Source organism: Pipistrellus hanaki (assembly GCF_964339955.1).
Source record: "Pipistrellus hanaki genome assembly, chromosome: X".
Classification (NCBI taxonomy): domain Eukaryota; kingdom Metazoa; phylum Chordata; class Mammalia; order Chiroptera; family Vespertilionidae; genus Pipistrellus; species Pipistrellus hanaki.
In genome coordinates, this window is record NC_140524.1 from 98882780 (window position 1) to 99026958 (window position 144179).

The 144179-nt window shown below is 39.1% G+C and overlaps 2 protein-coding genes across 3 annotated transcripts; one reads left to right on the forward strand and one right to left on the reverse strand.

The window, feature by feature from the left end:
* Nucleotides 1-15461: 15461 nt before the first annotated feature.
* On the reverse strand, nt 15462-58639 carry MOSPD2 (motile sperm domain containing 2). 2 transcript variants are annotated; one of them, XM_084869860.1, is made up of 15 exons: nt 58524-58639; nt 58299-58368; nt 44412-44567; nt 42682-42768; nt 40547-40701; nt 36942-37002; nt 35493-35531; nt 30772-30896; nt 27435-27611; nt 26727-26839; nt 23836-23932; nt 22671-22767; nt 22213-22342; nt 19389-19491; nt 15462-16395 (listed from the first exon to the last, which is right to left on the reverse strand). In XM_084869860.1, exons 1-15 carry the CDS (start codon nt 58530-58532, stop codon nt 16354-16356), a joined length of 1461 nt encoding a protein of 486 aa, XP_084725986.1. In that variant the 5' UTR covers nt 58533-58639; the 3' UTR covers nt 15462-16353. The 2 variants fall into 2 exon arrangements, with proteins under 2 accessions (XP_084725986.1, XP_084725985.1); XM_084869859.1 differs by having other exon boundaries at nt 15462-18348.
* Nucleotides 58640-59012: 373 nt separating this feature from the next.
* Nucleotides 59013-86786, forward strand: FANCB (FA complementation group B). Its single transcript, XM_084869825.1, has 11 exons — nt 59013-59096; nt 59631-59709; nt 60707-60866; nt 65776-66793; nt 70945-71097; nt 72961-73053; nt 79257-79385; nt 81094-81260; nt 82119-82549; nt 82667-82904; nt 83461-86786. The coding sequence occupies exons 4-11, from the start codon at nt 65846-65848 to the stop codon at nt 83870-83872; spliced, it is 2571 nt and encodes an 856-aa protein (XP_084725951.1). The 5' UTR covers nt 59013-59096; nt 59631-59709; nt 60707-60866; nt 65776-65845; the 3' UTR covers nt 83873-86786.
* Nucleotides 86787-144179: the final 57393 nt, after the last annotated feature.

Below are 144179 nucleotides of genomic sequence, written 5' to 3' on the forward strand. Positions count from 1 at the left end.
TTCTGTTTCTGGTCATGACCTGGATACACAGCTTTACAGGCAGACTCGCCTGAGCTTTTAGGCTGAACCTAACACAGTTGTTCTACTCTCACGTTTAGCAATCTCTTTGCCCCAGGAAAGACTGCCCCTTGAGCAGGAAAAGAGCCATATAGAACGAATGGGAAGTTTAGAAATATCATTTTCATTCTAACCTACATTTTTGTTGGCTTCACGTCTCCATCTGCAATTGGAAAGAGCTTCCAGAGGGCTCAGCTGGGTAAAACCACCACAGTGTCTCCTAGATGTTCTAAACTCTTGCTTCCGGATCACTAGACTCAGTAAAATATGGGGCAACAAGCTCATCCCACCTACTTGCCTGACTTTAGCCATGGTTCAGAGGGCCCTTATTACATACTGTTTCTTGCTATTAGCATCCCACTCCCTTCAATGGTATGACTCATCTTCTGGCACTCGATCCTTTTCAACAAGAGGATGGACTTTTAATCATAGTACAAAACATATGATTCTCTCTTATGACATTTATTTAAACTTCTTTTCCAAGTCTCCCTCAAGATTGCTGCCAGGGGTGGTGACACCTCTCAGATGCTCATCTTGAAACTGAAAGTGGCCTCGAAAAGGGGGTGGGGAGGATATTTTTAACTTGGGGAAATGTCTTCCACTGCTGTGGAAACTGGAAATAAATGCAGGAGGCCATCTTCAAACCGAGGCCATGTAATTAAGCACTTCTGATGAAAATGACAGTCCCGCAGGTGGCATACCACTTTGGAGGTATGATCACAAAACCAGCCCTCTCAGGAGTTAAGGTAGAGGCCTTTAGTGCTTAAATTAGTTTATCGTTAATTTGCCTTTAATTTTGGTGTAACATTTGCCCACTAGGAGGTAGAGAGTTGATGAGTTGAAAGTCACTATTTTGCATAAGAGCTGCTTTCGCTTCAGCAAATCTGTAGAACTGGCATACCCATGAACTCTGCAGAGTTCACACAGCAGACTCTGATATACACTGTAGGGGTCTTAGCTGTGGGAGGGGACATTTGGGTTTGGAATACTAGTGTATTCCAAATAATTGCTCTACAAACATTTTCCCTCGCACTCGCAAACATTTCTTGGTACTGAGAGGGAGACAGCCTTATAATAAGGGTGTAACTCTTAACAGAAGAATAACTTCTGTTTTAAGAGATTATCCTGTGTCTGCTGTTTCTCAAAATAAATGGCTCAAAATGATCTTTATGCCAAAGAGGCATATTTGGGTGTGCCATATTCTGCTCTCCTTCACTGTATATTAGAACCCTTTGGGGAGGTTCTAAGAAATGCTGATGCCCAGGCCACATTCCACATCAATAAAATACGAATCTCTAGGAACAGAATCCAGGTATCAATACTTTATAACCTCCCCAGCTGAGTCCAATGTGCAGACAAATTTGACAACTAGGGGGAAGAAGAGAGGACACAGGAAGGCATCACGTTTCATCTATCCCCTCAATTTGGCCAAATCCTGTTCCTTCTGGTGAATAGCAATTGCTACATCTCTAGCTAGACATTATGCTGGAACATAAGACATCCTGAGAACAAGATGCATTATGTTATTTGGGGATTGAGTGTGAAGATAAGCCTCAATCAGAAAGCCCAAAGTGCAGCTTCCCTGCCTGCCTTCAGGCTCTGTTTTCATAAATTCCTACTAAGCTATGCTCTTTATCCTAGAAGAATTGTTCTTAACCTTGGTTGCACCTTAAAACCACTAGAGGAGATTTTAGATGCTCAGTGCCCAGGCCACGCTGCAGTCCATTTAAATCTGGAGAAGTGGAAAGAGGAGAGAGAGAAGGTGGTCGTTGTGGTGTGAATTTTTTTTTAACTGAAATTTGTGTTGAAATCATTATAGATTAATGTGCAGTGGTTGTAATTTGCATTTCCCTAACAGCTAGTGTGGTGAGCATCTTTTCATGTGTTTGTTTGTCACCTATATATCCTCCTCAGTGAAATATCTGGTCATATCTTTTGACCATATTCTAATTAGATATTTGTATTTTTACTATTGAGTTTGAGCATTGTCTAGATAGCCTAGTTACTTTGTTAGATATAAGGTTTGCCATATTTTCTGCCAGTTTGTGGTTTGTCTGATTCTCCTCACGAGGGCTTTCACGGAGCAAAAGCTTTTAATTTTCAAGAATTTACCATTTTCCCTTTTATGGATTGTGTTTTTTGTATAAAGTCTAAGAACCTGCTACCTAGTCATAGATCTTGAAGATCTTCCCGTATGTTTTCTTCTAAAAGTTTATAGTTTTACATTTAAAACTATGATCCATTTTGAGTTAATTTTTATACAGGATGTGGGATTTAGATTTAGGGGTTTTCTTTTGTTTTGTTCCAGCCTATGGATGTCTAAGGATCAGTAATTTCTTTAAACAGCTATCCAAGGTTATTTCAATGTGCATTCAAGGTTGAGAACCAGTAGCCTGGTGATTGAAGGACACGCCTGCTAGAAAATGAATCCTAAGCTCTTTTCATGAGCATCACAATAGGATTCAAAAAGAATACAGAAATGTGTGCTTTTAGCATAGCACTGTCCAATAGAAGTACATAATTTTAAATTTTCTAGTAAACCATTAAAAGTAAAACTAGGTAAAAGTAATTCTAATATATTTTATTTAACCCAGTGTATCAACAAATTATTTCAACTTGTAGTCAAAATACAAATAACTGAGACCTTTCACAGTCTTTGTTCTGAAGTAAGTGTTTGAACTACAGTGTGTATTTTACATTTATAGCACATCTTAATTGAACTCACCACATTCAAGTACTTAACAGCCACATGTGGTTATGGCTACCAAATTGAAAAACACAGTTTTAAACCAAGACAGTCTTGTTCCCAACCCCCTGCTCTTTGCATGTTCACTGACTGAATATTAAATTTCTGCACCATTCTACCTGGCATAAATGTAAGACTACTCACTCCAAATAATAGAGGCTGTACTTAGAAAACCCGTTTCTGCTAATGGCAGAATGAAACAAGTCTCTTCCAGACAAATGCACTCCTAGTGGAATATGCTGTCATAAATATTTATGTTGGATTGACAGTGACGGGCCCACAGCTTTGGAGTCATGATGTCCTCCCCCAAACTTTGATTTTTATCTTATTTTTCCATCAACTAAAGTTATTAAATTCACATGAGTTTTCACAATGCTCGTTTATAGATGAGGAACTGTGCAGCAGTGAGGGTGGGACAAGGTAAATCTTTCATGCCATCATTTACTGTCTCAGGAATAAAGAGCTGAGCAGGACCTATTTCCATTCTACAAATGAAAGGATGCTGGTTTAAATAAATGGACCCTTAGCCACATGACAAAGACTAGAACAGAATTTCTCATGCTTAGCACAGTTGCCATTTTGGATTTGGACCATTCTTTGTTGTGGAGGGTTGTCTTGTGCACTGTAGGGTGTTTAGCATCATCTCTGGTTTCTACCATCCACACATGCTACAGTGTAACAACCCAAAATGTGTCCAGACATTGTCAGATGTCACCTAGAGGTCAACATTTCCATAGCTGAGAATCACTGGACTAGAATAAATTAATTTCTGATTCGCGTATTCTTGTGTGTGTGTGTGGGGGGGGGGGGGGGAGTATTTTTGGCCTAATTTGAAATTTTACATGACTAACTGTATTTGAAGTCTTAAAAGACAAACTGGGGCATATTAATTTTTATGAGCTTATTTGAGCAGAAATCAATTCAAGTTGTACAGTATCCAATCTAACAGATAGAAAGGGGCTCTAAGGAGCTGTACAAAATGAAAGACTTTTATAGGAAGAAGGGAGCGGGAACAAGGACGTTATTCTAGGCAAAAAGGCAGGTTGTTACTACAAGGTCACTGTGCTCTAGGGGAGGGCAGGGACCATCAAGCAGGTTATCTAACTAGTGCTGATAAAGTGATTCCTGATTGACAATATATATATATATATATATATATATATATATATATATATATATATATATATATATAGACTTTTTACAGAGAAGAAGAGAGAGGGATAGAGAGTTAGAAACATCAATGAGAGAGAATCATCCATCAGCTGCCTCTTGCACACCCCCTACTGGGGATGTGCCCGCAACCAAGGTACATGCCCTTGACCAGAATCCAACCTGGGACCTTTCATTCCGCAGGCCGACGCTCTATCCACTGAGCCAAACCGGTTTCGGCACTGATTGACTGGTTTAAGATTCCATTTTGGGGAGAGCTGAAACTGTAATTAAGTTAAGCAGAGGTTTGGGGACATGGGGTTTAGCATAAAGCTACTCCATTTTGGGCCTGTTGACTTGCCTTTTTTTTTTTTTTTAACACTTCACTTTAATATTATGGAATAGTTTAATTTCCTCAATTTGGAGGTAAATTATATTTTTACAAGTGCCTGTGACAGTTTTTAATCATTTAGAAAATAATACCCTAGTTTCAGATCATGGTACTATGGACTCCTTGAGACAAAGAAGTAGGGTTCAAAAATTCTCATCTAATCTTTGATATAAGACTTATCTTTGAAATAGATCTCTATTCTCCGCTTGATGAATTCCTACTCCTCCTGTAAGACCAGCTCAGATGCCTCCTCATTTGTGAAGTCTTTGCTAGTTTCCCAAGAAAAATGAGACCTTTGTCAGAGGTCTCCTTGCTTTTTGCTGAAGCTCCGCTAAAAGCATCTATTCATTATGGCTGTCGTCCCTGCACAGTGAGTGAACAAATGAATGATTATAAATGGCATTACAGGTAGAAGCTGGAGGGTGAGGCACAGCCAACTCTTATTAAACCAAGAAGCTCATTTCATGTAGACACAGTCAACGGACAGACCAAAAGGAACCAGTAAATAGATAATGCTTTGACCATGGCCAAGAAGCTTTCAAAAAATTTAAAAATTAATGAAAAGGATTGACAGCATCCATAAAGAGAATACTAAAGACCAGAGTAGTTATAAAGTATGGTACTGCTCATAACCTTAAGTAAACTTGAATCAGTGTTGTAAATTCATCTGATCTCGTAATCAGTGGCTTTCAAGCTATATGAATTATTCACAGTAAATGTTGTTTACAGTCAATAGTCTGAATTGCCCTGGCCAGTGTGGCTCAGTTGGTTGGGCATTGTTCCCTGTACTGAAGGGTTGCCAGTTTGATTTCTGGTCAGGGTATACGCCCGGGTTGAGGGATCGATCCCCAGTGTGTAGTGTGTGTGTGGGGGGGGGGGGGCATGTGAGAGTTAGCCAATCAATGTGTTGTTCTCACATCCATGTTTCTCTCTCTCTCCCTTCTTCTCTCTATAATAACCAATAAAATATTTTAGAAAAAGTATAAATTAAAATTTTATTAGGTAGAAGCTGTTGGTTTAGAGACTTTGAAGCTATCTTCTAAGGAATTGAGAAGTAACTCCGACTTTCTTATCTCATCCTGATCTGCCATTTTTATTTTTGGGGGTCTACTAAGTTACAAATAGCAGATGGCGTGAAGAAGGGAAGAAACTTTAGATACCTTCACTTGAAGAAAAGGAATGAAAAGTTAAGCGTGACAGTCCTAACCATTGTTCAGCATTCCTCCCCTCTTCTTCCCAAAGGAGAGCCTCAGGTGTCCCATCTAAAGGGCTGAGCAGCAAAGTTATTTTAGAGCATGTCATTTAATCAACCTTGAACTTCAGCTCCCACTCTTCTTGCCAAAGAGGAATGAATGGGCAGGTAGAGACAAAGACCACAGCACAGATGTGTGACTGGCTAACTGGATGTTATCAGAGGCTATCCAGGGAGAGAATGCATGGTTTTGAAGCTGCTGGTTCCAGACCACTTACAAATCAAGAGGGGTGGACATGGGGTGAGTGGAGGAGAATATGTGGGTGACCAGCTTCTAGAATGGGGCGAATCTACAAATACCAACTGACCACTTATTCTGTGAGAGGCATGGTAATGATACACTCCAAGCCTGTGGGAGCAACAAGACTAAGTGAGATACAGTTCCTAAAGATACAGAACTTAATTTATGTTAGTTTCCATGTGGCTCTTCTTGTGGCCAGCCTGATAACACAGAAACCATAGTTTTCTATTTCCTGCTTTACTTGCATTTTTTTTGTGTGACTCCCAACTTACAAGAGAGGAAGGATGGGAAGGGAAAGATCTGGACACCACACACTGGGGCTTGGATCTTAGCCATGTTGCTCACTATTTTTATAACCTTGGCTAAGTCATGTCACCTCGATGCGCCTCCGTTTCCTCATCTGTAAAAAGAGAACAATGATAGTACCTATTATGTAGGTTTGTCATAAAGATTAAATTATAATATATTTAGTGTGTAGAGCAGTAACTGGCATATAGTGAGCACTCAAAAAGTACTCTTATTGTACCATACCAACCAGAACTTTTTTTGTTGTTAGCACATTAAAAACAATCATCATTTTAAAAATAAAAATAATATCAGGCCACAGCAGGAAAAGGAAGATTATTTATTTTACATGTTAAAATATATTTTTATTGATTTCAGAGAGGAAGGGAGAGGGAGAGGAAATAGAAACATCAGTGATGAGAAAGAGTCATTAATTGGCTGCTTCCCACACTGGGGATGGAGCCCACAACCCAGGCATGTGGCCTGACTGAGAATAGAACCCTGACCTCCTGGTTCATAGGTAGATACTCAACCACTGAGCCACTCTGGTGGGGTGAAAGATTATTTTTAAGAATGGCTTCAATAAAGATTGCAAACACCTAATTTATAAGATGTTGAGGAAATATATTTGGTTCAAGTTCACATGCAGATAGTTGCCTATTTGCCACTTAGCATGTTTATCTGTAAGTAGCAATTGACCCTGCCAAGATGAAGAAATGGATTAGGTCATGGAAGGAAAACTAATAGAAATGAAATGATTCCTAGTAGTAATGCAAACAAGCAACAACAATACATATATAATTTCCTATTTTTTCTTTAGCAAAATTTATTCAAACTTGTCATGTGTTTGAAAAGTTCTTTTCAAGAAGCTTGAACAGCAACTTCAAGTCCAATAAGAAAAGAATTTTAATGTAGTCTCTTCAAGATGGTTGTCAGAAAGGTCAGCAGAGAAGTTTTGCAATGTGAACATCTCAGCGCTGCTTTCAAATTAGTGCTAGCACATGTTCTAAGTGCAAGAAACCAAAGAATTAGCTGTCAGAAAACTGATGACGGCAGAAAAGGGTCATGAGACCCTCTTGCAGCAAAATGACCATATCATGCTTCTCTTTTTGCTTTGCTATGCAGGAAACAGGGTGGTAGGTGGAAGAGGGAAGAATCTTTGACCCCAGGAAGAAGAGCCAAATGTTATGAAATCTGTGTAAGCATGTGACTTTTCTGTTTGTGGTTCTGGTGGGAAGAAGCAGCACATCAGCTGAAAAGAGACAAATGGAAAAAAATTATTTGGTTCTCAAATGGCTTCGGAATATGAGTATACAGGCTTAGATCAGGGATTTTGCAATCTCAGCACCATTGGCATTTGGGGCTGGATGATTATTTGTAGTGGCTGCCCTATGCACTAGGGGATGTTGAACAGTATCCCTGGTGTCTACTCAGTAGATACTAATAGAACCTGCCCCGACTTTGCAAAAATGTCACTAGATGTTGACTATTGTCCCCTTTGTAGAGAGGCAAAAATCACAGCCCGTTGAAAACCACTAGATGGTCTGACCCAGGACAGAAGAGTTAGAGCAATGCCTCTCAAATTATCTATAGTGAAATACAATTCTTTTTGTCAGATTCAAATAAAATAAAATTATTCTATGATATAAAGTTGGCAAAGAGTTTCCGAATGCTCACTCTCCATTTCTGTACTTAAGTGGACCAGTAATGAACAGCAGACTGGCCTAGCACTCAGTACCACCAATTTTTATGACATTAGAGTTAAAGAGAGAAAACAATTCATTAAATCAAGAAATACTTGCAGCATACACTATTCCCCCATTATCCTTGGGGGGTATATTCCAGGAACCTCCAATGGATGCCTGAAACTGCAGATAATATGGAGCCCTATATATTCTGTTTTGTCCTATACATACATACCTATGATAAAGCTTAATTTCTAGATTAGGTACAGTAAGATATTAACTATAACTAATAATGAAGTAGAACAATTATAACAATATGCTATAATAAATGCTATGTGAATGTGGTCTCTCTCTAAAAATATCTTATCATACTATACTTACCTCCTTCTTGCGATGACATGAGATGATAAAATGCATATGAGGTGAAGTGAGGTGAATGGCATGGGCATTGTGACCTAGTGTTAGGGCACTATTGACCTGACTGTATGTCAGGAGAGGATCATCTGTTTGGGTGGTCCTAGGTCACCAAGGTATGATCATATTGATGGTTGGATGTTAAGACCAGACAATGTTGATGTTTGGGGGAAATTTCATATTTTTAAACCATAGTCGACAAGTAACTAAACATGTGGAAAGTGAAGTCACAGCTAACGGGGGCTTACTGTAGTAAGAAATTATTACATTTTTATATTGGTTCAAATTTTTGTCACCTTTAAATTGCATGATCTAGGTCAGCTTTAGTGGTCTTATTGGTCGCTTTTATTGACTTGTTAAAAGGAATAAATGCCTTTGGAAAAGCATGATCCTTTATGGCTATTATGTATGACAAAGCTGGCTGGGAACATTCCCGCTGAGACACAATGTTTGACTTTTAGATAGTACATCATTTCTCTGATTCACTTACTTATTCATTAATTCAACATGTATTTGTTCAACAACTGACATGGTACCAGGCGTTAGGCTGGGCCCTGGGGTCCCAAGATGAGTGAGGGAAAAATGTCACCTCTGAGGGAGGCTAGGGGCATCCAGAAACCTTCTCGGAGAGAGTGATACCCAGCAGAAGCCAAGGCAGAAATAACAATCCACTGGGTGAAGCAAAGCAGCGGAGAGTGTGTTTCTGGCAGAGGGCACAGCTTGGGAGACAGTCAGCAGTTATTAACGACCCTTCCAGGAACTGAAAGTAAAACATGGCTGGAGCTGAGAACTGAAGAGGAAGAGGCCACGATGATGCTGTAGAAATACTGAGGGGGTCAAATCCTGAAACCCTTATCAGTAACCAGTAACACTAGCATCATCTGGGAGATATTTGTAAATCCAGACTTTCAGGCTGTACCCCAGATCATTGATGAGGCAGTGGAATATTCTAAAATGGATTGGAAACTACAGACTATAAGCTAAATCTGACCTACCACTTATTTTTATAAATAAAGTTCTATTGCAACATAGGGCACACACTTAGATTGTCTATGGACGTGTAGAGGAGGAAAATCATTTTCCTTCTACCTTTCTAAGTTCTTGGCTGCTATCCCTCCTGTACTCAGGAAAACTGAGTAACTCTGAAATGGAAATACCATCCCCAGATAAAGACAAAATACTTTTTTGGGATGGCTGTCAGTTGTGGGACATGCCCAGGAAAAGCAGAATACAAAGGTAAGGTTGCTACGCAGATTTATATTGATGCCATCTCCACTGATAGAGTTTCGGGAGATCTAGAGTCACTCCTTCCTTCCTGATACAGAGAGGGAGACACAAAAGGGGATTTCCCTCAGAAATGTATATGTTCTTTACATAAGGAGAACTTGCACTCTGTTCTCCTGTGTCTGCTGTTTCTCAGAAATAATCAGCTCAAATGTCTTCTCCACAACAACTACAACAAAAATGTTAATGTGTCATATCATGGATGTTAACTATCCTTATTGTAATAACAATTTCATAGTATATATGTGTGCCAAGTCATCACATTGTATACCTTAAACTTACACAATGTTATCTGTTAATTATATCTCAACCTGGTAGAATTAGAATGTATTCTATTAGGTGTAGTAAATACATTTTTAAAATATATATTTTTATTGATTTCAGAGAGGAAAGGAGAGGGAGAGAGATAGAAACATCAATGATGAGAGAGAATCATTGATCAGAGAATTCATTGATCAGCTGCCTCCTGCACACCCCCATTGGGGATCGAGCCTGCACGTGCCCTTGATCAGAATCAAACTTGGGACCCTTCAGTCCACAGGACAACACTCTATCTACTGAGCCAAACCGACTAAGGCTTAAATGCATTTTTGAACTAAGATATTTTCAACTTACGATTGGTTCATTGGGACATAATACCATTGTAAGTAGAGGAACATCTGCCCTCTGGCATGAAGTGAAGTTCTCAGCAGAATTTCTGCCTTCAGAGAAACATCAAGATGGAAAATAAGACTCAAAAAGGAGAGCCATTAACACAGAGAGAGACAGGCTGAGATGAAACGATTATCTGTAGTTATATCCAAGTCTGCCAATACTTTAAAAATGCCATCAACTTGACACATACTTACATGCAGTAAAGTCCCCTAAGTTAGAATACTCAATACTGCCCTTGAGGTCTACTTGTATTTGCTTTTTGTGAAGAAAAGCCAACAAAGATGGGTGTGCCTCCTGGAGTTGGTAACTGCCTGTGGGCAGGGAGTTGAGGCTCAAAGCTGTGTGTGGGTTGGTTGAAATTCCGCAGAGCAGAGCAATAAGCCTGGCTCTCACAGTGAGCCTTCCTCTCAGTGAATTGCAAAAGTGTTTCACATATTTAATAGATCCACAGAAAGATAACAGACAAATATTGCTCCGAATAGAGATGAGAAAGAAGGGTGTGTCAGACATATGCAATCTGGTCATGACTAACATATAGACTAGCTGTCAGGGGTAAAATACAACATGGAAATGCGAATCCACAGAAAGTACATATGAATATCACATTTTCTTTATCCATTCATCCATTGGTGGACACTTAGGTTGTTTCCGTATCTTGGCTATGGTAAATTATGCTGTAATGAACAGGGGGATGCATATACCTATGTCAGTTAGTGCTTTCATTTTCTTCAGATAAATACTGAGGAGTGGAATTAATTTTTTTGAGGAGTCTCCACACTGTTTGCCATAGTAGCTGCACTAGTCTGTATCCCCACCAACAGTGCACAAAGGTTCCCTTTTCTCCACATCCTTGCCAACACTTGCTGTCTCTTGTCTTTTTGATAATAGTATTGTAACAGGTGTAAGGTGATATCTCATTGTGACTTAGATTTGTATTTCCCTAATGATTACTAATATTGAGTATCTTTACATGTAACTGTTGGTCACTTGTATAGAAAACTGTCTATTCAGATCTTTTGCCATTTAAAAATTGTTTTGTTATTGTATTTTTGTTATTTACTTTTATGAGTTCTTCATGTGTCTTGGATACTAGCACCTTATTGGCTATGTTTTGCAAATATTTTCTCTAATTCCATAGGTTTCCTTTTCATTTTATTGATGGTTTGCTATGGAGAAGATTTTTAGTGTGACATAGTCTCACTTGTTTCTTTCTACTTTTGTTGTCTTTATTTTTGGAATCAAATAAAAATAATCATTTCCAAGACAGATGTCAAGGAGCTTACACCTTTGTTTTCTTATAGGAGTTTTACGTTTTCAGATCTTAAATTTCAGTCAATCAATTCTGAATTAGTTTTTGTGTGTGGTATGAGGCAGTGATCTGGTTTCATTCTTTTCCATGTGGCTGTCCAATTTTCCTAACACCATGTCTTGAAGAGACTGTTCTTTCTCCATTGTAAAGTCTTGTCTATTTTATTATAAATTAATTGATGATATGTGCATGGGTTTATTTCTAGGTTCTTTTTTTTCTGTTCCATTTGTCTAAAGTGTTTTTATGCCAGTAACGTACTGTTTTGATTACTGTAGCTTTGTAATATAGTTTAAAATCTGGGGGCATAATGCCATCAGCTTTGTTCTTCTTTCTCAACTTTGCTTTGGCTATTCAGGATCTTTTATAGTTCCATACAAAATTAATTTTTTTTTCTATTTCTATGAAAAAGTGCCATTGGAAACTTGATAGGAATTGCATTGAATCTATAGATGGTTTTGGGTAGAATGGACATTTAAACAATATTAATTCTTCCAATCAAAGAAGCAGAATCTCTATTTGTATCTTCTTCTGTTTCTTTCATTAATGTCATAATTTTTGGTGTATAGGTATTTTACCTCCTTAGTTAAATTTATTCATAGGTACTTTATTCTCTTTGATGCAATGATAAATGGAATTTTCTTAATATATTTTTCTGATAGTTCATTATTAATGTATAGAAACACAAAATATTACATATTGATTTTGTATCTTGCAACTTTACTAAATTCATTGATTAGATATTATAATTGTTCTTTGGAAGAATATGGTTTCTCTAATACTATGTTATTTGCAAATTGTGACAGTTTTACTTCTTCTTTTACAATATGGATGCCTTTTATAGTTATTTCTTGCCTAATTTCTCTGACTAGGACTTCCAATACAATGTGGAATAAAAGTGGTGAGAGTGGGAAGAGAGGGACCTTTTTCTGAGCAAATGTTGACCTGAGAGCTAGTGAAGAGGTGAAGGTGGGTTGGTGAGTTGGAAAATTCTAGGCAGAGATATAACCAGACCATAAAGAGGGAGAGAGGGGGAAGAGGGGAATTAATGAGGCAGAAAAGGGCGGGAAGGGCCAGATTATTCAGGAATTTGTGGGTCCAGTTAGGAAATGTAATCATGGGCTAAGATCCATGGAAGCCACTTCAGGGCTTTAATCTGGGGAGTGACATGAGAGGATGTGCAATTTCAATGGGTCCTGAATATCCTTGAATGCAATATGGAGATAGGAATGCAGAGTCTAAGGGGACATCACAGACACTTTCTACTATTGTTGCAGAAGTCCAGGTGAGAGATGCTGTAGATCAAAGAAGTGTGTGTTTATAGGGGGGGGGGGCAGGGGTCTGGCAGAGGAGAGTGAGAGAATTAGAGAAGGGAGTGGTCCTTCTCTATTGGGTCAAGCATAAAGGTCAGGTTTGTAGCTGGTATAAATGGATGGGGATGGTGCCATTCATTGAGATGGGGACTAGAAGACTAGGTTCAGGGGAAGATCATGAGTGGCTTTTGATATTTTGTGATGAATACCTGGAACTGCAGAGTTGATGATAGATATATACTGGAGTTGCCAGATCATTATGATCTCTGAATGCATAATAATCTGGCCACTCAGTGTATATCCTATATAATAAAAGGCTAATATGCAAATTGCTCCCTCGACCAGGAGTTTGACCAGCAGGCAGGCTGGCCAACCGCCCATGTCCCCTCCCGCTGGACAGGCTGAATGGACCCCACCTATGCACAAATTCATATACCAGGCCTCTAATCCTATCTAATAAAAGAGTAATATGCAAATTGATTATGACTCCAATACACAAGATGGCTGCCCCCATGTGGACACAAGATGGCTGCCACAAGATGGCCAGCAGGGGAGGGCAGTTGTGGGCAATCAGACCAGCAGGGGAGGGCAGTTGGGGGAGGCCAGGCCTGCAGGGGAGGGTAGTTGGGGGGATCAGGCCTGCAGGGGAGGGCAGTTGGAGGGAATCAGGCCTGCAGGGGAGGGCAGTTGGGGGGACCCAGGCCTGCAGGGGAGGGCAGTTGGAGGGAATCAGGCCTTCAGGGGAGGGCAGTTAGGGGTTACCAGGCCAGCAGGGGAGAGCAGTTGGGGGCAATAGGGCTAGCAGGGGAGCAATCAGGTGTAAATCAGGCTGGCAGGGGAGTGGTTAGGGGTGATCAGGCTGGTAGGCAGAAATAGTTAGGGGCAATCAGGCAGGTGAGCAGTTGGGAGCCAGCAGTCCTGGATTATGAGGATATCCGAGATTGGAAAGGGTGCAGGCTGTTCTGAGGAACACACCCCCACCCCCACCCCCACCCCCACCCCCACCATGCACCAATCACTAATTTCATGCATTGGGCTATATATATATTGTATATATATGAGAGTAATATGCAAATTGATTATCACTCCAATACATAAGATGGCTGCCCCCATGTGGACACAAGATGGCTGCCACAAGATGGCCAGCAGGGGAGGGCAGTTGTGGGCAATCAGACCAGCAGGGGAGGGCAGTTAGGGCAGTTGTGGGCAATCAGACCAGCAGGGGAGGGCAGTTGGAGGAGACCAGGCCTGCAGGGGAGGGATTATGTTCTCTGAATACATTATGATGTGTTCAGAGATCATAATAATCTGGCACTCAGTGTATGTCTATACTTAGAACAGATGTGTTGTTAGATTATCCAAGGGTTAATGGCTTACTGATGCCAAGTGTAGCCCTGGGTTTGGAGGAGATCCCAGTTGTAACTTTAACATCTTAAAGACTTGGTGCAGGAAGATGAGCCAGTAAAGGACTCTTAGGAGTGTTGATGGGAGAAGAAACACAGGAGTTCATTGTCTCAGAAATCTAGTGGTTGGTAGCCGAATGCTGCTGTAAGAGCTCACTTCAAATTCAGGCTGAAGCACGTCCATTGATGAAGTGACAAGGGGGTAATTGCTGCACTTTAGCAAGTAGTATTTTGTTAGAGTGATGGACATAGACATTAGAATGGAAGAAAAAACAGGGAGTGAGATAGGAGAGAGATATGGTGAGAAGGAGCCTTCCTAAAGAGGTCTAAGACGAAGACCAGATTTCAAATGATTTTGGCCCTATGTGAGCAAGCTCACTTAGTCTCTCAATCTTAGAACATTGCACCCCCCCAAAAAAATGCAAATCAAATTATTTTATCTGTTGGCAACATTAGAGTTTGGACTCACTAAGCTATGGTTACTATATCCATCTCTCCCTGCCTCTGGGGTCCCATGTGTTCTGCATGAGGATACTCTGAGTTGCTGGTGAAAATTTGGGTGAGAAAGAGCTGAAGATTGTTGTCAAGTAACCAGGTATTCCTAGCTGGACCTCTCCCCACAGGAGCTCCTGTTTCCTAGAAATGATGTCTTTCAGGAAAGGAGACCGGGCCGCCACAGTAGATGTGGCACTTCTTGTTAGGTTACCCTTTTCTTGGTAACTCAATTTTTATTTTCTCCGATGGGTTTGTATTTCTACCTCTGTTCCTGTTTAGAAGATAGACCCGTCTTATTCATTTTTACTTCAATGGAGCAGAGGCTCCCATCAGGAGGTTGTGTGTTCTAGTGGAAAGGGGATCATACCAACCCTCAACCTTGCCCATTTCACCGGACCTCCTCACAAGGACTGCCTTCCATGGATGTGCTCAGTAGCCAGACAGGAAGGTATGGGGGTGGAGATAGGAAATGTGGGATAGGGGGGGAAATGGAGTAGCTCTGGTGATAGGTTTCACCATGGAGCCCCCTGCTGTGACAGTGACTCCAATGCTAAGTCTGAGGAAGAGAGAGCTCCAGTGAAGAGAAGCCAGACTCTGACACGGGGCCGGGAAAAGGACCACAGTTAGGACAGGTCACCTGATGAAACAAGTGCATCTTGGGAAGCTTACAGGGATGTCCTTATAAAAATGCAAAGCAAGTGCAAAAGAAATTAATGTGATCTTTAAAAGATCAGAGGGAGTCTGAACATTGGTTTTTAAGATGCTGTATCAATTAGAGACCAGAGATTTTTTTTTTCCTGATGATATTTATTTCATAAATGTAGTTATTTTTCTAAAACATATTAAAATAGAAAACATGTTCTTTTGATCAATTTATACAAAGAAAATACCAATATAGTAATAAAATACTGAAAATATATGAAAAGCACCAGAACATTAGAGAAATTACACTGGCAACAATTCTAGGAATATATTTTTTTTTTGCAATTGTACAATAAAGTGCTATTAAATCCAGTCAAAATTAGTGGTAATATATAAAAGGTAATGCTATCATTATGAAATTTGAGGCTAGGTTTACCAGCAATTGCATTTTTAGGCAACTTGCAGATCAAACTAATGATATCTCAATGTTTTCATGCAAAAATCTATTCATTTCCATCAAGTTGAAAACAATCTAAATCTACATATACGTTGGTTCTTGGAAATTTGGTCATGAAAAAGTAATGACGTGATTCAAAATACAATAATTATAGAGTACCAAAAACAATCATACAAATGTGGTTAAATAAAATCAAATAAGACAGAATAAAATCACATGTAAAAACAGTGGTTAATCAAGACAAGTACACACGTTTAATGCCTTTGATTTTACAGTAACTTTTCAGTAATTTTGCTAGTCACATTTAACAGACACACACATGTTAATAAGATATGTTATTAAATTCAACTGACCAGATATTAAGGAGGAACATTTTAGTGAATCAATGTAATTATTATATGAAAAATTAAAGGGGCACTGTTAGGATAGTACATTTCCAATTTTGACTAATTATTTCCTCATTTATTTGCTGAGGAACAGAAGACATGTATTTTGGTATTTGATTATATTGAAGCCAGAAGTCTAACATATAAGGGAAGACCGCTGTGCACAAACACAGGGGGGTACTATGGGTAGTACTTAGGGTGGACTGCAGTCATTTTCACGTCTGGAGTTGGCAAACTGAAACAGAAAAACCCAAATTAAGACAGAGTATCAGACCAGTGTCCTTTTAAGGACTCTCTTATAGGGCTCTTCATAACTCAGTCTTGGAATCATCAACTTCACAATAAAAAAAATCTCCAAACATGGCTCAATTAAGACTCACCATTTATTTTACAGGAAGACTATTTTTTCTTTCATATAAGGTAGATTTACTTGTGAACCGACATGGACTGAAATGTGATATTAATGAGGACAAACTGATTTAATAGCAAGGTGCTTCTATTTAGGAATTTAAGAACCGCCTGGGTATTACTGTGACAAGGCAGAGCATCAGGCAAGTAACTTAGCCCTGGTCTGAAGGTTTTTCAGCTCATCACAAGTTGTTTTATACTCTGAAGTGAAGAGCTGACACTTGAGTTTCGCTTTTTTTTTTTTTTCATGCTTATAGATACTCCAGTCTTTTGTCAAGTTCCCTTTTCATGTCTGACTTGAACAAGGAACTGAAATGTAAACGAATTCTACTGCTATGTATCTCAAAAACTAACCCTGCAAACATTTTTATCTAGCTCCTTTAAGGAAAGAGGGTGAAGATGGCGCAATAGATGACCAGGGTTTTATAACAAATGAAGCAAATGGGTGAGGTACAGCCATAGTGAGCAACATGAAAATGGCATAAAAAAGACTGGAAAGTGGAACTGAAGAGATTTTCCCTCTGGACATCACCAATAGAATTAAAATAAAATCTAACCAAAGGAAGAGTGTTCAGAAAAAGAAATCTCAGCCCTGGCCTGTGTGGCTCAGTTGGTTGGGCATTGTCCCATGCACCAAGAAATTGTTAGTTCGATTCCTGGTCAGGGCACATGCCTGTGTGTGGGCTCCTTCCCCAGTAGGGGACGTGCAGGAGGCAGCCAACTGATGTTTGTCTCTCACATTGATGTTCTCTCTCTACCTCTCCCTTCCTCTCTCTCTAAAATTGGTAAAAAAAAAAAAAAAAAAACATGTTTAAGAAAAAGTATGGCCCTAACTGGTTTGGCTCGGTAGATAAGAGCGTCAGCCTGTGGACTAAAGGGTCCCGGGTTTGATTCTGGTCAAGGGCACATGCGTGGGTTGCAGGCTCGATCTCCAGTGAGGGGTGTGCAGGAGGCAGCCGATAGATGAGTCTCTTCATTGATGTTTCTATCTCTCTCAATAAAAATATATATTTTAAAAAAAGTCTGAGACTAATAAAATGCAGACTGTTAAGGAAGATAGAAAAGAAAGGCAAAAGGTGGCTAGGCATTAAGTAGTTTTACATTCCAAAAGAATATTGACTAGCATCTTCAGAAGTAACTCTCAAAATTACAAAGTCATGATTATAGAAGTTACTCTGTATGTTTCATTCCAATATACATGTTCTATATATACAGTATAGAAAAGCTTGTAAGTTGGCTCAGCTATAATAATCATGTCATAAAAAAATCAGATTACATTCTTTTAGCTGCAACAAAGCATGTTCTAATTTTCAGTTCTGCTAACATATACACAAGATAAAAGTTAAGCTTTAAAAGTATTCAAAAGAAAAAAAAATAAGTTATATCTAAGCTATTAATTTACACAACAAATATGCTTTTACTTATTTCACTAACCAGCTATCCTCTCATCCATTTCTTAAGTGTTTCTTTATTCTAACAGTTTGTTTTCAAGACGTGTGTCTGTTCCCCTTTAAGTGCTGCACCTTTCCTTGTAGGAAGCACAGATGTGTGACACTGTTAGTGGCATGGTGGAGAAGTTCTGGGTTTTACTTTTTCCAGCTAACGGACGACAGAGTCCTGTTTCCTAGCAAGCACCACTTCTTTAGCTGTACAACAAATAGAAGAAAGAGATGACAAAAGCAAGCAAGAGCACTGTTAAGGAAAGCAGCAGCTGCTGGAACCAGATACAACGCTGAACTTGGTCTTCAAGCTTTCTATTGCTTTCTAGTAAACGATTGAGCTAAACAGGGAAAAAAAGGATGAAAGATCTGTATTAATAAAACTGTACATCAATCACGTGAATGACAAACAGGAATATGAGAAATCCACACATTTACGGGATGGGTCCATTTATTCTGAAAGGCTGCGAGCTGGAAATGCAATGAGGAATTAGATTCATTTGGTGAACAGACGTGCACTGGCTTACTCCTGTTTTGAAAAGGTCTAATTTCTAGCTGAGAAAGGAGCTAAGTAATCACTCCCTGGCAGTAGCGGAAGCAGCTGCTCAGAAAGGGTACTCTATCCTCTGTCTTTTTAAAATTTACCAGTAATGCACTACATGGTAGCTCTTCTGTGAGAATTCTTTGATTACATCCCAAAGCACCATGTGCTTTGCCAGACGTTCCTAGTTCAAATTAAAATGGCCAGAGCTTTGCCCTGGCTTGTATGGCTCAATGGTTGGATTTCATCCCATGCACTAATGCCGTGGTCGGCAAACTGCGGCTCACAAGCCACATGCAGCTCTTTGGCCCTTGAGTGTGACTCTTCCACAAAATACCACGGCCTGGGCGAGTCTATGTTGAAGAAGTGGCATTAGAAGAAGCTTAAGTTTAAAAAATGTGGCTCTCCAAAGAAATGTCAATTGTTGTAGTATTGATATTTGGCTCTGTTGACTAATGAGTTTGCCGACCACTGCAGTAATGGGTTGCTGCTTAGATTCCTGGTCAGGGCACACGCCTGCGTTGAGGGCTGGATCTCCAGTAGAGGGCATGCAGGAGGTAGCCGATTGATGTTTCTCTGCCATCAATGTTTCTCTCTTTCCCTCTCTAAAAATCAATAAAAAAAAAATCTTTGAATAAAAAATGGCCAGAGCTTTAAAAAAGTTAGATCTCCAAAAGTAACTCGCAGCTTACCATTTGTGATTTCGTTTCCCTTTACAAAGAAGCATTTCTGTTGTGTGTATGCCAAAGGTTTTCCTTAAGTCAGTGGGAAAAAATGGGTTTCTGATGTTAGTTAGCATTAACAACACCATTTTAGTTAGGCAGAATGATCCCTCCTTACCTGTAGACACATATCTTCACTGGTTTTATCTGACACGTTAAAAGCACCGTCTTTTAATGTTAGACTGGTTGGTTTACTGCTCTCAACAGTATGGCACCTCAACCTGTGAAAATCCAAAGGAAACATAACTTCTTAACATTTTTAATTTTTAAAAATAAGAGTAAAATATAAAAATTTTAAAAAGCCACAGAGTATATGAAACACAGGTAAAAGTACTCACTTCTCTACCCAGATTTACCTAAGGTAGCAGTGTATTTATCTTTGAAGGGGACAGAATTTGGGACAAATATTATCTTGGGCTCAGTAAAAAAGAAATACCACAAAAACAGCAGACACCAGAAAAACTCTGAAAACAAAGAAGCTGCCCCTTTGTAAGAAAGAGTTAATTTACAAAGGGAATCTCTATTTATACCAGGAAGACTAAATCTAGACTCTCATCAATGGAGAAGGCACTAACCTAAATCTACATAATAAGTCTTAGCCTTGTTTCCTGTGCTTTTCCTGATAACCTTCCATAACTGCATCCTTTATCCCAACATTTAACTGTAGATGGTGTTTAAGGTGGCGGCCTGGGCCACTTGGGGGAGCTTTATTATTTTCTGGATCTCTCCCATGCACACAGAAGAATCTATAATAATAGAAGTGTAATATGCTAATTAGACCATATGTCCTGACGGACAACCTTCCCGAGGAAGCCATGGTGGCAGGGGCTGAAGCAGAGTGGGTGGGGGCTGAGGCAGAGGCAGTCACTACAGCCGTGGGACAGAGCCCATTGCATGGATTTCGTGCACCGGGCCTCTAGTATATTAAACTTCTGTTTTTCTCCTGTTGCCTGTCTTCCATTGTGGGGCTGGGGGCTCTCAGCCAAGAAGTTAGAAAGGTAAAGCAAAATTATTTTTCCTTCCCTGCAGTAAGGTGACCCTCGCAGGGGTCTTCAAACTATGGCCCGCGGGCCACATGCGGCCCGCAGAGGAGTCTGATCCGGCCCGCCAGGTTTTTTGGGCAGTGAGCGCAGCCGAGGTGTTACAGTAGGAATTAGTAGTTCATATAGTCCGGCCCTCCAGCTCTCTGAGGGACCGTGATCTGGCCCCCACTTTAAAAAGTTTGAGGTCCCCTGCTCTATGGGACCTGCTGAGACACCATACTCATTTGGGAGCCTGCAGGTTGGATCCTGGAAAACTTGCAGAAGCTGGTAAAGGTAAGAGTTCTTTAAAAAGTCACTTCTCCTGGATCTCATCTAGTGCCAGACTGAGAGGGGAAAGTCCTTGTCCCCTCCTTTCCAAATTTAGATTAGAAGGAGAAATATTTGTGTGAATTAGTTCCTTCAGTATTGGGATAGTGGTTTTGGTAGAGATTTTTGTTGCATGCTCTTATTTTCTTTTTTGTTGTTGTTTATCCTCACCTGAATATGTTTTTTCTATGGTTTTCAGAGTGAGTGAAAGGGAAGGGGGAGAAGGAGAAGGAATAGGAAGAGAGGAAGAGGGAGAGAGAGATTCATTGGTTGCCTCCCACATGCACCCCAACTGGGGGCAGGGAGCGAATTCACAACCCAGGTGCCCTTGACCAGGAATTGAACCCTTGACCCTTTGGTGCATGGGCCCACACTCTAACCACTGACCCATACTGTCCAGGGCAGTACTCCTATTTTCTATGGATCCTTCTCCCTCCCAGAGACAGTCATTGTTTTCTTCTGTGTCATTTGTCCTAAGGAGAAGAACCATGTGCCCAATGAAGTTTTCCTTTAGTCTTGCTCTATGTCTTGAGAGGTTGGCTTTGTGACCAGCTAAGGATATTCTCTCTGGAGAGATGCATGCATCTGGTGACCAGCTGAATGGGCTTGGGGATCAGAGACCCAAAGTAATAAGCAGCATTCTCTGTGGGACTGAGCCAGCTCCCATGGGAGTTGATCATTCGGGGCCCTGGACTGTAAGGAACATTTGTCTCAACCTTCATTGTCTCGTCAGTGCTAGGAAAGTCCCATTCCAGGAGCATCCGCCTGGAGTCAGAGATTAGCGGGTCTGTGATTGGGGGCATCTGACATTTCTTGTGGGAAACCAGACATGCTTGCACCATACCATTGTACTGCCTGAGACAATGAAGATTTTTGCTTTCTTAATATAGCTAACTCTGCGAGTGAACTTTCTGATCTTGTGAGGACTGCATTTTTTGAACCCTCTCTTGGGATACCTCTTGCATCCATGGTTAAACCATAAAAAGGCTTGTGGGTTTGAGTCAATATTGTGATTAATATAAGATCCTACTGATCAGTGGCCACATGACAGATCCTTTGAAATGTAACACCTTCCATGTTTGAAAAAAGTTTAGACTGCTCTCATCCTAAACAATGTCTTACTGGTATCTGTGGAAAGACCACATTGAAAGGACAGGAAAGAGTAAGGCAAAGTCCCCAGCCTTCAGTATTTCCTTATTAAGATGGAATTATAAGAATCTCTTTCCCTACACTTTCAGAAGACAGCTATCAAATTTAGAGAAGAGTTAAAAAAGATCAGGGGCCATTCAGTCCCTAATCAAAGGGACCTTGACTGACTGCTAAGTCACATTCTTCCCACCCATGATTATCCTGAAGTCATCAGACAATATCTGTGTGTTCACACATCCAGAGTCTTGTGACTGGCCGGAAAGCAAGTGTCTGCTACTAGCAGCCATCTTGAGAAACTCAGGGTCTCCTTCACCTGGGCACCCGCACGGCCCCACAGAACTTGGGGCCCACACTAGATGCCTCGATGTCTGCCAAACACTAGAAGGCGCATTCTTTGGCTGATCTTTCCCACCACATTTCAAGGCCTGTGAGTAAAAAGCATACCTGTGCTCCATCACTTTGCTCCTGGGAACTTCTTTCCAGAACTGAGCCAGTTCTGCTGGGCCTGTGCCAGATGTCTGTTCCATTTCTGCAGCCATGATCAGAAACCGGTCTTGGGCAGAGACCGCAACGCCTGTGTTCAAAAGGGCAAATGATTTGAAGGGGAATCTTTACCAAAGTTTAGGTGTGTGCCTTAAGGCGTTATTCTAGAAAAAAGTAAGAAACATAGGGATATGGAACTTCCGTAAAAAAAAAAAAAAATAAGGAAAAAGTTCTAAAAAACAAGTTCTTTGTTGAAATTAATTTCAACTGGTATTGGCTGAAACGATTTTACTTGTTAAAAAGCAAGTGACAATTAGTGAACGCTGGGAAGGACTTGGGAGACCCGTCTGCCCATTTCGTTTTGCATGTGGGAAGAAAGCAGGTGCCTACAGTGCAATGGCTAGCATATGACAACTCACCCCCGTGTGGAGACACAACTATATCAATTGATGCTCCAGGGTCACAGCTGCTGTTGCTAGGCTTGACTCTGTATTTTTCCGGAGCTGTTGTTCTCACCTGTTCATAAACACAGTAGTCACATACTAACCTCTATGCTTTTTGGGGAAATGGCTTATAAGGGACTTTCAACAAAATTAGCAGCTAATCAATAACCCAAATTTACAAAATAAGCTATGATGATTATGCAGAGAATATATCTTTGCTCACCATTAGGAAAAAAGCATCTCAAGCTATTTAAAAAATATTTACTCATTTTTAAGTCCAATTGTCACTTAGCCTTCCCCTTAAATAAAACAAGTACTCTATCTGTTAAATATTTATCATGTGCTAATTACCTGAATTAACACAAATTCAAAAACCTGAATCCACATGTTACAATAGTGTTCAAAAATTTAAAAAAACAGCTGAGCCAAGACCGGTTTGGCTCAATGGATAGAGCGTCGGCTTGGGGACTGAAGGGTTCCGGGTTTGATTCCGGTCAAGGGCATGTATTATACCTTGGTTGTGGGCATATCCCCAGTAGGGGGTGTGCAAGAGGCAGCTGATCGATGTCTCTCTATCATCGATGTTTCTATCTTTCTATCCCTCTCTCTTCCTCTCTGTAAAAAATTAATAAAATATATTTAAAAAATAAATAAATAAAAAAACAGCTGATAATCAAAGGACATCCAGACATCCTAGTGGTTAAATTTAAATTAAATAGAGGACTTAAGGAAGTAATACCTACAATATGGGATGGTGGTGGACTCAGTCTTTATGACACTTAATGCTCAATATCAGGTTAGTATCCAGTACAAACTAATACTCCTAAATATACTATACTTGGAAGATTTTGTAATTTTATGTTAAATATTATTAAGAACTAATCATATAATGAAGAGTGATTTCCTTGGGTTTTTTATTTACAACAAATGTTAAACCCTGGAATTAATTTGGGCATAAAAGATTGAAATACAGATCCCAGGAAAAATTTTGGATAAGATAAGGCATTATAACATGCCTAAAAAGATCATAAATAAAACCATTGCATAAGTTCAAATTATCAATCTTTCAATTAATATTATCTAAAACCACTTTCCATGTAAAATTTTCACACATAATTTATCCTATATTTCAAAAATTTACCTTAAATGCCACTATGTTTTTAGTTACATTTGTCAACACGATTAAAGATTTCTTCTCTCCAGAGTCTATACTTCCAAAATACAGTTCTTCCGCTGGGCTAAGTAATGACAAAAACATAAGACATCCGTATTACTCAAAATAAATGACAATCTAATCCAGCTTGAAGAAAAACATTTGGTTAATATTTTATGCTCATTTGCATAAATAAACTTTATCAAAAAAGACAAGATTACAAAATAATTACCTAATATATTTTGTATGTTAATCTTATTAATCCAATGCATGCTATTTAAAAAGTCCTATGGTTTCCCCAAGATCAAAAGCAAAATAGGAAGGAACATGGAGAGAATTAGAAAGATTCTGAATTAGTCCTATATTCAGCTCCAATGTAAGGTACACTTACTTGAACTCTTTGGAAAGTTATAGACAATAATCAAAGCAAAGATGAAATTGTTGCCTCAACTTCATCTAATTACAACAGATTAGAGTGGAGCATATTTTTATACACCAATAGAGAAGAGCGTAACTTCAAAAGAAAGATCATTAGAGATGTATTCAAGTAACAGAATAATTTCTTACTAATAAAGGCCTTTTCTGTGTCATAGGGAAGAAGAAAAATAAACACAAATAACATCTAGGGTGAGAAGTGCAGGAAGAACTTGTCAAACTGTAAAACCAGAGAGCCTCAAAATGCTAATTTCACTGTTCTTGGCTACTGTGATGCCTGTGACCTAAAAGGAAAGCACAAACCCTTCAGCAAAGTTGTCCAAACTGGATCAGGTGCCTCCAAACAATGGGAGGACAGTATTTTTGTTTTTGTTTTATTTTATTTTTTTATTTTATTTTTTAAAATATATTTTTTAAAATTTTTACAGAGAAGAAGAGAGGGATAGAGAGTTAGAAACCTCAATGAGAGAGAAACATCGATCAGCTGCCTCCTGCAAAGCCCCTACTGGGGATGTGCCCGCAACCAAGGTACATGCCCTTGACTGGGATCAAACCTGGGACCTTTCAGTCCACAGGTCGATGCTCTATCCACTGAGCCAAACCTGTTTCGGCTGTTTTTGTTTTAGATAAAAAGGTGAATTCCTCAGACAGCTCTTGAGGTAGAGATGCACCTTTAAATAGATTCATGTTATGACAGGAATGTCTGCACACCGGAGATGTTTATTCACTTAGAGAGCACACATTCTTAAGGAAGTGCTCTCCCAGCAGGGCTCTGCCCAGCTTTGGATAAGACGGTAAATGAGCAGGCTGCTGGTTTCCTTTTCGGACTCCACCTGCAGTATGCCACAGAAACGTCAGGAAGGTTTTGGAAATCAGAACTGTTCCCAGAAACCAGCACAGAAACTGAGAGAAGCTCCGGGAAGGCAGACATAGGCTGGGTCCCTGGGTGCGTGTGCAGCCCTGTGACTTTCCTGGGAATGGCAGAGACCCAAGTTCCACTTTGGCTTTCTCCCGTATGAGCTCTTCCGGCCATACCTTGATATTTATAAGCCTCGATATTACAAATATCAATGTAAATATTTATAACCTATGGTTTTGACAAGCCTCTACTGAAAAAAAAACAAAATAACTTCCAAACCAGTAGAGGGAAAAATGGCAAAGAAAAAACATGGTAAACCGAACATTCATGTGTGTTTCTGTTTCTCTTTCTTCCTCTCTCACATACATACATGACAACTCCAAATATAACAGTAATCATAATCTGTGTAAACAAACCAATCTTGTCATTTTGAGAATCTCAGGTTCAATTTGTTAAAACTCTGGCTGCATTGTTCATAAGAGACATACACACCTAAAACATTACATAGAAAAGTTTCAAGTAAAGGCATAACAAATGATATATTAAGTCATCACTAAAGAAAGATGATATATGCCGAGACCGGTTTGGCTCAATGGATAGAGCATCGGCTTGGGGACTGAAGGGTCCCAGGTTCGATTCCGGTCAAGGGCATGTACCTTGGTTGTGGGCATATCCCCAGTAGGGGGTGTGCAGGAGGCAGCTGGTCGATGACTCTCTCTCTGATAGATGTTTCTGGCTCTCTATCTCTCTCTCTTCCTCTCTATACAAAATCAATAAAATATATTTAAAAAAAAAAAGAAAAAAAAGAAAGATGATATAGCAACATTAATATAAGGCTAAATAGATTTACCAACCAAAAAGCATCATTAGAGAGAAAGAGGTCTTTACATAATGATAAAGAAACAATCCTGAATCTTTTGGATTATACAACCTAGAAACAAGAGATGGGCTGAAATTTGGCTTTAATAAAATTCTTTTTCTGGTTCAGCTTTAGCTTTTGGAAGGTCTAGTCGATAAATACCTACATTTCAATGTCGTTTCTGGAATCTGTGAATTTGTGTAAAGTCTAATAGAATTAGTAAAATGAGAAAAATACGTCATTCAGATTTACTGTCAATATAAGAATATCCTATCTAATAAAAGAGTAACATGCAAATTAACCATCACTCTGTGACAAAGATGGCACCACAGTAGCCGGGGGAACGGGGGATGCTGGTGGCATAGCAATCGTGCCCTGGCCACGTAGCGGGAGGGCCTCTGGCCAGAGGCCAGGGCATGGGACACTGGCATCATTGCAGGGCGGGCTGAGGGAACCCCCATCCCCTGTGCATGAATTTCGTGCACTGGGCTTCTAGTTCACTCTTATTACCTGATATATGAGGGCCTTTTAAACACACTGAATGGAAAATAATAAAAAGGCAGCTAAAACTATCCATTATGTCTGGAATCCAAGGTCTTCAGATAACCCTTAATTTTGTATTTTGCCAGTTTCAAAAATAGTATAGAAGTTTTCTTACTTTTCAGTTCCCTCAAGATGATTAAAATATGTTATGAAAACATAGCTAGTAAAATCTTCCATTATTACCTGATGTGTAATAAGGGCCCTTTAAATACACTCAATGGCTTTTTGAAAGCTTTAGTCTTGGAATCAACTTTTTCATTTTCTTCTGCTTTGGAAGTAGATTCAGTTAGGTTAATCTAAAGATTAAAAAAATATGAAGAAAAGATCAAGAAATTTAGTTTCATACTTAACGGCTGGGCAGGTCATTAGATCAAAAAATAAACATTGGATTGATTCAATGAAAATTATAATCTTTAATGTAGCTTTATTATACCTAAATTACATAATTAATATATATTAATGTTACATTAACATACAATTTGAGTGCCTACTATAAATGATTATATTAATAGAAAGTATAACCTGGTCCTTCCCTTAAAAGTCTTTGGATTTGTTTTAAATTATAATGTATTTATCAAGCCTCTGATTATAAGAAGACAACTAAGTGCTTTTTAAAGTTTGAAACAAAGAATGGAAGTAGATCAAGAAGGCAAAGTTATAATTTTATTTCACATAAATAAAAATATTTTAGATAACACCGTCAAATGCATTTTGTCAATTTTTATACAAAAGTATGGAATCACACCCCCATCCCATCCTTCTTTCTTTGTACATACAAAGATGCAGGAGGACAGAAAGTTGTGAATTACTCAAAATCACATAGCAAGCTATTAGTAGAATTAGGGCTAGGCCAGAGCTTTTGACTTAATTTCATCTTCTTATTGAAATTACCTTTTTCAGACCAGCTACTTGTTCTTCATTAAAAACTGCTTCTAAGATTTCTTTGCCATCACTTTCTGTATCTTCCTTACTTGAAGCTTCATCCTCACTGGCGATAGGCCCGTTTTCACACAGCGGTGTCTGGAAGTCATCATCTACTAGAGGGGGGTAGCTATATTTGAAAGGATCCTAGAAGAAAAGGAATTTTGATCAGCTAGCTAAAGAGTGGGTAGAAAAACACTTCTCTTAGTGAAGTTGAAATCCATTCATGTGGCCAAGGAAATAGACTGAATCAGACAGTGAAATTGAAAACAAACCAGAAAAGGAAAAAGTAATCAGTGGTGTGAGACAATTGGCCAGCCATCTGTAAAACAGGCAAACTGGATCTTTAGCTCACACTTTACACCAAAAAGAATTTCAGATGGATGAAAGCTTTAAGTGTGTCTGCAAGTCTGTGTGTGTATTTATTTTTTAAAACCATATAGGCTCCAGAACAACACACAAGAGGATTAAAACACACACACACACACACACAAAAAAAAAACCCTAAGCAGGGATAGGCTTTCTAAGCGTAGCACAAAAAATAGAAGGCATGCACATATTGATAAAAATTGAGCACAGTAAAATAAAACTTTCAAAAACGGGCCACAAACTGGAGAAATGTGCACCACACATAAAATAAAAAAACAGCTTTTGTTAATATATACAACAAAAGAATAACCTATGAGAACAAGGAATAAAGGAACGATACAGTTCACAGAGAAATAATGAAGGCTGCCTTCTACGTCATTAAAACATGCTCAGCATCACTGGTAATAAAAGAAATGAAAATTAAAACTACAATGAAATATTTTTCACCCCAAACTGGCAAAAACGATACTATGTGGTGTTGGCAGGAATGTTGTTCAAATGTTCTCACACATTATTGGTAAATGACCACAATCTCTTTAGAGGAAATTGACAATGGCTATAAAAATTAAACACTAAATGTACCATTGACCTAATTTTACTTCTTGGAGTTTATCCTCTATATATACTGCCGCACCCGCTCATCAAGCATTATTTACAAGGATAGTCACTGCAGCACTATTAGTAATGGCAAAAAATTAGAAAATAAGTAATGTACCTTCAAAAGAGACCTGATTAAATAGGTTATGTTATATCCACAGTGGAATGTCCTACAATGGCTAGAGTCAGGTAGACCTCTATGAATCAATTACGGTATAACGTAAAAGTAAATGATGTAAAAAAAAACCACCCACAATAGAATATATATGATATGTGACCATTATGAAAAATAGTATAATGGACACAATATCTCCAGAAGGAGAGAAAATCTGGATATAGTGACTGCTCCTGGGGCAGTGACCTGTGGAGGGAAACATACTTTTCACTGTACAATTTGACTGCAACCTGAAGAAATATACCACTAACCTCAGAGAATGGGAAATAAAATAACCTTTTATAACTCTAAAAAGAAAATTAAATTTTACTAAATGCTATTTTAAGATAATTCTATGGGCAAATGTTAAAAAAATGTCAAATCAATAAAATCACCATTTTAACTAAGGGTAGTACTTGTAATTAACTATAGTCTGGTTTTTCTAGGTTAAAATGTGAAATATGAAATCTCAGAATAGGAAAGCATAAAACTTCAAATAAAAAAATATTAGTTCAATTTTTTTAATCAAAGAAAACAAACAAGAACATACCAAAACTTTTCATCTTGCTATCCCCTTGGTTCTGGTTGAATACAATTTTGCCAGGAAGGCAGTGTACAAAGAAGATTATAAAAATCAAGTAGAAATATTGTCAATCAAGTTAACCCAAGGCATACCATTTCTATAGGTTTTACAGTTTATAAATAGTCATTATCACAATGTTTCATTGTTATGTGGTATTAAGAATTTAACACATCCCTACTTACTCCTGATCTCATTTGTAAGTATTAAAATCATTTGCAAAAAACTTGATAGTATACATTATCTTTTATTTTATTTATTTTTAAATATATTTTTATTGATTTCAGAGAGGAAGAGAGAGGGAGAGAGAGATAGAAACATCAATGATGAGAGAGAATGATTGTTGGCTGCCTCCTGCACACACCCTCACTGGGGACCAAGCCTGTAACCCAAGCATATGCCCTGACTGGGAATGCAACTGTTGACCTCCTGGTTCATAGGTTGATACTCAACCACTGAGCTACGCTGGCTGGACTACATTATCGTTTAAATGAAAAAGATTATTTAGTAGTAAACAATTGGAAACTAATACCTAATGGTTATTAATTAAATAACTTATGGTTCATCTCTAGACACTGGAATATTTTGCAGTCAGAAATAAGAGTAAGAGCTTGTCACATATTGATTTGAAATTATTTCTGAGACAGGTAAAGAAAAAAGCAGGATGCATAATAGTGTGTAATATACTACTTGTTTAAAAGAGAGGGAAGAAGGAAGAATTACATATACTATCTAATAAAATAGTAATATGCAAATTGACCATCACTCCAACACACAAGATGGCTGCCCCCATGTGGTCAAAGATTCTGCCCCTATGTGGACACAAGATGGCCACCACAAGATGGCCAGCAGGGGAGGGCAGTTGGGAGGCACCAGGCCTGCAAGGGAGGGCAGTTAGGGGTGACCAGGCCAGCAGAGGAGGGAAGTTGGGGACAACTGGGCCTGCAGGGAAAGGCAGTTAGGGGCAAACAGGCTGGCAGGGGAGTAGTTAGGGGGTGATCAGGCTGGCAGGCAGAAACTGTTAGGGGCAATCAAGAAGGCAGGCAGGCGAGCAGCTGGGAGCTAGCAGTCCTGGATTGTGAGAGGGAAGTTCTACTGCCCGTTTAGGCCCGATCCTATGAGAATCGGGCTTAAACGGGCAGTCGGACATCCCTTGAGGGGTCCCAGATTGGAGAGGGTGCAGGCTGGGCTGAGGGACCCCCCCCCCCCACATGCACGAATTTCATGCACCGGGCCTCTAGTATACTATATTTGTTTTACATATATTCTACAGTTGCTTATATAGGTAATACAGATCCCTGGAAAAAATAAGAAATAATGGAACTGGGAAGGGGCACAGGATGACTAATAGCAGTAGAAAGACCTTTACTGAACACTTGTTTCTAAATACTGAATACATTTTTACTGAATACTTTTCAGTTCAGACCCATTCAAAAACAGCAATATAACAACTTGAAAACTTAAAAAAATGTAACACTGCTTATTATTTTGGTGAATCTATGAGCTTCCTTTGGATATTATGACACTGCTTTTCCTTTTTCCTTAAGAAAAGAATACAGCCATGGCCCAGTCTTATTTTAGGAACAAGTTTCAAGTACTATACTTACAGTTCCACCCATGTGGGGAGGCAGGTATTCGACACTGACATAGTCTTGAACTTCATGTTTATTTGTAAACTTCAACAAACTCACTGCTTCTGGACCGAGCCAGGATTTTACAATTTTGAAAGCAGCTGAAGAAAAAAAGTTACTTTATTAAATTCTTTTCATTCATCACTTTCTCAATTAATTTACTGTAGGTGCTAACTGTGGTCTTCTGAAAATAGGTTAGGCTAAAATTTCTTAATATGTATATTCCTATGACATGATACTTATTTAACATTGTTTAATTCCTATAGGCATTTACACACTGACTTTCCCTTACAGATTTCAATGGTCCATAAAGATTCAAGACGATTCAAATACTCTAATGTTCTCAAATATACTCATCAGAGTCTTGGCCTCTGCACAAATCCATCAATAATCCCAACTACTAAGATTTCCAGACACTACATCAAACAGCATTGGTTCAGGGAATAACTGCACAATATTATGGGAAGAGTCACTTGCCTTATGTTTCTGATAAAACTCCCAGTCTGAACAACTTTCTGAAATGGGAACTCAGGAAGAAAAGCAGGCCACCTCATACTGGGTGTGAGCTGGACCCAGATTTCCATCCTAATCCTAACCTTCTATGCCTTTCTCTAAAGTCCTACAATCTATGTAATTGTGAGGAATCGAGAGAATCTGCAAGAATTAACTGTTATCAAACCCAGCTGTTTACAACGGAACAACTGGTCGACCAGTCGCTATGGTGCGCACTGACCACCAGAGGCAGACACTCAATGTAGGAGCTGCCCCTTGGTAGTCAGTGTGCTCGCACAGCCAACATCCCACGGTCCTTTCCCTGGCCCACTGGCACTGATCCAGACTGTGCAAAACGGCTCCGAATGCTGGCCAAGCTGAAGGAACCCCACCTGTGCATGAACTCATGTACCAGGCCTCTAGCTGAGATATAATTTACCTATCATAAAATTTATCCTTTTAAAGTATACACATCAATGGTTTTTAGTATATTCACCGAGTTGCACAACCATCGCCATTGTCTTAATTTTAGAACATTTTTATCACACCAAAAAGAAACTCTCACTTATCAATCTCTTCTTGTCTTGTCTTTTCCCATTCCATGGTAAACACTAATCTACTTTCTGTCTATATGGATTTGCCTATTTTGGACATTTCATATATTGATAAATAGAATCATACAATGTTTTTTTCCCTACTAGTTTTGTTCACTTAGCGTGTTTTTAAGATTCATCCATGACATAGCATTTAAAAGGTATTTAATTCCTTTTTATGACTGAATAATTGTCCATTTTATGGATATATGATACTTGTTTATCCATTCATCAGTTATGAATATTTGGGTTGTTTTCACTTTTCACTATTATGTGTAAAGCTGCTATGAACATTTGTGTACAAGTTCATGTGTGAGCATATGGTTTCACTTCTCTTTGAAGATGTATAGCTAGGAGTGGAATTACTGGGCCATATGGTAGTTTTATGTTTAAATTCTTTGAGGAACTGCCATTTTTTCATTCTCACCAGAGGGTTCCAATTGTTCCACATCCTTGTCAACACTTACTACTGATTTTTTCTTTGATTATTGTCATCCTGGTGGGTATGAAGTACTATCTTACTTGATTTTGACTTGAATTAAGGACTAATGTTGAGCATCTTGTCATTTGTTCATTGCCGTTTACATATTCTCTTTGGAAAAATGTGTATTCAAATCTTTCACCTTTTTTAATTGAGCCATTGCTTTTTATTGCTGCATTATAAAAGTTACTTCTATACTCTTGACATAAGTCCCTTATCAGATGTATAATTTATAAATATCTTTTATTCTATTCTGACAGCTGTCTTTTCACCTTCTTGGTGGTATACTTTGGAGTGCAAACTATTTAAATATTAATAAAGTCCAAAGTATTTTTTCCTTTTGTCCCATGTGGGTTGTTTTTTATTGGTGTCATATCTAAAAAAACAATGCCTAATTCAAGGTCACAAAGATTTACTCATATGGTTTATTATAAGAGTGTTAGAATTTTAACTCTTACATTTGAGTTAGCTTTTGTACATGATGAGAGGTAGAGATCCACCTACATTCTTTTGAATGCAGATGCTCAGTTGCCCCAGTATTTTTTTATTAAAAAGACTATTCATTCTCTACTGAATTGTTTTGGCACCATTGTCAACTATTAGCCATTAATGTTAGAGTTTCCTTTTGGACTCTCAATTCTATGTATCTATCTATCCTTATGTCTGAATTACATCTTAATTGCTACAGCTTTATAGTGAGTTTGGAATAAAAACATGGGGCCCAGACAGTGTGGCTCAGTATTTCAGCATCGATCCATGAACCAAGAGGTCACTAGTTCGATTACTGTCAGGGCACATACCCAGGTTTGGGTTTAATCCCCTGTTGAGGCACATATAGGAAACAACCAATTGATGTTTCTCTCTCCCTTCCTCTCTAAAATCAAGAAATACTATTTTTTTTAAAAATAGTGAGTTCTCCCAATTTCATTGTTCTTTTTCAAGATTATTTTTACTACTCCGAGTCTCCTGCATTTCCATATCAATTTAAGTCAATTGATTGCCAATTACTGTAAAAAAAAAAAAAAAGCAGCTGAGATTTTGACAGGGGCTGGATTAAATTTTTCGATCCATTCAGGAAGTATTCATCATATTAACAATATTAAGACTTCCAATCCTTGAATAAGAGATGTTTACCTCGGTCTTTAATATCTTTCAGTGGTGTTATGTAGTTTTCAGTGTACAAGTATCAAACTTATTTTATTAATTTTATTTTTATGTTATTTTATTCTTTGTAATGATATTAAAAATGAAATCTTCTTAACTTCATTTTTTGGATAGTTCATTGAGAGTATAGAGAAATACAATTGATCTTGTGTATTAAGTTTGCATCCTGCCACCTTGCTGAACTCACTTATTAGTTCTAATAAATTTCTGTGTGTTCGCATTCCTGAAAATTTTGCATATAGAAGATTATGTCACCTGCAACTATTGTTGATATTACTTCATGTTAGCTGTGGGTTTTCACGGATGCAGGTTTGACCTAGATGCCCTTTATCGGGCTCTGCAGGTTCTCTTCTGGGTAGTGAAGACTTAACCTTATGCAAAGGAAGGTCTGGCCTTTGCCTGTAGCTGCCGGAAGATAATCTTCATGCTTGACAGGGCTCCCTTTGTTTGTCTTGGAGCCTTGGGTCACACAGGAACGATATGACTTAAGAGTAGGGGCTTTGCACCACACAGATCAGTAAACCCTGGGAAGACTAGGGTAAACACTGTGGTAAACCACTCTGGCCTATGGAATGAAACCCCAATAAAAAGTCTGAGCGCTGAAGTTTGGGTGACCTTTTCTGATTGGCATTACTCCATGGGAACTGCCGCATATTGATGCTGGAAGACTAACTTTGCTCCACATTTGCTATTTTAGTGGATTTGGTTCTGTTTTTCTTCAGTTGCTTATTTTAATCTGAATCCTTTCCCTGGAATAAAATGTAGCTGCGAGTATACCTGCTTTCAGTGAGTTCTGTAAGTCATTCTAGTAAACCTGAGTGAGACTGGTTTGGGGAACCCCTTGACCTTATAGTTTGTGTCAGAAGTGAGGGTAGTCTGTGTGGACTACTATGGTCCCCCTAACTTCACAGTTAATTCTATTCCTAGTTTCTAGAGTGTGTTTATCAGGAGACTACTGAATTTTTTCAAATGCTTTTTCTGTGTCTATTGAGAGGATCATTTTTTTTTTTCTTTTAGCCTATTAATATGGTGGATAACATGGTTTGATTTTCTTTTGTTGAACTGATTTTGCATTCCTGAGATAAATCCCACTTGGTCATGGTGCATAATCCTTTTTATATGTTGCTAGATTCAGTTTATTGAATCTACCCTGTTTCCCCGAAAATAAGACAGTGTCTTATATTAATTTTTTCTCCCAAAGTTGCGCTAGGTCTTATTTTCAGGGGATGTCTTATCTTTCCATGTGCTAGGTCTTACTTTCGGAGGATGTCTTATTTTCGGAGAAACAAGGTACTTTATTGAGGATTGGTCCAACTATATTCATACGAGATATTGGTCCATAGTTTTCCTGTGATGCTTGTGATTAGGTATATACTTGCTCATGAAATGAATGGTAAATTGTTCCCTCTTCTATTTTTTTGGAAGAGTTTACAAAGGATTGGTGTTGCTTTTTTATGTTTGGTAAAATTTACCAGTGAAGCCATTTGGACCTGGGCTCTTCTTTGTGAAAGTTTTTTGATAACTAGTGTTTTCCAATAATTTAAAAAGTATATATTATGCCTGTCATCCTAGGGGTATGTGACTACAGAGATTTGGAATACATTTCACATTCAGCCCACCTTCCTCCTCAACAACTGAAGCCCATGAGAAAACCTAGCTAAGGCCTGTGTTTCATGAAATACCCCACCTGTGGGAGGTAAACTGAGGCTTCGGACTATAGTTTTTCTTGAATGGTTGACCATCCTGAGGCTGGTTTTAGAGAAGACTAGTGGGTGACCCTATGGGGTAGAAAAATTAGACTCCTTTGCTTTGAAACAGCCTTTCAATGGTTTAAATCTAGCCACTTAAGAGTATACACCAAGCACAATATAAACAATTTTTTAAACAACCATAGCCATGTGGCGAAGTTGGCAAAGAAAAAAGGAAATCAGACATTCTATTTTAGAAAGTATAGGTAATGTACTCACCGTTCATTATCCAAGGCATATCAAAGATCACTATTTTTGCTGAAAGATGAAAAAAATTCATTGAATGTGACTTAGTAGCACTATAGTAATATCACATATATCTAACCTAGGAAAAATGATGATCTGAATGTAACAAAAAACGGAGCTGACTGATTCATTTTTAAGTCAGTGACTGCTGAGTGGTGCTAGAACTAAACTAACTTCTCAAAATGGTGAGGAGCCCAGCCAAGGAGAATAGCTTACAGGAAACAAATATTGCATTATCACTGTCCTTTGGCAAGTAGCTTGGCCTTTTATTATATTGTTATTGTTGTTTGCATAAAGGTACAAAAGGAAATTGTTAAGTGGGTAAATGGAGTCTGGATGTGGCATGTCATGTTACTGTTGAAGTCCATTGAACTTTAAAACTGTTTCAACATCAGATTCAAATTGTCATTGAGAAAACACTATAGTCATTTTCTCAATGACAATTTGAGAATAGCAATTCATAACCCAATGTACTTTACGAATGAGTATCGCTTATCACAGATTCCACTTTATCAATATTAATCTGTTTCTTGTATGTAGGACATTCCATATAATAAATGCTTTCTTGTATTTGAAATTGATTTTTAGAGAGAAGAGGGAAGAGAGGGAGAGAGAGAGAAATATCAATTTGTTGTTCCACTTATGCATTCATTGCTTGATTCTTATATGTGCCCTGACCTGGGACTGAATCCATAACCTTGGCATATTGGGACAATGCTCTAATCAACTGAGCTACCCAGCCAAGGTCAACATAATGAATATTTTAAAGGAATTTCTGATTGAAAGATTAGTAAAAATGGGTTAATCTTTGAAATAAGTGTATGTTTTTATGTACGTGTGTGTGTGTGTGTTATAGGATACCATATGTACAGTTTAGAACTTAAACTCTTAAAACTAACTCTAAAGGACATGATTATTTATGAAAATTCCCCTATGCCTATTACAATATGTGCTTAAATTTCTATGAACTCTTTTAAGCACTCATCAGAAAACAATGTTTCAGCTATTAAAGTCTATAATAATATAAAGACCTAAAATTTTCAGACATTGTTTACAGTTTTACATTTCATCCCATATAATAAAAGCCTAATAGGCTAAGTATATGACTGTTTGACCAGTCGCTATGATGTGCACTGACCACCAGGGGGCAGGTGCTCTGATTGGAAGGTTAGCTTGCTGCTGGGTTCTGGCAACAGGGACTGGGCCAGACGGGACAGACATGCCCTGCAGCCCTCCCATGGTCCCTCCCCAGTTTTGATTGGGTACTGGTAGAGTCCCTCAGACTGCCCTGCACCCTCTCGCAATCCAGAACCCCTTGGGGGATGTGAGAGAGCTGGTTTTGGCCCGATCCCTGAAGGCCAGGCCGAGGGACCCCACTGGTGCATGGGCTTTAGTATGTTTATAAAGGAATAAGTTACTTACAGAGGTATTTAGGGTAATAAACCTTAAAGCAGTTGATGATAAAGCGTACAAAATCCATGTCCTAAAAAAAGATTATACATTTAAATCTTTAAGACTGTCCACATTAGAAAATTTTAAACTGCATTATTTCTAAAAGTGATAAATTATTAAATACAAATGAGACAATTATTAAATTCTTTAAAAATAAGCTCATGTATAAATACATAGATTCCCAAGGATTAAGGTCTTAAGTCATTAAGCTAATTATAATAATCAGTACTAAAACTGAGTTAAAGAAATCAGAAGCTTAAGCATCATTCATGTTACCTCAAACTAGTTAGATCGTAGGCTGCTAAGATAGCATGAAATTTTAAAATGGAGCTAAAAGCAATCCTCATAGAGAAACTCTAAAAAATCTGCTGAATAATTAAAGAATTAATGAATCATGGATAAAGTTTATAACCTGACCATTTGGGATAATAAAACATATGTATATAAATTCTGCAATATTTGATCTTAAAGCTAATTTCTATACTTCATAATAGCTTGAATAAAACATACTTTATTAATCTTTTGTTCCACAATTAATCTTATATTGGCCTGCTGTATCTATCTTAATTCAAGATTCTTTCCTCTTATTTAGAGATCTAGAATGAGAATTAGAATTTCTCAGTTTACATTCAAGTATTGTTCTTTAATTTCCATTTCTGGAAGCCTTTATAAGCATAGTTATCTGGTTGGCTCCATTGCACTGAACACAGTAACATGAAATTAGGTTATTAGGGTTATTACTCATATGGATAATTTTATTACATGCTACTACATGGCCATACGCTGACTTACTAATCCTGACCAGCCTTCTTATAACAACTATAGGATGAAAGCTACATATAACTAGGCAAACTTAAAGCCATCAATTCTGAAAGGTGGTTATCCTATAGAGGAGAGTCCATTAAGTCATTCCTAGTGGGTGAATTGTAGCATCTTTAACTCCAGTAAACTGTGTACAGTAAGCATTCTTAACTATCTTAAGCGTTTATTATGGGATAAATCCTACTATGTAATAACACCTTTATAACTAATCATTATACCCACTGTGCAGATAGCTTAATAATTTTTAGTCAAGGGATTATATATCAATTTGGTTAACTACTATATGATCTGTGTCCCCCAGAGACTTTGCATAAGTCTTTATCTGATATTATTTTCATCTTTTCTATAATTGAATGGCCTTGCTTATAAAATTCCAAGTTACTATTAATTCACGTGGATTTGATAGGATGCCAGGGGTGCACATATATTAGTGGGTACTGCATAAAAAAGCTCTATGAAATGAATGGTCTACATTCTGTGAGAATGTTTTCAAGGACGCTATTCATTATCTTGTAAAATGCCCTCCCTTTGAGGACGCATGAAAGGCTTTTCTCTCTAAGTGTCAGGAATGCATATACTTTTCCTAAGACACTGGTTTTAAAGTATAATCTCTGAATTTAAATGATTCCATTTTTTTCAGGTAGGCAGTTGAAAGCTTAGAGCCAAATTACTGGCCCAACTTTAAATTTTTTGCATACATCTTTATAAGCCAACTTAAATCCTTCATGAATTATTAGGGTCATATATACAAATAATTCAATACGATTCAAGTATTTTAAAACAATACTAGTTAAATATCTAGTCATACAAATAAAACTTATTTATAAATTAAAAATAATGAGAAAGCGTATCTTTTGTAGCTTGAAAAAAAAAATCAGACAGTTCAATTCTTTGCCCCTATATTTGGCAATAAAAACATTAACATTTATTTGTCATTATTCAGGGTTAATACTTAGAAATTATTGCACATAAAAGATAACAGAATCATGATTTATTTTTAAGAAATATTGTTTACCTAGGCATTTTGATTTAGATTTTGAGCATAGGAGTTGTAATCTAAAACTCACTGACACAGAACCACACTGAAAAAAATCCAGGGCAATGAACTCTTTAAATTTTAAATATAAAGATAGAAAGATTGGGGGGGGGGAGTCCGTGGTTCCACCACCCAAAACTCATCTCTACTTCTGTCTAGTGTTTCTCTCTAGTATGTATTTTGTTTATCTGTTGTTGTTTTTTAATTTCTAAGACTTCTTGAGGGCTAGGTTTACTGTGATATAACCCTGTTGCCTTTTTCATTTAAAATAGGTATTTTCCAATATTACTGCAAATTATTTATAAACACCACTATACATACTCCATAAATTACTACACCTCAATTTACTATTTCACCATGTTGACGCATACAGTTTTCTAATTTTTCATTATTTTAAATGACACTCTGAAAAAACACACACACATTTGATGCATAATATTTTTTCTGTACTCAGGATTCTTTCTTTAGAATAAATTTCCAGAAGATAGTTACCAGGCAAAGAATATGAATGTGAACACTTTAAGATTCTTAACATACTTTGTCAAGTGGATTTTCAAAAAGGTTTTAACACTGCCCAAGACAGGTGTGCAAATGACCCTTCCCTGCTACCAGAATTAGCCGTGGTTTGAATTTAAGAGACATGGGTTCTAATAAATGTGCTGATGCATCCCCATCCCTGCTGAAGGGTTTGTAGTTACCATTAAGGTAAGGTGACCAGATGTCCTGCTTTTGGTGGGACAGTCCCGATTTTTAACAATGTGTCATGCGGTGTTTTAAAAAAAGTCCCGATTTTTTCCCAAAAATCGGGACTTTTTTAAAACGCCACGGGACGCAGGACAAACTGTTAAAAATCGGGACTGTACCGCATCTGGCCACCTTACTAAGGTCATAAAGGCCCCAAAATAAGGATGGGTAGCTTTTATTTTAGTTTTTAAGCTTGGGAAAAATCACCTGAAGACGACTGTTTTCCAAAGCTAACCAAATCAAACAAACAAAAAATCCAAACAAGCAGACAAAGGACCCCAAACAAAATCACAAAAGTGCTGTATGTGCAAAACCCAGGTAGACATCTCGCGACATTAAAACACGGTGTGAATCTAACGGTACAACAGAGCAGATGTCGCTGACCTCAGCATTTCCTGAGTGCATCATGCTGTGCAGGCACAGGGTTAGGTGCTGTACATGTGTCAAACACAAGGCCCGCGGGCCAAATCCAGCCCGCCAGGCCTTGCAATGTGGCCCGCACCGTGCTGTCATCACTGCACTCCGCTGTCAGTTTATGACATTGTCAGTTTATGACTGTTCAGTAAACCATTCGGCCCGCGATTTAGGCTGGATTTTAGATTTTGGCCCCTTCTCTGATTGAGTTCGACACCCCTACGTAGGATAAGAGCTGTGATAGGAAAGTTTGCTGTTACCACAGGTACTCAGTACCTGGCCAGCCTCCACATCCTACATTATATCCTGTGTATCAGACAAGGAGCATTTCTGGAAAATCTACAGTTTCAATGCCACACGCTGAAGCAAATTTATTCTCTGCAAATTGTATTCTATATTTGACTCGAGTCACAATTCAGGGGGAGAAAATAAATCCCAACATAGCCTGGTTAGCTCAGTGTTATAGCAGTATTTGGTTGGGGGGTGGGATGGCAGGAAGGATAGGAGAGAGGGAGCACACCGTGATAAACAATCACTTAGGATTTTAAAAAGTGCTTACTATGCTATTGATGCCAGTTTCTGACAGGTCAAACATCACAGTGATGGGCTTCCCGTTTTCTCTCTTCGCGTAACGCTCCAGCCAGAATGCGATGAGCTTCTTTTTGTCCAGGATGGTTTTATTGTCTTTTACATGATACTTCACCCTGATCCACACTTTGAGGAGAACGTTAGATGAAACATAAAAAAAAAATATGACTTTATAATATTACTTTATGCATATATCATTCTATCCTTTTCATTTTTCCATTTAGGATTCATTTTATTTCTCAGATCAAAAAATATCTCTCCCGCCGAGACCGGTTTGGCTCAATGGATAGAGCGTCGGCTTGGGGACTGAAGGGTCCCAGGTTCGATTCCGGTCAAGGGCATGTACCTTGGTTGCGGGCACATCCCCAGTAGGGGGTGTGCAAGAGGCAGCTGATCGATGACTCTCTCATCGATGTTTCTAACTCTCTATCTCTCTCCCTTCCTCTCTGTACAAAATCAATAAAATATATTTAAAAAAAAAAAAATATCTCTCCCTTTTTAAAAATGAGAACTAATGCGCACTTGGGAACCTTAAAGAGGAGTAGCAGGAAGAAAACTATTTTTCCACCGCCTTAGGAACTAAGTAAACTTCACTAGTAAGGAAGGGGGAGAGAAAATACATGTGAACAAACAATATGTGGTAATAACCTAAGAGTACTCTTCACCATGCTTAACAAAACAAAAGCCATTGATCCTATCTTTCCTTCCAGAGGAAAAGCCCTGGAGGCACTCTGCAAGTGTGAGCCCGTGCCCTGCACGTGTCCTGCATGGGGGTGGAGTGTGGCAAAGTGTTCAGAGTGGTGGCAGCTTGCTACAGAGTGCTGAGTGGTGACAGGAGGAGCTAAACAGACAGAGTGGGTGTGAAGGACCCTGAATGATATGCTAAGGCCTTTTTGATCTTCCTATGGCCAACATCTCTCAGGCAGCAGCTTGCAGGGGAGAAGGGAAGAGGCAGAGAAGGAAACCAAGAGCTGATGCCCTGGGAAGGGATTGGGGAGAAGGGGACAGGGAGGGACTGAGCTGAGGAAGTGCTGGTGAAAATGGAGAGGGGTTCCCTGAAGCGCTGGCAGACGGAAGAGTGTATGCTGAAAGGCATATTGCTTATCTCATTTTTGATTCTTATAAGTGTATTTCCAGTAGGACATGATCTCACTCATCCAAGGGAAATGGTGAACAACATAGACTGATGAACAAGAACAGACCCAAAGAGAAGGAGCCATGGGTCAGACAGCTGGACCTCAGAGGGAGGGTGGGGATAAAAGGGAGAGATCAACCAAAGCACTTATGTGCACACATATGAGCCTAACCAGTGGTCAAGGACAATAGGGGGGTGGGGACATGAGTGGGGGGTGGGGTTTTGGAATGGGGGGATGAGGACAAATATGTGATACCTTAATCAATATAGAAATTTAAACAAAATACCCCCCCCCCAAAAAAAAAGAGTGTATGTTTGTTGGCCTGTGCTGGGCAGTACAGAGAGAGAGAGCAGGGGTGGGACACTGATGTTCAGCTGTGTGTTGTGGTGAGGGCAGCAGGTCAGCAGTCCATCTGGTGGCACCAGCCAGTGAGGGTCAGTGAGGTGATGCCATGGGCTTGCCCGTCTGGGGACTCTGCCTGGGACGGGGTTCTGACACTCCTGCCTAGGCTTAGCCTTGGCACTACCCCAGGCTGGGTTTGGGGCGAGGGGGAGGGAAGAGAGTCCTTGGACAGCAGGATGAGTGCCACTGTTCTTCCTGCGATCACACACATTGAAGAAGAAGCTAGAGGGGCAGACTGGGAAACCTGAGAAAAGTCCATTTATTAACCATTAGGGACCTTCAAAAAAGTTTTTCTGAAAAATACTAGGGGGAATTTTAATATCACAGTCAAATTACAAAGAAGATAATGACTCTGAATTACATAATTTTGGCTTTGTTAGGGGATGTGGCATTTGCCTTTGCTGTCCGTTTTATTATATTGCAAACAGTAGTATAACTACTGAGTGTCTGATGTGCAGTTACAGGAAACTTGCAAATAGAGAAAGTGCTGCCTCTTACTAATTCTGTTGAGAAAGATAAGTACATCTCGAAGTCTTGGAAAACCAGTCTAAAAGTTAAATATACTCACACAACTTGTTGCCTTCTTTGTCATAACCGTGGAGGTAAATACCACCAATTTCCAGTAACCATTTGGGAATAGAGGCTTCAGTCAGATCTAAAAAGTGATAAACAGTGATGAGTAATTGCAACTTAGGCACCTTTTAAAAAAGAAAACTCACAAGGTAAAGGTTAAAGTTCTATAGTAGGTCTCATAGAAAGAAAGAAAAAGATAAAGCTTATTCAAACATCTGGATAGAATGGCAATAAAAATGGTGTTTCTTACCAAGTAAACAAACTACATAAAAGCATATAGACGAAAGAAATGAAAAACATCCATTGCCTTTTGACATCAGTCATTATTTATGTTGACACATTTCCATGTTCTGTGTTCCACATAAAGACTTGCAAACAAATATTATCACTATTGGCCAATCTCACGAGATCATGCCAGCAAAGATCCACATGACAGCTTCAGAATTAATGGAAAAGAAAAAAAAAGATCACTGGTTTCTTTCGCAAAATACGAGTTTTCTATAGAGTTTGAAATCCAGCAGAGTTTAATACACTTTATAATCTCGGGACAATTGGAAAATAGTTAAAAATGCTAGCTCCTTTAGCAGGACGAACAAAAGGGCCTGTTTAGCCTCTAGTGAGGCAGATAACCAATGGAGCAAGGTGGCCAGTGCCAAGGCTTTCGTTACATTCACTGCTACTTCACCTAGAACTTCCAAAGATTCCTGTATCCTCCCTCACTCCCTTTTATCGTCTTCCTGCTGTTTGCAACTAGAAACAAGCAATCCTATGTGAGAAAAACTACGAAGTTTAAAAGTTTATTCTGTGCTTGTGATTGAGAAATATCAGATTTATATTTATAAATGTTTCAGTTTGTTGAAATTACCTACAGTTTTGACATTTCCAAGCAAATTTTTTTTTTTTAAATATTCCCCTTCCGAAGGATTCCTTCTATAAGAGAGAAGAGTGGGGAGAGTGTCTGCTCTGGAGTTATTTGTTGATTATTCTATGTAAGACTCCAGACTCAGTCACTGCAGAGTTTATAATCTTCAAGGTCAGAAAAATCCTTCTTTACACCCCATCAAACGCAAACGTTATGCCAGTTTCTTGGTAAATTTTTAGAAGAGAGATAATGGGTAACCTTGCCTGAGAAGAGTCCTTTATATACTTGAAGACTATTATAAAACCCCCCCCCCTCTAAGTTTTAAAACTCGTTTGTGGAGAAAATTTTCATCTTGAAGTGTGCCTTCAAATGAAGCAGTTAAAAGGTGGCTGCAGAAGGCATCCTTGAGGATAAGCTTGCTTTTTGGGGACCCCCACTCCTTAATTCTATAGGGAACCACCATCAGCACAAGGAACTCTGGGGATAAAGACAGACGTGAACAACGGAGAGAAATAGGAAACAGTATCACCGTATGTCCGGGCCTGACAGTGAAGATGCTGTCTTGCTATTGTTTAATGGCACCGAACTAAGCAGGCACAGATTATGAGACCGCTGTGAGTGAAGAATCAGTGTGATTCTGCTCCTTGGTGACCTGATTGCCTTTCGAATGACCTGCCCTACACTTAAGTCTTAGGACACTCCTTTCAAAGTGTTAGTGGGACTGTGTCAAACGCTGTATTCTGATGTTGATGATGGCTGCCATGGATATTTGCAAATATATTATTACTTACTGGTAAGAGTAAACCAGTTAGTACATTTGTACAGGGGACAGGATAGGGCCAAGCTTAAATGGAACAGCTTACCGTGGACCGCCATTTCTTTCCGCCACTGAAAGCTCTCATCGATCATCTTCAATGTTTCGTCTACAGCATCATGTCTCCAACATAAGTAACTTTCAACCCAGTTATCATCTTGTTGTAGCCTTTCGACATCACGTGGATCATATTTATCTGGCTTATCTGGGGACACACAGAAATAAATATCCAAGTCAGAGAGATTTTGCAATGAATAGTAGCAAACACTGATGTCAAGGAACAGAGAGAGCCGGAAGTGAAAGATAAGCTATTTGAAGAACCGGGATGTTGTTCAGATGAAAATGCTACTTAAAGGATTAATGAATTTTTAAGTGTGAAGACAATGAAGTTATCTAAAGACTGCATGTTTACTTTACACAAACCACCAAAGATTTAAAAAAATAAGACCACAGTGAAATATTTTGCACAACACGCTCTATAACTATAAATCAATGTCTGGGAAGATCAATTATGTTACCTGAACTTGAAATCCTCACCCTAGTCAGTGAAACATAAAGTTTTACATATAAAGAACTAAGTTGTACTTAAGACATGTTTGGCAAGTGTCTTTTTTAAAAAAATTAACTGAACACAAAATGGAAAACTGACCATTAGGCAGCAGTCAACATTTCCTGGGAATAATTGTTTTCAATAATTTCTCAGTATCTATTTACAAACATGCTATGGTCCTACCAACCTGTGGATCTGATATTCCTCCTTCCATATCCTTTTATTTTTCTGTACCAGAAATGTCCTGGTCTCCGCACAACCACCTATGAACAAATTCTACCTTTCAAATGGTTCCTCTTCCAGGAATTTTTCCCAGAACCCAGAAGCCATTCCTTCCCACCTGTGAACAGCTACAGGCCTTGAACTGAGGCTTAAGGCACTTTTCTTTTCCCCTGGAGTCAGTTACTGGCATGCACGCGTATCTTTTCATACAGAGACTTTAACGGCATTGTCCATTGATTCTGAAAATCCCCCAAAGCAGATTACAGTAGTGCTGATGACAAGGCCTTCCTTCAGAAAACATTTGTTTGACACAATCTATTCCTTTTCTGATTTTATTTTCTCAGTTAATGGTACCCTCCCAGGGGCCCAAAAAAGAAGTTTCAGAACATTCTCTGGCTCCTTCATGTCCATTTTATGTTTGCATCAATTAGTTGCCAGGTTTCATAGATTCTATATCTTCCATTTTCTGGGACTTATGTCAGACCCACAGAGATAGTAGCTTAAAGGGCAGGAAAATACAAAGCGCACTCAGAGAATTATCTTCTTTGAGTCTCAGTTTTCTTATCTTTAGGTACTTTACATACTCACTGGGTTGCTTGAGGATCAGATAAAAATGTATATATGAAAGTACTTGGAAGTTTAAAGCACTACGAAATACCAGATTTGGCCATAAATCATGCATTTTTAGAGTTACCTTGGAAATGGCTTTCAATATTTGGGCTCTATTTTTCTGATTGATCTATACAATGAATGGTTCTTCAGTAGGTAAACCTTAGAATATAGTTTTAGCTCTGTTATTTGAAAGATCTATCACTATTCAAAACGAAACTTTTCTTATATTGTAATTTATGAACATGAGTTGGGTATAAAACACTTCATGTTGTTTAGTAACAAGAGAGCTCCTGGAAGTAGCTGTTCCCTGAAGAAGCACCATTTATTTTGGTTTCTGGATAGCCCTCTGCATTGGACCAGTGAAGTGTTTTCCTTGAAATTATAGGCTGATTTCATTCATTTTCAAGAAAATGTCTGCCCAATATTTAAGTCAGAATAACCAGTTGTTCTTTCAAATGAAAGTGGTGGTCTATCAAAAAGTGGCTAGTTTAGCTGCCAACTCAGCCTGCAGAAGAGTTGGATGCATACTTCCCGAATTTATCACAGAGAACATTAGAAAACACGTACTCAGGGGTCAAGTATTTTTTTTAAATATATTTTATTGATTTTATACGGAGAGGAAGGGAGAGAGAGAGAGAGTTAGAAACATCGATGAGAGAGAGCCTCTTGCACACCCCCCACTGGGGATATGCCCGCAACCAAGGCACATGCCCTTGACCGGAATCGAACCCGGGACCCTTCAGTCCCCAAGCCGACGCTCTATCCATTGAGCCAAACTGGTCCCGGCAGGGGGTCAAGTATTAATACATTTACTGCTTCATTAAGGGGTTTCTAGGGTCTAGTAATAATTAATGTCGTTTTTTAACATTCGTTTAAAATCTTGCTTGGCGTTGACTTGTATTGACATAACCTTCAAACACGTGGTATCTACAGAACGTGTGAAGTGCAATTAACAAGTTTTGCTTGAAAAAGTTTGTGTTTGGTTTGGTTTTTGTTGCAAAACTAGGGCTAAGAAGATGGCGGATGAAGAGCATATTCGGCACTGCATGCTTTACGAGTTCCAATTAGGAAGAAAAGCAAGTGAGGCTGCAAAAAACATCTGTAGTGCTCTTGGTCAAGATGCAGTTAGCGCCAGAAAATGCCAGCGTTGGTTTGAGAAATTTCGCGAGGGAAATTTTTCGTTAGATGACAAGAGTGGTCGAGGCCGTGTGTCCAATTTTGATCAAGAAGCTCTTCAAGCTCTTTTGGTGCAAAATCCTCAAATTACCCAGCAAGAGCTTGCGACAACTTTAAATTGTTCACAAAAAACAATTTCCAATCAATTGCGTGCACTTGGCAAAGTCCAAAAGTTTGGAAAATGGGTTCCTCATGAGTTGACCAACAACAACCGTAATCAAAGAGTCACAATTTGCAGTTCGCTCCTCTCTTGTCAAAACCGTTGCCGTTTTTAGAGCAAATTGTTACCGGAGATGAAGAATGGGTGCTGTATGTTAATTTGAAAAGGCGGCCTCAATGGTTGGACAAAAATGAGGCTCCGCAGCCCACGCCAAAACCTGACTTGCATGCGAAAAAAGTGATGTTGTGTGTTTGGTGGAATTTTAAAGGAATTCTTCATTATGAACTTTTACCATCTAACCAAACCATTACAAGTGCAGTGTATAGTGCCCAATTGGAAAGGTTAGCCCAAGCTTTAAGAGAAAAAGAACCCGCGCTGATTAATCGGAAGGGCGTAATTCTTCACCACGATAACGCACGACCTCATACTGCAAGAATCACTGCTGAAAAACTACGCCAGTTGGAATGGGAAGTTCTCCCTCAACCTGCATATTCTCCTGATATTGCCCCTTCCGATTACCATTTGTTTCGTTCTTTGCAAAACTTTCTTCTTGGAAAAAAATTTAATAATGAAGAATGCCTCAAAAATGCATTGACCGAATTTTTTGCATCAAAATCACAAGAATTTTACAACAGAGGGATTAAAATGCTTCCTGAGCGTTGGGCACAAGTAGTAGAAAACAACGGCAACTATATTGTTGATTAAATTTTGTTGTATTGTTTAAATAAATTCGATTTAAAAAAGGTATTAGAAAACGACATTAATTATTACTAGACCTAATAAAATAAAACTGACTTAAAAAAGACTGAAAATGCTGATAATGAAGACTACAATGACCACTAGCTTTTTTTACCCCTAATATATTTTATTGATTTTTAACAGAGAGGAAGAGAAAGGGATAGAGAGTTAGAAACATCGATGAGAGAGAATCATCGATCAGCTGCCTCCTGCACACCCCCTACTGGGGATGTGTCCGCAACCAAGGTACATGCCCTTGACCGAAATCGAACCTGGGACCTTTCAGTCCACAGGCTGATGTTCTATCCACTGAGCCAAACCGGTTTCAGCTGACCGCTAGCTTTGATTCGGGCCGAGGAGCCAGATGGATTCATATGTGGACATGTAAGAGATATAATATCTTACATGTCACATCTGTCTACTGATCTGTACGGGTCTTTCAATGTTCTTTAATAGTATCTAATTTTTCCACAAAAGAAAATGTAATACATTTCTTCCATTAGATTATTACAATTTAGAGATTTTTGTGTTGCTATCATGAGACAATAATGATAGACCGGCAAACTTCACATCTATTTTTCTTGCCATATTGATAACTAGGTCATTTTATATACTGTAGAATTATAAAATAACTAGAGGCCCAATGCACAAAATTTGTGATTGGAGGGGGGTCCCTCAGCCCAGCCTGCACCCTCTCGTCATCTGGGACCCCTCGGGGGATGTCCAATTGCTGGTTTAGGCTTGCAGGATCAGACCTAAACCAGCAGTCTGACATAAACCTTGCAACCTAGAACCACTGGTTCCTAACTGCTTGCCTGCCTACCTGCCTAACCACTAGCCTGCCTGCCTCATCGCCCCTAAGTGCTTGCCTGCCTCATCGCCCCTAACCACTAGCCTGCCTGCCTCATTGCCCCCAACTGCTCATCTGCCTGCCCTAACTGCCTCTGCCTTGGCCCCTGCTGCTGCAGTTTCCTCTGGAAGGACGTCCATAATGATGTCCAGAAGGTCATTCAGCTGTCTGGTCTAATTAGCATATTATGCTTTTATTATAGACAGTGGAGATCAAGTCTTTTCCCTGACTTTATGAGAGTTATGTTGAAATTTCACAATTAAACATGACATTTACTGTAGGCTTTTAGAAGATACACTTAAAGGTTAAGTTTGCTAAATGTTTTGCTTGTTTGCTTTTCATAAAGTTGAATTAAAGCCAGTTTGGTTTCTCTGTATTGAAATAAACATTTTCCTCAATTTTGTTAATGAATATACTATGTTTGTATTGGCTTAAACAAATATAGAAAAATGAAAAAACAAAACAAATATGGTTATCTAAAGAGGGGAGAAAAGGGAGTGAAGAGGCACAAGAGATGAAAGACACTTCTCAGTGTTGATCTTCTTTGATTGTTCAACTGTATCTATTCAAACATTTCACTGAGAAGCATGATGGTAATGTGATAAATTCCTCTGCAGCATTTTCTCACTATGAATCATCTCTGCATTCCTGGGACTAACAAAACTGCCTGTACCTTATGTGTATGTGAATGACTTCATGGTGGTGGGTGGTGAGAATCATAGAGATCTATGACTATGAATTTCTTTAATAGTCACTGATCTATTTAGGTTTTTGACTTCTCAGAGATAATTTTGGTGGTCTTTCTTTCTCCAAAAAGTTTTACATTTAATCTAAGTTTAATAACTTAATGTGATAAAGCTGGGTATTGTATTATTCTCTATTTATTTTTAAAAAATCTGTTATATACTAGAGGCCCAGTGCACGAATTCATGCACTAGCGGGGTCGCTAGGCCTGGCCTGCAGGATCAGGCCGAAACAGGCTCTCCAACATCCCCAAGGGTCCTGGATTGCAAGAGGGTGCAGGCCAGGCTGAGAGACCCCACCGGTGCACAATCGAGGCTGGGGAGGGACATGGGAAGTTGGCCAGCCGGGAGTGACCATGGGAGGAGTCCAGGGAATGTCTGGCCCATCTCACTCAGTCCCGATTGGCTGGACCCCAGCAGCAAGCTAACCTACTGGTCACGGCATCTACCCTCAGCTGGTCAGTGCACATTATAGTGAGCAGTTGAGGGGCCTTAGCATGTCATTAGCATATTACGGATGACCGGACACACCCTCTGTGTGTGGGGCGACCAGTAGGGTGATCAGGGCCCCACTCACTTGCACCTGCCTTAGCTTGGTGCTGCCTGAATCCGCCACCACTCACTCCAGGTTCCCCATTCCCCATTAGGTGATTCCCCTGTGGGCTGGGAGCAGCTCCTGCATTGAGCATCTGCCCTCTGGTGGTCAGTGTGCATCATAGTGATTGGTCGTTCTGCTGTCTGGTCAATTTGCATATTATGCATATATATTTTTTATGCATATAAGATAATTTGTGGTTGCTCAGCTTTAAGTATTTTGTAATTTACATTGTGATATCCTCAATAGCCCACAGGTTATTTAGCAGAAGAATTACAAACTTTGTTAGGAAGATGTTAACCTATGGGTTATTCAGAGGTGTGTTATTTCAGTATCCTAGCATTTGATTTGTTTTTTAAGTACCTGTTTATTGTGACTGCTAACGGTTTTTTAATGGTGTGCGAACATGCTCAAGCTGCTATGGAATTTCTGAGACTTTATGATTTAATATGTGGTGAGTGTTTAAAAGCTCAATCAAAAATATAAATTCAAAAGAATATATTCTCTATTGGCTGGATAGGAGAGTCTTTACAATAACACATACATATACATATTTATCAACTTTGTTCTTGGGGTGTTAAAATCTAAAATCTTAGGGATTTCTTGCTTGCTTGTTCTGAGTATCTCTGAAAGGGATTTGTTAAAATCATTCAATATTTCTGTGGATTTCTTGAGTTTCCCTTGTAATTCTGGGATCTTTTGCTTTATGTATCTTAAGGCTGTATCATTAGGTACTTTGTATGTTGTTCCTAATTGTTGTATCAATTTTGGTTCCTTTTATCTCCAGTAGTATCCCTTTCATATGTATTTTCACCTTAGTAACATTTTGTCTAATGAAAGTATAGATTACATAGGATTATTCTGGTTAATATTTGTTTTATATATACATATATATATTTTCTATCTCTTTATTTCAATTTTTCTACATTAATTTCTTTTAAAGTAGTCTATTCTAGGCAGCATGCAATTAAGATTGAAAAAATCTGTTCTGATAAGTATGTATTTGTTCATATTTGTGGTAACTCTCAATAAAAGTTGGATTATTTCTGCTGTTTCACTGTATTTTCTAGTTACTAAGTTGCTTGTTTCCCTCTTCCCTGCTTCCTGCTGGAGAGAGAATGTTCCCTCCATTTCCCTTTTCATGCCCCCACTGCATAATTTGATGTCAAAAACGCACAAAAAAGTACAAGGAAGGAAAATTACAGGCCACTTTGTGAAAACAGATTCAACACTGCTCAATAAAATATTAGTTAACTGAATCCACCGATATGTTTTAAAAATCTGACTAATATAATGTGCCATGCTATTAAAAGAAAAATACCAGATTAATGTGTTCAGTAGATGGCCAAAATGCAGTCAGTAAAATTCAACCATCAGTCATGATGGTAACAAAACAAAACAACAAACAGAAACCCAAACTAGCAAACCAGGACTAGAAGGAAACATCTTTATTTTGATAAAGGATCTCTACAGAGACTATGCTTCACGGTGACACGTTTAGAGCTATCTAAGATCAGGAATAAGACAAGTAGGCTTTTATCATTGTGTTTACTCAATACTAAAGGCTCCAGCCAGTGTAAAGTTACCACATTTGAAGAATTAGAAAGTTAGGAAGGAAACTATCATTATTTCAAGATGATATTATTGTACTAGTATACGCAGAAATCCTAAACTAATCTAGAGATAAACTATCAAGACTAAGACGAGTTAATAAGGTTTCTGAGTTCAATATTAATGTAAAAAACCCAAATGCACTTTCTACAAACCAGCAACAATCATTTAGAAAATAAATTCTTAGAGAACACCATTTAAACAACAAAAATAAAAATATGCCCTAGATCAGAGTTTTTCAACCGCTGTTCCGCGGCACACTAGTGTGCCGCGAGATGTTGCCTGGTGTGCCGTAGGTGCAGACAAGACAAGAATTTTATAATTTTTCACTATTTTGTTTACTTAATATTTCATAATAAAGTAATTATAAAATACTTTCTTTGTGTTTATTTGATTCCTATTCAAGAGAATTACTTTATATATAGTCAATATAGGCACAGAGTTAAATTTTTTAACATTTTCTAATGGTGGTGTGCCTCCATTTTTTTCATGAAACAAGTGTGCCTTTGCCCAAAAAAGGTTGAAAAACACTGCCCTAGATGACTTGGCTCAGGACAGAGCGTCAGCCTGTGGACTGAAGAGTCACAGGTTCAATTCTGGCCAAGAGCACATGCCTAGGTTGTGGGCTCGATCCACAGTGGAGGGCATGCAGGAGGCAGCGGATCAGTGATTCTCTCTCATCATTGATGCTTCTATCTCTCTTTCGTTCTCCCTTCCTCTCTGAAGTCAATAAATATATATATATATATATATATATATATATATATATATATATATATATATAAAATTACAAAAACATGTAAACCTGGGAATAAATTTAATAAAATGGGTTCACCTTTATGGAGAAAATTATAAATCTTTCAACAAGACAGACTTGAGCAGACAGGAAGATACACCAGGTTACTGGATTGGAAATTTGAGCCATGATAATGTCAAGTCTTCCACAATTGATCTGATTTAACACAATTCCACTCTACATCCTAATAAAAGTATTTTACCACAAAACATGATAAGCTAATTCTATAATTTACATGGAGGAACAAAGCACCAAGAGCAAGAAGTGATTTTCACAGAAGCGGAAACCAAATGGCCCATAGAGATGTGAAGAAATGCTCAATCTGACTAGTACTCAAAAAATGCAAATTCAAACCACAATGACATATTCCAACATCCCCATCAGATGGGGAAAAATAACAATGGCAAATTGTCCAAAATTTTATGGAAAAACCAGGACACTCAAATACTGCTGATTAAAATAAAGCTGGCACCATCTGGGGATTAGTTTGGCATAACCTGGTAACGTTGAACATGTGCCTATTCTATGACCCACCCATTTCATTGTTGGGTACAAATTCTAGAGCGGTAGTTCTCAAGATTTTTTGGTCTCAGGCCCCCTTTTACACTCTAAAAAATAACTGAGGACCCCAAAGAGTCTTTCTGTTTGTGTGGGTTATATTTATTGGTAGTTACTATAGTAGGCATTAAAGTTGAGAAAAATATTATACACGAGAACACATAATCACTCATTCTATCAGGTGCCAGAGCAATGACATCATCACGTGCCGTGTAACCTCTACAAAACACCACCGTCTGCTGGTGAGAGAATGACAGTGAAAAAGGAAAATGATGCTTTAGTGTTAGGAAAATAATATTGACCTCTCAGGGAACTACAATTGCTGGACCAGCTTTCAGAACCTCCGCCTTGGAGAAAGTCCAAGCACCACATAAGCATGAGAACGTTCACAGCAGCATTGTACCTAACAGCAAAACCTAAACACAACCCCAAATCCATCAACTGGTATATTCATCCCATGAACCACTACGCAGATATAAAAAGGAATAAATGACAGTATGGTTCTATTAGCCGAGATGAATGACTTCTTGAGCCACAGCAGCAAGCCATGAAAAAATATATTCAGCTTTTATTTAAAGTTCAAGAAGAGTTAAACTCAATAAAGTACTGGTGAAGAATACGCTATAGGTGGTAAAGCTAATGAAAAGCAAGAGAAGGAGTGAAACAGAATGCAGGACAAACAGCTGGCTGGAGGGCACAGAGAGGGATAAAGGACAAAAGTAGGACGATCAGGGATGGGATTCACAGCACGTGTTATTGCTGAGTGCTGAGTACATGGGTGCTTATTTTATTCATGCTTGATACATTTTGCCTATATGAGACATTCGAAATGTAAAAAATAATAGACCGAGACAAAACAAAAGTTAAAAGACTAGAAAAATTTACTGGATGAGAGAAAATTATTTAACTTAACAGCAATGGAAGCAGCTACAAAGGAATGGTTGATTTTGAATACATTTAAAAAAAAGAAAAAAGTAAAAGTGACTTAAACAAGAAAACTCCAAACCAATTATAAAGCCATAGTAATAAAAGTTAAGTTATAAATGGATGTAGACATATGAGAAGTTTAATCTCACTAGTAATCAAATGCAAACTAAAACAGAACCGTAAGTTAAGAAATGATGACACTACATATGGGTAAGACTATGGTGAAACTAACTTTTTTACGGGCTATTGGGAATGAATCTTGGTGAAACTTCTATTGAGTAAAGTTTAGCATACATGAAATGAAGTATCTTAAAAATACACTATTACAATTAGAATTCTACTTTTAGACACAAGTCTTAAGGAAATAATCTGAACTGCTGTACAAAAAAAAAAAAATTATATTAAGAAGAAATGTCCAAAAAGGGAATACTAAGTCAAAGAATAAGAAAATTATCTTTAATTTATAGAAATAAATATTGACAATAATATAAAATGTTGCTAACTATAAATGTTGCTAAGTCTGTATCTGGGGAAAGACAATCATGTCAGTAAGAAATGCAACACAAAACGACACACAGAATGTTTCTTTTATGTCTAGAAAAACAGACAGGAAAGAATGCTCCCACTGTTAGAGCTATCTCCGCATGATGAGCTTACGGGGGATTCCGCAGTTGTTTTTGGCATCCAAATTCCTTTGAATGAGTTCTTACACTTGTAAAGGCAGAAAACAAACCTAAAATCACAAAGCCCACAAAGCCCTCCATAGCTCTCCAAACTCCCCAAGCACAAAGACATCACTTAGGGGTCCAAGGTTCTCTGTAATATTGTTCTTGGCTTACCCTCCCCAGGTCCCTCCAAATGGACTCCCTCTGGCTTCTAGAACATGCCCTCCTACCTTCTCACTCCAGCAACTGAGCTCACACTATCTGCCTGGATCGCTTTCTCCACCTGGCCCAGCGCCACCATCTTTCAAAGTCCACGAGAAACACTCTTTTCTGTGACATTTTTCCTAACTTTGCTAGCTTAGCCACCCCAACCAGAGGCGATTTTTCCTCGTTTGACTCCTACAGGGATGACTACAAATGTAGCACTACGAAATGTAGCACTCTTTCTACAATTCCTCTTCACTTTAATGTTAGTTCTGTTTTCATGCTCCTCCTGGATTCTAGGAGTTCGAGAAGGAGCACTATTCTCCTCCAGCTCTTTCTCTGATAGGACACACTGGTTCGCAGCATTAAACGCCTACCGAGCATTTGAGGAACTGAATCAATTATTGGCACAATGGATTAGTCTTTTGCTTTGGCCACAAGAAGGAAGAGAGAACAGGAAATGTTACTCAATTGAAACTCAGCATGGAATTTATCAGAGACAATGATAAAAAATGGGATATTAATGGATAAAAACATAATGGACTTGTGCTTCATTCTTTTGCCAGCTACAAATCTATCCACAATTGGTAACTTCATTCCTATGGAAACAAAAATGCACTTTGAATTCCCAAAAATCCACCTCCAAAGAGTTTCTTGAGGACAGCCAGTGCTTAAGATGATACACTTGCAGATAACACTTTCTTTTAGAAAAAACATTGTGTTGCTTCAACCTGCCTTAAGCTTCTTCTGAAAAGACAACAGAAAGGGCGAAATCAAACAGGAAAAAGGAAAGTGGATGTTCTAAACACCTGAAATTTTTAGGGCAGAAAGTCTTCAAAGGTTATTTTCCATGAAAATCTTCACATTAATTGAATTAATATCTACAAAGTCTGTGCAGATAACCCACCCATGAGTACACACAAACCTCAGTGTGTATATTTAAGGGCAAACACGGGCTTTACTTAAAAATAAATAACTCTGTCTTCATCAGACCTATTGTGAGGGCTGCTCTTTGCCAGATTTTGGTGGGGGAGGAAGCTGGTTAGGGCAGCTCTTAATATTGACTTGGACTAACCACCCATGTATGCATTTAAGCATTGCTCCATATCCATTCATTCAATGAATTGTATTGAGAACTGTGCTGGGTAGGCTAAGGTTGGTATGGCCTTGACCTCAATGCCCACAGGTTGCCCCAGACCTAAATACATTCTACTGGAGGACTGAACAATAAACAAGTAAACAGATGAACGAGGTAATTATAGGTTATGGGCAGACCTGCAAAGGAGACAAATAAACAAGACAGGGAGGCTATTTAATAACCACTACAGGCCTCTCAGATGCAATGTATCTGAGATAGAAAAGAAAAAGAACAAAAAGACCTAGCCACGCACACTACTTGGGCAAAAGCCTTCCAGGCACAGAGAAGTGGAACGGTTTCCAGGTAGAAACAGACTCAGTTTGTTTGAAGAGCATAAAAGAAGCAGTGTGGCTGGTCATGTTTTCAAACTGGGGGGGCGGGGGGATGTTTGTAAGTTGTGATAACAATTTTGTGGGTCATTGCATCGGGGAGTTACAGGTTTTCAGAATAAGTATTCTTTCACAAATGTCTGCTTCAGTGGTGTGTGTGCATGTGTCCTGGATTGCAACGCATAGACTACATTTCCTACTGCGGGCAGTGGAGAAATCTGCGCTAAGCAAGAAGAGTGGGAAGAGGGGAGGTTGGAGGGGTGGATAAGAACGAGGGCATGCGTGGCCTTTGTCCTGAGGCACCATATAGAATTGGGATTTTAATTCTGAACAAAGTAGGAAGGTAGTGAAGGGTTTCAAGCTGGGGAGTGACATGATCTAATTCGACAGGATGGTGTGGCCAAAAGGTTACTACAGTGAAGTTCAAAGATCTGAGCACCTGCCCTGGCCTCGCCACTAATACTACAGATTTTGAGCAAATCACTTCATCTCTCTAACTGTACTTTCTTCATTTTACAAACAGAAGGTTGGATGGAGCAAGACGACCTTTGAGATCTTGTCCATTGCCACATTCCTATGAGCACATTGGGGGCACGTAAATGACTACTGGGGAGACACTAGGTCACGTTTTTTTGTTTTACATTTTTTAAATTAAATTATTATCTGTGTACATATTTTAACATTGCCCCGCCCTCCCATATATACCCTACTAGGTCAAGTTTATGTTATTTCTCAAAATATTGTGAACGACATAGCCATAGAAGTCTCATTTCTATAGAAAGACATTTTAGAATGATTTCTTTATTGGAACCAGCTCTGTGATTCGAAATGAGATCTCTGGACTCAAGGTGAATCACGTGCTTTTGCAACTCTCTGGTGCAAAGTTTAAGATGGGAAGGGATTAAAATATTTACTGGCCAGGTTTTTTTTTTTGGAGGGGGGGAACAGATTCCTTTTTTGTTCTAGGTCATCAACTGACATAATCTAGGGCAGTCTAAAGTTGCAGGGAACCTCTTCTTAGCACTAAAGTCAAGATGTGGAAGCATCCTTTCACAGTAACCAAAATGAATATGGAGGCAAAATATTCATTGATAGACTGCTATATGCTAACCCCATGCTAGACATTTTGACATATGCTTTTTAAAAATTAAAAATAATTTTTTTATTCTCTAAAGTTTTACATATGTCTTCTTTTTCCCCAGTTGACCTCCCCCACCCAGCCATTCCCACCCCGGGCAAGCCCTCACCGCCCCAGTGCCTGTGTCCATTGGTTATGCTAATATGTGATGTATGCTTTTTATTTAATACTCCGACCTAACCCAATTATTTCCATTTTACAGCAATGGCCACAGAAAGGACAATTGCCTACTTACTAAGTGGGCTCAGAAAAGACAAGTAAACTATCAAGTGGCAGGATTAGTATTAGAATATCATATGTTTACGACAAATTTTCCTGCATGTTTTTAAAATTACAAGGATTAAATCATCGGTTTTAACTGGGCAACTCAAGTCTCTGTGACATATGGGCACAGGATGTTCAAGCAATAAATCAATCCTGGACTCGCAGGTACTTTGCTAGCTTACAGTGTGAGAGGGAAAGACAGAACCTGTGTCAGCACCGGAGAGCCTGCGCAGTTAGTTAGCATGCCGGGTTAGTTGCATGACCTGGAATTAAGCAAACTATCCAAGGAATGTGGATCCCCACCTAAGTGCACGTGAATAGGATTATGGCAGCTTCCAGGGTCATTTTTCACAATGGGAGCTGGTCAAGTATCAGCAGAGGAACCAGGGACAGGACGTGGAAAGTGTCCTGCAAGTTCCATAAACTTGCGATGCTCGATGCACTGATTTCCAACTTGCATGAATCCTTTCGCAAGCTATGGACGCCTCCGCCGCCCAACTGGAGCGGCGTGCATGCCATGCTATGGAGAGGAAACCCTTGGCAACTTGCAGGGCACGTGAGGGTCCCAATGGTCCCCAACACTTCCCACGGAGACACCCCGCAGCAGAGCCGGGGATGCTCGCTGCACACCTGCCGCAGCACCGAGAACGCGGTACCCACCTGTCACATACTCGGCTTCGAACCTTCGGCGGGTGTCGGCGATGAGCTTGGCTTTATTCTGGGCGTGACCCTGGAAGGGAGACAGAGACACTAAGCACCATCCCGCTTCCCCGGGGCTCAGCCTACCTGCACCTGGGAGCGCCCCCCCACCCCCTCTGCCTTCACCCCAAGATCGGAGGGTTCCGGGTGCCGGGGGGGGGGGGCTGAGAGCGCTGAGCTTCTCACCTCGGCCATGGTCGCGGGCGCAGAGGCGATGGCAGGCTCCGTCCTCACTTCCCCGGCCGCCTTCCCTGTCCCTCCTCGCCCGCGGGCCGGCCTGGAGGTAGAGAGGGAAGGGCGGGAGGCGGAGGCGGTCGCGTGACACCGGAAGGCGGGCGGAGGTGTAACCGCACCGCCCAATCCGATGCCGCCGACCAAGTCCGGAGGCGGGACCATGTCCTCAAGCTTGCCTGCCATTCGCTGCTTTGACTAGCCCCGCCCCCTGCGTCCCCGCACTGCGGACCCACCCAAGCCAGCCACGGACAGAAGGCGCTCCTCCCCCTTGTCCCCGCGAGCTCCGCCCCGGCAAGCTCCGCCCACTATTCCGCTTTCACAATGTTCCCCGGAGGCCCCGCCTCCTCCGCCTCCCCGGGCAACGGGCTCCGGGCCGGCTCGTCTGGCTCCGCCTCCTCGGAGCCAAGGCCGCCTCGAACTCCCACGATGCAACGCGCGGGCGGGAGGTTTGGAGCCTCCGGAAGTGAGTGCCGGGTGGAACTTCGGGAACTCGGGGACTGTGGGCTGCGGGCCTGGGGCGCAGAGGTAGGGTCCGCGAGTGATTCCTTACCCGGCCTTCCTGGAGGGGGCGGGAGGCCAGGGTGCTTCCTTGTGGTTTTTGCGGGAGAGAGGGAGAATGCGGGCGTCCCCGGGCCTGTGCCCATCATCTCTTAGCTGTGCATCATCCTAGGGAATGCTAACTAGATTTTAAGTGCTTGCTACATTTGGGGACATTTCACTTGCAAGTTTCTCCACCCCTGCAACATCTTTCTTGCTTGGCACTTGAATAGATCGTTGCAATCTTTGAAACGTAAAGTTGAGATGTAAATTGTATCGTTTGTTAAGATGATTGTTCTCAAAGCAAGAGGGGACAATTCTGCCTCCCAGGGACAATTGGAAATGTCTAGGAGGCATATATATGTATATGTGTGAGTATATATATATTGATTTCAGAGAGGAAGGGAGAGGGAGAGAGAAAATCATTGATCGGCTATCTTCTGCATGCCCCACACTGGGGATCCAGCCAGCAACCCAGGCATGTGCCCTGACAGACTCTAACCATGACCTCCTGCTTCCTAGGCGGATGCTCAACCACCTCTGCTGGACTGGAGGCATTTGTTGTTGTAACAACTGGGAGGGGGCCTGCTCCTGGCATCTGGTGGGTGGGAGCTGAGGGTACTGCTAAATTTGCAATGCACAGGACAACCCCCACAAGGTATCCAGTGCAAATGATCAGTAAGTGCCAAAGCTGGGAAAGATTGACTCATAAGTTACTAGGACAAATTTTATGGTTGTTGGTTAAAAATTTGGAAGGAAAATTTCGCATTCAATGATACTACCTTTTTTAAAAAAAAATTATTTAAAGGTACTGAAAACTGTAAACCTTGTAAGAACAGTCCCTAGTTCCCACCATCCATAGTCAGCCGTGATTGACACTTGAGCATCTCTCACCCAGACATTTTGTTCACATTTTTTTAAGAAAAAAAATGAATACATTGCTTAAAAATAGTTTGGGTATTTCTTAATAAAATTTTAGATACAAGGACACCTCATTTTTTCTTTATTTTTTAAAAAATATATATTTTTGCTGATTTCAGAAAGGAAGAGAGAGAGAGAGAGAGAGAGAGAGAGAGAAAGAGAAACATCAATGATGAGAGAGAATCATTGATCAGCTGCCTCCTGCACACACCTTACTGGAGATCGAGCCCACAACCTGGGCATGTGTCATTGACCAGAATCAAACCCGGGACCCTTCAGTCTCTAGGCCAATGCTCTAACCACTGAGCAGCACCAGCTATGGCAGGCACACCTTGTTTTATTGCACTTTGCTATATTGTGCTTTGCTATATTGTTGCGTTTTTACAAATTGAAAGCAATACCCTCCACCAGCAAAAAGATTATGACTTGCTCTATTGCCATACTGCCTTTATTACCATGATCTGGATCTGAACCCACAGTATCTGTGGCATATGCCTGTATAGCTAAGGTCTTCTAACTCCATTTCCCTACCCTGAAATCTATCCTCTTCTCTAGAATAAAATCATTCAGAATGTGGCATGAAACTTCACAACTTTGTGTGTTGTTATTGTTTTTTAAATTTTGGGGGGCCAGGCTGCCTGGATTTGAATCCTGACTCTTTCACTTCCTTTTTGTAGGCCTTTGAGAAGATCCTGAAACTTCCTGCCTCAGTTTTCCCATCCATAGAATGGAATAATAGTGCCTGTGACATAAGGATGTTGTCAGGAATACATGAGTGACTCCAAAGTCCAACAGTACCTGTTACAGAAAAAGCATTCAGAATCTAGCTATTGTAAGGTAAGCAGAAAATATATAATGCTGTTTTATGTATTTTGACTTAGATAAATAATGTACTGCCATATATATATTTTTGCAACATTTTTTCTCATTTTATTTTTGAAGTCTAGCTATGGAGATATACATAGATCTAAATTATTTCTTTTAACTATGTTATGATATTCCATCTGTATTTATACATTTCATTATTGGTGGTCATTGAAGGTTTTACTATTTTTTTTATATTACACATAACATAGTGAACATTCTAGAGCAATACCTTTGTGAATTATGTAGGATTACTTCTCTTGGGTCATATTTAGAAATGAAATTACTGGATGTATGCATTTCCATTTATTGCCATATTGCCTTCCAAAGTTGCCTTTCCCTTTAATTAAGTACTCATAATTATCTCCTAATTAATGGCTCTGCCTTCAGTCTGACCTCACCCATCTTCAACAGTCACCCAAATCTTTATAATTCCGAAATACAATACTGTGATTTCTGTTTTTGAAACGTCTTTTGGTTGAAGCCAAGTTAATTTACTTAGGTAATAATGTCTATATGTTGAAAAAAGGACATCAATCAGTATTATGTTTAATATGATTAGTTTAAATTTTTATTTAGCTTTCTTAATGCTATCTTTTCCCCACAAAGATACTTTATATTGGTTGCAATTGCTTTGGCTTCTTAGAGATATTTTTAGATTTTACCTGCAGATCATATTACCAGACTGGTGGTAACTAAAAGCGTTCTGAAAGACACAGTGTCCACATGAATTTAGTAGCTTTGAAAGGGAACATTGTGTATTTGTTTGGGAGACTGGTGGAAAAAAACAGATGAGGATAATTTATTGCCGACCTATTATACTTATGCTGTTATGTATTGTTTTTCTAGTATACCACACATTTTATGTATAGAACTAGAGGCCCGGTGTATGGATTTGTGTACTGGTGGGGTCCCTTGGCCTGGCCTGCAGGGACTGGGCTGAAACCGGCTCTCAGACTTCCCCTGAAGGGTCCCAGATTGCAAGAGGGTGGATCTCCGGTGACACACCCTGGAATCCGGCTCCCTCCTGCTGCCAAGTGCCTGCAGCTCAGCAGCTCCTGCTTGGAGTGTCTGTCCCCTGGTGGTCAGTGCGCGTCATAGCTGTTGGCTGGTCGGTTGGTCGGCCAGTCACTTAGGCTTTTATATATATAGATATATACGGTAAAACCTCAATATAATGAACTAATTAGAACATCAGGTGGCATGTGTTTAAACTGCTGCAGAAAGTCATACCATGTGACAACCAAAACAATTACTCCTCTAGATGCAGTGTGATCACGTGCTAATCATTCCCCAAGCATTGTTTACTAGAGGTGACTCTTGGATTTAAATATGTAAACTACAGTTGTAGATATTTAATATTTACTTGTCTGTGAAATTATTAGTGTTTTTTCCAACATATTTGCTAAAATTTGTTAAAATAAGTGAATTAATAACAAAAAGAAAATAACCTGTTCATTTAATTATAAGCAAATCTTGGTGAAAAGCATTTTAAGCCCTGGCTGGTGTAGCTCATTTGGTTGAAGCAACATCCTGTATACAAAGGTTGTAAGTTAATTCTTGGTCAAGGAACATACGTAGGCAGCCCAATTGATGTATCTCTCTTACATGTATATTTCTCTTTCTTCTCTCTCTCTCTCTCTCTCTCTCTCTCTCTCTCTCTCTCTTCCTCCCTCCCTCCCTCCCTCCCTCCCTCCCTCCCTCCCTCTCTAAAATTTTTTTTAAAAAGAACAAAAAGCATTTTAAAATTAACAGGGTGTTAATTTTCACATATGACATACAGACCAGAAATTTTGTTTGTTAAATTCAAAGTCTATTAAGTCGACAATTTGCTGTACTCTGAACTTTGGTGTAAAGTAATATGGGACAGGAAAAGCTCATACTAATTGCATACTATTTTGCACTGTAAATAATCTGCTTATTTACTGTTTCCAAATATCCCCCCCTCCCCATAGTTGAAGTACAAGGTAAAAATTAACTAGTTTGAGTTACCTCTTTTTTTCTTCAGCCATTGTTTTAAATAATGAACAGGCTGAATTATGATAATCAGGGTTTGATTAATCAGGGCTTATTTATATTGGTTTAGGAACCTCCAAATTGAACTTGAGTTTCATGTGTTTCCAGATTATGTCTATCTAAAAAATAAAAATAAAATTGCCACTTATTCCATAGGTTTAAAGGTTTATTTTGTGAACATATGCTAAGAACTTTTACTCTTAAATCAAATATCTCATTAGTATAAAATAGAAAATATACACATATTTGTGCATTTAACAGGCCTTGAGATTACCGAAAGTTTGAGGGAAAAGTTGTCTTCAAAAATTCATGACATATTAGTAGCTTCTCATTTTTAACTCTAAGGTGGCCCATTTAAATAACATTGAAAATATGCATGTTTGCAATAGTATTTAACAATAAAAAATAATGACCTTTTACATAACAGTCATTTGTGTTTTTAAATCTGTTTGAGTTTAAGCCCATGTTTTTAAATCTGTTTGAGTATATTTACTTATAAGCAAATTGCTTATAGCTCGTGCTGAAAGAATGTAGGATTAGGATTATGGCAAAGCTTTGACTATCATGCCGAATTTTATAACAGTGATTTGTAACATTTATCTCGATGTCATTTATATGTTCAATATGTTTAGCATCTATATTTCCAGGTAGTAATTGAAGGAACATGGATCTATTGAAAAGGGCATGGGTGTACATACGAGGTTTTTAAATTAGGAGGCAGTTACCAGATAAAGTTTATGTTTCAGAACAATAACTGAGACAGCATCAATAAATTGATCTATTTTCGGGGGAGAGACTAGACTTAAGAAGACCAATTAGGAGCTTTAACCTCAGCCTAGGTGAGAAGATGAAACCCTGAACTCCCTTAATGGCATTTGGAATAGATAGTTTGAAGATAGAGGTTTCTAAGGTAAACAACTTGGTGATTGATTGCATTAAAAGAATAGAACATAATGCTGGCTGGTTTGGCACAGTGGATAGAGCGTCGATCTGTGGACTGAAAGGTCCAGGATTGATTCAGGTCAAGGGCATATGCAGGGGTTGCAGGCTCGATCCCCAGTAGGGGGTGTGCAGGAGGCATCCAATCAATGATTCTCTCTCATCATTGATGCTTCTATCTCTCCCTCTCCCTCTCCCTCTCTGAAACCAATAAAATATATATATATAAAAGAATAGAATATAAGGGGCCTGATTTTCCTAAGTCATAACTTTGTCAGGGTGTGATAATACTATAAATTTTAGTGAAGGGGAAGAGTCTCTTAACCTTTTAACTGTCAGATTCTCCTTCCTCCTGTCACACTTGGATTTTAGTGAATCAGAGCACTGTGTTGGCTAAATATTACCTGTGGCATTTAATATGAAAATAACAAAATATTTTCTATACAGATTACTATTCATACATTTTGGTATAATGTAACTAAATGTTTATTTCCTTTAAAGTAAAAAGCAGTTTCACATGTAAAAGCCACACTTTTTTAAAAAATATTTTATTGATTTTTTTCATAGAGGAAGGGAGAGAGACAGAGAGCCAGAAACGTCGATGAGAGAGAAACATCGACCAGCCGCCTCCTGCACATCCCCTACCGGGGATGTGCCCGCAGCCAACGTACATGCCCTTGACCGGAATCGAACCCGGGACCTTTCAGTCCACAGACCAACGCTCTACCACTGAGCCAAACTGGTTTCGGCAAAGCCACACTTTTGATTTACCTACCTTATCTTTTCTAGAGAAGCTGAAACTACTTTGTTTGTCCTATATCTTTGACAGTAATTGCCTAACAACATACCAATAATCCAGTGATATCTGCTAGTTTGTATTATGCTATTGTACATTACCTTCAGTTATTTTCCATCATAGATTTCATGAAGTTCTGAAAAATCATATCAATTTAATTAAAGAAAACTAAAGCCATAGTGGAATGTATTTGTGTGTTGCTGCATAACAGCCAGATTTATCAGCTTGAAGCCACAGATATTTATGATCTCAAAGTCTCTGAGAATCAGGAATTTGGGAGCACCTTAGCCAGATGATTCTAGCACCCGATCTCTTGAATGGGCGGAACGAACTAAAAGTTTGAATGGAGCTGGAGGATCTGACCCCAAGAAGGCTCACTCACGTGACTATTGTCAAAAGTCCTCAGCCCTTCGCTGTGTTTTGGCAGGAAGCCATAGTTCCTTGCCCTGTGCCTATCTCCATGGGGTTTCTGGAGTGTGTGAATGCTATGACAGGTGGCTTTTCCCAGTGCAAGCGATCCAAGGAAGACTTCGTCAAGGAAGCCAAAGTGCTCTCTGACCCAATCTGGAAAGTCACACACTCTCACTTCTGCCCCATTCTGTCGGCTAGAAGTGAGTCATAATGACCAGCCCTCACTCAAGGAGAGGATTAAGTGTCACTTTTTGATGACAGGAGTTTTAAAGAATTTGTGAACATGTTTTAAAACCACCAGTGATGTATTTGGAAATTAAACAATAGGGTTTTCAAGTAGAGGCTGACTAATCTAATGTGCTTTTAGGTAAGACCTACTCCAAATCAGTCATTTCTCTAAAATTCAGGCTACATTAACCTTGTAGATTATGGTTCAGTGATACTTTCTTATTGGATTCTTGGCAGATATCCTAATATATAAAAAGCCGGGGCCGTTACGAACTGTGTTTTTTAAGGGCTACACCGAAAAAAATAATTGGAATATGTTTTTTGATGGGTGATGTTAAGATAGCATAAAGTGCTTAAAAATGTTACCTTAATAACATTTATAGTAGTCTAACAAAGGTAATAGTTCTAACAAAGGTACTAGTTCTCTAACAAAAACGCGTATTCTCTTCAACTCTTCCTACTTGATGGCAGTTTTTCTCATTTCATTTTTAGGTTTAAAAGCATCGAATGGAATCGGTTTGCATTCCAAAACTGGACCAACACAAAGGCTGGATATCGTGGCATGAGAAGCCAACAAGCAATGTCATCTGATGAACAAGAGAGAGTCTTGTGTTATAATGGTGAAGTCCTTGTTTTTAAATTGTCTGAAGGAAGTTTTGCAGATAAAGGGCCTGCAGAAGCACCCATGTTACACGTCAGAAGAATGGTGTTTGACGGAGAAACAAGTGCATTTGTTCAGAAGTCCACTGGCTCCTACAGCATAAAGGAAGAAAACTCTTATTTAAAAATCATGTGTTGCGACTGTGTGTCCGATTTCCGAACCGGAATGAACCTCCCTTACATCATGATACAATGCAATGAAAAGCAGAATGTTTCCAAATATCTTCTACTGTTTCTTCACAGTACCAATAAATTTGAAAAACGTTTGAGTTTTAGCCTAGCCCATGAGTTGAAGGATGGCATAAGGGTCTTTAACGGGCCTTTGATTATTTGGAAACATGATGAAACATTCTTCTATATCTCTCCCCAAACTGGCAAAGTTAGTACTGTGTCCATTAACTTTTCCTCTATAGAGTGGGCAGGGGAGATTGAAAATCTAGGTATGGTTTTATTAGGACAAAAGGAATGTAATTTATCTGCGGAGGAGAGCACCTCTAAGCCTTCAACATCTGATTATGCATTTTGGAACACCAGATTTTGTGTATACTTTCTTGAAAGTGAAGAACTAATAAGTGATACATACATTATCCCTCCTGCTTATAGCAGTGTGATCACTTGTGTGCATGTCTGTGCAACTGAGTTTGTCAACAACAAGCTAAGAATGTCTTTGCTTGCCCTTACTCAGAGGAATCAGTTGATTTCATTCCAGAATGGGACTCCGAAAAGTGTGTGTCAGCTTCCGTTTGAAGATCCTTGTGCAGTTCAACTTCTGGAGGATTCAGACGGAGAGCGCCTTCTCATTGTGTCCTTTAGGTCCAGTGCTTGCGGTGTTTGGGAAGAGAACTTCCAGGTACAGTACTTATTCTCCTAATTATGCACTCTGTGTAGTCTTAGATCTAGTAGGCACTTCTACACTTAATAACGTTCATCGAGTCTTATTATCCAAATCAATCTTCAGTGCTGCACTTAAAAGAAGATCATATATACTCTTTTTGTTTTGTTTTTTTTAGAGTTATCGTAATACTACCTGATAAAGGTTTTGCCTTGCCATTTTGGATCATAAAACCTTTGCGTTATTTGGAAATGTATAAATATATAACTATAATTATTACGTATTTGTTTGTTTTTTAGTTTTTTGATAGAGTCTTTTGGGTTTTTTATGTACAATATCATGTCATCTGCAAATAAGGACAGTTTTACTTCTTCTTTTCCAATTTGGATGCCTTTTATTTCTTCTTCTTGTCTAATTGCAATGGCTAGTACTTCCAGTACTATGTCAAACAGGAGTGGTGAGAGTGGGCATCCCTGTCTTGTTCCTGTTATTTGTCTTTTAATGTGACTATCTTTAATTTTTATAATGTGATGATTAGATGTGTATTTTTACTTAGAATCTATAGTAACAAAAGCATAATATGCTAATTAGGCCAGACGTCCTTCCGGATAAAGCCGGGGCAATGAGGGCCAAGGTGGCTGTCGCTGTGGCGGGGGTTGAACCCCTTGCACGAATTTCATCCATTGGGCCTCTAGTAAAATTATAAGTGATTTGACTTCGTAAGCCTTCTTAGAAAACTCCAATAAGTTTAACTTTTTAAAATCTGGTATTTATCTATTTAAACTTAAAATCTAGAGGAATTTCTTTAAATGTGCTATTATCCCTTAAGAAACAATTAATTCTTCTCCAGAGACAAGAGTGATGTGCTATTTTTTCTAAAATCTTGCTTAGAGAATTTTATCATGTTATATTTTGAAACTCAGAGTTACTCTTAGCAAGCATTCACATTTTATCCACATTTACGGTAGTTGTATCTTTTAAAAAAATATATTTTATTGATTTTTTTACAGAGAGGAAGAGAGAGGAATAGAGAGTTAGAAACATCAATGAGAGAGAATCATCGATCAGCTGCCTCTTGCACACCCCCTACTGGGGATGTGCCTGCAACCAAGGTACATGCCCTTGACCGGAATCAAACCTGGGACCTTTCAGTCTGCAGGCTGATGCTCTATCCATTGAGCCAAACCGGTTCTGGCTGTAGTTGTATCTTTTTAAAAAATATATTTTATTGATTTTTTTACAGAGAGGAAGAGAGAGGAATAGAGAGTTAGAAACATCGATAAGAGAGAATCATCCATCAGTTGCCTCTTGCACACCCCCTACTGGGGATGTGTCCACAACCAAGGTACATGGCCTTGACCGGAAACGAACCTGGGACCTTTCAGTTCGCAGGCCGACGCTCTATCCAGGGGTCCTCAAACTTTTTAAAGTGGGGGCCAGATCACGGTCCCTCAGAGAGCTGGAGGGCCGAACTATATGAACTACTAATTCCTACTGTAACACCTCGGCTGCGCTCACTGCCCAAAAAACCTGGCGGGCCGGATCAGACTCCTCTGCGGGCCGCATGTGGCCCGCGAGCCGTAGTTTGAAGACCCCTGCATCCATTGAGTCAAACCGGTTTCAGCGGTAGTTGTATCTTTTAATGTATGGTTTGGAAATTGCTTTAAAATACTTGCTGGTATTGAGTGTTCAATAACAGGTAAGAAAGGGGGAAAATGAATAGGAATTTGGAGGTTTGTAACAGGGCATCAGCACCAGTAATATTTCTCTGACCCTGATATTTGGTAACACTGCATCCTCCTGGCTTTATATCTATATCAGCTCATTCAGGTGTGTGATGTGAGTGTTTACAGTTCAAGAAAAGTAATCATTACTTGTCAGAAATGTCTCTTCCAAAAGTGATTTTTTTAGTACATTATATATATAACTTTTTAAGTTAGAGATAGTGCCTTCCATTGTGTACCCTAGCCATTTAATTAGAAGCTCAATTACACTTTCTATCACTGCATTATCACCTTGGTATAGAATATTGATAAATATTTTAGAAAGTTTGGGGGACATTTTTTTATGTGAATCGTTACTTTCTGTATGTGGAGATGTCAGGTTGAAATTGTGTTTTATCAGACTCCGCCTTATAAATTACCTTTATTGTAATAGGGATTGTATAACTATCTATATTCATTCTCTGTTACACATAAAGGACTTAAGTCCTCAAAAGGAAAATCATTTGAAAGCTATCCTGTTTAATTTGCAAGCAGTCTTGTAAAAGCACATTGTCCTTTTACTTGAAGGTTATTTGGAAGGTAGCATTTTCTCTTTATACTTCTTTTCCTTTCAAGAAATGGTGGCGGGAAATCAGCTGGTAAAGCCCATAATCCTTATTGGGGTCAGGGTCATGGAAAGAACACACTTAACCCCGGATTGAATCCCAACTGAGCCATTTACTAGTCTTACCTTCAGGAAAGTATTTCGTTTCTGTGCGCCCGTTTTCTGACTTTATGACATTGAAATCATCCTGCCTCTTGAGAGGGGAGCATTGAATTAAATGACATTGTGAAGTGTCTAGCACAGTGCTTGGCACATCGGAGAAGCTCAGTAAGTGGTGGCTATTATTATTAGGCTTGGACCTACCTAAGGTCCTTTTCTTGCCCGGGTAAGGAAAAACCAGTTCCCTTGTGCCTCATTAATTCACTGAGGATGGTCCCACCTTCCCTGAAGTGCACCCCCTGCTGGGCCACTGTAGAGCACTGCACTAAGGCATCACCCAGAACAGGGGACTGTCACTCCCTGTGAGTCTACAAGTAACTGGTGGCCTCCTTTCCTTCCTGTGTTCTAGGATTCTTTCTCCACAGGGGGTCACCATCCTTTCCATAAGTTACCCGAGGCCCTACCACTGCAGCTATTTATTTATTTTAGCTGAATCCCCAAGTAGGTCCATTTCCCCCCCATTTTTTTATTAAGGTATTACATGTGTTACATATCTTCCCATGGTGCGCACCCCCCCCACCTCCCTTACATGCCCTCACCCCCCAGTGTCTTGCGTCCATTGGTTATGCTTATATGCATGCATACAAGTCCTTCAGTAGATCTCTTATCTCCTCCACCTCTTCCTAACCTTCCCGCTGTAATTTGACAGTCTGTTTGATGCTTTACTGCCTCCGTATCTATCTTTTTGTTCATCAGTTTATAATGTTCTTTATTATCCACAAATGAGTGAGATCATGTGGTATTTTTATTTCATTGACTGGGTTATTTCACTTAGAATAATAATCTCCAGTTCCATCCAGGTTGCAGCAAATGGTAAGAATGCCTTCTTTTTGATGGCAGCGTAATATTCCATTGTGTAGATGTACCATAGTTTTCTGATCCACCCATCTGCTGATGGGCACCTAAGCTGTTTCCAAATCCTAACTATTGTAAATTGTGCTGCTATGAATATAGAGGTGCATATATCCTTTCTGATTGGTGTTTCTAGTTTCTCAGATTACTTTCAAAGTGGGAATAAATGCTAAGAATCTACAAATAAAGGGAGAGGAGAGTTGAGGGAAGTAATTGCATGAACAATTACACTTAGTTTAACAATTAAGACAAAAAAAAGTAAATATAGCAGGTTTTACAGTTGAACAGAACATACACTGTTAAGGGGAAAATATTTTCTAACATTGAGTTCTGAGAGGAATTTACTGTACATGCCCCTGACCGGAATCAACCTGGGACGTTCCAGTCTGTAGACGGACGCTCTATCCACTGAGCCAAACCGGTTTCAGCTATAAACCCACTTTCCCCCTACCTTGTAGAAATCAGCTTATGGTAGTGAGGGCCATCACTAAATTAAACATGTTAGAGAAAGAAACCTCACTAGAGTTATTCATGAGAAACATTAGAACTTCCAAAATAGTCTTGAGAAGTATGAGATTTTATAAATTATAATAAAATTTTAATACAGAAATCAGCCATGTTATAGTCCCTGGAGAAATGTTGATAAAATATTGAATTTAAGTATCTTGATATTTATAAAGGTTTAACTCCTTATGTTTCCTGTTTATATTAGTACCATTTTCATTACTTGTTTATAAGATTGAAGATAAGTGACAACTATATGCAACAAAAGGATTTAGTTACTTTCACCTCTGATTTTTTTTTCCTTCTCTGTTCCTTGTCACTTTCAGGTTGCTGTTAAGTGGGAACAAATTAGCTCAGTACTCATCGATGACTTTATTGGAACTGGAACAGAACAAGTGCTGCTACTTTTCAAGGACTCCTTACATTCGGATTGCCTGAGTTCATTTAAAATAACAGATCTTGATAGCATAAAGTATTCAGTAAGTACTGTTTACTTTTTCTGCATTACTTGAAGAACCATTTTGGAAAATCTGAGTGCTTGAAAGCTTTTGACCCACTATTTAAGTATTTGTGATTTCATACTTTAAGTCAACTTCTGAACTTTAAAAATATATGGATTGAATCTTTTAGAAATGCAGTCATATGCCACTTAACAACGGGGATATGTTCTGAGAAATGTGTCCTTAGGCAATCTGTCATCGTGCAAGCATCATAGAGTACACTTTCACAAATCTAGGTGGTATAGCCTGTTACATACCTCTGCTAGGTTACAAATCAACACAGAATGGTACTATATGAATACTGTAAGCAATTGTAACAATGGTATTTGTGTATCTAAACATATCAAAACATAGAAAAGGCATGGTAAAAATATGGTATAAAAGATAAAAAATGATACACCTCTGTAGGGCACTTACCATGAATGGAGCTTGCAGGACGGGAAATTGCTCTGGATGAGGCAGTGGGTGGTGAGTAAATGTGAAGGCCTAGGACACATATAGACTTTAGAGACACTGTATACTTAGGCTATACTAAGTTTATAAACAACATGCGATTAAGTGAAGCATAAGATACAATGATGCAATCAAGAGATGTGGTAAACATGAGATGTATGAGGCTGCTGCTGGTGTAATAAGGCATACTATTTTACAACAAACGTTTGTATAAGTAGAAAGAGAACAATAAAAATTCTAATATAGCCCAGCCAGGTGTAGCTCAGTGGTTGAGTGTCGATCCAGGAACCAAGGGGTCACCAATTCGATTCCTGGTCAGGGCATATGCCCAGGTTGTGGGCTCGATCCCCAGTGGGGTGCGTTCAGGAGGCAGCCAATCAATGATTGTCTCTCATCATTGATGTTTTTATCTCTCTCTCCCTCTCCCTTCCTCTCTGAAATCAATAAAAATATATTTTTAAAAATTCCAATATAGTAAATCTATAAACTAGTGATAGTTTATTATCAATATCAAGTGTTATGTACTGGATGTAATTGTATGTATTATACAGTGTACATGTGCCTATACATTTATATGACTGGCAGTGCATTTGGTTTATTTATACTGTATCACCAAAAACATGTGAATAATGCATTGTCCTACAATGTTCTGATGGGTCCAGTGTCACTAGGTGATAGGAAACTTTCATGTCCATTTTATAATCTTATAAGACCATAGTCGTATATGTGGTCTGTTGTTGACCGAAATGTTACATGATAAATGATTTATGAATTGACTGTCCTTTCAACAAATGCCTAGGTTTCTGTAACTGCACTCTATGATGTTTGCACAATAGAAATTGACTCTGCTTTTAACTATAGTATATCTGTTGGTCAGTCAGATGATAAAAACACTGTAAATTAACTTATTATTGCTTCTGAAAATCCTTTTATATCAATAACATGATAATATTGCATTAACTAAAGGATAAAATGAAGTGAAACTGCCTTATTAAAAGAAGCAATAATTCATAATATCTTAAGATTTGAGACATAAGGGAAATGATACTCCTGAAGTTTCAGATCTATATAAAATGCCTCTGAGCCTCAGTTTTGTTCATCAATAAAATGAGGGTAATTCTCATTTTCTCTAGTTACGGGATTTTAGGATTTTATAAAAATCCAGTAAGCTGATATTTTTTGAAGCATTATACAACTATTACATGGGTGGTAATAGTAGTAATTATAATTTTTTCTGGTTAATTATGGGGAAAATATATATTTTGTATTTTATATAATAGTGTCTAACATAGAAAATTGTCCTTTGATTGGATAAACTTTAATTGTATGTTAATATTATGAATTTTCAATATCAAATTTTCAGTTTCAGTATATTTATTTATTTATTAGATTCAAACACTGGATTGCAATGAAGATGACTTATTTGAAGAGAAAGAAGATAATAGATATTTGGTGATTCCAGCTCTGAAAAGAAGAGTGAAAGTTAGTATCTATGTTTGCTTTGCTTTTTTGGATCAGTGCTATTTTAAATGAAAACAAACATAGAAAGTTCTTTAAAATATAAACAACTCAGTGATTGGGAAACACAGTATTTAAAGGATCTTTACTTTTTCTCTACTTCTGTAAAAGCTATTATGACATTATTTATAAATGTAGTATCTAAAAATCATACCTTTTTGTAGTAAGATTATGTATATTTAATAAACTTCTTAAGATAAAATATAAGAAACTCACTTTTTTGGCTTTTTAAAAAATCTTTATAGTTGATTAGAGATGTCCCTCTCCCCCCCCCACCCCCAATTGCCCTCTTCTACCCAGTTCCTGCCCTGCCCCAGGCCTTTGCCCCCTATTGTCTGTGTCCATAGGTAACGCATATATGCATGTAAGATTTTTGTCTATTCTCTTCCCGCCCTCACCCCTCCATTTCCATGCCTCTGATTCTATTTTATTCACCAGTTTATTCTGTTCATTAGATTTCCTATTTGTTTATTTTGATTTTTAGATTCAATTGTTGTTAGATATGTATTTGTTGCCATTTTGTTGTTCATATTTCTTATCTTTTTCTTCTTCCTCCTCCTTTTTTTTTTTAATATATTTTATTGATTTTTTACAGAAAGGAAGGGAGAGAGATAGAGAGCTAGAAACATCGATGAGAGAGAAACATCAACCAGCTGCCTCTTGCACACCCCCTACTGGGGATGTGCCTGCAACCAATGTACATGCCCTTGCCTGGAATCGAACCTGGGACCTTTCAGTCCGCAGACCGACGCTCTACCACTGAGCCAAACCGGCTTCGGCCTTCCTCCTCTTCTTAAAGAATACCCTTTAACATTTCATATAAAACTGGTTTGGTGGTAATGAACGCTTTAGCTTGTTCTTGTCTGTGAAGATCTTTATCTGACCTTCAATTTTAAATGATAGCTTTGCTGGGTAGAGTAATCTTGGTTGTAGGTCCTTGCTATTCATTACTTTGAATATTTCTTTCCACTCCCTTCAGGCCTGCATAGTTTCTGTTGATAAATCAGCTGACAGTCTTTCGGGTATTCCCTGTAGGTAAAGTAACTGTTTTTTTCTTGCTGCTTTTAAGATTCTCTCTTTGTCTTTAGCCCTTGGCATTTTAATTATGATGTGTCTTGGTGTGGTCCTCTTTGGGTTCCTTTTGTCTGGAACTCTGTTCTTTCTGGACTTGTAAGTTTATTTCTTTCACCAGGTAGGGGAAGTTTTCTGTCGTTATTTCTTCAAATAGGTTTTCAATATCTTGCTCTCTCTCTTCTTCTGGCACTCCTATGATGCGAATGTTGGTACGCTTGAAGTTCTCCCAGTGGGTCTTTACACTGCCTTCATATTTTGGATTCTTTTTTCTTTTTTCTCTTCTGATTGGGTGTTTTTTGCTTCCTCATATTTCATATCATTGATTTGATTCTCAGAATCCTCCATTCTACTATTGAATCCCTGTGTATTATTTTTTATTTCAATTAGTGTAGCTTAATCTGCAACTGGTCCTTCTCCATCTTTTGGAGGTTTCTAGAAGATTCTTAAGTAACCTTATAGCCATGGTTTCTATATCCAGTAGTTTGCTTTCTTCCATTTCTTTCATTTGTGACACGTTTCTTTGTCTCTGCATTTTGGCTGCTTCCCTGTGTTTGTTTCTATGAATTGGATAGAACTGCTATGTCTCCTTGAGTTGGTAGAGTGTCCTTGTGTAGTGGGTGTCCTATAGGGCCCAGTGGCTCAGTGTCCCCAGTCACCTGAGCTGGATGCTCTAGGTGCATCACTCTGTGGGCTGTGAGCACAGTCTTGCTGTAGTTGAGACTTGATTGCTGTGTCACTGGTAGGAATTGACCTCGAGGCCAATAGGCTATGAGGACCAGCTGTGACTACCATGGGAGAGCTGCTGTGCAGGAGAAACCCTTATGGAGCAGGACTTGGCTTCAGTGGGGCTTTGGTGCTCACTGAGTCTGTCCCTTATGAATGTGTAGAGTTCTAATCTGATATGGTCTCACACTGACCACTGAGTACACTGGCTCTTTGTTCTCCAGGGAGTTGCAAAGTCAGCCACTGCCTGGGGCCACCCAGCAGGAACTATAGCAAGAGCTGCAGATTCTTCCTCTTTGAATCAGGTTTGGAAGTGCCCAGATGAGGCCCAGCCATAAGACAAGGCCGGGCCTTGGCCCTCTATTGATAGGTTTGGGGCTCCCTGACCCAGCTGCAGCTTGCTTGAGAGACCCTAGCCTGAGCAAGGACAGGCCATTCATATGCAAAAGCCACTGCACACAGCTGGGGTTGGGTTCTGAATTGAATGAGGTGAAGTCTTAGGGACTCACCAGGGCAGAGCAAACAGAAATAGCTGCAAGTCAGCCCTGCCACTGACTGGGGAGGTCCCAGTAGAGGAACAATGATCCCTGCGAGCACCTTCATCTGGGAGAAATCCACCCCTGAGTGCCTGCCCCAATGCCAGTCAGTCCAGTTCCTCATCGCATGTGTCTGTGTCCCCCAGAGCCTTGCCCTGGTGCCGGAGCTCAGAGGAAGCACGACCTTTTAAGTTCAGTTCGTGGTCACTGAGCCCCAGTCTGCACTGGTTTTTACAGCCAATAGTTCTTACTGCCCGTAGAATATATGCAAATGTATATAGAGATGTGATTATAAGATGTTCCTTTGTAACTTGACCTTTTCCATTTGTAAAAATTTTCAAATATACAGACATGTTCAAAGAATAGTATAGTGATTATCTACATTGATTCAACTATGTTCCTGTTGAAAAAAAATCATATTTGCCTCATCTATTTGTGCTTGTGTACCTATATGTGTACATTTTTGCAGAATCATTTGAAAGTTGCAAATATTATACTACTTCACTCTTACATATTTTAGCAAGAATTTCCTAAAATTAAGGATATTCTATGTAACCAAACACCATTATTACGCTTAAAAAATTAATAAAAACCCTTAGTCATAATTACTGTCCAGATGTCTTTAACCGTCACAAAAATGTTTTTTTAAATCCTTACCTGAGGATATGGTTATTCATTTTAGAGAAAGAGAGAGAGAGAGAGAGAGAGAGAGAGAGAGAGAGAGAGAGAGAGAGAAATCTATGTGACAGATAACATCGATTGGTTGCCTTCCATAGGTGCCCTCACCAGGAGTTGAACTCTAAACCTAGGTATGTGGTCTGATGGGGAATTGAACCCGGAAACTTTCAGTATATGGGGTGACGCTCCAACCAACTGAGCCACATCAGCCAGGACAAAAATGTTTTTTATAGTTATTTTTTTCAGGATCCGAAGTTGACACTTCCATGTGATTATTATAACTCTCATTGATCTTTTTTATTTTGAATAATGCCCTCTCCCTTATTTTTTTAAATGATTCCAATGAGCAGGCCAGGTGAGGTGCTCCTCCTTTTGGATTTGTCCATTTCCTTTTGATATTATTTACCCTTTTCCTCTATCTATCCCTGGCCAACTTTTCTGTAAAAGGCTAGACAGTAAATATTTATACATTGCAGGCATTTAAAAATTATTTGGAACTATAGTAATTATTACACTGAATTCATCAACTGCTTACTGAACACATGCTAGACATGAATGTGAACAATGGATAAATGAAATATCATAGTGGACGTAGAACCATAACAGAAAAGATTGATTACATTGAAAACTTTTGTACTCGGAACAAAGTAAAATAAATCAAAAGACAAATTGTGTAGTAAGAAATTGTAACAGAACAGAGGATTACTTTTCTTAATATAAATATATATTCTGAGGAAAACCAAGATGATAATTTAGGTAAATTCCAATACTCACCGCCTCCCACAACCACATCAAAATCATAACTAAAATACAGAACAACCATCATTCAGAACTGACTGAAAGCTGGCTGAATGGAAGTCTTACAACTAGAAGTAAAGAAGAAAGCACACTGAGACTGGTAAGAGGGATGGAGGCACCCAACAGGCTGGTCCGGCATCAATGAGTGCCATGTTTTTAATTGGGAGGAAGATTGTACCTGTGGAGGCCGAGGTGAGGAACAAGAAGAAAGCACATCGCCCTAACTGGTTTGGCTCAGTGGATAGAGCTTCAGCCTGTAGACTCAAGGGTCCCAGGTTCAAGGGCATGTACCTTGGTTGTGGGCACATCCCCAGTGGGGGGTGTGCAGGAGGCAGCTAGCTGATCGATGTTTCTCTCTCATCAATGCTTCTAACTCTCTATCCCTCTCCTTCTTCTCTGTAAAAATCAATAAAATATATTAAAAAAAAAAGAAGAAAGTACATTGATACTGGTAGGAGAGGCAAAAGTGTGGAAGGGAACTTGGGAGAGCAGGACCTTGGAGAAGCCTGTGCACATATACAGGAATGTTCACAGCAACATTGTAATACAACACATCTGGACATAGCCCAGATGTCCATCAACAGCGGACTAGGGAAGTAAGCTAGTGAAGTCATATGATGGCATATTACAGAGCAATGAAAGACATGAACCACAGCTGCTTGTGACAAATGGATGACACTTAAACCTACTACATACAGAATGATTCCACTTATAAACAGTTCAGAAGTAAAGGGTCAGGGTAATGGTGCCTCCAGTGGAGAAAGAGAGAACCCACGGACAGCTTCCGGAGTGTTACATTTTGACTTGGGTGTTGTTCCATGCGTGTTAACTTCATTAGTCTGTAAACTGTTCTTTGTGTGTAGTATGTACTCTTCTGCATGCATGAGAGAGATCAGGGTCAAAAGAACAAAAAGCAAGGTTCGCTATCATGCAGTCTAGTATGCTCCTCTATTTGGTTTTGTGTGTTGGGAGAAGCAAAGCATTCCTTCAAATACACTACTTGGAAAAATTCTGGAAAGGTAAGCACTCTGTTGGCTGCACAAATGGGATTAAGGCTGTATGAAGGGAAGGTGCGATGTGCTTTTATGTTATTTAAATTTCTTACCATATGCTTATTTTCAATAGTTTTATAACAAAAGTTCATAATAAAATATTTGAGTCTAGTGATTTACCATTTAGTCCTGAAGCAGAGGGCATGTTGAGGGGTGTAGGGAAAAGAGAACAGGATCATTTCTGAGGGGGTCCTTATTTTCAGTCTGACTACATATTCCTCTCTTCATTCCCCCCCTCTTCAGCCGTCTCTGATTTGCTCCACCTCTGATGGGTACATCTTTCTTCCCATCAATTACAAATTACTCAGCAAATGAGTGATGGAGTGTGAATGAGATGGAGCCCACAGAATTAGGTCAACGGATAAAGTTTTTAAAGTATTAGCTAGCTACTTTGCATCGTGAGGTAAAATATGATTCAGTCTTCATTCTCCAACTTCTATTCATTAATACAAAGAAAGAATGTACCTGCCTTGAAATGTAATTTAAAAGAAAGGAATTAAAAAATAGGGTGTATTGTGTTTTTCAATCTAGAAAAGCATTTGTATTAAAAACTGGGTTAATAGTTAAACAGTTTCAAATATCCATCTGAAATGAAAGTTTCTATCAGTTCGATGACGCAACTCTTTAGATTTTCAGTAACAAAATGTATTTCATGAATGTGTCATATTTTGTGCTGAAATCTTTATCTGGTACAATAAAAGGAATGGATTGTTCTATGCCTAATTCAGAGCTAATTTCCCCCCAGTAGTTAAGAGTTAATGCTAGTACTGATTTTATTAGCACAAAAATAAATGTGTGACAGTTTGGAGTCTGTTAATGTGTTATCTTAAATTTTTTAAATAAAGGTTATAATGCACAGAGGATTTCAAATTGTACCAAATTAAAAGTGACTATTTCTATTTATAATTATGTATTTTGGTTTCTGAAACCTATATTATTTCAACAAGAAAAACAATTTCCTTGTGGGGGTAGGAGTGTTGGTAGACTTTGATTTTTATTCATATTGATCGGACTTGCTCATAGTCATATTGATTGATTACTAAACTCAGTAGTGAAACTAATGCTAATATATTGGCATTCTCTCAATTTGATATGTACAATTGCAGTTACTTGTTGTGTTTTCTTTTGTCATTAGAGACTTAAAATTTACAAGTAAAATAACTTTTGCTCTGAGAAGTATTCTCTGCTTTTCTATAGAAAAATGAATTAATAGGCAGATTTGGAGAGAGCACTTCCTGAATTAATGGGATGTCAGTTTTCATTTGAAACTGTGTCTCCAGCAATGATTTTTCTTTCTACTTTACAGGTTGGTTTGGCTTGTATTCAGGATGTACGGAAGCATCTTTTGCTTAAGGAAAAAATTATCTTAAAATCTTACAATGCTTTAATGAATTTGCTTCAAGGAAAAGAAGATATTACATCAATTGCAGATGAGGTAAAATGAATCATGTGACCATTTTATCATTTTACGAATTAAAACCTATTGAAGAGTTATTTATTTAACTTTATTTTTATTGTGGACACTATTACAGAAGAATTATTTAAAATAGAAATTAGAATATAATAGAAATAAGCAATTGATCAAGAAGCAAAGTGGTAGGGATTATTAATGGTAGGCTTTTATGTCACTGAAAAATATGTACTTAAGAAGCCAGTATTTTACCAATATGCAAATTATTCTACTCAGTAGGATATCAAAATCTCAGTTACCAGTAACCTTGGGGCAATAAGTCCTTTTGTTTTAAAAAATATTTAATTAAACTCTTTTATTTATATAGTTTAAATATAAATTACTCCTTATTGAATTATAATTTTCTGACTATTTAAGGAAAATTACTGAACATTATTTAACCTTGTATTAATGACACAATTTTATCATTAGTATAATTGTTCTTTTAGTCTCTTGCATGGTTCATTTTTATGGATATTTATTTCTCTAGTGTCACTAAATTGCTCTGATTTTTTAGCCCTTATGTCTGCTTTTTATATTTTTCCTTGTGGTTGACCATCCGAATCTCTTTAGTACCTTTTAATTATTTATGCATGTACAATAATGTAGAAAGTTAGCAAAAACTGCTTTGACTTCATAAAAATAGTATTTATGCACATCAGTTCTACTCAGAGGATAGTGCAACAAAGTTACAAATAAATCAAGAAAAGCTAGGCAGTGCTTTGCTCTGACCCTCTTCAAGGTTGACCATTCTTGTAATGGTCTGAATCTCAGTCCTAGAAATATGAGGGTTTGGGTCCAAAATAGATTCTGTGAGTATAAGAAACATAACAAAGACCCATGATGTTACATTTCTGTAATACTCTTCTAGTTTTCTGAGGAACCTCATAAAAGTCATTGTTCAAAGTATCCCCGTTTCCCTTGGCACATATAGGCGTAACATAGATGAATGGTTAAGGTAGAGCATGGGCTCTGGAACCACTCTGCTTTGGTTCAAATCCCAGCTGTGCCCCTTGCTAGGTGTGTAATCTGGGACAGGGTACTTAACTTCCCTGAACCTCATTTTTTTTTAAATCTGGAAAATAGATCATAATACTATGGACCTAGGGTATTAGATTATTGTTAAGGTTAAACAAATTAATACAGAAATGGTATTAGAACAGTGCCTACCCTATAGTAAGCATTCTGTGTTATTATTATTACTACACCTATTCCTCCTCCTCCTACTGTTTCTATTATTATTAAAAATCCATTTGTGTGGAAATGTGTATGGCTTGGACTTTAAGAATGAAATTTTAGCAATAACCAATCAGCAGTCCAAAGATACAGTAGTTTAATCAGTTTCATTCGTACAAAAGTTAACATTCATAGGTTGAATGTAAGTCACTGGTAAGGTAAAGATTGGATTGTTTTCAGCATGCCTGGGGTACATATTGTCTGATTATTTTCAAGATGGACTCCAGGTTTAGTTCCCTTCTGTGTTGGATACCCTATCTTGTTTCTAAGCAGGCCATGCTTCTTAATCTGAGAAAATAGTTAATTATGTAAGTTTCATTTAATTGAATTATGTATAATGTATAATATACATAATTTATTTTAAAATAATTTACACTTTTTTTTAGTTTTGGTACATTTGATAGTTGTTGTTGTTGTTGTTTTTGTAATTAGTTACTTAAACATGCTTTTCTTTAAGGAATGTCTTGTTACTCTTTATGGTGAAGATAACAATCCAGTTCATACTTGTGATAAGAACTTACCAGGCAATTCTCAAGATTCAAAACAGCTAGTAGAGAAGCCATGGTATCGTGTAATAGATGATAGTTTGGTTGTTGGAGTGAAAACCACATCTTCTTTGAATCTGTAAGTAAATTCTAACATGATACCGTTAGCACTGTCCAACAGAAATATAATGCAAACCACATAGGTAATTTTAAGTTTTCTAGTAGCATATTAAAAAATGTAAATAGAAACAGGCAAAAGGAATTTTAATAATAATATGTCCCCAAAATTATCATTGCTGAGGAATAATGTTCTATATCTATTTGTTTATGTTTTATATGTTTTTATGGATTTTTACAGAGAGAGAAAGGGAGAGGGATAGACAGATAGAAATATCAGTGAGAGAAGAACATCATTAATTTGCTCCCTCCTGGAACAAACCTGCAACCCAGGGATGTGGCCTTGATTGGGAATCGAACCAGCGACCTTTTGGTTCCTGGGTCGACACTCAACCACTGACCCACCCCACCAGGCAACAACATTCTGTATTTAAAAGCAGATTTTATTTAAGTTATTTAGGGGAGTATAAAATGCAATTTTTACTTTAGAACTATTTTCATTCTAAATTATTGCCAAAATAAAAATTTTAAAAAATGGTATTTTTTTTTCTTGTTTAAAGGAAAGTGAGGAGTGGGAGGCTTATTTCAAGAATAAAATCCAGGCATTCATTTACCATTTCTTTCCATTAAAAAGTTACTTTTCTAAAGTCCAGCATATTTACAATGTTTTTGCTTTCTTATTTTAAGAGAGGTATTCATTACAGGATTTAAAAAATGTATTTGGCTCTTATGCCTGATTTTCTGATATATTTTACATTTGAAAGTATGTTTCCCAGGAAAGGAGAGGATAAAATGTGTTGTTGTTTGTATGGCATTGAGTCATATGTTTGATTTTAAGAAATGAACTTTTAGACTAAACCAAACACTGGATGTTTTGCAGGTCTCTGAACCAGGTGACTTTGTCGCTGTTAATGGATGAACCCCATAGCTCCAGCTTTCAGCTTATTAAGTGTCAAAATAGGGTGATCGTAAGTAGGGACTCCTTTTCAGCACCCTGCTCAGTGCCCCATGAAAAAGGATCTGAGACAAAAAGGATCAAATTGACTGTTGATAGTGAGGAAGAGGAAGAAGAGAGCTCTGTTTGTGGACAGTCATCTGAGAAAGAGTGTGTTCAGATAGTCACTGCCGTGACATCTCTTTCGCCACTCTTAGCATTACGTCAGGTATGTTGCATTGCGCTGCTGCACATTAGGGAGAGAAAAAATGGTACCTCTTCTGAACATCGTTTTTTTCCATGTGGCAGACTTTTTTTAAGTCTAGAAGATTTGTCAAGTGGGAAATACCTCGTGACGTTTCCGAAGAAACCTATAGGTAATTTTTGTTGGTACTTTTGAATCATATACCAAATTGAATCAGAACATTTTAAGAACTCTTTTTTGTTTGATAACAGATTTGAATGAAAAAGCTTGTGACATGTTTTTCTTGTAGAACAAATGGAAGATCTCTTGGCCCTTCTCGCAACATTGCAAAAAACTTGCTTCCAAATAAAATCAGCCAGATATGCCCTGACTTCAGTGAAGAGATGGCTCTTAGAACACCTGAAATGTGAAGTAATCAAGAAGTTTCCAGAAATTTGCTTTTGTAAAGGGTTAGAAAATCTGTATGGCACGCTCTTCCACTGGCAGCAAAGGACACCATTTGAAGGGATTTTAATAATCTATTCCAGGTAATGCACATCAGATTGGAATTGGTCCACCAAAGTCAGTGTATGGTGAATGTGTGGTCCAACAGGAATCCCCATGATAGAATTCTGTGCCATTGTGGGACATGTCCGGGTCATTGCCTGCTTTGGTATGAAGGGGCTGGTGGCCTCATATAAAAACTATAGCTGTTTTAAATTTTTATTTTTGACTTTTTTATTTTTGGTTGAATTGGGCCTAATAATTATTTTAAGATTTTTCCCTTACCTCTCCCCCTCCATGACATAGATATATATACATTATATATATATATTATATATATATATATTTGCATGTGTGACATTGATAATATTAATTAGGAAGCAACCTCATGAGTATTAAATGACCTGGTGTAGGATATGTATTTTATATTACTACAGTCTGAATTCTATCAATGATCACACATGCATTATTGGTTCTATTCATTGCTAGAATATTTATACATAAGTATTAAGTGATTCATATGTTGTATACAACTGCTTTGTTCTTTCCTGAGTTTTATAATATTGTGTTTTTGTGTTGTTGTTGTTTTTTTATTTCCAGGAATCAAACAGTTTTGCTTCAGTGCCTTCATAAACTCACCAGAATTCTCCCTATAGACTGTTCCTTCAAAAATCTAAAGTCAGAAAGTGAGGATTCCCCAAGTGCTCGTTTGGCATTCACTTTGGAGAAGGAATTGGCCATCCTTAGTTCTCTTCCTTCTGCCTTAGTTAAGGTTGAAAACAATATGGTGCGGAGCTGTGAAACAAGCAAAGAGCAGAGTAGTGGTGCTCTGGCTGTTTTAGCAGACATAGAAGAAAACATCCAGCCCTACAGAGAAGAACTTCAGAGAGAAAAGCAAACGTTGGGGAAGGATCTAAAAGTGAGTGGCGCCCTTTATAGGGAACTGACTTGGCAATTAGCCGAGGCTCAGCTGAAATCAGACCTGGCTGCAGAGAAATTGAGTGGTCAATAATTCCAATCTCAATCTGGTTATATTTTAAAATAATTTCCCTGCCAGAATAGTTTGGGTCCACTTGTTTTTATTTCACATGATATGCCTCCTTTGTAACAATGAACAATGAGGCTTTTTATAGAATCAGGTTTTGATGATGCACACAATATCAAGCCTTAGAGCAGCACTTTTTGAACTGGGGCCATTTTGCCTCCCTCCAACCTTCTCTCCCCTTCCCTCCCCTTCCCTGCCCAGGAGCATTCAGCTTGTTGGAGACTTTTTATTAATTGTCAAAAGGAGTGAACAGTGGGGAGTCTGATGCAGGGGCTCTATTCATATCTGGTGGGTAGGAGCTAGGGAGGCTGCTAAATATCCTAATCTGCACAGATGAACCCCCCTAGAATAAATGATTCTTGCCTGGCTGGTGTGGCTCAGTGGTTGAGCGTTGACCTATGAACCAGGAGGTCAGGGTTCGATTCCCGATCAGGGCACATGCCCAGATTACGGGCTCCGTCCCCAGTGTGGGGCGTGCAGGAGGCAGCCAATCAATGATTTTCTCTCATCATTGATGTTGCTTCTCTGAAATCAATAAAAATATATTTTAAAAAAAAGAATTATCCATCCCATAATTCAGAGGTTGAGAAATCCTGCCTTGGAATTACCCCTTGAGAGAAGGCAGAAGTGCTTTAATAGTACTTCGGTCTTAATCTTTTTTATACACTTAAGTAGTTCTTTTATTGTATTCTGCTTAGTTAAATCTAGCTTATAAAAATTAACTTCAAACAGTCAAGGCTGTCAGGATTCACAAGTTGTGTAAAGACCAAGCTCTTATGGGAATTTAAATGGTGGACTATCTGGGTGAGACCATTAAAATGAAAATGTTTATTCCCTTGTTCATTTACATTTTATTGGAAAGTTTCTCTAAATCATTTACGTTTATAGGAATGTGAAAATTTTAGGCCATTTCTCTAAAAAGCATTTCTTTTTCCAAAGGTTAAGTAGACCTCACAGGCCACTGTTTTGTTTTTTTAATTAATAGTGCCTTTAAGCCATGTGCAATTCTAACTCTCAGAAAAGCTAAAATATAATACTCTAACTAAAATAATTTAAAGAATATGGTATTTCTCACGGACTGAGAAATTTAAAAATAATTGAAAATTCACTTCAGTTAGGAAGTGATTTTTAAGGGATTCAGAGAGACATTTCAAAGGTATAAAAATTCAACTTCTTTTTAAAAAAATGAATTCTGGAGTAATAAGGGAATGTCAGGAGAGGGGAAAAAGACTCAAAAGGATATGGGCCAAAAGGAATATTTCTGATCCTTTTTCACTCTGAAATCCTTAAGTGAGATGGAGGAAATAAAGATGATTATGGAAAGTGGCATTTCGTGCTTGGAGCCATGAAGTGCTAATTCTCCCCATGCCTTCACAATGCTTGTACCTAATGATACGATGAGGCAAATTGGTTTTAGAGAATGTAGGTTATTTTCTTGTCTCTGCCTTTATGATTGTCCATATAATGTGCTCTTTTTTTATTAAACCATTGCAAATGGAGACAGCTCCCTTCCTATGAAATGTCAATGGAAAATATTTCAGACTTTCTGGAATGGAAATGAAATAATTTCAGGATTAATTTTGGAAATCTGGGAGCAGTAGGTGTCGATAGATATATGAAAACTGTCCGTGGCATGTTCTGAAAGAACAACCAAGTATAAAATATAAGAACTAAATTAGAGGATAAGGCTGTCAGAAAACTAAGTACAATTTAATTGTCTTAGTCCATGGATAGAAAACTTAAAAGTAGCATTTGCTTATATTTTCTTTTTTTTTTTAAGAGTAGGTTTATTTTATTTTATTTTTTTAATATATTTTTATTGATTTTTTTACAGAGAGGAAGAGAGAAGGATAGAGAGTTAGAAACATCAATGAGAGAGAATCATAGATCAGCTGCCTCTTGCACACCCCCTACTGGGGATGTGCCCGCAACCAAGGCACATGCCCTTGACCGGAATCGAACCCGTTACCTTTCAGTCCACAGGCCGACGCTCTCTCCACCGAGCCAAACCAGTTTTGGCTGCTTATATTTTCTTTACAAAAGCAGCCTAATGTTACTGGTATTGATGAAGATATACGAAATAGCCTCCTTACTAGTGAGTTCGCTACTTCAGTATATATTTTCATTTACTACAAACTAGAAAGTTTGAGGAAAAGATGGCCTCATGTTCTCTCGTGGATCAGTTGTCTGCCTCTGTAAGCATGTTCCTCTGACCGCTGCCCTCACCCTAAATGGGAGGTTCCCCTCAAAAACACAGTCCTCCCAAACTGCTGAAGGGAAAACCAGTTTGTTTTGGGACAGAGGACGCCACAGTTTTCAGGCACAAAACTTTCTGTTGGCCTCCTGATCCTTTAACAAAGAAACGTGTGCAAGCCAACATTGTTCAGTGTAGTGACCAGTTGGAGGAAGGAAAAAGAAATGTAATGTTTATTGACTGCCAGCTATGTGTAAAACAGTAAGCCTGAAACATGCACCCACATACATGTTCATGTGCATATCCATACATATATATGGGTTAATCCTTCACAGCAACCCATTGAAAGTAATTATTAGTGTTGTCCCCAGTATGAAAAGGAAAGTTAAACCAAATTGAGCGGGTGTATGCAAGCAACTTGAACCTTGTCCTTGTTAAAAAATTTTAAAAATCAGCATACCCTTTAAGAATTTTAGTAATGTACAGGCCTAGTTGAGTAGCTCAATTGGCTAGAGCGCTGTCCCACTAGGCCAAGGTTGCGGGTTCAATCCTGGCCGGGGCACATGCAAGAATCAACCAATGAATGCATCAGTAAATGGAACAATAAATCAATGTTTCTCTTCTCTCTTCCCTCCCCTCACCCATTCCTTTGCCCCCTCTCTCTAAAAATCAATAAAAGTCATTTAAAAAAAAAAGAATTATAATAATATACAAGTGAATATTGTCTTGATAAAGCTTTGTTTTCCTTCTTCCATTCTTCCTTCCTTTTTTTTTTTGTTTTTGTTTGTGTGTGTGTGTGTGTGTGTGTGTGTGTGTGTTTGCCTAAAAGTTGGACAGTATCAGATATTGAGAGATATCCTTTTTTCCTTGTACTTAAACTTGTAAAAACAGCTGTTTCCATTCTCATGGCATGAGTGAAAGCTCTTTCTTGGACAACCCCATTAGAGGACTTTAGTCTTTTATTGCTAGAGACAGTATGGTGCAATGGAAAGAATGCCGATCCATAAACAGTGTACTGAATTGAATCCTTCGTCAGTTTGTTCTGTTTTCCCTTTGAGAGTTTCCTTGATCTGTTACTTGAATTGCTTACTCCCTTAACCAAAAGCCCTATCCCAGTGGTCGGCAAACTCATTAGTCAACAGAACCAAATATCAACAGCACAACAGTTGAAATTTCTTTTGAGAGCCAAATTTTTTAAACTTAAACTTAAACTTCTCCTAATGCCACGTCTTCAAAATAGACTCGCGCAGGCCGTGGTATTTTGTGGAAGAGCCACACTCAAGGGGCCAAAGAGCCGCATGTGGCTCGTGAGCCGCAGTTTGCCTACCACTGCCTTATCCTATTGGATTGAGTATCTTCACAGTGCTAATTGGCCACCTTCTAGGAGCTTATTTCAATAAGCTTGTGTTGGTTTTTTTTCAGTAGGGTAGGAAAAGATGGCCTCACCATTCATTAGGGCCAGAAAATCAGACACCTTCCGTGCTGCACTGTTCAGATTTGTCCTGTGTTACCCTGTGAGGAACTACCCTGGGCACAGTACCTGTGTGCATAACTGTAGGTCAACGTAACTGTCCTGAGTCCAGCTAGGAAATTTCTTTAGCATCATTAACTTCATCTTTAATTATCCATTTCACGGTACTTACCCCAAAATTATAAATGGTGTCACTGGCCAGTAAAGCATACTGTTAGCAATTGAGCAAAGCCTTTAGCGCTGGATACCCTGTCAGTGCGGAGTGGGAGAGAAGTGAGGAGTTCTATTGATGGCTTGTTGCACATCATTTTCTTTCTTTTCTTGTATCAGAAACTCTCCTTTTGTTAAAGAAACTTCCTTCCCCATAGTTCATGTGACGGGGGAGCGCACTCTATTCCCAGGTCCAGAAGTTAGTCCTGGCTCATCTAAGCTAGTTGGTGCAAGACATTTCCCTGGCAACTGATACTGGTTTGGGCGGGCAGAAGACTTAAATCGGACCTAACTGGTCTGAGTGGAAGGACTGGGTTCTTTGTTGAGGAAGAGGTTCTCTTCCTTTCCCATCTAGAAGTGGGAGACCTTAATTTAAAAAGGTGAGAATAACCTTATAACCACAGGAAGTTAGGCTTTTGAATCAGTCTGACATTATAGACTGCATAATTGTTTTATCATCCCGCTGATCAAACCTAAATCTCACCCTTCCCCAGGGCTGCCTATTACTTCAGGAAAAAATAATTTGTAACAGAAATCAAGGTTTCTACTACTTGCAGGGAAAACAATAACTCACTGCTATAATAGAAATGGGAAAAAGAATGCCAGAGAGTGAAGCTGACTGTTGGACATGTGGAGTCCCAGAATGGGAGTCGTTTAGTACAGAGGCGGGTTGCTTGTACCTGCTAAGAGTAGGGCTCAGTAGCGACGTCTCAGTGGTCAGCGTCAACCTATGAACCAGGAAATCATGATTCAATCAATTCCTGGTCAGGGCACATGTCCTGGTCACAGGCTCAATCCCCGGTGGAGTGTGTGCAGGAGGCAGCCCATCAGTGATTCTCTCTCATCGTTTATGTTTCTGTCTCTCCCTCTCCCATTCTGAAATCAATAAAAATATGTTGAAAAAAAGAAGAGAGGGAAAGAGCCACCCACTTTGCCCCCACGTGCACCTTTCATTGGCTCCCTAGGCTTCTTTCTTGTTTTTGTTGTTGTTGTGTGTGTGTGTGTGTGTTATTTTTTTTTTAGTTTACAACTCAAATTATTTCACTTCTCATAATATTTTATATCTGAGATCAGCTTTTTTTTTTTTCTTTTTTTGGTCTTTTTAATCGTCTTTTCTCTATTGCTTAGCTTCCCTCTGGTGTTTTACCAGGCTACTTTACTTATTCAATTAAGCCTTCCTCATTGGGTTAAATGTATATTTCATATTATTTAACCTATTTCTCCATATTTCCTGTGTCAGAATATAACATTATGAATGTCGGTACCATATCTTTTACGTTTCTGAGATATGAGAAGAATTCAGACTTTCAATTCTCTCCTGAAAACTGTTCTCATATCCTCAGTTATATCCTGTCCAGTAGGAAGATAAATCTTTATCAATTTTGATTGTTCTAGGAGTCTTTGTGCTAGGAAAATTTGATTTGATATTATGGGACTTGTAGCATTTTCAAAGCTAAAAAATATAGGTTAGAACAGGAGTAGTTGCCTTTTAATATATATTAAGGTAGCAAAAGATAACCCTTTATAACTTCATTGTAAGCTCATTAAACAAAACAACAAGATTATGGTATTTTTTAGTGTAGTTTCTGTAAGCCTGAGGAGATGTTTTAAGGTTTAGAGTAATTTGGGTATGTCAAACATGATAAGAAAATCATATTCAGGAAATGAATATGCTGTAACATTTAAGAGATTCTGGTAAATGTAGTAAAAACATTGGGAGTGGGGATGTAGTAAAAACATCGGGACCAAAGGTGCTCTGGATAGTTTGCAAAATCTTCAGGAAGTGAATGTGCAGTACATGTGATGGGCCCAAGAAGGAGGTGGGGCTTGGTTTGCAGACTGGTCTGGTGTTTTCTGAATCCAGTGCCAATGGAAGGGGAAAGAATTAGCCTGGAAGTATAAATAGTAGGAAAAATAATTATTCACAGAATTTTCAGAAAAAGTTGAAGAAAATTGCAACTCACACTTGCATACCAGTTCTGTTTTGTTTTGTAATGTGGCATGCTGAGAAATAGCAATAGCTCACATTTATTAATAATTGTGTGCCAGACATTGATTTAAATACTTCGCCCATCTGACCCTCACAACTGTATAAAACTGCTTTCCAGGACAGTAGCCACTAGCCACAGACTATTTAAACTTATATTTAAGTTAATTAAGATTAACTTAATCATTTTCTTGGTTACACTAGCCGCATTTCATTTCAAATATTTAATAACCACATGTGGCTAGTGGCTATCATTTGGACAGAACAGAATAGGACAATTCCATAGTCACAGAAAGTTCTATTAGACTAGAGGCCCAGAGCACAGAATTCATGCATGGGTAGAGTCCCTAGGCCTGGCTTGTGATCAGGACCAATCTGTGGGGCAACCAGCAGGGTGATCTGGGGGAGAGGGCCCAGCTGGCACTGTCTGCTCACCAGCCCTGCCACTGCCACTGGTCGCCTCCCTCTGTGGGAGATCACCTCTTCCCTCCCCCCCCCCCCATTGGCACCGCCTTGGCTGACCTGGGGTCTGTAGGCTGGGGCAGCTCCTGCAAGAGTATCCGCCCCCCTGATGATCAGTGCATGTCATAGCAAGCAGTTGAGCAGCCTTCACATATCATTAGCATATTACACTTTGAACGGACATGGATGACCCGTTGACTGGACAATTAGCATATTAGGCTTTTATTAAAAAGAGCTAGAGGCCTGGTGCACAAAATTCGTGCATGGGGGGGATCCTCAGCCCAGCCTGCATCCTCTCTAATCCAGGACCCTTTGGGGGATGTCTGGAATCGGGCCTAAACCAGTAGTTGGACGTCCCTCTCACAATCTTGGACCACTGGCTCCTAATCGCTCACCTGCCTGTCTGCCTGGTCACCCCTAACTGCCCCCCCTGCCAGCCTGCTCACCCCTAACTACACCCCTGCTGCTAGCAGGTCGCCCCCAACTGCCCCCTCCTTATTGGCCTGGTCGTTCCTACCTGTCCCCCGCTTCCAGCCTGTTCTCCCTTTACTCCCCCCTCTGCCAGCCTGGTCACCCCCAACTGCCCTTCCTGCTAGCCTGGTTGCCCCTAACTGCCCCCCCCTCTGGCCTTGTCACCCCTACTTCCCCCCTCTGCCAGCTTGGTGGCCCCCAAATGCCCCCCCTGCTGTCCTGGTTGCCCCCAACTTCCCCCCTTGCTGGCTTGGTTGCCCCTCATGGCCCCCCTGCTGGTCTGATCACCCCATGCAGCTTGCTGTTCAGTCATTTGGTTGTCCCTCACTAACCCCCCTGCCGGCCTGATAGTAGGCAGTCATCTTGTTAGGGCGTGAGGATTAATTTGCATATTACCTCTTTATTATATAGGATAATGCTGCTATAAGATGTGTACTGTTAACAATCTCTTGTTTGTAAATCAAGAAACTGAGACCCACACAAGTTAAATAACATACCCAACGTTACATAACTACAATAGTAAAGAGCAAAATCAGGATTCAGGTCCATTGTAGCTCCAGACCTTTTGCTCTCTTGCAAAAGGTCTGGAGCTACAGTGCTATTCAGCTTATAAAGTCAGTTTGTAATAAAACAGTGTATGTCTCTGACTGTTTTAGATTAACAAAATGCTCTTATTCCAAAATAAATTACAAGAAATGTAAAAGTCAATAAAAATATAAATTAGTTCATGTAATTGAAATATTGGGGGAAATGTGGACCATGCTATATTAAATCTTATAATTAGCAAGTTCTTAGAGTTGATTGATGGCCTCAGCTGAATTTTATCTCTTGATTACTTCCCTCCAACTACGGTATATCTAAATGCCTGAGTCTCTTTCTTATTTCCTCTAGCTGTCTAGTCTGGAACACTTACATCTTTAGTACATGAGTACTATATCACTTGTGAAGAAAAGGCGTGGAATTATTTTTTTGCCTTTTGCATGCTCTAATGCTCTCAGATGATTTGCTGACAGAAAACATTTCATTTTTTTGTAATATATTTTATTGATTTTTACAGAGAGGAAGGGAGAGAGAGAGTTGGAAACATCGACCAGCTGCCTCCTGCACATCCCCCGCTGGGGATGTGCCCGCAACCAAGGTACATGCCCTTGACCGGAATCGAACCTGGGACCCTTCAGTCCGCAGGCTGACGCTCTATCCACTGAACCAAATCGGTTTTGGCAACATTTAATCTCTTTAAAGATATCAGTGGTGTATCAAATGGAAGGGAATATAGAGTTCTTTCATTTGGTCATGTGTTTATTGATATTTCATTATTGTGCCCAGGCATATAAGTAGGTGCTAGAGATACAGAGTTACATAGGACTCTTCTTGGCTTAATGGGAGACACAGTAACACAGTGGATTACGTGGTAAAATACAATATAATAGCATTTTGCCTGATGATTCAGGGATCATCTGCCAGACTTATTGCTGGCCCAGGGAGAAGTGTATACACAAAGAAAGATGTTCAAACCAGAACATTAGGATAGTAAAAAGGGGTCTAAAATATTTAAATCATGTGATTTCTGAAATATTTATTGAATATATTGAAAATTGTATTTTGTTATATTGGTGAACCCATAAAATAATTATATTTACAAACCTAGAAAACAAAATTGGTTTAAAAAATTAAAACAACATATTTATGTACATTAAAACAAATAATTTCTTTAAATTGATTGCTGAATTATTTTGCCTATTTTATTGTGGTAAATACATAACACTGAATTTATCATACTATTTTTAAGTGTACAGTTCAGTAGTGTTAAGCATATTTACAATATATGGTTGTGCAATAGATCTCTAGAACTTTCTCTTCTTGCAAAACTGAAACTCTATACCCATTATACATTAAAAATATATATTTTATTGATTTTACACAGAGAGGAATTGAGAGGGATAGAGAGAAACATCGATGAGAGAGAAACATTGACCAGCTGCCTCCTGCACACCCCCCACTGGGGATATGCCCGCAACCAATGTACATGCCCTTGACCGGAATCGAACCCGGGACCCTTCAGTCCCCAGGCCGACGCTCTTCCACTGAGCCAAACCGGTTTCAGCACCCATTATACATTAACTAGAAGCTCAGCATGCGAAATCACGAAATCATGCAAGACCCAGACCTTGTTATCTAAAATATTTTTATTTATTTGAAATAAAATTAAAACTTTACCTTCTTGATCTACTTCCTCTCTTTGTTTCATATTTTAAAAAGCAGTTGTCTTCTTATAATCAGGGGATTGATAATGCATTATAATTTAAAACAAATCCAAAGACTCTTAAGGGAAGGGCCATGTTATATTTTCTATAATCATTTATAGTAGGCACTCAAATTGTATGTTAATGTAACATTAATATATATTAATTATATAATTTAGGTATAATAAAGCTACATTAAAGATTATAATTTGCATTGAATCAATACCATGTTTATTTTTTGATCTAATGACCTGCCCAGCCATCAAGTATGAAACTAAATTTCTTGATCTTTTCTTCATATATATTTTTTTAAATATATTTTATTGATTTTTCACAGAGATGAAGAGAGAGGGATAGAAAGTTAGAAACATCGAAGAGAGAGAATCATCGATCAGCTGCCTCTTGCACACCCCCTACTGGGGATGTGCCCGCAACCAAGGTACATGCCCTTGATGGGAATCGAGCCTGGGACCTTTCAGTCCACAGGCCGACGCTCTATCCACTGAGCCAAACCGGTCTCGGCTTCTTCATATTTTTTTAATCTTTAGATTAACCTAACTGAATCTACTTCCAAAGCAGAAGAAAATGAAAAAGTTGATTCCAAGACTAAAGCTTTCAAAAAGCCATTGAGTGTATTTAAAGGGCCCTTATTACACATCAGGTAATAATGGAAGATTTTACTAGTAATGTTTTCATAACATATTTTGATCATCTTGAGGGAACCGAAAAGTAAGAAAACTTCTATACTGTTTTTGAAACTGGCAAAATACAAACTTAAGGGTTATCTGAAGACCTTGGTTTCCAAACATAATGGATAGTTTTAGCTGCCTTTTTATTATTTTCCATTCAGTGTGTTTAAAAAGCCCTCATATATCAGGTAATAAGAGTGAACTAGAGGCCCAGTGCACAAAATTCATCCACAGGGGATGGGGGTCCCTCAGCCCGCCCTGCAATGATGCCAGCATAGAAAAAGGGAGAATGTGCTATTATCAGGTTCGGTATGATATAGATCAAAATTTCAAGTATAAAAAAAAGGAAATAAAAATAATGATGAAAACAAGGGATAACTTTTGTGTTAACGGGATGGGAAAGGCTTTATCTATTTCACAAAATCCAGAAGCAGTAAAATGCAGTCACATTAAAAAAGTTATAATGTCTTCATTAAAAAACAAAACAAAATGGTGCACAGCTGGCATGGCTCAGTGGGAGCGTAGTCCTATGAACCAGGGGGTCACAGTTGGATTCATGGTCAAGGGCACATGCCTGGGTTGTGGGCTCCATCCCTATTAGGGGGCATGCAGAAGGCAGTCCATATGTGATTCTCATTATTGATGCTTCTCTTTCCCTCTCCCTTCTCTGAAATCAATAAAAATATTTTAATGGCATAAAGCAAAAGACAAGACAATACTGGAAAAACTACCTGTGACCTATCTCAAAATAAGAAGTGTCCATATTACCTAGAAAGTGTCTTGAAAGTGATTAAGAGAAAGAATCTAAAGAAAGGGGGGCAAAAACTTTAAAATTTAATGAAAAATAATGCAAATAAACATTTAGCAACATGTACAACTTCACACAAATATGCAAAATGAAATTAAATTACATTAAAAAATGGGACTTTCATGTAACATTAAAATGAAGCAGATTGTCACTGACCCACTCTCCCATTAGCCAAAACAGGATACATTACAAACATCACCTTTTATCCTTTTTTTTTTTACTTATTGGTAAAGATTTTAATATTTGTCTATTTTTAGATTTTTCAGAAATCTCCTTTGAAAGGGTTCTGAGAGCTATAAAAACAAGGAGTAGATGGACTAAAATTACAAAAGAAGGAAAAATTGACTTGATAGCGGTCAACTCTTTGTTTATCTGGGGGCAGGCTGTGGATCAGGCTTGGTTCAGGCAGAGAGCTTCTGCTTGGGGATAGAAGTCAGCAACCTTTTAGCAGCTGTATAGTGCTATAATGACAAATTGAAACATTAAAGGGTCCTAAATGTGTACCGTTTTCACCTTGGGCTACTTTCATGGCTCTGTGGCTGTACATGAAAGTGGGGAGCTAGCACAGAAACTTCTAAACAGCACGCTGAAATCTTTTCCAGTTGCACAGTGCTCCCAGGGCGGAGCTCTGCTTCAAACATGGCTGGTTTTTCCTTCAAGATATCTGCCAAGTTCTGAAGCTGAATGAAGTAGGAGGCTAAATGGATAAGATGAAAACTTTTGAGGGTCAGGACAGTCTTTTGATGGCTTCTAGGGCCAAAGAGGTCTGTGCTTCTGGAATCTAGGAATAGGAACTTACCAGAGTAGACTGAGTCTTACTAACCTTGCAGTAGATCTCTGTTCAAGCTCAGTTTCTGATTGGATTGAGTTCATCAGCTAGTCATCTTAATTGACTAATAAAGTAAAGAGACCCTCTTTGCCATGGAACCTCTATGGTTTTCTATACACATTGTCTGGGACAATAAAATAATTTCTAGATAGTCCTGGCTGGTTTGGCTCAGTGGATTGAGCATCAGCCTGTGGACTGAAGTGTACTGCGTTTGATTCTGGTCAGGGTACAAGCCTAGGTTGTAGGCTCGATCCCCAGTAGGCACTCGATTGATGATTCTCATCATTGTTGTTTCCATCTCCCTCTCTCTTTCTCTCTGAAACCAATTAAAATATATTTTAAAAAGAAAATAATTTCTAGATATGCAAAGAGGCAAGACTCTATGATTGGCAATTAAGAAGAAAAATACATATGAATCCACAGATGTTGCTGTTATTAAAGTTAGCAGATACAAATATATGTTCTATGATATATTCAAAATAGAGGAAAAGGACAAAACAAAAAGATGAAAAATTGAAAAAAAATGGAATCTAAATAATCATATAGGAAGATTAGAGCTGAAAAGTAATATCTGGAATTAGAAACTCAATTTATGAATTTGGCAGCAGAGGGACAACAGAATGTAGGATTAGTGAATTGGGATATGGGTCAATTAAAAATACTCAAACTGAAGTAGAGAGAGAAAAGATGGGAAAAAAAGATTTGAATAAAAGAGAGATGTAAGCCAAAATTGGTTTGTTGACCTGTGGACTGAAAGGTCCCAGGTTCGATTCCAGTCAAGGGCATGTACATTGGTTGCAGGCACATCCCCAGTAGGGGTGTGTAGGAGGCAGCTGATCGATGTTTCTCTCTCATGAATGTTCCTAATTCTCTATATCCCTCTCCCTTCTTCTCTGTAAAAAAATCAATAAAATATATTTTAAAACAGAGAGATATGTAAGACATACTCAAGTGGTTCAACATTTATGTAATTGAAATCCTGGAAGAAAAGGAGCATGAGGCAAAAGCAATATTTGAAGAGATAATAGTTGAGAATGTATGAAAAATGGTGAAAGATACAAACTCAGAAGTTCAAGAAGCTCAGAAAACTAAGGGGGGGAAAAAAAGAAACCACACTTACACATATCATGGAAAAACAGCTGATAAAGCCAAAGCCAATTAGAAAAAAAGTGGTCAGGGAAGAATGATACATTACCTCAACAGAGCAATAGTGTGTAACTGATGGCTAAGTCTTAGCAGAAATCATTGACACTAGAGAGCAATGGAATTCCATCTTTAACTGCTCCATGGTCTCAAAACTCTAAGGTTGCAGGACTGACCGCTGGTCAAAGCACATATAAGAATCAACTAATGAATGCATACATAAGTGGAACAACAAATTGATTTCTCTCTCTCAAAATAGTAAATAAAAAAATAAAGGTGACAACATCTTCAGACAAAGATGAAGCAAATTCATTGCCCGCAGGCCTACTCTGAAAGAGATATTAAAAGGATTTCTTCAGGCAGGAACAAAATGATACTATATGGAAACATGAAAATGCAGGAGGGAATGAAGAACAAAAGATGTAGTCAGGAAATATGCAGAAACAAGTATTTCTCAAAACAATAATTACCATGTCTTAAGTTTCAGTTATTTGTAGAATTTAATGCATGAAAATGGGGATTGGCATAACCAAGATGGTGGAGCAGGAGACGGGAGCCTCTGTCCCCCAAACAAAGCTCTGGGAGAGCTTGGGAGTCCATTTAAGGAGCTTCAGCAACACAGTGGACCATAAAACCTGAGAATATCTGCATAAAAAAGGGGAGGAAGCCGAAACCGGTTTGGCTCAATGGTAGAGCATTGGTCTGCAGACTGAAGGGTCCCAGGTTTGATTCCGGTCAAGGGCATGTACCTTGGTTGTGGGCACATCCCCAGTAGGGGGTGTGCAAGAGGCAGCTGATCGATGATTCTCTCTCATCGATGTTTCTAACTCTCTATTCCTCTCTTCCTCTCTGTAAAAAATCAATAAAATATATTTAAGAAAAAAAAAGTTGTTGTTATTAAAAAAAAAAGGGGGGGGGGGTGAAGAGGAAGAATAGTTTCATTTTGCCTGCACCATCCCAGTGCCTGGTCAGCACTGCTCAGAGCTCCCTGACCCAAGTTCACCTTTCTGGGGAAGGAAAACAGGGTGAACAAGGAGCTTCCCTAGCCTTTCAGGACACTGCACGGAAGATCCACCTTGGTTTCACCCCACCCAGAAACTGGCATAGTGGAGACATCTAGAGATGGCTGGGGATAAGGAAAAAGGCCAGGGTCCACCAGTGCTAGCCATGCTGTGGGAGTGAATATTGCTTCCAGGGCCTGGTCTGCAGGCTTTGTCACTGAGGACCCCAGTAGGCCGTGTACATGCCACAGACCCCTGCAGCTTTCATGACTGAGTACCTTATCACTGACCCCAGCAGACTGAGGAAACCAACTGCCAGCACAGTCTCTGCACATCCTACCCAGCTCCTAACACTGAGGGCCCCACAGGTTTTGCATTTGCAGACACCAGCTGCCTAATTCCCGCCTCATACCCCTTTTATCCTCCTCCGCCATCATGTTGCAGAACCCCAGTCTGCACTGGCAACCAGATGTGGCCTCAGTGGCTTTGTGTACACATAATGCCAGATTAGGTTTATATGGCCCACCTGCCACTACCATGCACATAACTGTAGTGCCCCCCTGTAGGTGCATGGGGTCAGGTCCAGCACCTGTTTGGATGCCTGGATGCAGTCCAACTCCTGTCATGTGACTCCACTGCCAAGCACAGTCGCACAGCTAACCACTACAGCCATCTACCTGCATGGTCCTGGCACCTATATCTAGTGCCCACAACTGAGCATGTGCCACTGCCAAGCACCATTAAAGACCCTAACATCCATTGCAGCCACCATAGACACTCTGAAGCTCTCACCACAAAGGGTCACTCAGTTGTCAATGTGGAAAACAGCTTCCTGAGCCAATGAGACACCATGCCCCCACCCTCCAGTTCTGATGCCCCTACTGCACTGGTCACCATACACTGCCAGACCGAGGGCCACGGCATACTTCAGGATGCCATGATGCACAGGTGAAGGTTTTTTCTTACTAAACCCTGTCCATAAATCTGGAAGAGGTTTGAGCCCACCCTAGCCTTGAGTACGTATAATTGTTCATGTTTGTATTGGCCTAGTGATAGGGAAAGAGGCGATACTGGTTCTTATTGGGTGTTAGGAGTGAAAGAGAAGGATAAGTCAAGGATGTTTTTCAGGATTTTGTTTTGGCATCTGAGTCAATAGTGACACTATTCTCAGACTTTCCTGTCCCTGTCTTCCACTTGGCTAGGCTTTTATGTCTCTATCCAGACACCACTCAATAACTAACATTTGCATAGTACTTTGCCATTTATCAGGACCTTTCACATATAATTGTATGTGATGCTTTCCAAAGCCCTGAGAATTCCACTAGACCAGTGGTAGGCAAACTGCGGCTTACGAGCCACATGCAGCTAGCGAGCTGTGATTTGATGCTCTGTTGACTAATGAGTTTGCCGATCACTGTCATATACTACCCTTTACCTCTTTGCATTCAATATGCCACAATTGCATAATCCTCACAGCTTCCAACTACACGGTAACATTTAGTCTAGTCCAATGGCTGGCAAACTCAGTCAACAGAACGGCAAACTGTGGCTCGCAAGCCACATGTGGCTTTCGAGCCGCAGTTTGCCGACCACTACACTAGACAGTCCACCATTTCTCTTTTTTATGATAAAAAGATTGAAGCTCAGAGGTGAAGTGAGTTGCTCAAGGTAGTACAGCTAATAAGAATTCCAGTTCTAAATCCAGTTATTATAATTCAGTCATTTGCTTGTTCATTTATATATCCATTCTTTATTTCTTACACAAATATTTATTGGATACTTCCTAGATAAGATTTCTCCAAGTGTGTAGAGGTATTGTAAGGGCACAGAGAACTCCATGTGAACCAGCTCCATTTTCCTACAGGTGGGGTTTCAACTGGCACATGGCTGATATGTAGGAGACATCAGGTGGAAGGGAAAAAGACACCCCAGGAAACTTCTTTTTTAAGATAGTATGAGTCTTTTTAAACATATTTTCTCTTTTTAAATATATTTTTATGACTTCAGAGAGGAAGGGAGAGGGAGAGAGAGATAGAAACACCAGTGATAAAAAAAAAGAGAATCATTGATGGGCTGCCTCCTGCACATCCCACACTGGGGATCAAGCCTGCAACCCGGGCATGTGCCCCTGGCTGGAATGAATCTGGGACCCTTCAATCCTCAGGCCAATGCTCTAACCATTGAGCCCAAAACTGGCTAGGACAGAAAATGCTTTTTCTTATGGCACGTTCCATGGTTTTCTGATTTCAGAATCTTGAATGTTACTGAGAGAAGTGTAAAGTTAATGAGGTTGAGTTCTACCTTTTATTAAAAAATTGGGAAGAATAAAATACAGACTAAATTGAGGGAGAGCATGGTTTTATGCAAATGGTTAAACTTCATGAATAAATTTTTCCTTTAAAGGCCTTTTTTATGTCAACTATTCAATAAAAGGAATTATGTTTCTAAGATGGGTAATTTTCTCTCTTTCACAGTTTGAGCCCAGAATACTAAAGATTCCTTGAAATTAAGGTAAATAGAAGTTTCATAACTAACAAATGTAAAATCATAATTGTTCACCAGGGTAGCATAAACATCTGTCATTAGGACAGGTGAAAATATGGTGGAAAATTTTGTGACATTGCTATGGAAAGAGAAGTTACAGAGTTAGATCTTTCTATCCTAATTCAATTTGGACACTGCTTCTTTTTAAAGTTACATGGTATAATATGTCATCCATTCATATTGAACTGAATGTCCTCTGAATTTTCTTGCTTCCTAATGTATATATTTATTTTATACCACCACCCCTATCTCTTTGCAGCAGCTGATGGAAGGCAGACCAACACCAACTTCCTGTCCCAAAGCCCTGTTCTGTCTCCAGCACCATCACGCTATCAATGGGAAGATTTCTCCATCATTCCAACTGTACCCAGCCCCATCTTTTCTTTTCCCTTTAAGGTATGAATCTCATTACCTTGCTGTTTCTTAGTGAAAGTAAGATCTTCCTTGAGGAACATTTTTAGAAATGGCAAATGAAACTTCAGGGAATAGAATATAATTTTGACCAATCTATCTCAAGGTCATAACCCTGTGAGTAACACTGCATAGCTCCTACTCTAAGCATGTCAAACTCACGGCCCACGGGCCACATGCCACCCACAATGAATATTTTTGCAGCCCAGCCAATATAATGGTATGTAAGAAACATGTTAATAAAAATTTTGTGACTTAGTTTTAACAATATCCTGTTATACATAATTATTAATAATGAACTATAATACAATGTTGGCTAATGACTGATGACTAGAATTGTGTTGCATTCATTTCCCTTCCGCACCTTCCACACAAGCACACCATTTCTCTCCACTAATACCAGCAGCAAATATTTTAGCAGCCAATGGCCACATCATTAGTCTTGGACTGACTTGCTTTGTGTGCACTACAGGAAATATTTCGCTTTCGGAGTACAAGAAAAGTAGGTTTATTTGTGTTACACTTATTAATTTGTGCAGTTATTCAGTGTCTGGTAAGTTAATGTTCAAGAAAAATACTAATTTTTATTAAAGTGTTCTATTATTTTTTAAAATATATTTTATTGATTTTTTACAGAGAGGAAGGGAGTTGGATAAAGAGCTAGAGACATCGATGAGAGAGAAACATCGATCAGCTGCCTCTTGCACACCTCCTTCTGGGGATGTGCCCACAACCAAGGTACATGCCCTTGACCAGAATCGAACCTGGGACCTTTCAGTCCGAAGGCCGATGCTCTATCCACTGAGCCAAACCAGTTAGGGGATGTGTTCTATTATTTTATGATAACAATAACTCCTGTATTTCAGCCCTTTGTATTTAGTATGTCTCTATCAAAATAAACCTACGTTTCTATGAAAATGGAAGCTTTTGTTTTTTTGCAGCCCACATACACTTAAACCTTGTTTATTGGTTCCGTGTTAGCCTTTGAGTTTGACATGCTTGTCCTACTCTGCTGTGGTTTAAGACAGAGACCTGGCTGCAGGCAGAGGCTTCTGAGGTTCAGTCCTGGCTGTGACCCTGGCAGTGCACCCTTCCAGGATGGCCCATGTCCCTTGTATCTAGAATGGGAACTCCTAAGTCTTTGTCTCAGTAAATGTTTGTTGAGTGAATGAGGTCATAGAGCAAACACCTAACCTGTGTGCTTCAGTCTCTTTCCACCTTGGAGGCATTGCTTTGAAGGCTTTGTCTCTAGAAATGTATTGTTGTTGGGATGGCCCATGTCTGGTCACCGTACATATCTTCCAGGGTGAGCTCACTCATTGAAAAGGCTTGACCTATCATCTCTTTATTGGTAAATCCTAAGTTTCAATCTTATAGCTTTTCTCTCCATTCTTTTCTCTCCCTCCCTTCCTATCTATTTCTCTCTTCTATTCTTTTATGTCCTCCGTAATAATAGACCCTTTACATTCCCAAGAAAAATCCAAGGACTACCTCAATAACCCTTGAACTCCTGAAAACCAGAGTGGAAATGTCATTTTCCCTGTTACATGCCTGTAGAAGAGAGTATAGAGAATAAACAAATGCAAAATATAGACTGAAAACACAAAACCAGCAAACAGACACCAGGTCTCTATGTGTTCGTTAGCGAGACCTCTTCTTTGGTGTCCTATCTAATCTTCAGTTTTGTCAGTTCTTCCATCCAACAGCCTCTTGGATCATTGACTTCTCCTCATTTCCCCTTCCCTCCTCCTCTTTCAGTTCTTATTTTCTCACATTTCATTTACTGCAGTAAAACTGTCCATTGGTCTCCCTGATTTTTTCCTCTATTTTGTTGTACATTAGTCTTCTTAGAAATCTGTTCTTGTCTTGATATCTCATTCTTTTTTTTTTTTTTCCTGTCCTTCTTTCTTGGTGGATAGTATAAGTGGCTCCACTTTGTGTATAGCCCATATTCAGTCTCCCTCCAGGTACTCGAGTCTGCTGTACAAGGGCTTTATGTCATCTGACAACCCTGGTTCCCGCCTCTAAAACCCACCCCTAGACCTGTTAGCCTAATGCATAGCCACTAGCCACATGTGTGATTAAAACCTTGAAATTTGTCCTGAAGGCCTGAGGAGCTGAATATTTCATTTATATAATTTTAATGGACTGCACTTAAATTTAAAAACTGAAGGAATTTTGTTAATGTGGATGTAAATATTAACAGAAAATGATTTGGGGCATTTGATTCATTACTATAAGACATTTAGATCATATTTGGAACAACTTGGGTATGTGAATTCATCCTTTCAGTTGTAAGTTTTAGAAATCTAAATTCAGACCAAATGCCAGTGTTTCTGATGAATTTAGTATCCCAATTAAGATATGCTGTGTGAAATGCACATTAGCTTTCAGAAACTTAGTATGAGTAAAACAATGTAAAATATCTAAATAATTATTGTGTATTGAGTACCTATTGAAATAATAACACTTTGGATATACTGATTTACATAAAATGTATTTTTAAGTGAATTTAATTGGTTGCTTCTGCTTTCTAATAGGACTACTAGAAAATTTCAAATTACATATGTGGCACATATTATGTTTCTATGAGACTACTATTTTAAATGCATTTTTTAAAATATATTTTATTGATTTTTTACAGAGAAGAAAGGGGAGGGATAGAGAGTTAGAAACATCGATGAGAGAGAGACATCGATCAGCCGCCTCTTGCACACCTCCCACCGGGGATGTACCTGCAACCACAGTACATGCCTTTGACTGGAATCGAACCTGGGACCCTTCAGTCCGCAGGCCGATGCTCTATCCACTGAGCCAAACCGGTCTCGGCAAGACTACTATTTTAGAATAATTGGACCATTTTCCTATTCTCTTGTCCCTTCAACTTAGATTTTTTTCAGGGCAGGCTAAATTTTTAATATTTTCTGTACCCCCCTCATCTTCATAAATAACTCATACTTGCCAGATAACCTGTTAACATGAATGGCTGAGAAAATGTGATTCAAGCTCCCCCCACTCTAGTGTTTTCTAACGTTTTTCTCCCTCCTTTGACACACCGGATCTAAACTACTGTTTTTGGAGCAATACAAAGGCTCAGTAAGGATTAATAAAACTAGGGCTTTAGTTTCAGTCCTGCCTCTCTGGGCACCTGGCCTGGGACAAGTGCACTTCACCTTTCGGGGACTGACTTTTTAAAAAATAGATTAGGTAATCTCTAAGGTATATTGCAAATCACATATTTTTATAAGCCTATGATGGAACTCTTTCTCAAATGCCTTACACACTACTCCAAATGTTTAAAAATAGCACATGCTGACTAGAAATTAGCATTAAAAAAATGTCAAAGTCATTATTAGGGATGTCAATTATTATTCACTGACAGTGTAATGCAGCTAAGGGATTATTGTGATGTGTGTGGCTGCTTACTTTTCAGAGCATGTGGTTTTTATTTTTTAATTAATGTCTGCCTTTTAATTTCCTCTTTTGATGTCAAACGGTCCGCAGTCAATGATTGCTGACGCTAGCCCTGCCTATATTAATAGCTTCTGTGTCTTCATCTCATCTAGTTTAGGACTTCTAACTGAAGATGATGGAGGGAAACCCAGTAATGTGAAGCTTGTTTGACTTGTGTCTGAAATTGGTCATTTAGTCACTCAGCAGCCATTTATTGGGTTCCTGCACCTGTGTGCAAGGCACAAGATGGTACAGGGGGTGAAGAAGAAATAATTTATAAGCCATCCTAATAACCTTGGGAAATGTCACAATTTTCAAACTATGTAAACTTTAGGGCAGGGCTTCTATAGGCCATTTTCTTCACTTCTCACTTTCTGGTCCCTTTGAAGATGGTTAAATTTCTCAGACAAATAAGCTATAGATAATATAGGGCTTAATAATAATAATGGTTGCCCCAACCGGTTTGGCTCAGTGGATAGAGCATCGGCCTGCAGACTCAGGTTCGATTCCGATCAAGGGCATGTACCTTGGCTGCGGGCACATCCCCAGTAGGGAGTGTGCAGGAGGCAGCTGATTGATGTTTCTCTCTCATCAATGTTTCTCTCTCTCTCTCTCTCTCTCTCTCTCTCTCTCTCTCTCTCTCTCTCTCTCTCCAAAAAAAATCAATAAAAATAATAGTAATGGTTAATCAACACAGTGAGGAATTCTCAAAGGAATATTCAAAGGGACAAGTGGAACAGAACAGAAAGTCTGGAAATAGACTCCATTTATATGTAGGACTTGGGCATATACAGAAGTAGTTTTTCAAAACAGGGAATAAAGGATGGATTAGTTAGGGTCTCGTTTAATTCCTACAATAAATTTGTGAGCCAGGTAACATTGTTCCCCCATTCTAGAGATAAGGTAAAAAGAGAGTCAGATATCTGCCCATTTCATGTGTAAAATGGCCTGAACCCTGCCTCGAAATCAAAGGAAGCGAATAAAAAAGTGGTTCTTAAACAGGAGTAATTTTACTCCTTTCCCCCAGTGTAAAATGTAGGGAGATGTTTTTGGTTTTGACAAATGGAGTGAGAAGGCTGCTTTTCTCATCTAGTGGGTAGAGACCAGGGATATTTTTAAATATCCTGCAATCCAGGACAGTCCCACAAGAATGATCTGACACTAAATGTCAATAGTGCCGAGATTCAGAAACCTTATCGTATATAATAAAAGCCTAATATGCTAAGTGTCCAGTCGACCAATTGTCCTTTCAACCAATCAAAGTACAATATGCTAATGGTATGTTAGGGCCACTCAACTGCTCACTATGATGTATACTGACCACCAGAGGGCACACAGTCAACTGGTCAACCAGTCACTATGATGTGCACTGATCACCAGGGGCAAACACTCCAACTAGTAGGTTAGCTTGCTTCTGGGGTCTGGCCAATTAGGACTGAGTGAGATGGACTGGACACATTCTGGAGCCCTCCCGTGGTCCCTCCCTGGCTGGACAACCTCCCGAGTCCCTCCCTGGCCCTGATCGTGCACAGGTGGGGTCCCTCAGCCTGGCCTGTGCCCTCTCGCAATCCCTGGGCCCCTTGGGGGATGTCAGAGAGCTGGTTTTGGCCTGATCCTACAGGTCAGGCCAAGGGACTCCACTGGTGTGCGAATTCATGCACTGGGCCTCTAGTAACAGATAAAAGAAAGCTCTTAGTCCTTTACTAGTAATGTGGGTTGGATTAAAATAAAAAATTTATTTGAAGTCCAATTTTTTTCTTCATCACACTGTACTTAAACAATGAACAAATGGGAGGAAGGCTGAAAAAGCTACTGATGCTTGAAACGTCTTCATTTTATCGTTCTTATGGGAATACAGGGAAAATCTAAAGGTTTGCTACATATCTATAGTAGACATAACTAATGTTTGCCCTCAAGATTTCTGATCTTTTTTTTTTGGGGGGGGGGGGAGGACATATGCCCTCTTGAAGTTAAGGGAAGTCATGTGACTTAAATGTGAGTTGTGCATGAAAGCCAGTTCCTGATTTTCCATGCTTCCTTCCTAGGCCACAGCAACCGTGGGAGTGTATGTTGGTATGGAGCAACCGTCAAACCTAAACAATGTCGACACTGCGCCTATTCATGGAGATCCGCAATTCTGCCCAGTCCCAGAGCTGCTAACGACATCATCTGAGTAAGAAATTATCTTTTGTTATGCTAGAATTTTAGATTATTACTGTAGTGATCTCTACGTTATCCTGTCTAATACATCCAAGTTCATTAGCAAGGACTTTGGAATTCTTGAACACCCAACATTTCTAGGGTGTTGCTTCTGCCTTGGGAATCAGGATATAGTAATAAGTCACATATGTATTCCTTTACACCGCTTTCTCAAATTCTGATTAGCACTGAGGTCCCAGAAATATGTTCATCTCTATAAAACTCCAGTGACCCTGAGGTAAGCACCAAATGTTCTCACATAATAATTGTTGGGACTGTGTGTGAAGGAATATGTTTTTAGGCTTTGGAAATATATTTTCTGTCTGAAATTATTTCTGTCAGCATTAAAATATGCCCTGAATGGTGACATCCCAAGCTTGATGACTTTTACCTGCTTATTATATAAATTCTATTATGTAATGTATGATACAAATTTTATTTAGTTTTCTGAATTTCTAAATTAGAAATTGTGAAAATTCTAGGACAGCAGTAAGCAACCTCTCCCTCTTCTCTCCCACACACTTTACTCTTTCTTTGTCCCTAATTTGAATCAATACCATGTCATTATTTCTGTGACGTGTTAGAAACAGTATACCTATTATTTTTTTGTAAGTTAAGGATCAGAGACTAAACACCAATCTTTTAAAGTTGTCATTAGTTATCTTGTAACATTACTTTACACCTGCAATCCAATGTGATTTTTACCAACCCCTTTCTGTCAGTGTATCTATTTTAGCTAGAATATTTATTTGCTTACTCTAAAGTACTTGTTTACTTTATACCAAAACTATAACTTAATTGAATGATCTCCAACTATAACCTAAGGGTCAGCTGCCTAGAAGTCCCTAGTTCTTTCTGTCTTATGGGAGTTGTGTCTCCTTTCCTTCTGATGTCAATTAAACTGCCCTGAGACACAGTCCCTCAGGTAGTAGAAAATTTAAGTTGACAAAGGGACATCTAAAAGCTACTCAAAAGCCAGGACTGGCCCTGGCTGGTTTTACTCAGTGGGTAGAGCATAGGTCTGCGGACTGAAGGGTTGCAGCTTTGGTTCTGCCCTAAGGCATGTACCTCGGTTTCAGGCTCAACACACAGACCCTGTCAGGCACATGTGGGAGGCAACCAATCAGTGTGTCTCTCACATTGATGTTTCTCTCTCACCGTCTCTCCCCCTCCTTTTCGCTCTTTCTAAAAATAAATGAAAAATATCCTCGGGTGAGGATTAACAAAAAATTTTTTTTAAAAGGTCAGGACTAGACTTCAGGTGGAATCAGCACTGAAGCTATAAGTTAGGGAAATAGAAATCTCATCCACTTTGCCAAACTGCAGCCTTTGATTTCTTAGCTTTGTTAAGTGGGATGGAACTGAGAAGCAGAATCTAGCATTTTAAGCCTACTCTCCTACAGGGTACCCTGTCAAAATTTGCAGAGGCAGGTAGCTCTTTCACAATCTATAAAGCAATTGAGGTGAGTAATGAACTTGGGAAAAAGGATGAAATCTAATCCATATCAGCAGAATTATATCTTTATCTATGTATGCCATGGATGGAAAACAAGCATGATATTTGAAGCCATAAATGTGATACATTTTCACTTCTGATGCTTTATGTTTTTCTTAATATAACTTTACTGATGCCTACATGATGCTCCTCTCCTCCCCAAAACTCATGGCAGGAATTTCTTCTTCCTAACATTCCTCCACCTCTATCTCCCCCCTCCAACCACTATCTCCCCCCACCCCTGACATCCCACCCCAAAGCATTATTAACAAGCAATTTAACTCAGAAAGGCATTTCAAAATGTAATTTCTTTATTGGTAAAGAAACACATGTGATCATTTTTAAATATTGAATGGTGAAGGGAATTCCTACAGTCTTTTAGACAATAAATTAAACTGGAATCTTATTCTACAACTAGAGGCCCACTGCACGAAATTCGTGCACGGCGGGGAGTGGTCCCTCAGCCCAGCCTGCACACTCTCCAATCTGGGACCCCTTGAGGGATGTCCAATTTGATGGTAGACTGATTGATATCAACAAGAGTTAAGTTTCTACAGCATAGTTCTGGTCACAAAAACATCACCAAACTTCTAAATAAAGACTCAAACACTCCTAATATGAAACATTGAAATAAATGCGAGATATACATACATTTAAGAAAGACAGATAAAAACAGGAAAGAGCATTCTTTTTCAACCAGCCTATTCCAGTTCAGGGTTGTGGTGGCCAGGGATTCTCAAGACAGTGCAGGGCACAAGGTGGGAACCCACCCTGGACCGGACGCCTGACCATCTCACGGCCACTCACACTCACCCACATTCATTCAGACTGCGGCAGTGTAGACACAACAGTTTAGCTCACAATCACATCTCTGGGGTGTGGGAGGAAACAAGAGTCCCCAGGAAAAGAAACAAAAAACACCCAGGCAGACATGAGGACATGGGGAGAATGTGCAAACTCCACAGACAGTGGATCCTGTCTGGGATTGATTTTTTATTTCTCATCAACATTAGAAGGAAATGATGTTGAATGAAAAATATGTTATTTGAGGACCTGCTGTACATGCTTATATGCAGACAAAGACTGGCAACTCAGCTCAATTCTCACTCTTCCAAGAGCTCAATACAACTGCCTAATTAACAGAGCACGAACCCAGACACTGGAGCAACCTATGACGATTTGGTCCTAGCAACTTCGGTCCTAGGGATTTGGAAGCCTGTGCTATGGCTCCACCATTTGAGAGCATTTCCAGCAGTGGTTGGTGCTAGTGCTCTGGTAATTTCCACTGCTGTGGCTGCTTATTGCGCATATCAAACTGACTGGCAATTAGTGTCTGAGTGTGTAAACAAAACCCGTGCAGAATTTAAATCCCTTACTAATGTGTGGTGATGTTTGTCAAGAAAAAACACTGTTGTTTCTACTCCATTAGATCCCACTTGCAAACATATTGTCTGGTGTTTTTGCAGCCATGCGAGAGGGGAAAAGAGGAAATTAAAGATCAAAGTGGATGTACACAGGCCAACATAATAAGTACTATAACTTTCACTTATGTCTTCAGCCAAGTTTAAATGAAATGATTTGCTTGCGTAATTAATTGAATCTAATTGCTTATTAAATTAAAACATTTGCATCTTGCTTCCCAAGCAGATACAGAATATATAGAGGTTCAATGCAAGGGGAGATTTCATCTAGTCGGTATCTACCTTTGACATTTTCTGTATTTGTTTCCTAGTGCTGTTGTAACAAGGTACCACAGACAGGGTGGCTGAAGACAGTAGGGATTTATTCTTTCACAGTTCTGGAGGCTCGAAGTCTGAAATCAAGGTGTCAGCAATACCATGTTCTCTCAAACACCCCGAGGGAGGATCTTTCTTTGCTTCTTGCTAACTTCCGGCGGTAGCTGGCAGTCCTTCGCTTTCCTTGGCTTCTAGATGCATCACTCCAATCTCTGCCTCTGTCTTCACATGTCAATTTCCCTATGCATCTCTTCTTAACATGGTGTTTTCTCTGTGCCTTTCAGTCCAGGCTGATAGTGTTTTCGCTGGTATAAAATTCTCCCCAAAATTTGTCAGTTTCCTGGTAAAATTTACAAGAGGCAGAGCCATTAGATATGAGTGTTCTCCACAGATCTTTTCTGGATAATCCCATCTCTGTTCCTGGCTTATGCCAAGGTGGTTGATTGGATGCATAAATCATATCTAAATAGGCTGAGGATTTTCCCAGTCAGGTGCTGGTTTATGTTTGCTTAACAATTCTTTCTCACTTTATTCCTTTCCTTTAACATCTATACTAATAAAAGGGTAATATCCTAATTAGACTAGATGTCTTCCCGAGGTTCTTCTGGACAAAGCCATGGTGGCGAGGTCAAGGCAGAGGTGGTTAGGGGGATCAGGCTGGCAAGGGAGAGCAGTTAGGGGAATCAGGCAGAGGTAGTAACTAGGTGTCAGTATTTGTAAAGCTCCCCAGATATTGTGGTTTAAAAATATACCCACAAATTGTTTGATATTCCTTTCCTTAAGAGGTAAAATTTTTCTCCCTCCTTGAGTATGGGCTGGACTTAGTGACTTGTTTCTATAAAAAGCATATGGTGGCAGTGATTTCCAAAATTAGGTCATGCAAAATTTGAGCCTTTCTCCTGGCTTTCTCTCTTGAATCACATATTTTGGGAGAAGCCAGCTTCCATGGCCATGAGGACACCCAAGCAGCCCTCTAGAGAGTTCCATCTTGTAAGGAACTGAGGTCTCCTGCAAACAGCTATCAAGGATCTGAGGCCTTTGTAATGGTCAATTTTATGTGTCAAACTTGTGTAGGCCACAGGGTGCCCAGACATTTGGAGAAACATTATTCTGGACATGTCTGTGAAGGTGTTTCTTGATGAGATTAACATTTGAATGGTTAGATTGAGTACAACTAGTGCCATCCCTAATGATAGGCCTGATCCAATCAATTGGAGACCTGAAAAGAACAACAAGACTAAGAGGGAACTCCTCTTGTTTACATGCTTGAGATGCAACGTCAGTCTTTTCTTGCCTTCTTACTTGAATTGAAGCATCTGCTCTTCTGAAGCATGTAATTCATCTTCTTATACACAAGACACATTTTTACAGTGTCCAGAGGATCCCAACAGCCCTTATAACTTCTGTGGGCCATCCACGGTGCTTACCAAGGACTATGCAGTTGTCAATGTTGTGGACTTCGGTATCCTGAGCTAATGGATAACCACAGCCCCCCAGACCCAGGGTTGCCACACACCCCTGCACCTGGCACTCGGCGCCACTACACTCAGTGGTGTATTAAGGATGGTAAACATTTTGTAATATACATGTGTATTGAATCATCACATATTATACCTTAAATTTACACAATGTGGTATATCAATTATATTTCATAAAGCTGAAAAAAGAGGTAATGATAATGCATATTAGAAAAAGTCTGCACTTTAAATTCCATTTCCAGCAACACAAAAATATTTAAATTGTGAGATCAAAACCTAAATGGCATATTTCCTTTTTTTAATTTACAGTATTATAAGTGGAAATATTATTTATGACAAAATATCTAGATTACTTCCAACTTACTTTCTGTATAGTATTTAACTCGACAAATTACAACTCCTTTTATAATGAGGCCATGTGTTTAATTTTTTACATGATGTATTGATTTTGAAACCCATCCTCTGATTTCCCTGATTTCTGTTAGCATATGTATCTCTATCTCTATCTCTATCTCTATCTCTATCTCTATCTCTATCTCTATCTCTATCTCTATATCTATATCTTTATCTATAACTATATCTATAACTACATCTATATCTATATCTATACACACACACACACACACACACACACACGCACACACACTGAGTGGCCAGATTATTATGATCTCTGAACGCATAATAATCTGGCCACTCTGTATTTATGTATGTGTATGTGTGTTTATGTGTGTATTAAAGACCCAGTGCATGAATTCATGCATGGGTGAGGTCTGGCCAGCCTGGCCAGGAGGAGGGGACATGAGCGGTTGGCCGGCCTGCCTGCTGGTCGAACTCCTGGTCAAAAGGACAATTTGCATATTAGCCTTTTATTATATAGGATGTACACTGAGTGGCCAGATTATTATGCGTTCAGAGGTCAGAATAGCTACAGGAGGGACAGGTAAGCCAGGTGGGGAAGGAGAGTCAGGCTCTAACTAAAGTAGGCCATGATGAAGTGACTGACTTACATGGAGAGCCTTGCTTTTTCTTCAGATCAAACATATTCAGCATCTTAAAAAAGTCCTCTTCCTAATTTGTGCACATATTTCTTCTGAGATTGATGCTTTTGGAAGGAAAGTACAAAATGACAGTGTCTGAGAGCAGTGCTTTTAGCAAGATATTTCTGACCCATTTAAAGAAGTTTTAAAATCTCAAATTTTAGGGAAGAACCTATGTTTCCAATTTCCTCAGCAGTTCTATGACACATATTTAGTGAAGTTATAACAATTTTTAAACCTTTTCCAATATAAAATATTATGAATATAAATGCAAGATTTTTAGGCATAATACAGTTGTCATCCATTTTTTTTTTTATTTTTATCATTCTTACCCTAGATGGAATGGAGGCTGCCCTGGAAATTAGGCTGTTAAAATATCCCTTTTTAAAATATATTGACAAATATGATTGATTCATATAAAAGAGAGCATGGATTCTCAATGGCTGCCTTAAGAAGAAAAGGTATATTAAAATTTGAGAGGATAATAACAATATTTATTGTTGCTTCAAATATAATGAATACACAGAACAGGCTTTTTTACAGTCTAGGTTGTAGTTTTAGCCATTGTAAGTTATAGCTTTCTCATCCTTTCTTTAGGGGTTGCTGAAAAACAACAGTATACTCTCTCAGCCACAACAGGCCCACCTTGTATGGACTCTGTAGAAGATGTCTTTAGTGCTCATGTCACCTCCCTTGGGTGTATCTAATTTCAGCCATAGCTTGTTGCACAGTTCCTTGCATGCTCAAATTCATCACAGTGGTGTATCAATTTGCTAGGCTGTGGTAATAAAGCACCATGAGCGGAGTGGCTCACATAACAGAAATTTATGGTGTCACAGTTCTGGAGGCTGGAAATTTGAGATCCAAGTATTGGCAGGCCACGTTCCTTCTGAAGGGCCAGGGAAGGGTCTTTTCTAGGCTTCTTTCCTAATTTCTGGCAACTCCTTGGCCTGTGGTAGCATCATGCCAATCTTCATATGACATTGCATGCATATATATGTGTGCCTTCCCCCTTTTGATAAGGACACCAGTCATTGTATTAAGGCCTGCACCAATGACCGCATTTCAACTTGTTTGCCTGTGTAAAGATCCTATCTTCAAATCAGGTCACGTTTTGAGGTGCTGGGGTTTAGGACAACAGAGTATGAAATTTTGGAGTTGGGTGAGGGGACACAATTCAACCCATCACAGTGTCACACCTTAAACTCTTGCTTTCTCTGTGATATCCTTCTCAAAGCTGAAGCTATGGAAGTCTGCAGAGCTTAGACGGAGAGGCTGTTGATACCCTGGGGGCAATCCTCAATCAGTCTGGGATGGGACCCAGTGAAAAAGTGCGCTGACTCCTCTCCTTTGAATGGGTTATTCTGGCAGGTATTTTGTCTTTTCTCAGAAGTCCTGAAGGGACAGGGTCTTAATTGCTACAATAATAACAACTTCATTAATTCACCCTGACATTGGCTTTCTTCCTGTCTCAAGGTCCCTTCTCATCCTACAATTTATTAGGATTTCCCTCTCAAACAAATTCCAACACTCTGCTGAAATTATCTCGTCTCAGACTCTGCTTCTGAGGTAATCCAAACAGCTGCTTTTGCTATCTTCAGCAGAAAATTCTAAGTAATCCCCTGTAACAGCGGTTGGCAAACTATGGCTCGCGAGCCACATGCGGCTCTTTGGCCCCTTGAGTGTGGCTCTTCCACAATATACCACGGCCTGGGCAAGTCTATTTTGAAGAAGTGGTGTTAGGAGAATTTTATGTTTAAAAAATGTGGCTCTCAAAAGAAATTTCAATTGTTGAACTGTTGATTGTTGATATTTGGCTCTGTTGACTGAGTTTGCCGACCACTGCCCTATAAGGTTGCATTTCAATTTAAGTTATGTGTGATAGCAGTACCTGTGTTGATGATACTAACTCTAAAAAATATATTTTTCTAGTCTCCATAAACTTGGCCTGTCTTGCTAATTTGATTAATGTAGACATTCAGAAAATATAACTTTATTGAAAAATTTCTTTGAGACCCTACTCCCATTTCCATAGGTGGCAAAACTGAAACTCAGAGAATATAATTGACTAGAGGCCCGGTGCATGAAAATTCATGCACTGAAGGGGGCAGCCTGCCCCCTCTCACAGTCTGGGAGCCCTCAGAGGTTGGAGGCAACCCAGCAATCAGGGGAAGGTGATGCCCCCCATCACATCTCTGCTGCTGCCACTACCAGCAACACAAGCCTTGGTCGGCCCTGGTTACCTGCACCTTGGGCCTCCCATCGGCAGCTGGGCAGCCAACATCCTATGCTTGCCTGTACCTTGGGCCTGCCCTGAGTGGCTGGAGGGCTGAGGGTGGGTCCAGCTGCACCATACACCTTCCATTCCCCTCTCCCCCTGGCAGGGCTAAAAGGATGGGGGGACTCCAGCAGGGCTGATGGGGCTGGGCACCGCCATCTTGTGGCTATGGGTGCCGCCATCTTTGTGATGGCATGATGGTCAAGTTGCATATTCCCTCTTTACTAGATAGGATAACACAGGATGTAGTATAGATAGGGCTAAAACCTGATTCTCTGATATCTAAATGAGCATTTTCCCATTACACATTTAATTCCTATTGCCAGGAATACTTCATATATTAATAAATGTCATTCCTTTCAGAGGGTGTTTTATAAGCTTTTAAAATAACGTAATAGGAACTTCTTTAAGACAGGGAATATTCCCATTTATATTTTTGACAAATGGGATTAATGCCTTTCATAGAATGGGTGCTAAATAGATATGATCTTAGCTCCATAGTGGCACAGATTTTTATCTGGTGTGTTTACTGATATATACCAAGAACCTAGAATAGTGCCTGGCACATAGTAGGCAATCAACAAACAACTGTTGAGTCCACAAATGAATGTGTACATGCTAAAAAGACAAGAAAAACTTGTTTCTGTCTCTTTTGCCTTCTATTAGAGGGCCACCTAAAATCTGTTAATAATAGTACAATTATACAAGCCAAAGAATGTTCTGGATTATTTACATATATCCATGATCTAATCTAGGGGTGTCGAACTCAATCAGAGAAGGGGCTAAAATCTAAAATCCAGCCTAAATCGCGGGCCGAATGGTTTACTGAACAGTCATAAACTGACAATGTCATAAAACTGACAGCGGAGTGCAGTGATGACAGCGCGGTGCGGGCCACATTGCAAGGCCTGGCGGGCTGGATTTGGCCCGCGGGCCTTGTGTTTGACACATGTGATCTAATCTAATCATCACACTATCCCTATAAGGTAGTGAAACTGAAGCTTAGAGGAGTCTTGTAACTACTCCAATATCACAGAGCTAATGATTGACCCAACCATGTTGCCTCTGATTATATATAACATATATAGCTCAGTGTTAACACTATAGAAAATGAGGGTACAAGGAGCTCTTAATCTCTAACTATAAATTAAGCAATCATGTTGCAAACACCATAAACCAAAAGGTTAAGTACTCAATCCCAGGTATTTCTAAACATTAAATCTGATAGAGAGTGATGACTTATCATAAAACCAGAAAGTGCCTCTATTTCTCCCTGTTGGGTTGTTGTAAGTCTGCTGGGTATGAATTTTATTAAACTGAAATCACTTTCATTGTCATAATTACTTATGTTATTAAGTGCCATTATTAACTGTTGGTTTCCTTTATCCAATTTCTTCTTTCTGAGAAAATAGTGTTATACTGAACAATGCCAAGCAAATAAAAAATCTCCTCCTTGAGAACTGTCAGCTCCCTTTGATAGTCAGAGACAATATATTCCAGAGGTTAAGTCAAGGGCTCTGCAGTCAACCGTGTGACTTTGGCAAGTTTCTTACCCACTTTAAATTCCATGCTCTGCATTTGTGAGATGGGATCCAAAAAGTACTTAGCTTTGCACAGTACTGAGTCTAAATGTATGCCTTTTTAAGATGACATAACACTGTTTTGTTTGAAAAAAAGATTGCCTTTGCTGAGGTATAGATAGTTTTCTGGGCCTGCAGACATAACATAGAAGGTGAAATTTACCAAGATGATTTGTGTTCCTTCTTATGTGTTTTAGGACCTCACCATCCCTTACAGCTGTACTGTCTACATGGTAGCCTCTAGCCACCTGTGGCTCTTGAGCACCCAGGATATAGCTAGAACAACTGACTGAGGAACTGACTTTTAAGTTTTATTAAATTTTCATGTGTTAAATCAAAACTTAAATAGCCACTGTGGCTAGTGACAACCAGACCAGACAGCTCTGCGCTTTGTCATGCTGGGGGTGGAACTTTGCAAACCTTTGCCAGCTGATGCCCTGTTTGACTCTGCCAGTAGGGGTCAGTAGAGGGAGACTTCGAAGATAGGAGATGAAGGCACTTGTACCTGCCAGCCCACTTCTGTTCCTGTCAGTGAGTTTCAAGGCACCAATGGTTCTTCACTCTTTTTATAATATATTTTATCGATTTCTTTTTACAGAGAGGAAGGGAAAGGGATAGTTAGAAACATTGATGAGAGTGAAACATTGATCAGCTGCTTCCTGCACACTCCTACTGGGGATGTGCCTGCAACCAAGTTATATGCCCTTGACCAGAATCGAACCTGGGACCCTTCAGTTCGAAGCCAATGCTCTATCAACTGAGCCAAACTGGTTAGGGTGGTTCTTCACTCTTACGTGACAATTAGTTTCAGAACTAGCCACATTCCCAGAATTAGCCCCATTGTACTCTCAGAGATGTCAGGACCAGCTAGGTAGTGCCCACAACCCCATGATCCCTGGTCTATGTTCCAATTACATGGGGCTCTCCTTTTAAACCTTGAAATTCCAGCAACCCTGACTCCTTACATGGGGGTAGGCTGCTCCGTCAGTTTCTTCATTTTGTACTTTATCTGACAACAGTTCAATCAATTCTCTCTATTAACTCCTTTCTTTTAATTGCCTGGCACAGAGTCTGTTTTACTCTGTGGACCCCCAAATAGGCTTCCTGGATCTCAGTCCCTGTGGACCATGTTCCCACTGCTTCAGCCAAGTGCAGCTCCAGCCCACAACTTCACCTAGGCCAGTGGTCGGCAAACTCATCAGTCACCAGAGCCAAATATCAACAGGACAATGACTAAAATTTCTTTTGAGAGCCAGGCCCCAGCACTTTTAGATAATCTGCCCAAGATTCCACAGCTTCTATTTGGGGGATGGGAAAAAACCTCTCAGAATCTCAAAACTTCTGGACAAGGCTTTAAAAAACTTCTCACCATTATCCTTGTGGTAGGTGCTACTGTGCATCACCAGGGTTTTCCTTAAGAACTGAAGCACCCTTCCTCCCAGCTGCTGGCTGCTGGAAGCTGACAACTCTCAGTGGAGTCTCTCTCATGCATCTTCCCCAGGTACAGTCACTGTCATTGACTAGCTGATGTGGGAGTAGAAAGGCCCCAGGCCTTTGCCTCAAGGCAGGACAATTTAAAGGGCCAGCTCAGCTTCAGAGCTCTCCACCGGGGCTCAGCTGAGGCCATTGTTGTGAATGCATTGCCACTAATTTCCTCTCTGTGCCCAAACCTGCTTTTCTCACATTCTTAAAGGTATTCCCACCTAAGAGACTGGGCACCAGAAGTGATCTGAGGAAGGTCACCTTAAAATGGGATTTGGAAGGTGGATCACCCATCAGTTAGCTGACAATCAGGACTCCATCGCTGGGGGATGGTGACATACAGACAATGTCTGGCATACTGAAGCTCCGGGATTGTTCAAACTTTCAAATGTGCCAGCTAACTAGGAGATAGACTGGGGTTCTATTATAGCATAACTCTGTCAGAGAAGTGCTGGCTTTCTGAGGGAGAAAGGGGTCTTTGTCCCAAAGTTACTGAAGGATCTAGTCAACATATGCTGTTAGGGTCCAGAAGAGAACTCTGGTAACTGGATCTTGAGGGTGCAGGATCAAGGGGGAAGGAGCAAAAGATTGGGTCAAAGACAGAGTATTGAATTGGGAGCTCCCTCCTGTGGTGCAGGATTTGACACTGGTGAGAATGCAAGGAGACCAGGCTGACACACAATTGTGATGGTTCTGGGAAGCTTGGAGAAAACAATAGCTGGCAACAAGTCAGGTAAAAATGACAGAGTTGCCATAGCAGATGGTGTAAGAGGGATCCAAAAGGATCTGAGAAATAGTCATCCTAGCCTGCAGGTTCTGTGTGAGACTGAAAAACCCAACAGTTGATCATACTCCTAATCGCCAGAACGTGTGAATATGTTACCTTCTATGGCAAAAGGGACTTGGCAGATGTGATGAAGGATTGTGAGATAGGGTGATTACCTTGGATTACATGGTGGGCCCAAATTTATTCACAAGGGTTTTAATAAGGGAAAGGGGATGCAGGAAAATTAGAGAAAGAGATCTATGAGAGAAGCAGAGGTTCAAGTGATAAAATTGCCAGCTTTCAAAATGGAGAAGGGGAAAGGGAGCTGAGGAATGTGGCAGTCTCTGGAAGCTGGAAAAGACAAGGAAATGAATTCTCCCCTAGGGCCTCTTGAAAGGAATCCAGCTTTCCTGACACCTTGATCTTAGCCCAGTGAGACCAATTTCAGACTTCTGACCTCCAGGACAGTAAGATAATATACTTGCGTTGTTTTAAAAAACCACTAAGTTTGTAAGAATTTGTTACAGCCATAATAGGAAGCTAATACTAATATAGGCATGGATTGCTAACATAGCACAATTGCATCTACCAGTGTTTGGGCTTTTATAGCTATTGTATTCATGGTAACAGGGGCAGCTGTCTAGCCACTCAAGAATATCTTCTCTGGTAGTTATGCTCCAGCATTTATATACTGAAACACGTGTTGTTTTATTGTCAATTAAAATTTTTTTTATTCTTCCTTCCTATTTCTTCCCTTTGGTTTAAAAATACTGAAAATCTTTTCCCACAAATACCCTCCTGATTTTTGCTGTTATAACTTAAATTCCCAAAGATCCTTCATTGTATAAGCCTTATCTTTCTGAGTCTGAGTCCACACTCAGTCCCCCACCCAGAGCATGCTGATTATGGTTATTGACGGAGAGACACTGAATGGCGGTAGGGTACTGAATATAAACTTGTTCTGCAAGGGCTCTTGCTCAGGCTGGAAAGTAACAGTTTCTCAAAGTGAACGTAAGAGAATAGGTCCGCAAATACAGGAGGCGCAGTGGGAGAAACTTTTTAGGGGGTTGGAAGTATAAAGTACTCATCAAAAGTGTTTTAGATATTTAGAAAAACCCAACAGTTGCTGAAAACAACAACAACAACCCACTCAAATTGCTGAAAATGCACTCTTTCTAGGTCACTGCCTTCATTCTCATCAAAGACCTGGCAGGACTATGAATCCCACTGATACTGTAATTTAGCAAGTAACCTCAGATTTGATCAGACTCAAAATCTGAGTTAGATTTCTGGATATTTTATTCTTACTGTTCCTATCACTGTAAGAGAAAAAAAATTAAAGCATGCTATAAAAATCTTTTATTTTAATTTGTGTCTCGAGGCAAAAGCTTAGGTTTTTGTTCTCCATGCTTTAAGTTCAGCACTGCCATCAGGAGCAGCAATCCAGCTTAATTAGCGATTTCAGCCCTGCTTAGTTTGAACTACTGGTTTCCTGTATTAGATTATGGACATGAGATCAGTACATTTTACAGTCTTGCTACTCAGAGTGTGATCTGCAAACCAGCAGCATGGACATCCCCTGGGAGCTTGTTACAAATGCAGCATCTCAGGCTCTATCCTAGATCTGCTGAATCAGATTTGCAGTTTAACAAAACCACCCCCACCCCACCCTCTGCCCAGGGTTATCCACATGCCAATTAGTCTGAGGAGCACTCGACTCACTATGTTGTCCAGGTGAACAAGGCTGGATTCAGTGTTTTGCTTCTCACCATCTCCTGGCTCTCCATTCCCAGTAGTTTTCAATTTGAAGCTTCTAGTGCTGGTTCTAGCCTCAATATACTATATATCCTCTCAAAGTTAGGCAGGAAGGGAATCTACACTAATACAAGAGAAAAAATGCTAATTGACCGTACCCTCACTACGCCCACAGCCAATCAGAGTGAGTATGCAAATTAGCCCAACAAAGTTGGTGGTTAATTTGCATACACTGAGGGAGGGAGGAGTGAAGACTGAAGACAGCATAGAAAGAAGAGGGAGGGAAAGCGGAAAGCAAGGTGGCTGTGGGAGGGAAAGTGTGGGCAGGGAAGTGGGGGGGCAGCAGGAGGAAAAATGTGGGGTTGGGGGTTTGCAGAAATCTTCCTGCAACTGGCCCCTAGTATTTCATAATAAACAAAAAATGACTGTACTTTTCAGATCCCAAGTAGTTCTTGTGGTTTCAGTTAGAAAATTAGCTTGTTATAAAGATAAGTGTTCCATTTTGTAAAGTAAGTAGTCCCAGGCCACAGAGAAACAAGCCTCTTTTTTTATGGTTGGCCATAATCACAGTTCAAAGTCATTTGATCTATTCGTGTATTTCTAGAGTATGAAGCCCCTTTTCAAATAGAAAGTAATCAACACCTACGAATTTTTCATTTTCCTTTATTACATTTTGCTATACCTGCAAGTTCCTCTTTACTTAGTAATGCACTTGGAAAATGGCCAATAAATTATGTTTAGTTTCAACTAAGGTTTATTAATGTACCCAATTCTATTCATGTGGAATACTCTCTCTCCCTTACTGAGAAAACTCATTAATAGTTTTCCATTGCTCACAGGCTACATCCAAATTCCTTAGTTAGACTCATCCTGGGTACAGACTCTCTCAGACTTTATTATCCCCAACCTCTCTGGCCTCTCTTCTTATGTATTAGGTTCTTCAGAAGCAGACTTGGAGACAAGGATTTGTGTGCAAGTGATTTCTTAAGGATAATTTTTAAGGAGTTCTCTGGAGAAATGGTGAGGGAGTGGAGGAAGGAGGATAGGGAAGAGTATGATTGCATAGGAGCTCTGAAGCAAAAGTTGCTTCTCAGCTTTTGTCTTGCCTTGAGGAAAAGTACCTGAACTTTTAGACTCTTACACCCTTCAGTCATTGCCTAAGGACTGCTCTGGGTCTAGTAGAACCCTAGGTTAGTGAGCTTTTTGTGCGTGTGATCAAAGTGGCTAGGTATCTAAGGACATCTTTTGAACAAAGTCACAGGTACAAGCCTTTTCAAGCAGAAGCACACTGAAGCTAGGGAAGGATGAACAGAAGTGGTAGGAGGGATCTCAATTTCTATCACATCATTTCCATTGGCATATTCTTGCCATGTGGCATGTACCACCTTCTGCTCCCAAATATCATTGGAAGGAACGAGCCCTGGGAGTGAATCTTGGCTTTCTATCCAGTCAAGGGACCATGGTCATATGTCTGAAATTCTCTTTGTCTCTTAGGTTGTGCCTCTTTATTTATTTATTTCATTCATTTATTTATTATTTTTTTAAAATAAATGTTTATTGTTCATATTATTACAAATGTTCCTCATTTCCCCCCCTCTATTGCTCCCCTTCACCAGGTTCCCACCCCACCCTCTGCCCTTTCCCCACCCCCCATTGTCCTCATCCATAGGTGCACAGTTTATGTTCAAGGTTGTGCCTCTTTATTTTTTTTATTTTTTTAAATATATTTTACTGATTTTTTTACAGAGAGGAAGAGAGAGGGATAGAGAGTCAGAAACATCAATGAGAGAGAATCATCGATCAGCTGCCTCTTGCACACTCCCCACTGGGGATGCACCCGCAACCAATGTACATGCCCTTGACTGGAATCGAATCCGGGATCTTTCAGTTCGCAGGCCGATGCTCTATCCACTGAGCCAAACCGGTTTGGCAAGGTTGTGCCTCTTTAAATGAGCATAGTTCTCTGTCCTTCAGAGAATTACTCTGCTGATTTAAGATGGTACCTGGGAAACTAATACAGGTTAGGTCTTCCAGACATATCAAATCTGAAATTGTCCCACTTTGCCAGTCTCTGGAAACACCTTGCTCTTCTGGCCATAATCTATAATCTCTATTATATGACACAGAAAACACTACTACAAATGATGAATCCTACCCTAGATAGGTTAAGCAGGACATCTCAACCTCTATTGGCCTTTTGGGATGGATAATTTTTTTGCAATGGGGGCTGTTCTGTGCACTGTAGGTTGTTTAGCAACACCCTTGACCTCTACTCACTATATCGTAGTAGAATTCCCCAAGTTGTGACAAGCAAAAATGTCTCCAGACATTGCCATATGTCCCCTAGGTAGCAAAATTTCTCCTGGTTGAGAACCATTGGATTAACGAAATTCCTGCAAGTTGGACAGAATGGATTTTAATCTTGGAAACCATGTAGGCAGATTAACAGTAGCACATTGGGAATGCTGGAAATATTTTCCTATTTCCTACTCTACGTAATAGAATTTTTCATGCATGGCATTGTGTTTGGTTGGTTGGTTGTTGTTTTGGATGTTGGGTAAGGTAAAAGGTAGGAACCTCACATATTCCAAATGCAAGGATTGGAGGAGCCATGCTTCTAGCAACATGTGAGTCTCAGAAACACAGAGAGTTTCCATCTAGAGTCTCTGAAGGAGCCAGGATTGGAATGCAGACCGCCTTGCTCAGTCCAGTGTTGGGAGGCATTCATTGAAAGACACAGGTGCCGTAGCTCCCTGGAAGTGGGGCTAGAGAGGTTCATGGCTATCTCATTCCATCTTCATGGCTCCCTTCTCAGCTCAGGTGCTCCGCAGACCCAAGCATTCTGTTCAAGAATATTTGCAAATGTCTAGTGTAGTCCAACTTTCTTATTTTGCAAACAAGGAACTTAGACCCAGAGAGGTGCAGGATTGAGTTCAAAGTTTCATCGCTCATTTTCAACAAAGACAAGATTTGAGCTGGCCCAGGGCTCTTTCCCCACTAGCCCTCCCAAGCATCTTTTCTCTGTCATCCTCTATATAGCAGCATTTTGTGTCCTGGAGCTTTACAGAGTTTTTAGTGCATGTGACCAAAAGGCACAGCCATTTGTCCAATCGTAGATACTGGATAGAGAGATAGATAGCTCTAAATAACGGAATAACAAATTTTATGAAGTCTCAAACTGGATCAAGCTGGTCTTGCAGAACTTTTTGTTTAGTTTAAATAAGTTCTGTCCCAAGAGTGTCCTTAATTCTTCAAGTTAAAAAGAGGAAAGAGATTTCTGACAGATTCAGCCCCCTGGACCCACAGTATACCCAGATAGTCTCAGTTCCCTTTGGTGGAAACTCAAGCTGAGACTTCACTATGCTATAAAAAGTAATTCCCACAGCTTAGGATTCCTCTACAAGTTGGGCTCTTTTTTGCCAATGAGCTGGTCTAGAATAGATGTCTTTCTTTCCTTGATGCTTCCTATCAGCACCAGGGTTCCAAAGTGCTCTCATGACACCATCTTCTGCCTCAGCCTAGTTCTGAGGTTGCCCTGTTTTGCACTGACTGGCCAAGCATTAATTGTACTCAAAGATAAAGTAAGGAGTGGAAGGATGATTGGCAGTAGGAAAATCTCTAAGTATAGAAAAGACAGTTATATATTAGTGTTATGTTAAATAATAGTCTGCAATTTATAAAGGATTTTGTATGTACTTAATAGGCATAACAACCATGGGAGTTGGGCATTGTTTTCCTAATAAGGTTTCAATTCTTTGAAAGTACAGTCAGGAAAATGTTATATGCCCTCAGAGGAACTGGTATTCACTCTCCTTAATGAAAACCAAATATATGTAACCTCATTTTCTCATTCATGCCCTGGCTTCTAGGAACCCAAAGTTCTGAGGTAATGAATATTTATAGTTATTACACTAGCCTGTATAGTTAGTGTTCTTTTTCCCTTTTTTGTCCTGATTTTCTATTTCTGTTTCATCAGCCTCAGGTGATTATTACATATTACATTTTCATAATCTGCTTCAAGTGTTAAAAAAAAAAGAGGATACATGAGGATACGTAAAATAAATGAATATAAAGAGAGGAAGGGGAGCTAGGAAGTAAAGGGAGGGATCCCCCATATTAAACGTTGAAAAGTCATAAAAACGATACCAAAATAAAAAGATTGGGTTAGAGGGGTGGAGACAGCAGGGTGGAAATATAGGGGGACCCCAATGGAAAAGTTCTAGTTTACCAAAAAGATACATGGTCAGGGCTTTAGGAATCTGATCCTTTACCTCCCTGTAAAAGAATAGGAAAGAATGTATTGAAACATACTTGCCCTGAATCATAGGAAATTATTGGAGATTCATAGGGAGATTTATAGATTATTGGAATCTCAAAGTATTTAACATGATTAAAATTTTATGGATGCTTAATATTCTTTCTTATGTCCTAATTTATCAAACCATTATGCTACTTTTTGGACACTTAGGTTGAAGGCATTTAGTGCTTTGTCAGATCTTTATTTGCTCTCCTTCATTAGGTAATTGCTACTTTCCCAATCTAATCATATGATTTGAGTGAGGGCTGTTAAACATCCTCATCATATGCTGGTGGATTTGTGGCTAAGTCCAGGCCAGTCAGATGCTTTCACTGGGATCTCTTTGAATTGGGGATCTCATTGGGTATAGAGAAGTGACACTATGAGCTGAGAGTTGTAAGCCAGGAAGGTTTCAATTCATGGAGAACAGAACAAGACTGAAAAAAGTTGACACCAATAGTCTTCTGATGACATAGACCTCCTGCTTTAGGTATCTCTCACTAGAATCACATTCTTTCTGATTATGAGAAGCAAAATACCTAATTTTTCTAAAGATATATTCCTCCAATTTTACTGAGGCATAATTGACAAATAGATAGGATGATTTAATATACATATACATCGTGAAATGATTACCACAATCAATTAATACATCATCACCTCGTATAGTTACCATTTGTGTGTGTACGTGTGGTGGAAACACTTAAGATTTACTTTCTTAAGAAATTTCAAGTATACAATATGTTATTATTAACTATGATCACCATGCTGTGCATTAAATCTCCAGAACTTATCTTACAGCTAAGTTTGTACCCTTTGACCGATATCTTTCTATGTCCCCTATCCCCTGGCCCCTGGACACTACTATTCTGTTCTCTACTTCTATGAGTTTGACTTTTAAAAATTACATATATAAGTGAGAATATACAGTATTTCTCTTTCTATGTCTGGCTTATTTCATCAAATTTGTTGTGGCAGGATTTTCTTCTTTTTTATGGTTGTATAACAACATTCCATTGTCTATATATCACACATACACTGAGTGGCCAGATAATGATGATCTCAGAATGCATAATAATCTGGCCACTCAGTGTATATTTTATATAATAAAAGGCTAATATGCGAATTGTCCCCTCAACCAGGAGTTTGACCAGCAGGCAGGCTGGCCAACCACTCATGTCCCCTCCTCCTGGCCAGGCTGGCTGGACCCCACCCATGCATGAACACGAATTCATGCACAGGGCCTGAGTGTGTGTGTATGTGCGTGTTTCTGTGTGTGTGTGTGTGTGTGTGTGTGTGTGTGTGTGTGTGTTTATTTATACACATATTTATATGTATATAAATAAATATATATATTTATTCACTGAGTGGCCAGTTTATTATGCTATCAGAGATTATAATAATCTGGCCACTCAGTGTATATTCATTGATCCATCAATTGACACTTAGGTTGTCTCCATATCTGTGCTATTGTGAATGATGCTGCAGTGAACATGGGAGTGTAGATATCTCTTCTATCAATAGTTTCTGTATCATTTTTTTTTATATATACCCAGAAGTGGAATTGCTGGATCATATGGTAGTTCTATTTTTAACTTTCTAAGGAACCTCCATACTGTTTTCCTTAGTGGCCGCACCAATTTACATTCCCACCAATAGTACACAAGGGTTCCCTTTTCTTCACAACCTCACCAACAATTGTTATTTCATCTTTTAGGTGATGAAAGTTTTTTTAAATATATGTTTTATTGATTTTTTTACAGAGAGGAAGGGAGAAAGAGAGAGAGTTAGAAACATAGATGAGAGAGAAACATCAATCAGCTGCTTCCTGCACACCCCCTACTGGGGATGTGCCTGCAACCAAGGTACATGCCCTTGACTGAAATGGAACCTGGGACCCTTGAATCCACAGACAGACACTCTATCCACTGAGCCAAATCAGTTAGGGCTAGGTGATGACAATTCTAACAGGTATGAAGTGATACAAAGATTGTTTTAATTGAAGTAGTACTGAACAGTATAAAATATTTTTCTTCATTTTCTCCTCTCAATGCCTTTGTTTAGATGTGAGAATCTTATTGAGTACTGGATGTCCTCTAAAATGTAATCATGGCCTTTCTATTGGTTTTCTTTCGCCTGTTCCTCCCTGCATCCTGTATGTCAGTCAGGCTGCTTTATGACTACATCTTAGCCTTTTATGCCTTTGAATTCTCTCCTGAGACTCCCAGATGCTCCCATTTTCTGATTTGAATAGCACTTTTATGGCACTTCACCATTCATAAGAGGTATGTTCAGAGCCCTCACAGACCCTGCCTTTGATAACTTGAAATATTTGTTTAGAATTTCTCCAGAGCTGAGGTTGTGTGCAAGGCATGCCTTTATGCCAGTGCTAGCTCTTTAATCATCACTGAAGCTTTAGTTTTCACTCGATTACTCTTTTTCACAAACACCTTTTAAAAAATATCTCTATATGCTCTATTAGATTAAAGGAAAATGAAGGTGACTCCATGAAAACACACATGACCACCTGGCTCCATACATTAGCCCAATGACGCATCCTTCACCCAGCCCATGGTCTTATGACAACTGCTCTCTAAATGTTTGCCTGAGTTAAATTACCCATTATTAGAATTACTCAAAGCTTTGATTGTTAAGTCAGCATGGTTGCTTCAACTTTTTCTGTGTGTTTTTTTTCCTATTTGCATTTAGCATTCACTCAAGATTTTATGTTTTTTTGAGGAAAGAAAACACATTTGATTCATCCCCCACAACTCTTCCAGGTGCTTAGTAATTTGCTTAATAGCTGAAAGAATTTTTTATACATGTTAGTTTTTCCCAAAGCACTTGGCACAGTGACGCACTCGATAAATATTTATTTAAGAAACAAAAATGAATGAACAGAGAAAGAATAATTGAAAGAGTGTTGAATAGAGCAACGAATGTTTTCAAAGTAAACATTTCCCAAATACCAGAGAATTACAGCAATCTGATTTGTCAGTATAACTAACAGTTCACATGTCTCTCTCTCTTCAGCAGTACTTCTCAACCTGAGTACTCATGATATTTTGGGTCCGATAATTGTTTGATGTGTGGGGTCAGGCTGTGCATTGTAGGATGTTTAGCAGCATCCCTGGCCTCTACTCACTAGATGCCAGTCCCTCTGCCTTTTTTGACAACTGAAAATATCTCCAGACTTTGCCAAGTGTCCCCCGGAGGGTAAAATCACTCCTAGTTGAGAACCACAGCTCTTAAGATCCTTTGGTTCTCCATTTCTTCCCTTCTCTCCAGCTACATGTTTAATAATGTGTAAATTATTTTTAAATGCCTTTTCTGTTCCTCCAGCGGCAGAGGGGACGCTGGCAGGTCTCTCAGTTATCTGATGTGTGTTTGCTTTTCCCATCCTTGCTTGAGGAACTGCAGGACCTTATATTTACAAAAGACATCACTTGCTTGTCACCAGCATTTTCAGGCTGAATCAAGCTGTCAAGCTCTATTATGTTGAAGCTGCTGTTGCCAACTTCAGGAAGCAAGCACAATAAAACATGCCTTCTGACTTCCCTCAAAAAGAGTCCTGTTTGACAGATTTAATTCAATAAAATAAATACTGAGGCATTTCATTAATAAATGATCACCATAACTGCCATTTCAGAGCTATTTTTCCCCCCTCGTCAACTAGAGAAGGTTTGCTTCTCAAGTGATGGAGCTATTTTTTATTATTGTATCTCATAAAACAGACAAGATAATAGGTTGACAGTTACCTATTGTGTTAGTCCTCGCTTACTGGGTAACAAATTGCTACCCAAACTTAGTGACTTTATTTATTTATTTATTTATTTATTTATTTATTTATTTATTTAAAATATATTTTATTTATTTTTTACAGAGAGGAGGAGAGAGGGATAGAGAGTTAGAAACGTTGATGAGAGAGAAACATCGACCAGCTGCCTCTTGCACACCCCCCACCGGGGATGTGCCCGCAACCAATGTACATGCCCTTGAGCGGAATCGAACCTGGGACCTTTCAGTCTGCAGACCGACACTCTACCACTGAGCCAGACCGGTTTCGGCCAAACTTAGTGACTTTAAATAACAAGCATATATGATCTCCGTTTCTGTGTCGGGAATTGAGAAGCAGCTTATTCAGGAGGTTGTGGTCTCCTGAGGTTGCAGTCAAGATGTCAGCTGTGGCTGCAGTCAGATAAAGATTTGATTAAAACTGGGTCTGGGAGTCTGTGTCAGTCACATGGCTGTTGACAGGTAGAATTATCAGATTTTAGACAGACAGACAGACAGACACAAAAGTCAGGATATTAATTTAAACTAATTTTAGAAAACAATGAATGATTTTGTGGTATAAGTATGTTACATGCAATATTTTGAGTCATGCACTAAACTTATTCATTGTTTCTGTGAAATTCAAATTTAAGTTACATTCTGTTTTTTGTTTGTTTTTGTTAATCCTTAAATGAGGATATTTATCCATTGATTTATTTTTAGAGAGTGGAAGGGAAGTGGGGAAGAGAGAAAGAAACATTGATGTGAGAGAGACACATCGATTAGTTGCCTCCTGCACAGACCCTGATTGGGACCAGGGATCGAACCTACAACCCAGGTACATGTCCTTGGCCTGGAATCTAAACTGAGAACCTTTGGTACAAGACTGATGCTCTAACAACTGGGCCAACACCAGTCATGGTCTTTTAAAAAAAAATCTGACTACCTTATAAGCAGTAGGTCTCAGATCCCTGCTATATAGGCCTCTCCCAAGAGCTATTTTTGTATCCTCATGGCAAGGTGGCTAGTTTCCATGAAAACAAGGAACAGAGAGGTGGAAACTGCATTGTCTTATGGTCTAGCCTCAGAAGTTACATGTCATAATTTCGTCCAATTTTGATTGGTCAGATAGACCAACTCTGGTAAAGTGTGGGGAGGCTTACACAATGGTGTGATCTTAGACTGCCATCTTGGAGGCTGGCTCCTACATCTGTATTGTGGGATTTCAGGACTGCTGGGAAAATCTTTCTCAGTCTTCAGATAATACCCATTTATGGTAAACAGAATTCTAAGGTAACCCTTAATGAGTTATATCCTTATATAATGCCCTCCTCACCTTGAATGTGGACAGAATCTGAGACTTGCTTCTAGCCAACAGAATATGACAAAGGTGATGTGACTCCCTTGATTGATTAAGTTATGTTATATGTCAAAGGTGATGGGGTTTCATTTTCATAATTCTTTTTTTGTAACACAGTTTACATTCAGTACCATTCCACACAAATTTCAGATGCACAGCGAAGTGGTTGGAAAATGATGCACGCTACAGAGTGGTCCCCACGGCTCCAAGCACCCACTTGGCTCCATAACCCATTATCTCGACATTGTTTCCTATTATATGAGTCCCTCTTACCATACTAGAGCTGCTCATCCTTGGGTGGTGGATTAAATGGAAGCTACATTAACATGGTCCCAGGACCAAACTGGAATTATGACTAAAATATAGAAAAATCATTCTATAATAAATAATCAACTGAAGACTAGCTGGAGAGAACCTTGATAATCAAGGATGTAAATGGCCAAACAACATATGAAAAAATGCTCAGTCACTAATCATCAGAGATATGCATATTAAAACAACAATGAAGTATCACCTCACACTTGTCATAATGGCTATCGTCAACAAATGAGCAAATGACAAGTGTTGGTGAGGATGTGGAGAAAAGGGAACCCTAGTGCACTGCTCTTGGGAATGCAGACTGGTGCAGCCCCTGTGGGCAATAGTGTAGCGTTTCCTCAAAAAATTAAAAATGGAACTGCGATTTGACCCAGTGATCCCACTTCTAGGAATATATCCTAAGAAGCCTGAAACATCAATTAGAAAGAATATATGCACCCCTATGTTCATAGCTGCACAATTTATAATAGCTAAAATCTGGAAACAGCCCAAGTGCCCATCAGTAGATGATTACATAAAAAAGATGTGGGACATTTACACCAGGAACTACTGCTCAGCCATAAAAAGAAGGATCAATTACCTTTTGAGACAGCCTGGAGGGACCTGAAGAGTATTATGCTAAGCAAAATAAGCCTATCAGAGAAAGACAGGTATCACATGATCTTATATGTGGAATCTAGAGAAAAAAATAAACTGATGAACAAAAATAGATCAGAGCCAAGACCGGTTTGGCTCAATGGATAGAGCGTAGGCTTGGGGACTGAAGGGTCCCGGGTTCAATTCCGGTCAAGGGCATGTACCTTGGTTGCGGGCATATCCCCAGTAGAGGGTGTGCAAGAGGCAGCTGATCGATGACTCTCTCTCATCGATGTTTCTAACTCTCTATCTCTCTCCCTTCCTCTCTGTACAAAATCAATAAAAATATATTTTAAAAAAATAGATCAGAGACGTAGAAACATGGAACAGACTGTAGAATCTTAGAGGGAAGGTGGGGTTGAGTGGGTGAATAGGGAGAGATTAATCAAAGAACTAACATGCATATAACACATATGCATAGCCACACATAATAGTGTGGTGAAGGCCTGGGGCAAGTGAGGGGTAGAGGGAGTCATTGGCGTGAAAAAGGAGGGTATCTGAATACTTTAAACAGTAAAGATAACTTTACAAAAATAAATAAAATGTGTTCCTAAATGTCACAAAAAAAAGACCCTCTCTTGCTGGCCTTGAAGAAGCTTCCATTTGAGAGGCCTGTTCAAGGGCCTTTGACATGGAAAATAGGTGGACTCTAGGAATGAATAGTGGCCCTTGGCTGGCAGTCAACAAGAAAGTGGGTGTCTCTGTTCTGGGTTAAATATGACCAGCAATCATGTGAGCATGGGAGAGGACCTTGAGGCTCCCAAAAAGAATACAGGCCTGGTAACACATTGAGTATAGTCTTGTGAGACCCTAAAGCAGAGGAACCAGCTAATTTGTACCTGAACTTGTGATGCACAGAAACTGTGAGAGAATGCATGTTGTTTGAAGCTGCTGAGTTAGTGAATTTGTTACAAAGCAATATATAACTAGTTCACCCTTCTCTATTTCTCACTGCTCTGGGCTGATCTTCTACCCTTGGGAGAGTATTATTAAATCTTACTCCCTTCATGTGGCTTCTATTAAAATGTGTGCACTTTCACAATGTGCCTGAAAAGATAAATAAAGCCGATTTGCAAAACTTGGTTCAACAAGTAGTTGTAATTAAATGTGGATAGTTGTTCAGATAGGTGAACAACAGGGGACTTTGAGCACACAGCATGATGAGCTAAAATAGTCTAGGAATTTAGGAAAGGGCCTCTGGAGGAAGTGATGTTGAAAGTTGGAAGAACAAGAGTTGTTTAGCAAGGAGAGGTGCAAAGTATGAAGAACAGAGAATTTTTAGGAAGTAAACTATCATGGTATGACTTTCAGAAAAGTGCACACATTCTAAGTGTAAAGCTTGACAAATTTTTACAAAGAAAACACCCATGTAACTAACAAGGAGGTTACAGATCAATATTATCTACCTCCCAAAGCCCCTTTGTGCCCCATTCTTGAGAGTAACCCACCCTTCTTTTCTGTCCTGACATGTAAGACCATAGTTAATTTTGACTATTTTTGTACTTTACATACTAGGACTAATGTAGCATGTCCTCTTCTGTACCTGGCCTTTTGTCCCCAATGTTATGTTTGTGAGATTCATTTATGTTGCATACAAGTGAAGTTACTTTTATATTATGGATGAATAGCATTCCCATTTTAGAAGACACCACATTTATACATGCTAATGTGGATAATCTGGGTTGTGTCATCCTTGGAGCTATTACTGTGAAGATCTTTGTGCATGGCTTTAGTGAACAACAACATATGTTAAGTAGATACCTAGTTGAGTCATAGGATAAAGTCATTGGACTCTTGAAGTCAAGGTTGGGGGCATCTAATATGGCTTATAGGGGACTAAGCAATCTAGCACTAGCCTACCTTTCCAAGCTTGGTTTAAACCACCTCCTGAAATATAAGTCTTTGTCCAGATCTCACAATCACATTGCTAATCTATTATCTATGCATTTTGCCCCAATCTGCAGATGCTCAAGGAAAAGAGCACCTCTGAAACCTGTTCCTGGTATATCACTCCATCTGAGCAATCCTACCATCTACTTCTAAAAGCACTTTCTTTACAACTCCTTATAATCTCTCACCCCTATACCCAGTAATAAGTTGCTGTCCATTCTGTTTCCAATGTCTATTTTGTGCCAGCTCTCCTCTTCCGCAATGCCTTCATTCAAACTCTCCTCATCTCTGGAATAATTTATAACTGGCTTCCCTGTCACCATTATCCCTTCTGTAATTTATTTACAATTATCCAGATTCTCCCTCAAATATTAAACTTTTATGTTACTCAAAAATCTCTTAAGATGACCTCTATAAAGATATATACTTTTATGGCTATTTACTGATATGAGTTCCAGTTCTCCACGTCCTCACCAACACTTGTTCTTTTCTGTTTTTGTTTTTTTTTTGTTTTTGTTTTTGTTTTTGTTTTTTTTGTTTTTTTTTTTTTTTTTTTTTTTATATTATAGCCATCCTACAGATATTATCTCCCCAACTCTTGTGGTTTGACTTGTATTTCCTTAATGACTAATGATATTGAGCATCTTTTCATATGCTTATTGGGCATTTCAGTATCTTGTTTTATGAGAAATATCCTTTGCTCACTTGTCCGTTTGTCCATTTGTTTATAGGGTTGTTTTTTTAAAAAAATTATTGTATTATAAGAGTTCTCTATATATTCTGGATGAGGCCCTTATCAGATATGATTTGCAAATATTTTCTCCTATTTTGTACTCCTATTCTTGTCTTTTTATGTTCTTGATAGTGCCTTTTGATGCAGTTTCTGAATTCTGATGAAGTCAATTAATCTATTTTTTGTTTTGTTGCTTGAGCTTTTGGTGTCATAACTAAGAATCTCATGCCAAATCCAAGGCCAGAACTACTTTCAAATTTCCACTTCTGACCATGAACCTTTATTTTGTGGTTTACCCAAAGTGAATGAGTCCCTGGGCATGCCATTTCCTTTATCTAGCAAACCTCTGTCTCTTCCTTCCAGATAGAAGTCAACTGTCTTCTCAGTACATTTTCTAAACCTGCAGGGATGGTTGCTTACTAAAACATGCCCTCCTTCATACATGGATCCTATCTCTGTACCTGGCATGTAAATTTATCTGTGTCTTTTTCTCTTTTTAAGTTTGTGGTGCTTTGAATACAGGGATGAATTTTATTTTGCTCTGAAGCCTGTGCCTTTAATAATTGCTCCATGTTTGTGGAATGGATGGATGAATGAGCAATTATGGGAAACATCACATTCTGTTGTCATACAGCTTTAAAGCCATTTCTTGTATCCCATCAGATGGATTTCCCTCCGCAAGAGTCAGATAGATGTAAGATCGATCGAAACACATGGCATTTTCATTTGGTACTGAACATCCAGCAAGGTTCTTTTTGTCTTACCTGCTCCTTGTGGTTCTTTTTTTGGAAACCTTCAAATTCTCTAAGGCAGCCACGCCCCTCTTTGCATAAGTCATATGAGAAGAATCGCCTAACTTGAGCTTTGTATTTCTAAAGAGATATCACACATCCTATTTTATTTAAAACTAGGGACATACTACTAAAATGTCAGTCAGTCATGGTAGTCAGGAATTGTTTTATAGAAGCAGATAAAAATGAATGCTATCCAGTGGCCTGAATTTTTATCTCATTCTCTGATTCCAGTTTTAAAAAGACACAAAACAACCTTTAACTTGGTTCCTTTTTTCTTTCCCCTTCTGTGCCTCTTCAATATCTCAGACTTTCTCTTATTCTCCCCTTTCCCCTTCTTTTAGTGAAATCAGGGGGAATATACTTTCAATGAAATACCATTTCTCGTGCTTATGGAATTTGTAATTCACGAGGGTTGTGAATATTGCCTTTCAGAGGTCTACACTGATAGTCTTTCTTAGGCTGAGATGAGAAATCATGCTGACTATATACTTGGGTGGCAATGGCTTCATAGAAGAGACACATTCCATGTGGTAATAAGTCCACTGTGAAAGAGCATCTGTGCTTATGTGAGGCCATGAGAATGTAACCTTTGCAGTATCCTCCATTAGTTTTGAGAATTCACAAAAAGCCCCCACACTCCTAGGAAATGACAGCCCATTCCCTAGCCACTTTAACAATCAACCCCTAGACCAGGATCTAAAGCTGTCTTATCTGCCACTGGTTACTCTCTGAAAGTCTGTCAATCAGAGACAGTCTCACACTTTCACAGTCAGCTGATGGGAAGCTGCTGATTTGAAGACATTTCTAAGGCTGACCCGCTATTGTCTACTGTCTCTTAGACAAATGTAACCTCAGAACGAACCCGTCACCGAAATCAGTGGTTTTCTTTGCTCAGAATGATTCTACCTGACCAGCAAAACTCTCCCTTATTTAAGTAAAAAATTAATTCAGGCTTTTGATTTAAGAAATGTTGTGATGGCCTTATCCTCTGTGAGTTTTCCATTATCTCTTGAATGTCTGCATATTCCACTATTACAACTTCAATCATCTATGCTATATGTGATATATGATGATAAATGCAATAGTTATCAAGCATAAAGATAAATCAATGGTACATTATTGAGGAAAATTCAAGTATATTTTACATAGGCACAGATTAAGAGAAATATTACATATAATAGGGATTGGCTAAGCATTTCATCTATTCAATTTTTAAACCCTTCCTATTCTTAGTTTGATTTTTGTTGTAGTTTTTAATCCTCACCCAAGGATATTTTCCCATTGATTTTTAGAGAGAGTGAAAGGGAGGAGGAGAGATGAGAAACATTGATGAGAGAGACACATCAATTGGTTGCCTCCCTCACGTGTCCCGACCAGGGCCAGGGATCAAGCCTGAAACCGAAGTAGGTGACCTTGACCAGAATTGAACCAGGAACCCTTCAGTCCATGAGCCAATGCTCTATCCAATGAGCCAAACCATTTCGGGCTAGTTTGATTTTTTAATTTTAGTTTAGAAAAGTCAAGTTTTCAAATTCAGCCTGTGCATGTTCTCTTAAAAATATTTAAACCAATATTTAAATATCTGAAAATTCTACTTGTAAATCTAGGTTTCCATAATTTCTTGAAGAAAAAGGCACATTTGGTATTCTAGTGCCTCTATTGCTGCATGAAAGCACTCAGCAGTAATGAAGGAGCTGCTGCTGCTGCTTATAAAGGGCGTTGCATGTTCTCTTCTTTACTGTAGCCTCAGTTTCCCCATTGTTGCCCCAAGAGGGAAAAAGAGCAATTTTTCTATTATTATCCTCTTATTGCTGTTTTTCTTATAATAGGGACCTATTTCTCTGCACAGAATTCTCCATCATTCAGTTGTTTGAGGTAATTGCATTATAGCTTCAGAGAGTGAACATTACCGGTAATTTATAGGTCTTTAAATTTGACCTCTTTGACCAATAAAAAGAAACAGGACGACAAACCCTTTACTAGTGAACTTCTGTTATAGGTCCTTTTTCCTCACTGCTGTGGCACCTTGACTTCAGAATCTTTCAAGGCTGTAATTTAAGTGTTCCTACCTTACTATTTGGAGGCTTTTGTATTTTCTCATTTCTCCATTAATAGCATATTCTTTATTCTTTGAAAAACATATCTTATCCCTTGCCTTTAGCTGCTGTGCTATATTGTAACATTTCTACTATTTCTCTCCATGATCTATGGGCGTCTCCTACACTGACTCTGGACTGGCCTTGTGACTTCTTTTAGCCAATGGGACACTAACAAACAGGATGCAAGCAAAGGAAAACATTTGTGCATTGGGGGCTTTCTCTCTTGCTGAGCTTTAGAACTGTGACCACCACCATGTAAATGCACTGGGTCAGCCTGTTGGATGATGAGACACACATGGCTAAGTCATCCTTATGACCCCTGCTTATAGTCAGCCAACTGCCCAGACATGTGAGTGAAGTCAGTTTAGACCCATGGTCAGCAAACTGTGGCTCGCTAGCCACATGTGGCTCTTTGGCCCCTTGAGTGTGGCTCTTCCACAAAATACCATGGCCTTAGAGAGTCTATTTTGAAGAAGTGGCATTAGAAGTTGAAGTTAAAAAAAAATGTGGCTCTCAAAAGAAATTTTAATCCCTGTGCTGTTGATATTTGGCTGTGTTGACTAATGAGTTTGCCGACCACTGGCCTAGACCATCCTAGATCAAGTTGGGCCAAACTGGAAGAATCATTTAGCTGACCCACTGAATTGTGAGGAATGATAGATTTTTGATGTAATAAATTTTCATTTTGAGCTATTATGTTTGGGGATAGTTTATTATATAGCAAAAGTTAACTGATACAACTTAAAGAACATTCTAGTATAAAAATAGACCTGCAGTTTTCAAGAATGTCAATTTCATGAATGTAAAGAAAGACCAAAGATGTAGTTCATATTGAAGGAGAGTAAAGAGGCATACAAATCTAATGTATGTCATACTGGATTGGGTCTTGGACTGGGTGGGGAAAATGCTCTAAAAGACATTGTGGTACCATTTAAAATGGATTATGGACTGTATAATAGATAATAGTATTGTGGCAATATGGATTTTCTTGAATTTTATAATTATATTGGTTATGTAAGAAAATATCCTTGTTCTTAGGAAATATACACAAGTTTTATGAGTTCAAATGGCATGATTTATATAACCCACTCCATGAGAAAAAAATAATATTCTCACTCAGATAATAAATATAATAATAATAATAATAATAATGAGAGAGAGAGAGAGAAAGAGAGAGAGAGAGATATTGAGAGATAGAAGAAGAAAGGTAGGAGGAAGAGAGAAAAGAGAGAATTACAAAGCAACTATGGCAAAATAAAAATAAAAAAAGATCAGTCTGGGTAAAATTATATGGAGGTTACATACTTTTCTTGTATCTTTTATAATTTTTAAAATATTTCAAAAAAAAGGTAAAAATAAAAACCTTGACAATTGAGGACATAAAAATTAAGTTTTATAGTTCCCTTCAGGAACTTCCTAAGAATATTATCTCAATACATTTGTTTTAGACAAAAGCCAAGACACTTATGTGTGTAGACATCAGACCTGGGGGCTTATGGTTTAAATGGGAAATGGAAAGTGCTGGAATCATGTTCATTTTATGCCAAATACATGTGGAAATAAACAGAAGCCCTTTATAGCTGTTGGGTAGTAGAGAGGGTACTGGATAAGGAGAGAAAATGTGGATTATTGTCTTGGTTCTGCCACAACTATCTTTATGTATTAAAGCAAGTCATTCTAGCCTTAGCTGGTTTGGCTCAGAGGCTAGAGCATTGATTGACCTGTGGACCGAAGGGTCCCAGGTGTGATTTCTGTCAAGGGCATGTACCTCTATTGTGGGCTCTTTCCCAGCCGGGGTCCTGATTGGGGCTTGTTCAGGAGGCAACCAATTACTGTGTTTCTCTCACATCAACATTTCTCTCTGCTTTCCCTCTCTCTTCTACTCTCTATAAAAATCAATGAAAAATATTCTCCGGTGAGGATTTAAAAAAAAAAAAAGCAAGTAATTCTCCTCTCTTGGCTTCAAATTTCTTCCTATATTAAACGGGAAGGTAATATCTTAGGTTTCCTACTGATGCTAACATTTGTAAAATACTTATAAAATGAAACCAAGTGTGTTAAGAATTGACTTCTAGTGCTGTAATCTTAGTGATCCTTTGTTATTATGTGATAACTACATGACATATATTTATGGCTAAAAATGGGTACCTTGTTAAATAGAAATATAGTAGAAGTATAGTGAGCATAGGCTTGAGTTATTACATGGTTGCATCTGTAGAAGATAGGTTATTTGGGGATGTTATTAGTGGAGAATGAAGTTTGCATGATCATGGTGTTGGAAGCCCTTATTGGTGATTAGGGTAAGTGATCCAGATCACAAGGATTGGGATTAGTATGGATCATCCTACACACACACACACACACACACACACACACACACACACACCCATAGCTCCCCAATATGAAATTGGAAGGAAGAATCACAATGACAGAAATGACAGTGCAGCATATGGAACAGAAAGACACATTATAGTCTGGAAGGCATATACTGGATTGCCCATAGGGAAGGCTTGTATTTTTAGTAGCACTAAGATTTAGCCTAAATAAGAATGCCAGTGTCACTATGAAAAAGTGTCTTGGATCCTTTTGTTATTGTCAGAGATTCGGGGCATATATCACAAAATGGCATTTTTTTTAGGAAAGTGGTAGATATCTCTGGCTCTTGATACCCTGCAGCATTATTCTGTGTCCTCACCAACTCTCCTCTTCTTTATGGCTTACTTTCACATTTCTCCCTTCCCATACCTCTTACTCTTTTTTTTTTTTCTTCCTTTCCAAAGTCTGGTCACCATCATGGTTAATATTTAAGTACTTTGAGAGTGTCACTCTGGGGAAGGTCACCATTTAAAAAAAATTCTTATTTCTATAAATATTCAGCATAATAAATTTTTACAAACTGGATACACTCCATAAGCAGCACCCCTGTTCCAAAAGATAATTTAGCTGAATCTCACAATCCATTATCACATCTATTCCCATTCAGTAGTTTTCTTCAAGGGTAACCGCCATTCTGTCTTCTAACAGCATAGATTAAGTTTGCTCATTTGGAACTTTATATAAATGGAATCACACAGTAGATAATCCCTTTAACTTTGGCTCAATGTGTGTGAGTTTTATCCATATTGGTACACATAGCTTGTTCATTTTTATTGCTGTGTAATTATTGCATGTAAGATATATCACAATATATTGTCCATTCTGTTCTTAGTGGGCATAAATATGTGTTGTTTTTACATTTGAGCTATTATGAACAGTGCTGGTACATGACTTTTGGTAAATATGTGCATTTGTTGAGTGTATACCTGGGAGTGGAATTGCTGGCCTGTAGGAGATGTATGCACTCAACTTCAGTATATGTCGTGAGGGCACTATTTTGTGAGAATCTTTTATGGGCTAAGTAAGCACTTGCCATGCCATCCCATTGAGTCTCTATAAAGTCCTTTTGATGTCTTATGGAGCTGAGGTTGCTGCTAAAGAGTTTGGAGTTAAAAAGGGTTAAATAAATTATGCAATGTACATTATTGTTTGGGCAGGAGCAGAGATTAAAACCTAGCCTGACTTGACTTCAAAGCCTATTGTTGTTTTTTTTTAAATTTAATTAATTTATTTATTTAATGATATGCTCCCATAAGCTTTTGATCTCTGATTTAGAACTATGCTAGACTATTTTCATGTAATTTAAGGATTAATAAGAGTGCTTTCCAAGCAATGTTGTCTGTTTATTGGTACCCTAGCTATAAAAACCTTAGATGTGTGTATTGCCTGGAAATGCTGGCAAAAGGAAAGGATGCAAAATGGTAGAGATTTATATTCTTTCTGTTTCCAGGTGAGGCATAGGATGTCACTTCTTCCCCCAATGTGGTGACCCTTATGTGGTGTTGAGTTATCTTTGGCAAACCAGGCCTGTTCCCCCTGTACCTACTGGGATCATGTGAAGGTTCTCACCCTTGGAATATGAGTGATAGAGATGTGTGTCATCTCCAGGCATAACTAGTTGAAAACAAGTATTTCTCCTCCTTCCCCTTCATCCTCCTCCCCTGACTCCTCTTCCTCCTCCTCTTCTTCTTCATTTAAATATATTTTTATTGATTTCAGAGAGGAAGGGAGATACAAATGATGAGAAAGAATCATTGATCGCCTCTTGCATGCCCCCTACTGGGGACCAACTGTGGCATATGCCCTTGACCAGAATTGAACCTGGGACCTTTCAGTGCGCAGGCTGATGCTTTATCCACCGAGCCAAACCAGCTAGGGCTAGGTGTTTCTTCTTATCCCTAGCTTTTCCCCCCTACATCAGACAGATACAGAGAATTCAGCATGGGCCTTTGAGGCCATAATAAAGCTGGAGTTATGAAGGGAGCCTGGCTCCTAAATCACTGCTTGGAAGAGAGAAGAGCTAGCTACCGGTCAGAAATGCACATTTGGACTTTGCATGAATGAATGATAAACTTCTATTGTGCTAAGCCTCTGATATTTGGGCACTTACCTGTTATAGCAGCTTGTATTACCTTAACTAGTATACCAGGGAAGTTTCCACACTTACCCCACCTACTTCCATCATTTGGATTCTCTTACCTTTTCCCGTGGTTGAAATCTTGAAAACGTACTTCCCTGCCTCTCCTTACTTGCCAGGATCATAGGAATCAAAAGCTCTACATTGCAGAACCTTGATCTGATTATCTTTGTGAATCATCTTTGATCCCATCATTTATTGCGTGTGCTGTGACAATGTGATGTAATTTGGTGTAATTTAGCCTTTGCACCTCTTTGTTCTGTGAAGGAAGCCATTACGGAATGGAAAAGGGCCTTTTCATGGTAACAATGGAAAATTTAGTGGAACCTCTTTTTATAGAGAGCCATGCACTTGTACAGAACCCTTTTATGCTTTTTTCAAACTTCAAGCCTCACAGGAGCTTTGTGACACGGGACAGACAGCTTTATTATCTCTATTGGGCAGTTGAAGAAAATGAAGTACAGAGACTAGAAGCCAGACTTGTGACTCCAGTTCACTGTCCTTTTGACTCCTCTTTGACGCCTCAGTGTCTGTGTCAGGAGCCAGGGATTTATCACAGAATTTACCAAACCTCATTATACCGGGCTGCTGTCACATTCGGGAACTAGGTCTGAGGAATCAGTAGTTTAAAGGAGTCAGTAATTTCTTAATATGTTGTTTAAAGTTGGCTTCTTGCGGACTAATTTTACATGCTAGTTTCCCAAGCTTTATTCTTTTATTACAGGGCTATGGTATATGGCTATACAGATTGAACATTACATAACCATATGTGGTAGCTCATATAGTCATATAATGGGTGATACAAACACCACAAGATCCAGGTACATTCTAAGCTCAGATCTGAGCCTTATATGCATAAGTCTAAGCCCTTCCTTTTTTCTTCTACTTCAAGACTGTGAAATTAGCTTGTTTCCAAAATTCTGATGCCCCAAATTTCTTCCTGCATATCTGTTTTTCTTATTTCCAGATTCACTCTGGATGCGTGCCATAAAGTATTATGCAAATGTTCTTCGGTTTGCCTGTCTAATAAGATTCACCCTCCTTTCTCTGCTGATCTCTCTTCCTTGTAGGTATCATAACTTTCCAAGGCCTTCCCATTCTCAGCTTTCATATAAGCTTCAAGATGGTGGCTCAGACTATGGGCATTTGGTTTCTCAGTACTCTTTCCATAAGCTGCACCTCATCATGGTTTTTCAGTCACATAGATCCGTTATGTGGAATGCCTTCCCTGATCCTACCCTCATCTGAACCATGCTTAAGCCTTACTTTCTATATTCAGGGTTACTCCAGCCTTTCTCCTCTTCCTTTCCTCTCCATGGGATGCTACGGAAGAACCCTGGAGTGGTAATCAGAAGCCCTGGGTTCTAGCATGATACTTCCATGGCCCCGTGGCCCCGAGAAAGTCACTTAGCTTTTCTAAACCTTGGTCCCCATTTCTGCAAAATAAATGCATTTGGCTAATGACCTCAAAGTTTTATTTGACACCAATTCTCTACATTTTGGCTTGATTTAATTGGATGGGATCCAATTTATTCGGATGCTTTCTGGAGGAGGGGCTGAGAAAGACCAGAAGGTTTCCACAAACACCAGAGCATGCTCAGAAAATCTCGGTCCATTTCCTGGTAGTAAGTATCTAAGGATCCAAATCTATTGAAAACTTTGGGGAATAATTAAATCATGCCTTTATTCTTTCATTAGCATACATTTACTGAATGTATTAATTATCTATTGCTGCACAACAAATTGCCTTAGAATTTGGCTGCTAAATACAACAGACATTTATTACTGCATAGTTTCTATGGTCAAGAATTCTGTGTGTGGCATAACTGGTCCCCTGGCTCAGAGTACGTTACTAGGCTGAAATAAAAATGTTGTCCTGGTCTGCAATCAACTCAAGTCTTAACTGGTGGATAATTTGTTCCAAGCTCCTTTATGTGACTGTTGGCAGATTCAGCTCCTCATAGGCCTCAGAGGTCTGATGTTCTCATCTCCTTGCTGGGTGTTGGCCAGAGGACTCCCTCGGTTCCCTGACATATGGGCCTCCCCATAGGGCAGTTCAACATACTGTAGCTTGCTTCTTTAGAGCAAACAGACAATAAGAGTGAGAGCGCGAGTGAGAGCGAGAGCAAGAGCAAGAGAGAGAGACCACAGCCTCTTGTAACCTTATCTCAGAAGTGACATCCTGTCATTTTGTGATATAGTCTGCTTATTAGTGGAGGCCAACAAATAGCTATCTACTTTTTCCATTGAGTTGTGAACTAATTGAAAAATAAGACAAAAGGGTGAGGCAGATGGGAGGCCCAAAGTACAGAGGTCTCTTGCTTAGTGTTGGTTTTCTGTTAAAGAAATCAGTTGTTCTACATGAAAATGCTAAAGGAACCCTTTTCCATTTTATTGGGAAAAATTACTATGCATTAACATCAACCCCAAACCCCCAACTAACTAAAACACATCACAATGCCAATATGTAAAGAACAAACTCATATAATGAGGTAAAATGCTTAAAACATTGCTTCCTTGATGTCAAATAAATAATTAATATGGTTATTAACAAGCAGTTGTTTTGTCTAATCATGTCTTTCTTGATGCCAAAAACATCCTTACCTCTGTTGACACTCTGGAGCACTAAAAAATATCTGTGTGTACTTCTGATCCATTTAATTTGATTTATTCCAAATGCCAATTGTATTAGGAGTGAAACTTGAGATATTTTCAGCATGGTATTTTGTTAAAAAGGTTGTATTGATTTTTAAGGCATAAATGTAATTTTTGGATACAACATCCATTTGCCTGAAAAGTACTTAGGTGAAGTTTGGGTATTAGACAAAAACAAGAGGAATTTTACTGGGAAAACACTAGTGGAGGACACATTCTATGTGATGTACCTGTTTCACTTTTATTGTAGGCAGTGTCGATATTGGAAAATGTGCTTTCCATCTGTGGGTAAGCAGGCTCTAAAATTCCGTGCTCTAGAATTAATCAGACTTATTTTTGAGTCCCAGATTGTGCCGGAGAATTGTGGGCTTTCCCCGAAGGGAAACGTTGAAACATTTCCATGATGTTGAAAACATATGGCAAGACCAGAGCACAACATGCAGTTTTGGAGAATTGGCCATCCCCCACGTGAAAGGAAAGTGGAGGGGGCAGGAAAACACTTTCAAGATCCCCAGTGAGATTCAGTCCCTTTTGCTTTCCACGAAGGGGCTGAGAGAGGCCAGAAGGAATATGTAAAGTTTGGGGACATGACCTTCCACCCAAACCCGGTAACATAGTTTCTTAAACTTTACGTGCATGAATTTAACAATAGCGTTATGTGCAGCTATCATTATTGCCATTACAGATGGAGAAACTGAGACTTTGAGAGAGTAAGCAACACATCTAAGGTCCAGGAACAGAAAGTGATACATTTGAGAATTGAACCCAGGCCTGTCCAATGCTTAAAGCCTGTGTTCTTTACCACAGAGTGATAATACCTTACTGCTTGCCTACTTTAAAAAAATTTTTTTTTTATTGCAGAGGGGAAGGGAGAGGGAGAGAAAAAGAAACATCAATGATAAGAGAGAATCATTGATCTGCCACACTGGGGATCGAGCCCACAACCCGGGCATGTGCCTTGACCAGGAATTGAACCTTGATCTCCTGGATCATAGATCGATGTTCAATCACTGAACCATGCCAGACGGGCTGCATACTTAACTCTTGATGTGTGATGTTCAGATATTTACTGTCTGCAGACCCTTACATATAAGCCCATTTTAATGATATTAGAGGGCAAAAAAGAAAAAGTTAGATTCATCCAAAGTTTTCTGAGATCAATACCATTATTATATTTTAGACCCTCCAGGTATTAATCTTCTGCTTTGTTTCAGAAAAGCAATTCCATTTTCCTAGCATGGTCTGTTAGAAATAATACTGCTTCTTCATGGCTCTTTTGAAATTTTTCCCCTGAGGGAGAAAGAAAGGCAAGCTTTTTCTTTTTCACCTCTGTTCCTCCTACCGCCTTTCTTTCTCTTAAATTGAATGTTCATTGATGCCCTAAAATGACTATGCACAGAGAAAAGGCAGATGTGAAAATGCTTTATAATATTATACAGTTCGAATTTAAGCTGTTTTCAGTTGCTTTCTGACACTTCTTGCT

What these genes read in the sequence shown, in the direction of transcription:
- MOSPD2 (XM_084869859.1), bottom strand. An exon ending in CAAAGAAGGCAACAAGTTGT is followed by an intron (nt 40,702 to 42,681) that starts GTGAGTATATTT and finishes TTCTCCTCAAAG; the next exon opens with TGTGGATCAGGGTGAAGTAT. An exon ending in AAGTAGCTGGTCTGAAAAAG is followed by an intron (nt 26,840 to 27,434) that starts GTAATTTCAATA and finishes TTTAATCTTTAG; the next exon opens with ATTAACCTAACTGAATCTAC.
- FANCB (XM_084869825.1), top strand. Translation starts at nt 65,846, where the DNA reads ATGAGAAGCCAACAAGCAATGTCATCTGATGAACAAGAGAGAGTCTTG. An exon ending in TTGATAGCATAAAGTATTCA is followed by an intron (nt 71,098 to 72,960) that starts GTAAGTACTGTT and finishes TTTATTTATTAG; the next exon opens with ATTCAAACACTGGATTGCAA. An exon ending in ATTTTAATAATCTATTCCAG is followed by an intron (nt 82,905 to 83,460) that starts GTAATGCACATC and finishes TTTTATTTCCAG; the next exon opens with GAATCAAACAGTTTTGCTTC.